The sequence below is a fragment of the Microchirus variegatus genome, assembly GCF_963457635.1.
Source record: "Microchirus variegatus genome assembly, chromosome: 17".
NCBI classification, from domain to species: Eukaryota; Metazoa; Chordata; class Actinopteri; order Pleuronectiformes; family Soleidae; genus Microchirus; species Microchirus variegatus.
The window spans coordinates 11,261,746-11,404,734 of NC_139818.1; the positions used below are offsets into that span (position 1 = coordinate 11,261,746).

The following is a 142,989-nucleotide window of genomic DNA, read 5'->3' on the forward strand; positions in this document are numbered from 1 at the left end:
TCCCTTCTAATGTAACGTTTTCCACTTTACAACAGCACCTACAGCCTTTCGTAGGTTTAATGCAAACAAATGATGGATTTAACAAACAGCCAATTAAAGTCTAAAATGATCTAAATCACTTCCAAGTGTAACCAAGTGTTTCAAGGAGGAATCCGAGTAAAGGTGGGCCGGTGTTAACCGCTTCGCAAATGAGGTTAAATATTTACGTCATTTAATCACCATTTAGCTCGTTTGTGCTCGTTACCGTGTATTAATACGTTAATAAAAGCACGTCGTCACGGTCGGAGCTGGAAGTTCCGATTTTTATGCGCGTTAGACGTGAATGATATCAGTTCGTCAGTGAAGGCACCTTAAGAGGCGGGTCAATGGAGTGAAGTGACAGATCATAGAGCCAGTGCGGAGCCTCAGAGAGTGAGCTCATACATAAAGATTGACATGTGCTTTATCAAACCAGAAATCGGATCTGGTCTTTACAGCCAATATTGAAGTTGCTGGGGAGGGCACATTAGTGTAGGTAAGGTTTAATGAGACTCCATTGGATTGTAATCAGCGTCATGTCGGATTCATGTAAACTACAACATTGTAACAAAATGGCGACTGTTTAGGTGACATCAGTAATGCTGGCAACACTGTCATTTATCTGCTCAACTCAGCGAAACACAACTCTAGGTTTGTTGCGTCGTTATTAGCGGCTCGCTCCGTCGCCGAGTGGCTCGGCGCTGCTTTGCGGATGTGTCTGTGGAGCGTTTTCATAGCGGCAGCTGTCAGGAAAGTGAGCATTGATTATTTACAGCTGTCATTAAAGCTCGCGCCGATCACTTCGTCGCAGCGGAACGTCGAGCTGTCAAAAGTCGCGTGCGGGGGGTGGAAAAAGTAACGGGTTAAACTTAACGTATGCTGTTTATTTATTTTTTTCCTGTTTCTGTGTTATGCATTACAAGTGTTTGTCTGGCATTTTAGAAACAAGCGATACATGTTAACTTGGAGGAATGTTACATCGAAAATATGTGTCCCTCGAGGAGACTGTTTATACTTTTCCAGAACTCTCTCGAAGTTTTTTTTTTCCACGCTACCTGTCACTCTGTGGAAACTTATTACTCAAGCTAAATTGTCTCTTTTGAATTGGACATCTGCTTTGGTGTGTGGATTAGACTGTCAGGCAACGGATTAAGTCTGATTTCTTTAGCAGCCATGACAGCTCCTGCATCTGTTATTATCCATCTGTTTCTCATGTTGTAGTGCATCTTAAAAGTCCTGCATTCCTCTGCTTTAGCTTTTAGATCTAGTATGTTATAACCCTATACTTAACAGAATGTGAATAATCAAAAAATGTGCAACATCTACTGTAAAGTTCACTGCTTAAAATGAATTTGACCAATTTGTATCTCTCTTTTCTCCTTTTTAGATTTTATCTGGGATCAAATAAGTACAGCTCCAATTCAGCTGGTTACAGCCTTTGTGGATTTAACTAGTGCCAACTTTTATCCTCAAGCCCAATGTCAGATACCCAGGATTGAGGAGAAATGTGTGGATGCTGGCGTGGAGCGTAACTTTTTGACCTCATCAAGGATGTGGATGTACCCAGTGGTCAGCAGCAGAAAAGGGGAATCTGTATGGATCACATTTTTGTGCGTCTAATTGTTCAACCATGGTAAAACTTGCAAACCCTCTGTACACGGAGTGGATTCTGGAAGCAATACAGAAAATTAAAAGGCAAAAGCAGAGACCCTCAGAGGAGAGGATTTGTCATGCGGTGGCCACATCGCACGGACTGGACAGGAAGACCGTCCTTGAGCAGTTGGAATTAAGTGTTCATGATGGCTCTATTCTCAAGGTTACAAATAAAGGGAGTGCCTCCTACAAGGACCCAGGAAATCCCGGGAGAGTTGGATCAATCCCGCCTGCAAACGTGTCTGTGCCATCAAAGGAGTCTGTATGGAATTCAAGCGACCTGCGCCATATTGATTGGAATAAAATACTTAACAGGGCCATTGAGGGCCTGGATGATACCCATGGCTCCTCGCTGAAAAACATAGAGAGGTATCTGAGGAACCAGGATGACCTCCTAAACGTTGTTGATAACCCTGCTTTCCGACAGAGGTTACGGCTGGCAGCCAAGCGGTCGGTAAACAACGGCAGGTTGTCAAAAAACGGGCCGCGGTACAAGCTCAGCCATGACAGTGCAGGCGGAAGGGGCTCTCGGTGTCCGAGTACTTTCCCCTTGGTCCTGTCATCAGTGACACTCCTCCCCCACGAGCGAGACCAGGTACACACACCTTGGCCTCTGTATTTCACTCCCTCACTTCATGATCATTCCCAGGATGTTTACTCTGTGTCATGTTGCTGTTATTACAAGCGGAATTACTGCCAAACTAGACAGGCTATTAATATGTTACAGGTTATTAATGTGTTATTGATTTCACATTTTTCACTCAGGCTTTGCAAGCATTACAACTTCTTTTAGAAATACTTTTTTTTGCATTTTTTATTTTACAGTGGTGTTTCCATGATAGCACCATCAAGGAGAAGTGGTGAAAGTTAAGACCACCACTGAGATGGATTTTTAGTGGAAGGACAACTGTGGCATTAATCTTTGGGCCTCAAGCTGGAAGGATCAGAAACAACGTCATCTCAAGTGTGTCTCCTTGAGGCTGTGTTTCTGTTGGTCTCCATAATAAGAGAGCTTGGATAATCAGAAAGTCATGCTGACAGTGTGTGGCAGGCAGTCTGCTGTAGACTTCCCAGAGGTTATGTAACTCTAGCCTAATGACCTTAAGGGATGTGGCTGGCTGTCTTGTGAGTTGTAAAACATTATTGAGGAGAATTGGTATAGTTTATTGGTAATTTGCAAAGGGAATAAGCATAAACTAGTATTCACAAACAGGACTGGGAGGGATGGGAACTGAAATATGTACAGAGGGATAGATATTGGTCTCAGACTACATGCAGCTGTTATGACCTTTGTGCTAACTGAGAAACCCCAGAGAGGAAATAAAACCATATAAACAAACTTCCAGGTTGCATTGCTTCCACTGGCACCTCAGGGTTTGGTTTATAGTTTACAGAGGTTGTTTCTCTATTATTCATGCTTAGCTGTGATGCACACTACAGATAAATATGTGTACAATGGCAGCATTATTGTGCTTAATTTGCTATTTAAAAAAACAATCTCTCTTTCAAAAGCCCTGGGGAGTGTGTCATGGAAAACAGTGCTCATCTTGTGGCCTTCAAGAGCACTGCACAGTCATATTGATAGTTTGTTGTGGAGGCTTTTTTTTTGCATATTGTGTGTTGAGATTGATCAAGGTGAAGTGCGGCGTACTGTATTAGTCGATGCACGAGTTATGCAGCTGAAGTGGTAAGCAGCATCAGGCTGTCGAGATGTCGCCCTTGCTCCCCACCAGTTTCACAGTGAATAATCAGGAAGTGACACCTTGATACTGCCGCCACAACTGTGACAGTGTCTGTGGTCAGGCCAAAAGTGAAACTGAGAAGTGTTTAGAGACGCAGTGTCCTGCAATGGTTCTCATAGCTGAGGAAGGCCTGCTGTTTTCCATTTGGAACATTTCAATCCATGGCTCCCGGGCTGATGACATCACCTAGGCTAGTTCACTTCAAAAGGATGAGACATCTCTGCTTGTTCAGTTGTTAAAGCACAATGTGTGTGGAAGAAAAAGAGATACTTTGAGGTAAAAAAGAGCAGTCTTGGTTTAGAGTTTATTAGATTCTGAAGAGACTCTGGCAGGAACAAAGGCAAGGAATGAGAGGTTTTTTTTCCTGCTGTGTTATGCAACCACTTCAGTGCTCTCTCTCTCTCTCTCTCTTTCTTTTTCTTTCTCCCAGCACTGTTCTAATAGGACTCCACCCCCTCACTCAGGACAGCCTGCTCTTTTGAAGAGCATAATTTCCTGTAATGTACTTAATTTAGAATCCCCAAGTAAATCATCAGCATCTCTTCAGCTGTGTTTATTTCTCTATTTGCACATGTTTTAATGGTGTGCAGATTGCAAATTGCCATTGGTTTTAATCACCAAGCCTAAGAATATTACTGATTGAAATTAATTCTCCAGTTCCTGGATTAGACTTCATAGCACAGTCTGTGGAGACTATGTTATGAAGTGAAGACTTTCAGCTGTGCGTCTTTCATCAGCACTATACACAGTCTGCACATTAGCACTGATGTCTTATTCATTTCAAGCTCTTTACATCAGTGTTCTCACTTGTGCGTATAATTCTATTGTAGAAATGGCATAAATTATTTATTTTAACCCCAAACACTCAGATTATTTTCACTTAGTGGTGTCACTTTGCCTTCCCAGGCTTCATAATACAAAATGACACACACAAACAAGAAGCCATCATAACACAGGCCTTGTTTTCTGATGCCTTTGGCTGTATTTCCTAGCAGTGATAAAGCAGAATGGCTTGTGATCAAGGACAAATGCAGACATTTCTGTCTGGCCCTGCTGCGAGTAAATGTGATTTGAACTTTGATGAGCCTTTAATTGACAGACTTTGTGCAGTTGAGTTAAATATCAGGGTTATCTGCAGGCCTGCAAGAAAGGATTTATTTTCTTTATTGATTGTTGCTCCTTTTTATTAGTCTATAAAATGTCACAAAGTAATGAAAAAGTCTTATTACAAACTAAAAGAACCCATGATCTCATCTTTAAATGGCTTGTTTTTGTCAGACCAGCAGTCCAGAATCTAAAGATAGTCAGTTTAATATTGATGTAAAAGAGACATTTTCACATCAAGTAACTGCAGCCACAGACAGTTTGGCATTTTAACTTCATAAATGAATTCATTTCTTTGTTCATTCTCAACATTGTTCACAATTGAATCTCTGGTGATCACTCGATAGTTTTGATATATGAACATTAATACAAGTGATCATACAATAATCCAACTTTTCTTATGTGACTCGAGACAATATGATCCGATAATGGATTTTCTGGGCTACAGTGTTATGTCATGAGTTGAGGTTTAGCCTCATCACCCAGGAGCATGTTGGGGGTTTGTATGTCCATAATCACAGCTGTGTGAGCAACAGCTTGTGCCCGCTTTCAAATATTGACCTGGCAGGTTGGAAAATAGAGTAATTATTGATGTGGCAGTGAACTCTCCGCCACAACTAATTGATACAACAGCAAGGAACAATGACTAAAGTCACACTGTTTTCTCGCTGCATTTTCCCCTGGGGATTTGTTTGGATGTTGTGACAGGTTGAGCGAAGGACGCTTTTTGTTTTGCGGTTTGTTGAGTGATCAAAACTTTGACTGTTGTTCAGAATCATGTACATTATGGAGGTTTGAAGCACAAGAACTGTGTCATAGAAAGCAGGAACTATTATGGGCATCCCCAGTGCACCTTTCAGCTCTCCAGTCAGATGTTGAGGCCTCAGTGTGTAAACCGATGATGAGGTTGGTTATTTTTGGTCACACCCTGTGAATGTTGTTTTCCTGTTACACTGGAGGAGACAGCAGCTTGTTTGATGCTCCTCCAGAGGCTTGTGTATGGGATCCAATATTTAAAAGGGACACCTTGTGAAAGCCGTGATGCATCAGTCAGAGTGCAGTCTCGTGATTGTGTGTTTTGACTGGCAGCTGTATGAAGACTTGACATTACATCTTTGCCAGTTTCCTCTGTGAAGTCAGCGTCTCTCCATTCTGAGTGATCAATGAGGAAATCCTCTTAACCCTGTGAGCTCATATTTTACTTTCTGAAATGTTCCATAAGCCCTTAAATGAGTGTTTGTTCTGAGACTTGCAACATTTACTGTGGATCACGGCGGTAACAATGAGAGCATGTTTTATTATTGAGGTAATTTGATTACATGCTGGTTAATCCTTTCAGACTGGAGTGCGAGCTTTAAGAATTGGATTAAGCCCTTAAACTATGATTACTAAGATCACTTACCCATTCAGATGTAATGGATAAAGGATGTAGATCTCAAATGCAGCACATCTCTCAGGATGAGATTCATTTATTATTCATTTCATTCTGTGAGAACTCAATGTTTTTTTTATTCATTCTCTGAGCTTATGCTTCCATTTCATATTTTTGAGGCAGTTTCATTAAAACCACACTCTGCTTTGTCTTGCTCTAACCAACACTATGCCAGACAAAATGTCCAAAGAAAAAACAATGCCCAATTCTGTTTTTTAAACAGTTTGTCTGTGTTTGTGTTCCCACCCAGCTCCGTGTTGACCCTATCCCAATATGCAGTTTCTGTCTTGGAACGAAAGAGTCAAACCGGGACAAGCGGCCAGAGGAGCTGCTGTCCTGTGCAGACTGTGGGAGCAGTGGTAAGTCCCCTTCACTTGTTGGATCGTCTGTAACGATGTGAACAAATGTTGCTTATTGATAACTTTTGATTTGCTGGGAATCTGTGATTTAGTTTAACATAAGTGCTGTGAAAGAAGAGCGGTATCTGGAATTATTGACCAGTCCTCATGAAAAACATTTCAATTTTTATTCTTTCAGAATAGTAGCAGGTGGTATGATTTGACCTTGTCAAGATTAGATCACAAATTGGCACAGATGACTTGAGAATTCCTAACATGATGGCTGAAAATTGACTAGAACCTGTATTACACTATGAAACCTCCTCTCATCGACCCTTTTGTCAAAGCTCAGGCTCAAACAACCTTGGAGATAGTTGAATGAAGCAGGTCTTGGAACTGTGGCGTTGCTCTCTTCCTCTTGACAGTTTTTGCCTCTCTGGTTTGATGCGAAGACTCTGGTCACGCGATGTAAGTGTCAGGCCAGAGTGCAGGCAGGTAGGCAGGTCAGTTAGTGACAGACAGGTTAGCGAGCTAATCATTTCATGTGGTCTGAATAAGACGATTGGTTGTGTTTATTACAGTATTGCCAGGGCTACAGTGCTGGCAATACATCAGTGGTCAGAGGTGACTGAGATTTCAACAAATAATATGTTAAAGTGTTTTAGAAACAATCTACTAGCTTTGAAGGTGATAGTGGAATACAAATGCATCACATTGGTCCTTTTCATTAACTGCTTTGTTTGTTTGTTTTTATTATTAAAGCTTCTTCTAAATTAGAAAAACATTCAAAAGAGAAATCAGTTTTATTTACAATTTCTACCATCATGTCAACCCAGCCTGGCAGCATCAGTTGTCAACATCAGTCAAGCGGATGTCACACTCTCACTCCACACTATTTCACTCTCCTAAAATAGATATATTGGAAGAAAATGGTACAGATTGAGTGGCTAAAAGGATGTAATATTGCTTGTAACCCCCAGTGGCCCCAACAAGGGCAGATGCTCCATAAGTGGCCAATAGAATCTGAAAATTTCTCTCAATTCAATCTCTTATAGTGTGCATGTGGCACAGCAGATCAAAGATCAACCCTTTTCCTGCTGCAGAATGGTGGCATTTCCTTGACTGTTCTTTTGTTCCAGACAAAACCGCTCACCCTCCATAAAATTACCTCTGCCAACCAAGGAGTCATTCATGTTTGAACAATTGTTTTAAATGCCCTAAGGAATTGTTCTCCTCGTGACATTTTTATGGCTCAAATCTGACTAAGTAGTGTTGAGGTGGTTTTCATTAACCGCTGGTAGTGTACACAAATTGTGCTCTCACTGTAAAACAGCTGTTTTACAACCATGAGAGGGAGCAGGGTGAGGGAGAAGGCAAGCTTTTACATGACTTTCATGGATCGGCTTCCATCAGAATGAGTGCTGCCACTGTTTCTGCCTCATTAGGATCAAATTATCTGCAATTAGCGGCTCAGATGTTTGATCATACTGTTTTTAGACACAACTAGTGGCAGGGTAAAATGGGAAAAATGTGTTGTGGACATGAAGACCAACCATTGTTTTGTGGATGTTGTAATTTGTTAATATTTAACCTCACCGTGTGAATTACTGGAAAGGCTTGTCTCCAGCTCTGTGACAAAGTCAGTGCTGGTAAAAACATGTGGTCCTAAAATGTGTTTTATTTATTGTATCTAAAGGGCATCCATCATGTCTGAAGTTTTCCCCCGAATTAACCTCAAATGTGAAGAGATTACGGTGGCAGTGTATTGAATGCAAAACCTGCAGTTCCTGTCGGATACAAGGGAAAAACGCTGTAAGTATAACGCTGCGTTTATCTTAACTCACACCATTTTTGTTGTTGTTAGCTTGGAGGTAGATTTCACTTTGTGAATCCCTGAGGTGTTTGCTGGTTTTTCTACTCACATTTATGTCATCTTATATGCACTATTGGGTTTATTTTTCCTAAAGACTGAAAAATGACAGGGAGGGTGTTACATGTAAGCAGCAGGGACAACCCTTACACATGCCTGCTGTTGTCTTTCAGGATGAGATGCTGTTCTGCGATTCATGTGATCGGGGCTTTCACATGGAATGCTGCGACCCACCGCTTTCAAGAATGCCAAAAGGTGAGGTGTTTACACTGTCTGGCTTTTCTCTTTCCTCCTCTGCTGTCAATTCAAAGCATTTTCTTCACACACAGCCGTTTGGTGCTGTCACTCAGCACACAGTGAGGCAGCAGTGGCTTATTAGGAGCTTTGCATGCATATCAAATTATTCAAGCATCCTTGGGGAGATTTGCTATCTCTGGATTACAGTGTGACCCTACAGCAACACTTGTAATGATGGTGCATATACTGTAGTAGGACATTTGGCAGTCACTTCATACAAGTCACATAGCTTTGCACAACTAGCTGACACGAAAGTCTATTTCTCTTGACAGAGAATTGACCCAGTGTTTTTCCTATGGATTTTTGCTTTGTGCTGAGTAATTGATTGTCATTGTGAGCTGGTGGGATTCTCGCCAGTTCTCTGTATATAAGGAGATGTTTCAAATGAATGCACTGTATGTCCTTTGAATTGATGAACTCACCCTAAATAGTGCTCTCTGTGTTTGAAAACCCTCCAGGAACCTGGATCTGCCAAGTCTGCAGGCCGAAAGACAACGGGAGGAAACTGCTGCACCAGAAAGCCGATCAGATCAAACGTCGATATGCAAAGCCAATCGGAAGGCCCAGAAATAAGCTCAATCAAAGATTGTAAGTGTATAATAATCTGTGAAGAAGTTCACTGTGGCTACAAATGCAGTAAATTATTGTTATAATTTTAACAGTTTATTGAAATTAAAGACATCCATCACAGCTTACAGGTTGACATTATGATTCACCCTATTGCTATTGTGTGCAGTGTGATGTGATTTCATATATGAACAATTATGGTCAGAACAATTACAAATAAAACCAACGTTGTTATAAAGTGGAATTATCCTCAAAATAAATAGATAAATGCATCTTCTAATCCTAAGTAGATGCAAATGCAAAACATTTATATATTGGTTATATTAAGCGATTCCACAATATTAAAAATATACTGAGTAGTCCCTTATTTGCAATTTTACCAAAATAAAATAAAAACTCTACTAAAACTGTAAAAAAAATCACAAGTTAAATATGATGTGTGCTTTCATGTGTATACAGTATTTCAGTTGTTTGGTTGGTTACTTTATGACAAATAAGTTGTCAAATAATTGACAGTGGAGTCAAAGTACAAGTCAAATAGAAGTATATAGAAGCAGAAATTGGAAATACACAAAATGTTGGCAACTTTGGCACTGAAGATGTCCTTCTACAACTCACTGTTGTTCTTGTGTTCACAGCTCTCTAACCAGTGGTGACGGCTGCATGGTAGCACTTGGAGGAAGGGGGTCACCTGGTAGGGGTCAAAAGATTACCGTCTGTTCCACACCTTCATCTGGTCATGCTGCATCTGTGAAGGACGCCAGAGACAGATTGGCTGTTGCAGACCCCTGTTGTGTGGTCGACGCCACCCAATTCACCACTTCCACCCCCACCACCACTCTCCCCCTCACGCCCACCTCCACTCCAGCTACACTCACCGTTAACAAGAAAACCAAAGGGCTTATCGATGGGCTTTCCAAATTCTTTACCCCTTCACCCGTGGGCCGTCGCTCGCGAGCGGTAGCCGTTGAGTCCCCTGCCAAACAGTTAAGCTCGAGAGACAAGGGCGCGCCCAAACTGTCCAGGCCCCCAGAGCCGTTTACTTTTGCTGCTGACACCAGTCAAATGATAACCCCCTCGTCATCTGCACTTCCTCCGGCTCCCACGTTGCCGGGCTTTAGCCCCCCTACGCAGGTGTCCAGCAGCTCCACCTCTGCTAACTCACCCCAGAGCTCTTCCAGCCAGTCTAGTGTTCCATCCCTGAGTAGTCTCTGCAATAGCAGCCAACTTAAGGGACTATTTGATGGACTTTCTCACATATATACTACTCAGGGACAGTCGCGGAAAAAGAGACTACCGTGCTACGCGCCGCCAAAGCGCATGCATCATAAGCAGGATGCGTCCAAAACGGGGCCCCAGCCCTTTGGAAAGAATGAATTCTCTAAAAATCGGTTACACTCCACATCTGCTGGGCCGGGCCGACCCAGAGGACACCCGTTTAAGATGGTCAATCGTTTCAAACGTAACCCCTTCCTTAAAAAGCACAGGACACTAGGCAGGCTGAGGTATAAAGTGAGCCCTCAGAAGGGAACCCCCTCAACAGAGAAGGGAGACATGACAGACGGAAGAATTAAGCCTGAGAATAATCATGGTAAGCAAGGCTCAAAACTCCAGCCAAGACCTGCGTCTCCTCACCTTTAAGTTTTTTCTTTTGTTTTTTTTTTAAAGCTTAACACTGGTAGTTTATTTATTTTCCAGACCATAGCTACGCTTTTCTTTGGGGAGGCACCCTCAACATTCTAACACAGACTACTAATCTTCTTCTTTAGTTTCTTAAACCAGTTTCGTTGCGTTTTGACTTGGCTGCGGAGTTTACGTGGCTTTCATCCTCTCGCCCGTTGGCTTTTGTCATAGTGCATGGCCCACTAACTCCCTCATGTTGCTCCTTGCTCTGTTCTTGACCCTGTGCAGTAGTGCCCGCATTGTGATCACTACCTAGTAAGGGCTGTAGTCACATCAGTGCTCTTCCTCATCCCACCCTCACTCTCGAAATCACCGTCTCCACTCAACCTCACTTCCAGTGGTCATTACACACATACAACCCAGTGATTCACCCACCCAAGTTGACTCAGAGCTGACATGATTATAGCCAGAAGTGCAGCAACCCTTACATTTCATTGTCTTCACAAGCGAAGTCACAGTTTAAAAACAAATGGGATTTACTGTACTGGTTCATGCAGTTCTAAACAATATACTGCACCAACTCGACCTACCCAGCAGCAGATTTCCATAAATATGTTAATGATAGATCACTTCCACATGAAATGGGTTTTTGTTTTGGTGGTTAAGTCATGGTGTTGATGTCTTTCATAAAATTACTGCCTGCTTTCCAGCATCAGTTGCTTTTCATGTCGACACTTGCTCCCTTCACTGCATCTGCTTCTTAATTCATGGGAAACTGTCTTGGTGGATGACTAAGCACATGAAAGCGGTTACGCAATTAGAGTGATTTAGTTTCACTTCATTACATTAGGGATTTTCATATAAACATGCAAAGATGATACATTATGAAATTCCTCAGAGACATGGCCTCAAACAGGCTCAGCAGCACTACTCACAGTATAAGCATATTTGCATAAAATGCATTGATGAGATTATTCAGCCTCGGTTGCTTCAAACAAGGCCGGTGCTGATGTGCCATCTGATGTGTTGATCTTGTCTTATTGTGCCTGTGGCAGGCCACAACGGGGACCTGCACGTGAAGCAGGAGGCGCACACAGACCTCGCGGCCATGTCCAGAGACCACGTCACGGAGGAGGACATCGATATGTTCAAGTGTGTCCAGCAACTTGCCGCGCAGGTGAATAAACTTTTTTTTTTATATGTTTTTAAGTGCTGAGCTGGTATTTTTAATATTCATCTCAAATATAATTATCCTCAAAATCCTCAGATTTATTGCTCACTTTACGAAGTCTACTGCTCTTTTTAGTTTAACAGACAAGTCGACAGTGGAGGAGCTGTTGGAGTAATTGAATGTGTGAAAGATTAGTGAATGAGTGAAGGATGTGGGTTTGGTGATAATAATGAAAAGGTATATCAAAATTATCCTCATGTAAGATTTGTTGTTTTATTTAATTGTAAAACGGAGACTCCTAACCCCTTCTAGCCTCAAGTAATGTGAAATATTTAACATTATTAAAATAAACTGACTGAATACTGGAAAGCGATGGATCATGAGTTAGCTGGAATGTTGGGAAGTATTAGATTCTATATGACAGACATGCATCCTCACACTTCTGACCGAATTTGCTGGTGTATTCTTTCATTTTTAACATCTTTTTAAGCCAAGTGTGGTCTGGCTCCCAGCTATATTATGCAGCAACTCTTTCCTCGTGTTAAGATCCTTTAACCAACAGTTGATGTCGGCACTTTTCTAAAATATATTTAGTAAATTTTTCAATACCTGATTGTTAGTTGTTTTTTTTGTTTTTTTTTTATTAACATTAAATTGTGTTGTTGTGTTGTTTTGTTCCTACATACAATCACTGTGTAACCTTGTTTATATAAGTGCTATAGAAATAGTGTATTCTTGTTTTCACATGCGAAATTTGAAGTACATTCGTGATTTGATGATTGATATAACAATAGCACCGACTGGTGAAAAGAGACACTGTCACTGAATTATCTGGGTCATTAATGTCCTGTTAAATGTTTCTGCAGAGAACTGGATCACTGATGAACACAGACTCTGTGCGGTGCCCTGCAGTTATTGATTTTGGGAAGTTTGAGATCCAAACCTGGTATTCATCGCCTTACCCACCTGAATATTCGAGGTAATGTTGACTTTTACACAAGAATTAATGCCTCTTGATAAGTGGAGTCGCAGTTTATTTCAAAATCTTGTCAAAACTATGTGTGTCGTGCTGAAGTACAAACTGCAGCTCTCCCCTTTGTCATCACCAGATTACAAAAGCTTTATCTGTGCGAGTTCTGTCTGAAGTACATGAGAAGCAAAGACATTCTCCAGAGACACACAAAGAAGTGTGGCTGGTTCCACCCGCCAGCCAATGAAATCTACAGAAAGGACGACCTTTCTGTATTTGAGGTCAGCTTCCCTTTACAGCAATAAAGCAATAACTGTATGCTGCATGAGATTCCACTGAATGGGTTCTGGGAGGTGGAGGGAAAATGGGGACTGTTTGAACAGTGTCCTCTTGCTCTTTTTATTCCGTGCTTAGGTTGATGGAAATGTCAGCAAACTCTTCTGCCAAAACCTCTGCCTGTTAGCCAAGCTTTTCCTGGATCACAAGACCTTGTATTATGATGTGGAGCCTTTTCTCTTCTACATACTTACAAAGAATGATGAGAAAGGCTGTCATCTTGTGGGCTATTTCTCCAAGGTAAGAATTACAAAGTGATTATATGGGGAAATGAAGAAATGCCACACATGATATTTTTTTTAATGGTGATGTTGACACAGAGAGACCTCTCCATTTTGTCGAGGTTTAGGTTTATTCACATACTAGTGCTTAAGCAATGAGTCAGTTATTCAGTTATCATTCCAAAATGCTAAAAAGTCAATAGTTCCTCCAATTGGAGTTCCCCCTCCAATTTGAGGATTTGCTATGTTTTTATTATTTGGCTTTGGACCAGGGCTGAATAATTCGTTGTTTTTCAAAAGGAAATTGCAATTTGGATCAATTTAATTAGCACATTGCAGAAGCTGCAATTATATTTTTCATTGTTAGGGCGACAACAGTGTATTTTCTACTCATAGATTAGTAAATTATTTACCAATTATTTTGATATATGATAAATTGGTTTAAGGGTGCACCATTTTTGTGTTTTCAGAATATTTTTCTATTTTTTCTACTTGTACAGCGACCTTGGGTTTCTTCAAAGGTGCTTTTTAAATCCAAGTTATTATTATTATTGTTATACTGAATAGTTTGGTCCATGAAGAAAGAAAAGTATGTATTGGTTCTGCCTTTTTAGAGTTAAGGTTTAAAAAGCATTTATTGGTTGAAACGACTTAACTGATGAGTTGAGTAATTAACGAACTGATTAATCGATGATGAAAATAATTATTAGTTGCAGCCATAACATGTTCTCCTTTATTTATTATAGTATAGAAGTTCTAAGTGTGCTGGTGTCATGTTGTAATGCTCCATCTTGTTTCATATCTATACCACAAGTTATTGAAGCGAATATTCATTTAAAGTTCGCCTGAAATGCAAATGATGTCAAATCAAATTGTTTTCACTCTGTCAGAAAAATTGCAATTTTTTCGTTAATCTTTCAGCCCTACTTTGAATATTTGTTCAGATTTTTATTTAAAAGCAAATTTTAACATGTGACTTTGGGTTCTTGGAACCTGTGATGCACATTTTAACTCTTATAATTTAAATGATTAAATAGTAAAAAAAATTTAAATAAATAACTGACAGGTGAACCTTGTACAAAGATAGTTACAGTGTAGGCGTAATTCAGAACAGTGTGATACCTCTTAGTGAGGTGTCTGTCTGTGTGTGTGTGCGTGTGACTGTGTGTGTGTGCTGTGCGTGTGCACAGCTTTAGACAAGGACAATGGCAGGTGCAGTAAATTGCCAGCTTCAGCAGAGCTCTGACATACTTGATCTGTTTCTCCTTCCCTCAGGAAAAGCTTTGCCAGCAGAAGTACAATGTCTCCTGCATAATGATCATGCCTCAGTACCAAAGGCAAGGATTTGGAAGGTTTCTTATTGATTTCAGTAAGTTCCTTAATGCTTTCTTAGACTGCTGGACTGGGTTTTTATTGGTCTTTACAAACAATTTAAGATTAAAGGGTGATTTTCTCTTTGGTTTTGCTGTGGGCAAGGTGCTGTTATTTGGTTAATGGTGTGTTCTAATCAAGGGCATTCATGTTCAGTGCTTAGACAATCACAGCAGATGAGGAGTGATAAATGTCACATTATTTGATTATTTTGATTATTTGATGAGTATTACTTAACCCTCACTTTTCATGGAAAATGTCCCCCGCTCTCTTCTGCTTTGCATGTGATGAGGTGTACGTCCTTTTATGTTTTAGACCGGTAAATACAACACATACAATATTTAAAGCCTTGTGGTCCACTTATGAAAACACTTGCTGCCTTGAGTGGATTTCTGTGTTGAGTTTCTTTGTCATTATAAGCGTTTTCTTATTATCGTGAGTTGTCTCTTTGCTGAGTTTGTGTGCGATGAAGACAAGGGGAAAGGAGCGCGTGCACGGAGGGCGGCTGGTAATGGAGCATTTGATTTCCTGTTCACTTTGGGAGCCATTGAGACACAGAGATGCGAGAGGATCTCTGATATTGAGAGTGTGCTGATAACAAAGACGGGGATTAAGGGAGACTGAACACAGCTGAGTTCTGAGCTCTTTGAAGGCTTTATTGGAAAATGTAGCTTTGGAACTGGGAGTTGTTTAGATTAAGATTGTCTGTTATATTGGACTGTATTAGTGGAACACTTTGTCCCAGGTAGCTGTGAGAGCAGACACTCAGCGGGTGCCTGTGTTCCAAAATAATAGTCTCTTTCCAATCATAATTGAGAGGATTTAAAGTAGCTCTTTATTTCGGGTTATTAACGACAAAATACTCGTTAAATTACACAGAATATAATATTACTTTTTTCAATTAATTTCTTTGAATATTCATCTCTTGGTGTTTGTTATCACAGGCTTGCCTTTTTAGCTTTTAGAAATGAATATTGTTATGATTGCTGGAATATTATGTGTTTAGTGATTAGATTTGCTTGTTTGGTTCTCAGTAGTGGGTGCACATTAAAAGGCATTAATTAATTTAATGCTGCTCATAATGGATGACCCTTGACAGGGCTGCTATAAAACTAATTACACACAGATACACATTAGTATTAGGATTTTTACCCCTTGTTCTTTATCTCTCCTAAGTGCAGTCTCGTGTGAGCAATGATATCCAGCTGTTTCTGTGTTTTGCTCTATCGCTTTGTTTCCTCTTTGCTCCCCTCTGTCATCCCGCTTTGTTGCCCTTGCCAATAAGTATTATAGCTCACGACAAAAGGTTGAAGAAAAGGGAAAAGTGATTGCCTCGCTGCCAGTTTTACTATTTGAAGGTGAAAGTGTCACATCCGTACATGAATATGCAATCCATAAAGGAGAGGGAAAGCAATTGCAGGCAGAAATAACCCAGCAGCCGCCTCTAGCTTGACTAAAGCATTTTGTTTTCGTTTGAATTGTGTCTTTTTAGGTTACCTTCTCACCAGGCAAGAAGGACAAGCCGGCTCCCCGGAGAAGCCACTGTCAGATCTGGGTCGCTTATCTTACCTGGCATATTGGAAAAGTGTCATACTGGAGTACCTATATAAGCACCCAGATAAACACATCAGTGTTAAAGGAATAAGCAGGGCCACTGGGATGTGTCCACACGACATCGCCGCTACTCTCCAGCAGCTCGGGATGATTGACAGACAGGATGGCAGGTCAGTTTCCGAGCCGCAGTCTCCTTCAGCCCGTGCTATTGCTTCTTGTATGCTGTCTGACTTATCCAGGCCATCGGGTATTTTTAACAGAGTATCCATTAATGCAGCTGAATATTGACAGAAGTAAGTCAGGTTAAGCACCCCCAAGGACATGGAGCACCTGCTGTCCCAAAGAGCTTGTCTTTGTGCTCACACTTAACACATATCTCCTTCTTTCTACTCTGGCCCATTATTTTTGTGCACATGAACTCACGGCCTGTTTTAACTGTGACCTATAGGGTTGTTTTGATCAGAAGAGAGCGACTGATTCAGAGGCACATGGAGCGGCTGAGGGCTAACCTACGTCAGAATGAGGTGGACCCTGATGTCCTGCGCTGGACACCTTCCACGAGTGTCAACGCGGTCCTGTCTGAGGAGGAGAGGGAGGCAGAAATGGATGTATGTATCTTGTACAATTATCAGATGCTCTTTAGTTACACATGCCTGCAGTGCTGTTACTGAATGCTTGTTTGATTAGCTAGGGAGGCCAAATATAAGGCATTAATGGGAAATGCATTCTCTCTGTCAGCAGGCATCTAATGTTGTGCAAAATTGCCCTAAATCAGTTCCCCACATAATTGATAGTGCTGAATATTCCATGAAATTCAATCTTTCCACGGTTGCTTAATGGAAATGTTTCCTCTATGACGGGCCGACGTCCAATCTGTACGCTGCTCTTATTATCAGGAGAAACCTGCAGTGATTCATTTTTCATGATGTTAATTCCGATCTCTTGTTTTCCCATTAGCCTCGTTGCTCAGATGTTGGAGCCGTGCGTGTGCCTTTCCCAGAGATAATGTGTCTTGTCTGTTTAATTACCAGGCTGAGCGGCTGAAGGAGCAGGCCAGTTGCTGGGAAAAGGAGGAGAGAGAGGGCTACATGATGAGTCATGCTAGCAGACCACCTCTCACCAAGGTCCACTGCAAGGTTCCCTACAGGACATATGAGCGCCGCCCGGCCACTTCCTGGACTCGGCGCTTCCAGAAGCCGCAGGAAATTAGTGATGATGAAGCCGATGATGACGACGATGATGACTCGGATGGCTCTGATGGCTCACCACCCATCCTGACAAAAGCCCATGCAATGCTCGCAGCCAAGAGAAAGGTGACTTTTGTTGCTTGCTGATGTGAATCACGCTTATTTTTCAGCACCACAAGTCGTCTTTTATTCCCCGGTGATCTTATCTCCTTGGTTATCTGGAGTTTTATTCATAGACAAAGTGGAATTGAATGTATCATTAGATATTTTCCTTCATTAGGGACCATGTTGTGTACTGTGCTTAGATGGAAAGGTTTGATAAATATTCATGAATTCACTGGAAGGTTCAGTGGCTTCCTCATGTCATCTGCAGCCTCCCTGTGTGCCTGCAGCTGTAGATAATAGATTGTGTTTTCAATGCTAGTATCGAGACTGTGCAGGATAAACCTTGTACTATTGTCAATGGTCATGGTTAATTTACTGCCCTCCTCTGTGCTTCTCACATCTGTTCTGTCTATATGGCACTGCCCCCTTGTGCTGGAGATAATATTACAGCCAGCTGCCTGGTGTCAGGGTGTCCTTATCAGCAAGAACAGTATGGAAACCAGAAAAGAATGACAGTGGCTGTTGGGGTTTATTTAGTGCATTAGTAGCAGTATTGATTTCACATTCTTCTTGTGAAGGATTTTGCACAGTAGAGTGGCTGAATCGTAGGCAGTCAGTGGGAAACAACTGGAGAATGTAAAATATAGACCTGCGGTTTCTGCTTACTTTGCCTCATGCCTCATTTGTGGTTTTTCCACACCAGGCTCCACTGCTAAAACATTTAGTCCAGCAGTGTGGTTTTTACCATTTTACATTTAGCACAAAAGACTGAATACATTTCTGCTTAATCCTCATGGAGGTCATCCACCTAGTGCCCCAGTTTTAAGTCTGCAAAAGTGCTTTGTGGAGGATTTCTTCTGTTTTCACTGGCTGCTCTTGTGTTTGTGTTTCAGAGAACCATTGTGCTCAAGAGAAGAGGGCGTAAAAGAAAGAGAATAAACAGCAGCGTAACAACAGAGACCATCTCTGAGACAACCGAGGTGCTGAACGAGCCCTTCGACAACTCCGATGACGAGCGCCCTATGCCCCTGCTGGAGCAGACCTGCAGAGTGGGCGAGATGGAGGAAGATGAGGATGAGGAAGAGGAACAGGAGGACAAGCAGCCTATTATACCAATGAAAAGGCGGAGAGGTCGCCCGAGGCTGGAGAAGAATGCACACAAAGACAATCTTGAACACTGGAATGAAGGTATTTGCATCCTGACTGTCTCATTATCATATTACACTGTTACAACTGTTGTTGATCTCCATGAAATTGTTTTCAGGAGATTGTTCCATCTCTGTGTCTTTGTAGATTCTCACACATGCTGGTCCATGTTATCTGAAAGTTCCATCTCTATCTCGCGAAACGAAAAACAATGCGTCTATTTTGTTGTTTCTGATCTGCAGGAGCTGGCGTCCTGTGTAAGAGACCTGGCAGACCTCGTCTAGTGAAACGGAAGAAAGGCTGGCCCAAAGGAGTGAAACGTGGCCCTCCTAAATGGAGGCTAAAGAATGAACGAAAGATGGGCTTCAAGCTCAACCTATACACACCTCCTGAAACCCCCATGGAAGCAGAGCAGCACCACATTCAGACTGAAGAAGCGAAAGATGAACCCGACCAAGATATTGTCAGTGCGGACGAGGGCAGCAAAGTGGACAGAGGCATGGCTAGTCCGGACATCATTCAAGAGAGGCTTCCCTCCGAGCCCTCGAGTCCTGCTGACCATGGCTCCCACAAGTCAAGTTCCCCAGAAGGGTCGCAAGTGGCCTCTCTAGTCTGTTCACCTGCAGCTTCACCTGGTTCCTTTTCCCCCAGGCCTGGAGATGACAGAGGTGATTCCCCAGAACCACCTGAAAATGACCAGCGCGAGAGTGAACATGAAGAGGAGGAGGAGTCCCCAACCAAAGATGCAGAACACAGCACAGAGGGTGCCGCACCACTGGAGAATGACAATGAGGAAGATGAGGAAGAGGATGAGCAGAGAACCCGGATTGAGGATCAGGATGCTGATGATGAAGATGACAGCCACAGCAAGACAGCAGAGCCGGAGAACTATAAAGCAGAGTTGGAACAGAGCTTGAAGGAAGTAGCTGAGTGCACCCCATGTTTTTTAGATCCAAAAGAAGACAATGACTCTGAGCTGAGTCAGCAGGTTTCTACAGAACCACGTAGTGACGAGGAACAAGCTACCACTGCAGAAAGCGTCCAGGAGGCAGTGACAGACACAACAGTAGCAACACCACCTTCTGAAGCAGTAGCAGTCGCCGCAGTAGCAGCTGCAGACTCTGATAACCCTGTAGACTCTGAGTCAGAGGAAGAGAGCACACCCAGTCCCTCTCCAGTGCACCCACCTTCTCAGACTGCAGAGAGCCAGCCACTCAGTCCCGTGCTCAGGGAGGACCCTCCAATCTGCACAGAGATTGACTCAGAGACAGTCCAAGCTGTTCAGTCCCTGACACAGGAGAGTGAGCGTGAGACTGTTTTCCAAGACTGTGTGGAGAGCCAGGAGCCCTGCAGGACTCTACAGACCTATGCCCACGTGGCCCAGAGCCCCCAACTCACCTCACTAGATGATTGCCCCCAGTCTGACCATAGCAGCCCCCTTTCGTCGGCGCAGTCCCACCCCAGCCAGTCAGTGCGCTCTGTTAACAGCCCAGCTGTCTCCATCCTGGAGAGCGGGTACACTCAGATCAGCCCCGACCATAGTGCAATCTCAGTGCCCTCGCTCCACAACATGGAGACCAGCCCCATGATGGACGTGCCGTCCGTTTCGGATCACTCTCAGCAGGTTGTGGACAGTGGCTTCAGTGATCTGGGCAGCATCGAGAGCACCACGGAGAACTATGAGAACCCCAGTAGTTACGACTCCACAATGGGGGGCAGCATCTGCGGGGCAGGTCCCACCCAGAACAGTTGCTCCTACAGCAGCATCCCCCCCAGTGGCTTGGCCCAGAGCAGCTGCGCTGTGAGTCAGCAAATGGCTGCCGTCAATCCCGGTAGCTGCGGGATGATTCAGCAGAACAGCTTGAGCTCGCCACCGCATTGCAACGTAAAGTCGCCCCAGGGCTGCGTGGTGGTAGAGCGGCCTCCTAGCAACAGCCAGCACAGTCAACACAGCCAGCGCAGTCAACACAGTCAACACAATTCCCACAGCAGGCACGGCCCACACAATCAGCACAGCCAACACAATCAGCACGGTCCACACAATCAACTAAGCCAGCACAGTCAACACAATCCACACACCCAGCATAGTCATCACCACAATCACCACCTGCAGCACAATCAGCTCAGCCAGCACAATCAGCACCCTCAGCATAGTCTTCACAATCAACACAGTCAGCACAGCCAGCAGCAGCAAATGGCACAGTGCGCCATACCCACCAATTTCACCACCACCATGCAGCTGGCAGACATTCCCGAGTCTGGCAACCCAAATTTCGCCCTCTATGAGAGGATCAACCACCAGGGGGAGTATGGCAGTGGCCACTACTCCCAGTCATCGGGGCTGAGTCTGGCAAAACTGCAGCAGTTCACCAAAACGTTCATCGACCACCCTCACCCGCTGCCTTTCAACCACTCGGCCTCGCACCCCATAACGTCATATGCAAACACGCCTTCACTCTCGTCACAGCACTCCAGCCTGGTCTCCTTATCCCAGACGCCACACAGAGTCCCCAACCCGCAGGTGCAGGCCACCATGACCCCTCCCCCAAATCTCAGCTCCCCGCCGCCCATGATGCTGCAACGCAACATGGGCATCTCGCCCTCGCAGCGGATCCAGCCCCAAATGGCGTCCAAAAGTCACATCTCCGCACGCTCCAAGTCAGCCCCGCTGTCGCACCACCAGCAGCAGATGTACGCGCGGCCGCCACAGACTGTGGCCATGCAGGCGCCGTCCAGGACGCTGGCCACCATGCCACGCATGAACATGAGCGTGAACATCATGCCAGCGCCAGCCTACAATGTCAACTCCATGAATATGCCCTCCCTCAACGCCATGAATGGCTACAGCATGAGCCAGCCCATGATGAACAGCGGCTACCATGGCAACCATGCCTATATGAACCAGTCACCCCAGTACTCTATGCAGATGGGCATGATGGGAACACAGCCATACCCCCAGCAGCCCATGCAGGCTCCACCACATGGCAACATGGTGTACACTCCAGCTGGTCACCATGGTTACATGAACACAGGCATGTCCAAGCAGTCGCTAAAAGGGCCTTTCATCAGGCGGTAACTCTCCGCAGGACTGAGCTGGTTCTTCTCATGTGCATTTTGCTGTTTAAAGATGCACTGATCTGGCCTTGTTTTTTCCTTCTTTTTTTTTTGTGTGTTTTTTTTTTTGTTATTGTTTATTACTTAAAAACCAGCAGCAGCACTTGGAAAGAATGCAAAATTTTTCATCAATGAGTAAACTTTAAAGCTATTGTTAAAAAAAGTATTTTTGTTCCTCCAGATGGGAAGCCTTACATCATTACGATGAAAATCTATTTAATTAGTGTTAGTGTCTCTGAAGTGTCTTTAGAGCAGGTGGGTTCAGAGCTCAGACGTAGAGATTTTTCATCAGCGCTCTCGCAGTCGTGTAGCAGCCTCAAACCAAGCCATTTAATGTGCCTGCTACAAGTGGAGTTAGTGGCTGTTTGAACCTGTTCAGTGTACCTGTCTAACAGTGCTGGCAATTAGTTTGTACTATACTCATGCCTTTGTATATTTAAATTATTGTACTTATTTTGTAAAGTGACAACTAGCATGCTTCAGTCTCTGTTAGTGACAGTGCATTGAGTAGTACTGTACAAGTGTTGTGCTTAATAGCAAGCCATTTTAAAAATATCTGGCCTTTATTAGGTTTCCCTCCAAAGGGAGAAAGATGAAACTATATTTTGTTAATTCTAATAATGTAAAAAAAAATGTAAACTTAGTCCTGTTTTCTGTTCGGTTTGAGAGGTTTTATTGCTATGTATGTATAATTCTGAAGTCTTTTTGTAACAGATCTCCTTGAGGCAGCTTTCTGTTGAATAAAGCAGACTGATTTCTGTCGAAATAACAAAGCATATCTCAGTGTTTGTACCCTGACAATTCTAAAACATTTCAAAAAATCCAGAAGTGTGGCAGAATTTAAAAGAACTAAATGATTATAACGATGAATAACAATAAAGAAAATATAAATTTAGTCCAAAGTTGATATTTTACATAATGCCTTTAAAGCTACGTTTTCATTCCATCTGTAGATTTGTTTTCTATCTTTATAAAATGTTGGATTTATATTTTACCGAAGTGTAGAAGAATAGAGCCTGTGAATAGACCAAACTAAGCTAATGGATTGCATGTAAAACGCAACTTGTACTTGTGTTTTTGTTTATATTGCTCTTTTGTAGCCTTTGTACCTGTACAGAGTTGCTGGTAAGAACGGGGGGAAATACCTGGCTATGTGCACAAAAACAGGACAGAATGACATTCTTGTATTTATGACTTTTTTCTCCTTTTGTCAGTCACTTAAAATGCTGTACATTTTAGCATAAGAATAAATTATGATTGACCATGTACTTGATTGTTCTCCGTTAATTTGAAACATCGAGTGACCTGAGGCATGTCACAGAATGACAATGTGTTTGTGTTGAACCAGGCAGATGTTTACGTGGCAGGAAAAAGTATTTTAAAATAAAAAACAACAAACTTTTGAGCTTGACTGCTCTGAGACTCGATTGAATTGTCACTCTCTAATAATTTGTCTTGAAACCTCAAAGTAAAAGCAGCAACATCAAGCTTTTACCAAGTAAAATCCCAACGAGCTGGAAATGGAAAACAAAATACATGGAACAGCAGTAACTATCAGTCGGTTGACATTCACACAACTGTAAAACACACTTAATATTTAAAAACCACAAAACGTGTTAATATCCAACATTTAGCAAGGACATTTCTAAAATCTCAATATTTAACAGAGGGGTCTGGTGTATTTAGCGACAGTGCTGCCGAAAGCCGACGATCGTGAGCCAGAATCACAACCTGTTGTCAGTTACCTGCAACTTGACTTTGAAATGGACTTTTCTTACATCACGTGAGTTTTGTAAGAAAGAAATTAGGTTTGTTATGAATGACTTGATAGACCTGAGGGCTAACACTAAAGTAATTTAGCGGAGTAGCAGGCTGCACTTTGATGTAGACCAGGGGCCTCAAACTCAAAATGACCCAGGGGCCAGTGAACTTCTAGTCTGGTCAGGAGGGGGCCGTCAAGTGAAAAAAATCCAAAAGTTTTATCTTGATAATCCATCATGATGTTGTATTAAAAAAAAAAGAATAAGTATTGAGCATGATATTGCACACCATTTCAAAGTAAAATATATATTTTATATATAGTTTTAAAAAAACAAACAAGCTTCTATATATAATTAAATTAATGTTATTATAAAAATATTGTTCACCGTTGTTGAGTTTGGGCCAGTTTTTATTATAATTTCAAAAGAGAAAAAACTGGGGGGCCTCATGTGGCCCGCGAGCTGCAAGTTTAAGACCCCCAAAAGCTCAGTTGCTTTTTTGGGGGGTATTTTAGTTGCACTTCCTCAGACTTCTCATGAATGAATTAGTGGTTGAACTCCAACTTCTCTTGAGCTCCTCCTGATTTGAGGCCTCGCCCTGAGGTCATCTCCTCTCTGTGTCCTCCTGGAGTTGCATGTCCAGCTCTCTCAGCTGCTTCAGGAAGCCCCAGTTTGGGATGATCCGCCTTCGGTTTTTCACGTGCTCGATGGCGTCCGCCACCGTCATGTTCTCACAGATCATTAAGTATGCGAGGAAAAGTGTGGCGGAGCGACTCCTTCCCATCACGCAGTGCACCAGCAGTTTATCTGAAGACGGGTCACAACAAGTTTGTCAATTTAAAGGTCCATTCACCCAAATTCCAATGTTTTCTAACCTCATTATACATTTGGCATGTGACCAAGCAGGAAATTCAGTTTTCATTTTCTTGCGGTTTTGAGAGGAAAACTGAGATTTGCTGCCAAATGAAATTTTAGTCTCCAAAGAAACAAAGACTCTGACAATACTCAGACTTCCCAGACTTTCACACTCCCCATGAAAACAATATGTATTAAACTGGATCTATAATAAAAAAAAACTTTCAGAGCAAAGTCTGTACATAATCCCTTGAAGTTGTTCTTGAAAGAGATGAATTGATGTGGAGTTTTTCAAATGTAGTTTTTCATTTCTTTGAGCTTCACAAACCAAAATCCCCCTTTGTTATTGACAAAAGGCAAATATAATGAAAAAACACGAAGTTCTTCCAACCCAAACTTTATACGACTATCTCAGGTGGATCAAAATTAATCTGCGCTTCATATCGCGTTGGAAAAATGGTATTACATTGTTCGTGTTTTCCCCTTCTATATCTGGTGCAAACACAGAAGTTCCCAGTGATTAAAACCCAACTATCCAGACTCCAAATCACAGTCACTTCTCTGATATAGTAGGTTTGTGATCTTACTCTGAGGGTTTTTCAGTGTTTCTTCAATAAAGCGTGCTGCAGAGAAGAAATACTGGCTCAGGTCAAACGTCGCCACGTCCTCTGCCACCACGCCGTAGTAGACGACGTCCATGTCGCTGTAGTAACAGGCGCCGGTGTCCACGTTGTTCCACGTCCCCTCTGCGGCGTTCAGGATGTGCGTGATCCCCAACCTTTTCAGAGTGGACTTGTCCTTTGCTGTCTCCCTGCAAAGAGGATGCAACAGCCCACAAAACACCTTTAATGTAATAATTCTATAAATGTAATACTTTTCTCACAAATATAAAAGCAGTTGGCTCAGCGATTACATTTGCTGGGATTTGTTACATTTGTTTGAAGGTGAAAATCTTCATCTTTTTTAAATGATAATGACTTTGCACACACGTTATACAAATTGTCTTCATTCATTCTGCTCACTTCATCTTGAATAATTAATTCATATATTCATTTCTCTTACTGTATGGAGTGTCTTTTTCTTTTTACAGTATCATATGAAAATAAAAATGATCTTTATGTATTTACACACCTGCCAGTGGATCACAGTTTTGTGCAGAGCTGTGCAAACTCTGTCAGAGTTATAAATAAAGTGAGCTGACTCAAACTTATTTGCAGGTGTGTGAGTGAATAAACAACACTGACCACAAGGATTTTTTTTTAACATTTTATATACATTTATTGGAAATGGGGCTACATGGCAGGGTAATGGCTAGCACTCTTGCTTAAAGGAGTCATATTATACCCTATTTCTCCAAGTTAACCTAGTTCCCTGGTGTCCTAAAGAACATGTCTGTGACATGCTTTGGTCAAAATACCATAAGGATGAAGCACCACAGCAGTTCAATCACCCTGCCAAAACAGCCCTGTTCAGAACGCTCTGTTTAGTAGTATCTCTTTAGGTCCACCTTAAAAAAAGTAAAACGAAACTTAAGGGACAGGAAATGACATCAGTCACAGAGGCTACTGGGAGCTAACAGCAGTTAGCATTTGGAAAAGTGATCATTTGCAGGCTCTAGCAGGCACATTGCCATCATAAAACATGTATCCACTGGACAGATAAATCCTCTGAGGCTGGAAGTTTGTGTAGAACTCGCAGTCTTCCTGTTTTCGGATACTGTTGCCCTCGCCAGCACTCTTGCGTGTTTTATGGACAAAGCGTAGCTCCGCGAGACAACAATTCCAGGAATTTAGCGCATTGTGACGTCCCAATGAGCGCGGAAGTCAACATCGCGTGTTTTATCTCCTGTACTTCGACTGAGGAGGACCACAAAAACATGAGTGAGTCATCTTTTTTCACACTTTGCCGACTGGTAAGACCTCCAGAGTCCCAAATATAAGTATTTAAATGATTTAAAAGTTGATTTTGCATAATATGTCCCCTTTAACAGCAAGAAGGTCACCAGTTTGAATCTCTTTTCAGAAAGCTGAAGGTTTTCACCTTTCCTCAAACAACAAATAAAACAGATAATTTAATATTACGTTTGCAGTTGGCAGCTAATGTCTGTAGGAAATGTATGAAATTGTTATTAAATTACAAGGTGTAGGTTTTTATTACCTTTGTGTGGCCTGTTGAGGTTGGTGTGTGACAAATGATATTTTAATTCTCTGATGTTTTATTCACTTCAGTCACTTTCATACATTTTACTTACTCGTCCCCGATGTAAACATGAGGCCAGACCTCATTGACATGAGTATAAACTACAGTCCCACGGTTGAGGATTTTCTCCAGCTCATAGCCCCCAGGTGTGACATATTCATCCACCGGACTGGATTCTGCCTTTGTAACATTAATCTTGGTGCCAGTCTTTGACTTGTGAGAAGCCATTTTGTCACCGCGGCTCCTTTTCACACATGATTGATGAGCTTAAGGGGAAAAAGAAACACCACACTTGTAGTTGTTGTTGTTTTCCTCCCCCCTCCCCCACTCTCTCCTTCGCTTTTCTACCTCTACAAACGTGAAACACAATACATTTGTGGGTTAATGTTTTTTGCGCATCAATATTCAGCAGCACTCACCAAAGAGATTGAAGCCTGTTTTTTTTCCTCCATCACATTTTTTTGTTTTGTTTTTGTCAGTCTCACAGCTTGTTGCGTAGCAGTCCTGAAAGGCAGAACATGGTTCGCTTTAATTCTGGCAGCCTTGAGTCAGTGCAATGATTGTATAACCACTTGCTCTGTGACGGGCATCAAATGCAGGGGATATTTTTAGGGCTGTGATGTGGCAGGATCCTGACCTTAGCTGCCATGTTCCCTGCCTGTGAGGGGAAACTTCCACCCAGTCAGTGCCTGTCATCCACTCCTTAACACACAACTTTAATCTGTGCTGCTGGCAGGAATCAGTGCTTATCCAAACTTTGCATTTGCCAAAGGATGCCCATATTCACTGGAGTGAACAGGGCTCTTGGAGTTTGTTGCACAGCCGCCTGCACGAGCGACATCCGTAAATCATGTCAGTCTCTCTTAGCCTCCCCTGCATATCAACAGAGGCGGGGAGAAACCATGTAAGTGCTCCTTCACAACACCCGTTAAGGATGTTCTGCATCTCCTGGAGCCTCTCGGGGGCCAAAAGAGAAGCAAAAATGTGTCAGACTGTTAGACAGATGAGCTTTTTCACAGGATGGCACAGGTCTTTGATTCCTCCCATTATTTGATATGCACGGTCCATTCAGTCATCTAAATGCAAGCCCCTAAAGTGAGAGTGTGTTGCAGAATGGCTGGATGAAGCTGCTAACATGTCAGACAGAGTTTTCACACCATCAGCCTCCTTTATTTTTCCCTCATATCTTCATACTCTGCCATCATTCATTCTGACAGTGAAATCATTAAACCTGTGATATCCAATTCCTTTTATTTTGACAGCATCTCTCTCACTCTCTGTCTCCCACTGTGCTCTGGAGAGCATCTCTTATTAAGATGGCTTCAGCGTTTCATCTCTTTTTCAAAGTCTGACCTGAATCTGTACACACGCTCAGAAGCATGCTGGCATATTTTTGTCATCTTGTATCAAGCCTCTTTAGACATCACAGCTGTAACTGTACGGCGCTGGATGGCGGCAGTTAAGATGCAGTGTTTTGAGAATAAATAGGCGTAGCATTGTTTATTTATAGCCAAACACTGTCTTTGTGTTAATCAAGTACAACGGGGCTTTTGGCAGCTGTGCTACATTTGTTTTAACAGCCGCTGCAATATTCATAGTGATGTGTGTTACACATAAGCTTAAAGGGCTGCTCCACTATTTATAACTCCTTGAGTACATTTCATATCCATTTTCCATTATTTTTTTCCAAACATTTACGCAGCTATAGATTGAAAGAAAAAAAATAAGTATGAAGTATTGAAACCTCAGTTTACCTTTGAATCAAGTCTTTGAAGACAAAGGTCAGGTCAGGACACAGGTTTGATAAAAGTACAGGGTTGTTTCAGGTCGTACAAGAAAAGTCTATCTATCTATCTATCTATCTATCTATCTATCTATCTATCTATCTATCTATCTATCTATCTATCTATCTATCTATCTATCTATCTATCTATCTATCTATCTATCTATCTATCTATCTATCTATCTATCTATCTATCTATCTATAAAATAATATAATAGACAATACTATAGTTAATAAAGGTAAAACAATCAAATATAATAATTAATATATAATAATATATAATATTAATCTAGAAAAATCAAAGTTTGACTCAACTTCCTGCAGGAATTACACTCCTTTATTCTTTTGTTTTTTCCTTGTGTGTATTTTGCAGATTGCACTGATCACACACACCTGAAGAGTGTCAAACCCTCAGAGTCTCTGCAGTGTGTGAGAAGAGCAGCAGCACGACTGCCTGCCACGAGTCGAGTCTTCACAGCTGTAAGTTCAAATGTAACTGACTTATTTGAACATGTTTGTCCTTAAAAGCGGCATTTAAAGCAAAGCAACGTCGCTTTTGCCGGACTCGCTCTACACAAGACACAATGGTGGAGGCAGATGTTTCATGTCTTCAGCATTTTTATTTTGTACTTTTTGTTTACTGGGCCCAGTTAGTTCAGCATTACTCGTGAACTTTCTCAACTTGAATCTCTGACTATTTCAACTCCAAAAACTTCCAAGGACAGATTTTCAGGAGCAGAGAGGGTATTTTTTTTAAAATCTATTCTTCCTTTTACAAGTCAGTGAGTCATCGACATGATTTTAAAGCTGTGAAAAAAGTTGTTATCTTGTTACTTTAAGCTGTGTTTCAGCAGATGTACTATACATGTAATTTAAAGGACAACCAGAGTAATTTAATCTAAAAACCTATTAGAAAAAGCTCTTTAATCCATTGGAAATATGTTATAATATGTTATATATATGTCTTTGGTCTGATCTCAACACTGACATGAGAGGAAAATTCTCTCCACATCTTCACATCACGTTGTTCTCCGCTGCAGAGCCAAGGATGAGTCCAGGTGACGGAGCTGGTTGAGAAATCCAACATTTGGCAGAACGTTCCTGTGCTGGATAACGGTCTGCACTGCGTCAACGAGGGTGAGTCTCTCTTTGATCATGAGGAAAGCCAACACCAGAGTCGCAGAGCGGCTGATTCCTCGTGCACAGTGGACGAGCACTTTACCTACACAGACCAGAGAGCGTGTTACCACAAATAACACGTTCCTCTATGAGTCAGTCACTCGTACTGCTAATACAAGCAAAATACACCTTTATCTATCAATATGCTTTCACCTTGTGTGTATATATGTATATAAGCAATACAGAGAGGTAATTTTTTTATATGCTTAGAACTGTGCACAAATTAGGCCTCAGCATGATAGTTTTTCATACTCTGTTGCTGGTATTTGTGCAAAAATGCAAGTTGCACTATTTGTTGGTGTTTTTCCATCAGGCTGTGATGCAAAATCCAAACAGACTATATTTAGAAAACAACATATCTTGGCAGCAGTCTATTAGTTTGGATGCACAGTGTCTGTTTGCTTCCATTTGGCTTTTATATACTTTATGTCCAAACTAGATAAAAATGTGCAAGATAAGTGTTTCCTTAACTTTTTATGTGAGGAGCCATTTTTAATTTTTTTATTTATTTAAAGGCGCCATATGTAAGAATGTGGCCAAAAACAGTTACTGCACTCAAATTCAAAATACCGAGGTCTTTTAGGTTTCGTTTTCTCCGCCACTGTAGCTCAGACGTAACTGGCAACCTGTGGTTGCTCGGCAGCTGAGACTCTACTGACTGCGTGATTGGTAGATGGTGGTAGGTGGCACCAGATCATGCCAAAACATGATTTGAAAACGTAAACATGATTTGCAGTCTGCAAAAGATTTTTTTAATGCGAATATTTTGTCTGTACTGTTGTTGTTGGCGAGTTCAGTTTGTTATATGAACATTATTCCTGAGTCTCTGTGACATTTAAGGATTTTATGGCCAGTTGCTTTAGATTTATTCCATAATGCACCTTTAAATGACAAACCATTGTAAATCAATTCACAATTTACAAGAACAAATTTGTGCATCAATTCTGATTAATTTTTGGGGGAAGAAGGTTGATTGGAAGAGGACAATATAGTGTTTTTGTCGCTAACTTTTCCATATTCATTAAACCTAGTTTTAACACTACTATCAAAATTTCAGCTTAAAGCTACGGTGTGTAAAATATAGCGCCATTTACTGGTGAAGTTTCAGCTGAATATCCATAGGAAAAGCTATGGTAGTTATCATTTATCATTAAGAATGTTTATTAAAAACAACTTCATAGAGAGGTCTCACTCCTGATGTACATATAAAGATCTCATTCTGTGGTACTGAAAACAACAATTCATACATTCAGGTCATACACTCTAAATCTTTTGCTCAATGCGTTTGTCGTCAGTGGCTAGAATGTGACTCCTACCTTTCTGACTCAGAGCACCATGAATGAAATCAGCTGTCTCTGTGAAAAATGGGCCCAAGTCAAAATCTTTACAGTCTGCTGCTTCTACTCCGTGATACAGAATGTCGGTGTCTGAGTAGAAAAGTGCTCCAGTGTCAATGTGTTGGGCTCCATCTGCGGCGTTCACCACGTGTGTGATACTCAGATTCACTAACAGGGATTTATCCTGAGCTGTGGCCCTGGAAACAACACAAGACATGTACTTAGTGGTGTTTTATCTCCTCGGTGAGCAGCCCCATTAGCACATGCTTGCAAATGTATCACTTGTGACTCAAATGTACAGATTTTATATCCGTCCCATCAGTTTGCCAAATAGCGGCTTTGTTTGCAGCCACAGTTTCTCAGTCTGATCACCATATTGCAGCGGGGCCCTGAAGTGAGAATGGCACTTACGCATCTCCGATGTAGAGGTTGGGCCAAACCTCATTGACAGCTCCAGTGGGGCGTCTGTTTCTCAGCAGAAGGCTGAGCAGATCGCAGGTGGGTGGTGTCTGATACTCTGGCTCCTCCTCTGGCCTCATAGCTGCATGTTTCACTGTGGTGTTGTCGTGCAATCATCACAAATGGCATTCAGCAAGTTGACACATAACCTCCCCAAATACTTGCTGTTCTTGGACGGAAAATTTGACAAGTCGCTGTGGCCGTCCTGTTCCTGTTAGTTTTTCTTCCCTGTAGACATTTGGATAAAGACCCACAGTATAAACATGAAGCCCATTGCCGCAGCTCGCCGCTGTTTTCCATCTGAACTAGATATCAGTGTTGTTTAGAGGCCGGGCCTCGCTGGAATGAGACAGCTGAAGATGCCAGAGTCTGGGCAGGAGCAATGTGGGCTATTTATTCCTCGCATGACTGTGACAGAAGCCAGGCAGCTTGTGTTGTGACAACTTTAACTACAGAGCCACAGCAGTGCTTACAGTTGTAATAGCATGAGTTATTCAAAACATACTGGGACAGTATTTTTTCATCACACCTCCATGAGGAGTCGCGTCAAGGTGCATCAGTTTGTGCCACTGGTTATTGAAGTTTATACTTATCTTTGTACTGAACAGACAAAGTCAACAGACTAATCACTGATGGGAGAATTGATTATTTATTAATTTAAATTTGAACAATTTCAAGTCCAACTGTACTCATTTATACAGTGTTATGTATATTTTAAATGTGTTTCCTTATTCATATGAAGCTTGAGGTCTTTGCCTTCATTAGTACATAATTACAACAGTCAGTAAATGGTGTTAAACCATTGGCAAGAATGTTAATCTCACCCAGTCTCACCAGCCTGTGTGTCCTCATCAGTGATGTGGCAGTAACACATTACTTTGTCACATATGACTGTAAAGTTATTATTTGATCAAGTAGTGTAGGGATTACAAAAAGAGTAATGACATTATAATTACTGAGCAAGTTAATGTTGAGAAATTAAATCACAATTTGTTTTGTTGTCCTTTAGAGGCTTCTGTATGATGACTTATAAGAATATGACATTTTTTTTATTTTTTTGCAATTTGAATAATGTTACTTGAATCACTTTTTTTGTATTTATAAAATAAATGTAGTAATATAATGACTGATATACGTTTTTGATCTCAAGTAAGTTAATTAATAATATTACTAATCTGACTCAAGGCACAAACATTGCTGCATAGTGACGTCCCCCCATCACTAATGCTGGTGGTACACACGTCCTGATGCACTGTATACAGTTTATTACAGAAATATGGAGCAACAACAAATATAGATATGATACAGTTCATATCAACGCTTTTATTGCAATGCAAAAGAAATCAACACAATTTGATTCAACGCGATTTATGAAGCAATTGCCCCTCTGTGTTGGGGAAAAAAAACTCTTGCCAAACATTTGATTTGTGGCAGTCTGGAGTGTTTACTTCTTCCTCCTTCATGACTGTGATAATATGTGACTCACACACAGACAAGCCCTCAACTTCTACAAGACTTGGCCAAGAGATTTGATGAGAACTGACACTGACAGCAGTGGAGATCAATCATAAAGCTTGAGTCCATAATTTGTTTCTGAAAACCTTTGTTGTTGTTGAAATCCTCCTCACGTCTGGACAGCCATCAATAAATAAAGACGTCTGGGGGGAAAAAAAACAAGCAGAATCTGGTGTAGTAGGAGCCTGGAAAAGGTTATAATAGCAGGCTACACTGCAGTCGATGGAAGCGTTACACCCCACCCTTCACTCGGAGCTCTGCCATTGAAGCTCCGTCCTCGGAACACAAAAACATACAGCTATGGTGACACTGACTATATCATGTCTGAATCACCTGAAAGGAAACACTTATTAAAGCTGCAGTGTGTAATTTAACATCCTCTGTTTAGCATCTTTAGCATCTCTGTTTGGCGTCTTTCAAGTAAAAACAGGCTCCGTCAAGAAAAACTATCAGATCTGACTTTGTTTGAGTTTGCGTTTGAGTGTATGTATCAGTATCGTAGAGGTGGACAGAGACAATTCACATTTATCCTGTGTTTATTTGTTTGCACAAGAGTTTTTGTCTAGTACCCAGGTCGCATGGTGGGCAGATGATGCGGGTCTTGTCGCCACATGTGAAGCCAATATGGGCAAACATGGGTGGGGTTACCATGGAAACCACGGACAAATCTGCTTGGGACCCATTTTGTCAGCCTGATATCTAACCCTTCTGTGCTCCTTCTGGAAAGTCTTGCGTTTTTTTGTCCAGCTCCAGCTGTCCTGATATAAAACAAACCACTTCCTGCAGCCCTGGAACAGTATAAACACTGTTATATTGAGAGTTGTGTGCGGCTTTGAACGCAACTAACCTTTTGTTTATATTTCATTGTTACACATTACAGTTTTAACATTATTGTAATGACCTGCACAGGTCAGCAGATCAGTAACAGATACATCAGGGAATAATTATTGCAGTATTTTCATGGCTTTTCCCAGACAACTGTGTTTAAAAGACAATTAGAGAACAATGTCTTAAATACAAGATAGTTGGTTCAATAAAATCAGTCCACACTGTTTATATCTGGTGCAAACTTGGAGGTAATTACAAGTGTGAACATTTATGGTGATATTATGCAAACTGGCGAATCTTAACAGCCGTTCTCCACAGCACCACCGGTGGTCAGAATCTCCTCGGGGCGCTTTTAAGAGCTTCTCCTCTATATTGGGTGTAAATTAATTACTGACCTGGGTAAGAGCCATCCGTTTACACCCCTTTGCATTTTACACTGGTCGTGTTCATTGCTGAAGGAAATGAAGAAGACATCCAGTTCAGCGTCTGTGTTTTTTTCTTTTGTCTCTGGAGGATGATAATGTTGTGTCTACACAGTATAGTTGTTGTTAGGATAAATTCATTATCATATTAGTTTGAGACGAGTTTAAACATAAAATAGGTTAAAGGTTTATATTTTAGTATGAGCAATTTGTCTTAAAGGTCCAGTGTGTAACATTTAGGAAAGTTTATTGGCAGACATTATATACTGACAGAAGGTAACGTGGTAGTCCACTGTTATGGCCAGATTGTTATCTCAAGTCCGCCCATTGGCGTACGAGCTCCTCGATGACCCCTGGTAGTGCAGCTGTTTGTCCAGCTCTCTGAGCTGCTCCAGGAAGCCGTTATTTGGCGAGATGTTTCTGTTGGCACCGACGGCTTTGATCGCGTCCACCAGTGTCATGTGCTCATGGATCATGAGATAGGCCAGGACTAGTGTGGACGAGCGGCTGAGACCCATCGCACAGTGGACGAACACTTTACCTATCAGTGGGAAAATAGAAAGTCAGTTTCACATCAGCCCTTAGTTCCCGTCTCCACTCATAAGCCTGTAACGACTGGATTATTGTGCTGCACTTTATTCTAACTGTCTAATTTGTTACTTCTCTGTGGCTTAAAAAACCTGTGCACATCACAGAGAAGAGTACTTCAAACTCCAGACTAAAAGTTTTCAACAATGTTGCAACCAATGTTTCTACACACGGTAATCCCTGCTTCCTTATCGGGCCTGAGGATTAGGGCGCAGAGGAGCGCGTAATTGAACTGTCTCGGCGGCTGTGTATTTCTGCCGGGGATTACTGTAGGCCCCGCCGCACACTGGAGCCCTCCATCAGCCACCATGTGAAGGAGGAGGCCACATCTTATTACTGTCATGTCAGATACCGACTTCACTCTGCATAACAGGCCATGCAGACACAGGCCACAAACATAATTGTGTAATTTCCATGTCCAATAAAAGTGTTGCTTACAAATTACCAGGGCAATCCATTTAAAACCAATTTTCCTGGCCAAGGTCTGCGCTTATGAGAAGATTACCGTGGGGGAAAGATATTAGCTTGATATTATGTTTAGTGTTTGATTTGCATTTTAATGACTAATACAACTGGGGGCTCCTTTAATGGGAATTGACTGACAAATGTTTCAGCACCTTGCCTTGCAGAAAAAAATCAGGTATGCCTCAAGTTAACTCTGTAAAAACGACGATGAGAAATGCACGGAGCACAGTGTGATCTCCTCACCTGTGTGTGAGCTCAAAGCGTTCTTGATGAAATTGGCAGCTTGGTAAAAGAAGGGACTCATGTTAAAGGATGACATGTCGAAAGCCTCCACTCCATAGTAAGTGATGTTGGTGTCTCTGTAGAAGCTTTGGCCCGTGTTCACGTTGAACTTCCCATCAGCGGCGTTGAGCACGTGGGTGATCCGGTGAGCATGGAGTGTCCTCTTGTCTTTGGCTGCGTACCTGTGGAGAAAATACATCGTTTTATATCAGTGGTAAAGGAGGGGTTTGTTATCTTTATGAGCACATTGTAAAAATATAAAGTTGTTTGAAGAAGGAGACATGTTTTTTTTATCAGTTATGCTTTTTATGATTCATAGATAATTAATACTCTGTTATGTGTTGTTGGAGCTGCAAAACAATGAATGCAGAATTAAATCCTCATTCTGTGAAACCGTTCCTTTTGAATTTTAATGTAGTTCACCAATGACTACTACTGATTCTAATTCTTAACCCTCAAAATAATAGTGTTTATTTTTATTTTTAACAAACAGACAGAGCTATAACCAGTTACATTTTGTAATAGATTCTGTTTAAAAAAGTTAGATCCACTATCTTAGTATTTTTGATCCTTAAAGTTTGCAAATTGCAAAATAAGATTTTTTTGGGGTAAATTTCTCAGATAATATTCAAAGTTTAGTGTAGAAAATCACATTATGATGTTGAGATGTTTGAACCAATTCACAATATTGTTTATATCCTCTCAGTATTAGATAATTCTCGTCTGGTTTGCAGCTGTTGCCCTGTCCTTATTTGAGCTTTTTTCCTCATCTCATGTGCCGTTTCATTGACGTGGCCTCTGGTTACCTTCTTTCATGCCAACTCTTCCACACGTCCATGCCATCCTCTCTTGTTGTTTACCACCGACTCCTCTGCATTTGTGAAATCTGTATTTAATATTCTCTCCCTGCTTGTCCATCGGACTGAATATTTACCACTGTGTACTTTCTGCCTCCTCCTGTGATCGTGTATCTGCTCTGGGCTCTCTGTTCCTGCCTCCCTGAGCCAGCTCACGCACCTTCAGTCAGTAAACCTCCTGAACCTGAATCTGTAAACTATTCCTTTTATAGTATGTGCTACTGCAGTGGATTTAGATAACTTTTGACGTGATGTACTAAGAAAAAGAACAGGATGGCTTTATTAATCTTATTATATAATTCTGCTGGAAAAAAAATGCACGTCTCGTGTCTGTGTGTTCATTCTCACATGTCTCCAATATAGATCCTGGGCTGAACCTCATCCAGGTGGTTGTTGGATCCTTTCTTTGTCCACATGAGTCTGTGCAGCTCTGAAGCCGGTGGAGTCTCGTACATGGTGCCTGCCCCTTCGGAGCTTGCAAGGCAGCTGAGGCCTCTGGGCATGTCTGAATATTTCACCTCTTCTTTTAGAACCTGTCACACATTAAGGACAACATATCTACACTCTTTAATTTGGCAACATTAACTACAATCAGTGAAATATGAGAAGTCATCGGAAACATTGTGAACATTGCTTTTTTTCTTCGCTCCTTGTAAAATTTTAAGGAAAGAAATGTAAATACGCTTTAGGCACTTAAAGTGACTGAGTTATGTGCTTTGTTGATTGTGCACAGGCTGCTTAATTTTGAGTGAGGTTAACCCTTTACCAAAGGACTTCCACAGACATCCAAAACGGTTCCGAACCGCAAAAAGTATGGTCATACGGCTCAATCTTCTCCTGCATCTATGGTTATATCTCAGAAACTAATTATAGTAAGGTGATGAAATGAATCAGGGATGTTGGAGCAGTTGAAACATCTAAAACATGCAGGACAGGGCTCCCCGAGGACCAGGATTGGGAAACACTGTTCTAAAATGGGCCTTTCTGCAAGGAGTTTGCATGTTCTCATGTTCTCCCCGTGTGTGCGTGGGTTTTCTCTGGGTTCTCTGGCTTCCTCCCACAGTCCAAAAACAATTAATATGGGGATTAGGTGAATTGGTCACTCTAAATTGGTGTGAGTCTATATGTGGCCCTGCGATGGACTGGCGAACTGTCCAGGGTTTACCCCACCAATCACCCAATGTCAGCTGAGATAGGCACAGCACCCCCCGCGACCCTCTGGTGGAGGACAAAGCGGTAGATAATGGATGGATGGATAAACTACTTTCAGGGGGAAGGAAATAAAGTCTCCAAAACCCATTTAAACCACTGTCGAATGTGTTCACATGACGAACAAAACCATCAAACGTTAGGGCGATGCATCCTCTTTTTACAACAAACTCAAACTGCAAACGATCAAATAAGTCGAGTATGGATATGATCAGCATGGCTGTAGCGTCTGATATAACCTTGGAGTAACCATAGTGCAGCCTATGGAAATGTAAGGCTACAACTAAAGCATAAGCAGACCAAAATAATCAAATTAATAAAATTGTAATAAATAACAATAAAACTTGATTTATATAGCACTTTCCTTCAGGGTTACAAAGTGCTTCGCATTCAAAATCAAGTCCGGTAAACGCAAAGTGCTTAACAAGAAGTAATAAAACAAAGCGGTTAAAAACTAAACAAGCAGTTAAAAAGTACACGGCCACAAATGAGAAACTAAATGACTCCTTCAGGCACTGGTACTTCTTACAGGCTTTACTGGTGTGAGGACATCATCGTAGTTATATATACATTAAATAAAACATGGTTTTTGGAGAAAGGATTGTTAATTGGAATATTGGTCTAATAAATACACTCCACAGCGGAGGACCATAAAAGCACATTATTGTCAGATGGCACTCTTGTTATTTCCTGCTGGTAGATGTATTTATCTCCACAGATTCAGAAAACTGGCATTCACGACTTATAAACATGAGCTTTTCATTTCCTGCAGGCAAGTGTAACCTGTGCATTTACAATTCACACACTGGGCTTTAGAGAGATGTATACTATGCATACTGTATACATTAGCATCCATTTAAGGAGCTGTGTGATTCAGCTCCGAGCTGTGGACATTCAGCGGTTCTGCGCGCAATTGTTAACGCGAAAAGAAACCGACGGCAGCTCCTCTTATTTGCTTTCTGCTGGTGTGAGGAGACATAATGTAGCACTTAGGGTTCGGAGACGTATTGCCGTGTCCACAGGGATGAGTGAGTCGTTGAGACCAAATCTGATTCTGTGACCTTTTCTTAAGCTGTGGTGGCATATGGAGGAGCACTCAAGACATCATGACGGCTTCATCCATCTCTGCATGTGCACGCGTGTGTCATGTGGAGTGTGTGTGAAAAAGCTGCACCTGATGCGGTGTAATATGCTTCATGCATATGAGTGAGTGTGTGAGTCTTTGCAAAAGTACAACATGTGCCCAGAGAACCTGGAGGCGCTTCTTTCTCCTCATTGATCTATAAGTACAAGCCTTCCCTCCCTCCCACAGTCAGGGCAGAGAAATGATTTCCCTGGTGCACATGTTTAAGTGCAGCGCTGCTTTCATAGCCACCCCCTTAGGCTAACCTGTGCTTCCTGCTCTACTTCTGTGTAATTAAAGCTGCTATGTATGGGTAAGTGCCCACGGTTAACATGGAGGGCAAATAAATATGGCTGCCGTTTTTTTAACCCTCCTCCTCTGGGCCTCTTCTGGGGAGTTTTATGAATTACACTTCCATGTTTAGCCTTTTAGATGTGGTTCATGTGAATTTGTGAGCTAATTAATAAAAGAGGAAAGTGTAATTCAACAGCCAAGCTCTTATCATCATAGTACATTTATAAAAGTGCTTCATAAACATGTTTGCCAGGCAAATAAAAGTGCACACTAGAATAAATCCACACCCTGGAGTTCATGGTGTATATACTGATAAATATTTCTCCAACATGGGCCTGTATCTGCAAACAATTCTCAAGAACACACTGGTATTAGACACATACCTTGTCTGGAAAACGTTGCCTTTTCAGGGTCCCTTGGTAGCGCTACATGTAGGTCGAGCACAACTGCCTGTGTTCCACATGGTAATCTACCCTGCAACCTTTTTTTTCTATTTTAACATCTGAATCTCGGCCCAAAATAATTCTGGCATCATCTCCCGCATTCCTTAAAGGTTACTCGAGCTGCCAGCACTGGAGGGAGGAAAGGACACTGCTTTTTTTAAAAGCAGGAGAATAAGAACCACGCTGCTGCTGCTGTGAGTGAACTTAAAACTGACACTGAGATTCTTCTCTCCAGTAAAAAAAAAACAGAAGTGATATAAGTTTATAGCATTTAATGAACATGGGACATGTTTAATAAGTTCAAAAACACACCAACATTAAAAAAGGGTATTGCAGATATGAGGACTGAGTGAATATGAAAAAAAAACTATTATACAAGTGTTGAACATTTCTATTTACCACGTAAACATTTCCTTCATATCCAAATAAAATAACCATAGAAGAACTCCGATATCACAGTTATCTCTGTGACAATAATCTGAGAGATTATGTGCATTGTGTTCATTTAAATGTTGATTCTACTGACAATACAAATGTGTGTTTGTGTGCGTGAAAGTGTGTGTGTGTGTGTGCACTAAGAAATCAAAGGCAGGTAGGCAGGTATACATTTTAAAGGTAGTGCTTGTACTCTGATAGGGTACAACTGGAGCAACAAAGCATTTGTACCTTTTTAGGTACAGTCTCGTACTTTGATTTCTTAGTGTGTGTGTTATAATGAGGCTGTAATCATTTAGAACAGGTAGAAATTGCTGTCACATTCTAATATAAACATGTTTGTTCCTCTCTGTGCCTGTCATCTGTAATTCCTCTATAGAAACTAAAACCAGATGCCTTTGATGCACAGTAGTGAGTGGCTCAGATAGCAGGACAAATACACCAAAGAAACACTATAAAGCAGTTTGATTCCCATTTTGACTTTGAACATTCTTCTTGCAGAGACATTTCAATTTTTTTTCTGCTCGATAAAATATTATCCTTCGTGTTGAGACATTTGGTCCATTCTGCTAGGATAACAAATAAAAGGCAAATCTTACAATTATGAAACATAACTGAAGACGTAGAACATCTTCAGAGCTCTCAGTGTCTCTGTGTTCATTTCACATTATGATGAGCTGTTTGAACAGAATTCAAAGTTTTGTTTTCCTCGTGTACATATGTTTTGCATATTACATAACTGAATTTGTAACCAATCTATCTCAATCTTTCTAGTTAAATGAAGGTTAAACTAAGTAAAATGTGCAAACAAAACTGTCTCTTTAAGACGTTCTTTGTTCTTAGCATTTCAATCTTTGAAAAGATAAAAAGAAAGAAAAAAAGAAAGAAATGTTTAAAGCCATGTTAGTGGCTCCATGAGGATAATGCAGCCCATTGCAAACCAGACAAAAGAACTGGAATATCTGTGGAGAGTCAAATTTAGCTCAGCCTGAGGGGGGCGCTATAGTGCAAAGGCCATGTTGATAAAGTGTTAAAGTGTGAAACTGGTTTTTTTTACTCTCAGCTCTTCAGATTTGGTTAAACTTTCCTCAGGTCAACCGTGTCCGAGAGCTTGAGCTTAAAGAAAAAAAAGTAAAACATTTCTCAACTTCTGACACCCATGATGCACTTTGGTCGACACTGGACGACCTCCACTGCATGTGTCACTTGGCCGTCATGCTTTGCTTCGAATGTTGGCGTGTTCATGCAAACACAAGATGTGCTGACATGTTGCTTCATAGAATAAAAAAAGATGAATATGGTTGTTTTTTTTTTAAACATCAAGCATATTCATGTCAAACTGAGGGTTAGTAGGTCATATATTTAACACGCTAACAGGCAGAGCAAACTGTAATTCAGTCATTAGATGAACAAGGTTTTTTGTCAGTCTTGGATTGATGGCCTGCACTATCCTCATCCCTATAGAGACCACGCCTACATGTGGCTAAAGAACTGTAAACCTCGTCTTACGATTACAAGATCTGACACGTTTTCTTTTTTCTTTTTGTCAGCTGGAGATCCAGATCCAACAGCAAAGCCAGAAAATTCCGGTTGGGGTAGATGGCTCTCTTCTGGATCAGCTTCTGCAGAGCACGTTTGAGCGAGAGCTGACGGTAGATCATGAGGTACGCCAACACCAGTGTCGAGGACCGGCTCATTCCCATGATGCAGTGCACCAGAACTTTCCCTGAGAAATAGACAAGAAGAAGGGAAGAGGAGGCGTGAAAAGGAGGGATTAGAGTGAGGCCTCAGTCTTATTAATATCATACATGGCTGCCCATCTCACTGTGTGGCTTTTCTTTTCTCCAGCTGGGAGCTAAAAATAGAGCCAACAATTCATCGCCTTTGTTCATTTAAGGTTCCTTTTTCAGAAGGGACCTGGTCTTTTTAATCCCAACTCATCCTCTGCTTGATAGGTTGTTTGAAAGGTGCCATGGTCACATTATAGATTTAAACTCTGCAAGGTAAGACACTTATTAATACTGCAGGCTTAAATTACACTTACACATCAATACATGGTGTTAGATGATGGTGACATTGAAAGGGCAGCACGGTGAAAATAAAAGATATAATGGACAAAAATACGACACGTGTACAGAACATTAATACGTTCACGTAAACACTGAATTCTATCATGAAAACAAAGGTAATTTGTGTGAAAAAGAAGCCGGGTGTCATCTTACCATCAGTTGACTTCAGAGCTTTATGAATGAAATCAGCTGCAGGCTGGAAGTAAACATCCAGATCAAAGTGTGTCGAGTCATCTGCTGGAATGCCACAATACACAAAGTCGTTGCCATAAAAGCTTTGGTTCCCTGCGCTGCCTCTCTTGGAGTGGGCAGCGTTTAATACATGAGTTATACCTAATTTCAGCAAGGCAGCCTTGTTTTGGGCTACTGCCCTAGCAAGACAAAGAGACAGAGACAAGTTCAAGACTTATGTCAAGGCTAAGCATCAAAGCAGTTTTAATGTCAGAGTGATACAACATTTGGCAGGCAATACTGCATGGCAGTGGTAATAACCTTGGGAGATTGTTTGAAATTACGTTTCACATTCCCTTCCAAGGCAAACTCATAAAGTCTGGTTTAAATTTGAGATGAAACGTATACTTACACGTTCCCTATGTATATGTTTGGCCAGACCTCGTCAACTTGATTAAGATGGAGTTTGCAGGAGTCCAAAACCTTCTGTAAATCCTTCACAGTCAGATATTCTTTTCTCTTGCCTTTGACAGATGACATTTTGAGTCCAAATCCGCCCTCTTGGAATGAATCCTGGTCCGAAGGTTTGTTGTATTCAAGCAGTTCCCGTCTCCGCCGGCTCAGAATGATGTGTATGAGCAGGTGTTTATCTGCTGTCACTGGACTAATTTAGTGCCTAACCTAGTGTGTATTCTTTTACGTGTACAGGGCAGAACAACAATCTGTGCAGCCCCAGAGTTTGCTCTCTATACACTGCTGTGGGACTCTAATTTAATAAGCCTGAAAACAGAGATGAATCATTCCTTAAAGCAGTGATAATTGGATGTAATTATGGAGAAACATTTTTGAGTACTTTGCTTACACTGAGAAAGTGCACACACACCATGTGCAGTATTAATGAAAAAGAAATACTATATCAGCTTCACGCAACTAGTTCACCGCTCTGACATTAATATCTTGTGAAAGCACATTGAATGAGAAGAAGGGGAGGGAATTAAGCGTTGCCCGTTGGCTGCACATGACATCAAACAGCACTCGCACAGCTGTAAATATCTGTTAACCCTGCTGTTCTGTTCCAGGTTAATTCCACACATTTCAGCTTCTACACTGAAGGAAAACATAATTAACCTCACTTTTAAGCCATTAAACATAATGACTTCTTTAGTTTGGGGGGCATAAATGTGTACGTGCGCAAACGTGGGAGTTATCATGTATTGTAAAATGTCAACACACCGTTGTATAGAAAATGAGTCAATAAAGGTCCGCGGGTCATTTTGACCTGGAGACACTTATTGATTATCTGAAGTTTTGCTTCTGCTTATTGATTAACCTACCATGATGTGTGTGTGTGTGTGTGAAAGAGAGCGAGAGCGCTAAAGCCTCTTGGGTATGTGCATAATAATTGGCAGAAACAGATTCATACCTACAGGTGAAATCCTGTGTGTGTGGAGTTGTGTTACACTCTGTAATTAAGAAGCATTTTTCCAAAGCATTTTAAAGCACATCAATTCTAAGATGTAAATACAGAGATTGTGAATGAATTCAGTAAAGATCCAGGCAAGATGTAATTCATATTTCAGCTCTATGAACATGACACCAGTGTGGATTAATGACCCTCTTTTTTTTCCCCCTGTTATGGAATCAGAGATGAGGCTGATAGGTCACCCTCATTGTACAAGACCAAGAAAAAAGATCAATGACCATGACAGTGACTCTGTGAGGCTGTGCATAGCGCTTTGGGCTAAATGCAAATAAGCTCATGTTGACATGTATCATGTTGCACCATGTTCCCTGTCCCACTTTGAAGTGTGTGAGCACACATGTATGTGGGCAGTATGCTAATTACAAGGAGCGGCGATGATCACATTGGCGCGTGGGTTAAATCCATGTGTCCTTTTATATGAGGCATTTACATGCAGTATGCAGTCACAGTCACAAATACATATGGTAATTGATCCCGGTGGGGTAAATGAGTATAAATGTATACACTGTATATAAACATAATACATTGTGTATAGAAAAGTAAAATGTCTTTGCAAGCTATTAGAGAAAGGAATTTAAAAGAATGTTTTATAATCTTCTTCCACTACGACGTCAATGAAAAGCTTTTACCAGCTGTTTGTTAGTATGAGAAAAATCATTCTCAGAAATGTTGTCAAGAATGTTAATAAATGGAACTAATGGAAACAAGCGTATAATCTGGTTTATATGATGGGTAATGGCTGTTGGAAATTAGTAATATGCATTACTCAATCTCAAAGTTAATCAATCACAAACACTAAATTAGGGGCTGTTGAAATTAAGTAATACTGTGAGTGATCTAACAAAAACATCAAATAAGATGAATACACAGTACATGTAAAATAACAATGTGTGTTGTACAGAGGGATTTAAAATTAAAGATTAATGTTTTAATAAAACACCATCAAGGAAAACTACATAACATGCAATAACATTCTTGAACAGTATCTCGCTATGGCAAACCCTCCACTTTACTTGTCTTGTGTGAAACAGACATTTAAAGAACTGTCAATTAGAATAAGAATTGAATCAGATTTTTCTCTGATTTAAGTGTTCTCAAGATGTCTTGCGTAGTTTCATGTCCAAAGCACGAAGCTGTTTGAGGAATCCTCGGTTTGGAAAAATCCACCTGCGCTCTTTGACCTTATTGATGGCCTCTAATAGTGTATAATGGTGGTGGATCATTAGATATGCCAGGACGAGGGAGGCAGACCTGCTGACTCCAACTGCACAGTGGACAAAAACCTGAGCTGGAGAAGAATAACTTTGCAGTGAGTGGAAAGTGTGGGCTAAATGATATTCAGTGTAGTCTAAACATTAGAAATTAGTGATATTAAAGCAACATGGTGGTATTTACCTCCAGGCGTGTTAAGTGCATCTTTAATGTAATCGGCCGAGAGAAAGAAATAGCGAGAGAGGTCAAAGGTCGGTGAGTCATCTGCAGGCACTCCATAATAATCCACAGTGGATCCATAGAAGTCATGGCTCCCCTGACAGTGCATCCTCCCATGGGCTGCATTCAAAACATGAGTGATTCCGAGCTTCCACAGACTGTAGCGATCATTGGCAACTGACCTATGCTCAGTGCAGGATACAACATTTATTATAAGAAACAGGTTATTTATAAGATGTCAAGAAGAACAATGTGCTGGACTTACATGTCACCAATGAACAGGCTGGGCCAAACTTCATCCACATGGTTATCAAACCTTTTTCCACCATACAAAACCTTCACTAAATCTTTCACAGAAGGAGTGCCAGGAAAACCTGTGTTACTATCCTGTGGATCATTCATTCCTGACCGCATGCACATTTAACTACTACTAACAACATCATTTCTTCTCCCCAAATTTATTTTCCAACCCTCTTGAGCCTTTACTACAATAATATTGGTACTGACAGGGACAGGTGCTCCTGTGCTAAAATTAAACTAGTGACCTATATACTGAATGCCAGTCAACCTCTCACCTTTAAATTATTGTGTATATTTTCAGGTCGTGATTTTGCATTTTTAGCTACATAAAACAAACAAAACATTCTGTATCTTCATCACAACAATCCCAAGAGTGCACGTTTGAAGACCATGCGGTTCCATGTTTTCACCAGTAGGTGTCATTGTTGGACAGCTAGAGCCACATGCACCGGTTGAGCGAAGAAGCTGTGTAGCAAATTTTACGTGCGCAGCTATTCTGGAGGTTACAGCCTGGTATTGTTAATAGACATGCTAACGAGCGCGAAGCCAGGGCAAAATGACTCCCGACGAATCCCTACCATCACCGCTAAAGCTAAAAGGTCCCCAGGCGTATGTGCAATGCCGTGCAGCTAGCTGAATCAGTACGCCTCCGTATTATCTTCAGTCAAATTTCAGCTCAGGTGAGTAAACGTGACGCGCACGCTGCATTATAGCTAACAAATGTCATGCTAGTTAGCCGACGTTAGCTGAGGCTGAATTAGCCTGCTGGTCTTGATGGTTGTGATACAGCAGCGGAGGATGCGCTCGTTCGCTTTCAGGTCAACCTCAGGAAAACCATGAGTGACACACACCGTGTGTGACTGATGGCTGCCACAGCAGAGAGGTGATGTAGAAGCAGGGGAAAGAAGTTAGCAGTAGCTCCGGGGCCCATTTCATTGATATTAAGCGATTTAGATTAGAAGAGGTGGGCGTGAATGACAGCTGACAGACGTCACAGTGGCATTTTATGTGGGTTTTATTTTCATCAGTGTGTGTGTATATATATATATATATATATACACATATATGCGTGTATATCAAATATCAAGTATTATCAAATATTTAGATCGCGCTTGGATCACTCAATGACGTGGAATTCGTCATTTTTATGACACGATTTGTCGTGTCCTATATTTGACATCTGCACGTAAACATTTATGATTAAATTGTTATTTAACGTCAATTTGAAGTGGATGGGTGATATAAAAATGTTCTTGTCTACTGTCAGGTGAAAAATAAAACAGGCCTCCAAAACAAAAACAAAAAAACTGTTATAAACTCGTACACCATATTCATTTAGTTATTTTACTTTTTTTTTTCTTTATGTTTACTAGAACTTTTTCTCTGTTTTGATTGGGTGTCACCTATTCCTCTTCTCAGGTCTCATGTGTAATTAACTTTCTCTGGTTATAAATCAATTTTTCCTTCCTGCTCATCACAGCTGTTTATTTAAGGAGGAACAATGTATTTGCCTTTGATAATACTATGAAGTATGAAGCTCTTTAAGTGTGAAGATGCATCTCTATTGGTCCTGCAATATTTCACAACAGAATAGTTTCACGTAACTGAAATGGCAGAGTGCTTTTACTTTGAAACAGGAGGTGGATGCATTATTTTTGGAGCATATGCAACAGATTACACTGTTTGCAATGTTGAAGCTGTGGTGAAAGGTAATTCTCTCTGTTTATGTTGCTATGAAACACAAGTAAAAAAAATAGACTAGGAATTTGGATCCCAGGAAAGCCAGCACAGTTCATTCTGTGTGACTGCTATAATCATGTGTGCTCACCCAAAATAACATTCAGCAATGCAGACATGCTGCACCGAGTGTGGCTCCAAATCACTTATGACTGGCTGTGTGTTGTCATGTGGTAATGTACTGCATAGCTTAAAAAAATAAATAAATAAAAGGTGTCTGGATCTGGACTTCAGTTTGCGTATTAGTAACCAAGGTAATCCTTGGAACAGAATTAAGAGAAAGAGGTGATTGCCAGTTAAAAAATAACCCAACATTAGGAATGGGGGCATAAGACTGTCTGATAATAATGAGATTGAAAGATGACTAGCACAGAAATCAGAGTTCCTGTTAAGTTTAGCTTGTCTGCTATTTTACCTACATCTATAGGGTGTGGTTAACTTCCACTTTGCAAATTTATTGCGAGTCCTTGCCATTGTTTCTTTCATATATTTGCTCAAGTTGTGAAAGTCTTGCATACCTGTAAAGCTCTAGAGTCAGCTTCTCTTTGTTTATCACTTCTAACTTTTTCTACAAAGGAAAAATTTTCTGTCTATGTTGCAGTTATGGATTTCCTATCCATCCATTTACGGGTTAAATAGAGTATTATGTTTAATATGCAGTTTCTTGAAAGATTCCTTTTTTTGTTGGAGAGGAAGTCAATAAGGAACTGATACTGACAGTGAAGGAGCACTAAGTGGTTTGAGTTCCACTTGTTAATACTGATGTTCTTTTCTACTACAGCTGTCTGAGAGACGACGAAATGACCCATCTGAGTGTCCGTCACTGGACTCCCAAACATGTTGCCTTGTGGCTGAAGGAAGAGGGCTTTTACGAGTATGTGGACTTGCTGTGCAACAAGCACCGATTGGACGGCACCAGCCTGCTCGCCCTCAGCGAATATGACCTCCGCTCGCAACCTCTGGAGCTCAAGGTGCTGGGGGACATCAAGCGTCTGATGGTGTCTATCCGTAAACTTCAGAAGCAGAATGTGGATGTCTTGGAAGAGTTGGGTCTTCCCTTTGAGGGCCACTCTCCCTCAGGCTCTGGAGGCAGTTTGGACTGGCTGTGTAATGGTGACCAGGGCAGAGACTGTGACAGCACTGATACAGCACCAGTGGGAGAGGAGTATCACCAGTATACAAATGGAAAGTACAAGCAGCAGACCAGGCGCCTGGATCCAGAGTACTGGAAAACCGTGCTTAGTGCCATCTATGTGGTGATTGTGTTTGGGTTCACATCCTTTGTCATGGTCATAGTACATGAGAGGGTGCCTGACATGCGCACATACCCTCCACTGCCTGATATTTTCCTAGACAGGTGGGTGTTTTATCAGTGGTTGCACATAGAAAAAGCCCTTTATGACAGACCAGGTGAACTTTGGGCTGAAGCCCTTCTTCAGACAAAGAGAAGTGCAGCAGAGTCTTGTGTCAGCAGTGCCATGTAGCATGGTTATATGACAGTCCTGTATTCCTGGTGGGTCAGGAATACAGGACAGTTTAAAAATGGTTGACATATATATAAATAAATATATATATATATTTATTTTATTTTATTTTTAAACGACAATGTACTTTGCCGCAGACAAAGCATTGAACATTTTAATGTCTTGGCTTCTTGAGAGTGCCAATTTCACAGAAATTTAAAGTATTGATGAGGTCAAATAAAACTTGCTTAGGCAAGTTATGTGGGCAGTTTACAAACCTTAAAAGTTTGGCAGTCTCAGGTGTCTCTATTCTTTATTATTGAAAGTGTAATTTAATATTTTTCCTCAAAGTAGTGGCAATTTTGTATTTATTTGCAAAAATCGTTTATTCATTGTCCCTTTGTCCCTTTCAACAGCGTGCCAAGAATACCCTGGGCCTTTGCCATGGGTGAGGCGTGTGGAGTGATTCTCTGTAACATCTGGCTGCTTGTTCTGCTGCTGCATAAACACAGGTACAAGCCATTGCCATGTCATTCATTCACATGAATACAGTGTTGCCAGTGCAGGGATTGTTCTGTGGGTTGCCCACTGTGTTTCCCATGAATCAACAACAGGAAGACTCAGAATGATGAATGTTATTATTAATCACTACTTGTAGATCCATCCTGTTGCGGAGGATGTGCAGCCTCATGGGGACGGTGTTCATGTTGCGCTGCATTACCATGTTTGTCACCTCCCTGTCAGTGCCAGGGCAGCACCTGCAGTGCTCAGGAAAGGTAATGCACCCACACATTCATTTCAGAAACAGCACAGCATTTTGTTTCTTTAAAAGCCCACAGATTTGATGGCTTCACCTCTTCTCCTGTCCTAGATATACGGTGACATATGGGCCAAACTGCAGCGAGCTGTAGCCATCTGGAGTGGTTTCGGGATGACCCTGACAGGAGTGCATACATGTGGTGATTACATGTTCAGTGGTCACACTGTGGTCCTCACCATGCTCAACTTCTTCGTCACAGAGTGTGAGTAGCTTCTGTTTATTTTGTCAAGCTGTGATCCATATAAGCTCATTTTTGTCACTGTGTTTAACGTTCAGTGGAGGCAGAATTAACATTATACTTCAATAGACCCCTTAAACCTTTTATTCATAGCTGACACATTCTCATGTGACCATTACCCTTATTTGCAAATTAAGGAACAGTTGAGGCATTAACCTAAATCTCCTGTCAGAGATCTACAAAAGCATAATTTAAAAATAAATACTCCCTTTGTTCACAAAGACTTCTAGATTCCTTTTTTTTTGCCACACAATATTTTTTATTTGGTGTTGTACATACATTTAACATATGAGGGCTGCAACAAATCATGACATTCATAATCAATTAATCTGCCAGAAATGTTGTTAATTAATCAAGTACAAGAAAATGTTGATCAGTGTTTCCCAGACCTTGAAATTATTATGTTCTCAAAGTCCACACACCTAAATTAAGAAAAGTTTTAATGATTTTTTTGTCAGATGGAGAAAGGGAACCAAAAAGATTTCACTGGGAATAAGCTGCAAACTGAGAGAGCTTGTTTTAACTATTAAAAAAATAGGCAAACTGATCAAATCTTGACTAAAACTAGTTTACAATTAATTAATTGATTAATCCATTAACCTTTTTTTGGTTTGCAGACTTGAGTAACCTTGCAGATTTCGTTCATGTGTCTTCGTAATCATCATGGGAAATCCTGAATTGTTATTAAACCCTGTGAAACATGGTTGAAATATTTAATCATGAGGAAGCTACTGTGTTTGGTAAAATTGTCCCTTTGCTGCCACACAATGTTTTTATTTGGTATTACAGCTCATATTTAACTACAGCCTGAATTGGTCCGAAATAAAACTAAACCTGCTCTTTCTGTGTCTTTCACCCAGACACGCCTCGAAGCTGGAATTTCATTCACACACTTTCCTGGGTCCTCAATCTTTTCGGCATCTTTTTCATCCTGGCTGCCCATGAACACTACTCCATCGACGTGTTCATCGCCTTCTATATCACGACCAGACTCTTCCTGTACTATCACACTTTAGCGAACACTCGAGCCTACCAGCAGAGTCGACGAGCTCGCATCTGGTTCCCCATGTTCTCCTTCTTTGAGTGCAACGTCAACGGACCCGTACCCAACGAGTACTGCTGGCCCCTGGCTTGGCCTGTTGTGATGAGGAGGCTTATTGGTTAGAGACCAAGCCCTACAGCTGGACTGTCTGAAACCTTAACCAGTGTGTTTGGTCTGCTTTGTGAAGTTGCCAACAGTGGCCAATCCTGTCAGCACTGTTGCCTGATGGGATACACCGCCATTACCTTCTTCTAATCTGGGACTAATCTTCTAACTTGTTTTGCTTCTCACCATTTTCAGGAAGATTAAACATAATTCACAAAACTGATTTAAAAACTGAGCCGTGGAGATACAGATCATCTCAATAATTGGTTAAGCATTTTTTTCTTAAAAGTTTGCCGTATACGGCACGATTTCTTTCTTTTTTGGGGGGTACATCCCAATTCAATTCAATTCATTATTTTTATTTTGATGTTATTATTATTATTAGGAAGGTACAAATAAATGTTCTCAGGCAGCAGTGTACCGAATCCTTTCCAGCAATTATTTCCTCTGCAATTCAAGTATCTTCAAGGGTTCAAAGTTTGGATCTTCATGATTATCACTTTGTAATTGATCTAACTATTGTTATGTGGACCACTCTCAAAGCAATATGTCTAAGAGCTACAGTATCTTACACTGATGTTTGTATGCATAGTATTTTTTTCATCCTGGTGAGCAGCAGATGTTTTGAATTCCATTTGCATTCTTGATGCCATACTTATATTTTGATGACAGAAATCCACAGCTCGTCACCAAGTAAACTTGCATCAACTCTGGTTTTACTGTTTATGGAGTATTTCTATTTAATTGACCCACACAAAATGCATTCAAGAAATGTGTTTATTGGCCAAAAACTATGGAATATTTTTTCCAGCTGTCTTAAATATAATTTATTTGCCAACGACTGTGACTATCATAGTTTTCTGTGTATGTCTACTGTTTTGTAGTTGTATTGTGCTTTTTTTTCTCTCTTAATGGAGAAGTACAAGTATCTAATTTGAAATTTTTCAAATATTGGTACTTTGACATGAATCTAAAGTAATGGTTCCAATAAAGGAACTTTATTTGTAGGTATTTGTTAACTTTAATTTATTTCATTTTGTAAATGTTGATAGGTATTTTTATATTTCATGAACAGTTATAGCAACATGCTCATGGAGAAATGTTTACAGTTGCTCTTAATGATGTATTTGTTTTAAACACAATGTGCTATTGAAGACTATTGTTGATTTCAGGTGGACCTCGACATTTCATTGATTGAACTTTTGACGGGTCAGTTAGCTGTTGTCATTTTGTCATTAGAGCATGTTAAGATCACAAGTATTCTGAATAAAGCTGACAATTGTTTGAGCTGTGATACTCTTATGTTTGTCTGCTCCTGCAAAGCCTCATATCACATTTCATGTCTCTTCCAGTCATGGACATCATTAAAGTGCTGAAATCATAGACTTGAGTTCTAACATTTCTGCCTTGTGCACCCCCATTGCAAAACCATATGTTTCTTGTACATGAATACTGAGTGTAATCATGAACGATAAGAAATTAAAAATTTGCAAAACATTTTTTAGCCGTTTCTGATAATTCTCTCATGGGGTATGAAATTTTAAATTGATTAATTGTGTTAGCATCCAAGGAACTGATCACAACATTTATTATATGTATTGTTTATTTAATTAACACCAGTGAATATCTTTGAAATACAAAACTAATATTACTATTAAAGTTTCGCAGGGTTTTTTTGTAATTAATTTGATTATTCAGCGAGAACGGTGAGAGTTCAGTTGAACATTACCATGTATGTATTATGAACATTACATTAGCAGGTTGGTGCTATCATGGGTGCTATAGGGATTTAGCTGTTTATCCTCTTGCCGGCACGCGTTAGAAACAAAAATACCCATACAATACGATAAAATAATTCGCAAATGAATAGCAAAGCATTTTTTATCGGTAACAAAGTTAAAGAAAATCAAAACACATTACTCAAAATTACAAAAAAGTATAATCTCGCTCCGATTCCAGATCGGCACAAAATGAACAGCTATAATTCGGGGTCCTACCGGTACCGAGGTCAGGTCATGAAAGTATTGACAGCAGTGGCTTCTCCATATCGTCCTACACCTGCCTTAACTACCTTCTCTGTCGTCCCGCGTATTCTCAAAAGTTGAGAGCAACATAATCAACAACGACAGTAATACGAGTAAGTAACACTCCGTATAATTACTGAGGTTATTCATGTTGTATTGTGTTGCAATGTCCTCAAGATAGCTAACAAACGCCCATGATATTAGCATGTATGCTAGTTCGAAAACGCCCCCCACTGCCACTGTTGGTTATGCTGCTCTCATAAACTCCTTCACATAGTTTTTAAAAGTTAATTTAATTCATTCTTAACAGTAATAAAGTAAATAGTAAATATGGTCAAGCAGTTTTACACTGCGCACATTTGTGTGAATCGCATTAAATGGCCAGTAATTTCAGTTAATATTAATTAATAATGCTAGAAATAATTATGGAACTTTCACATCTAAAACTGTTTTGACTACATCTGTTTTTATTTGTACACGTTCTTAATCACTGAGCAGACAGTGGATTGATTCAGGCAAACCTCTGGTCTAACCTTGACAATGAGGAGGAGTCGTGACTGCAGATGATATTAGCACATTTCAATTCATCAATATGGACTGTAGTGCATAAAACGATGTTTAAAGATTACATTCGATTAGGACTGAAACAATTACTGGATTAATCAACATGACATTCTCCCCTAAGGAGTGAAACTTGAATGCACCTTGTTGCAGCTGTGGTGCACATATCACAGAAACTGAACATACTTTGTGTTTGATTCTTTTGATGTCCATAAAGCAGTCCAAATGTTATTTAAATACTTTGTGCTTAAAACAGAATCAACCTGACTGTGAAAAATCAAATATCCTAACTGTCACATTTTAACAGCAGTCATTTATGGTAAGCAATCAACATATAACTTGTAATTGTATAATAAATAGCAAACTAATCCTCACAACTTTCTCTCATGAAACCACCTTATGGAAATTTGCAGTTGTTTGCAGTTGAGTTACACTTAGTCTCTCTGTATCTAAGAGGGACTCTAACCACTCCACTCCTGTATGCCCAACCAGGAAGTGCAAGAGAGTTTTTTTGACATGTGCGTGTGAGTTACTTCACCCTGTCATCTCACAGCAAGGTTTTTTTTTTTTTTTTTGCACACACACCAATTAGTGGTCATGAATTTGGCCTCTGCATTTAACCCACCCTTGCTTTTTTTTTTTTTTTTTTAACCTGTCCTGTCCAGTACCTTGGGCATGCACTATGGTTGACTGTCTGTTGGTGTTGAACAGATTTTGCTGTTTGCAGGGCGAGTAATTACAGGACTGTAATGCCCGTCCTGCTATTTATGTATTTTTTATTGATTTATATATTTATTAGGTGGTGTGGGAGGACCGGGCCAGACAGGGGGGTGGGTGTGAGGGTGGAACCCACCCTTTCTTACACACCAGCTGTAAACACACGAGGAACAGTGGGCAGCATTTATGAGCACTTATCAGCCCCTTTGAATGCACAGCTATGTCTTCTGAGAATAGCATATCTTTATTTGTCATTGTAACAGGTACAACACAATTAAGTGCATTCCTTGTTCAGTGCAAAATGATCATCAAATAAGTAAAAAGTCACTATTGAGATAAGAAAAGAGAGGGAAGAGGGCAGCTGATGATTTTCTGTGTGGCCTTAATGACCCCCTGGAGCATTTCCCTCTGTGCCAGTGCAGCTCGTGAACCAAACACAGAGGCAGTATGTCAAAATACTGTCAATTGAGCAGTGATAAAATAACATAATAAAGTTTCTGCTGGGTCTTCTTCACTAGCCCAGTGGTGTTGATGCGCCAGGTCAGGTCCTCCATGATATTGACTCTCAAGAAGTGGAAGTCTGTGACCATTTCCTCATGTCTTCCATCTTCTTCTGCTTCTTCTAATCATAATTTCTGGCAGCTTTTTCACTATGAACTGCATCATCGCCACTGGTTTGGGAGCAGAGAATGACTTCTTGTGCTTTGATGTCTTTGCAGATCCTTAATGGCTTTCAAAAATATTTGATGACTTTGAAAAATGTTCATGTACACCGTCTGACCTTTTCTGGATAAAACCTGGTTTTTGGACATAATAAGATAGTTATAATACATATAATACTCAATACCAATTATTTGGATGGAACAGAAATAAGTTGTACCATAGTTGTCTGACCCAGACAAATACATTCCTGAGGTTTCCAACCGCAGAGACATTAATTGACGATAGGTGTGTGTGGATGGTTGTTACTGTGTGATAGCCCTGTGGTGGACAGGTGACCTGTCAAGGGCGTTTCCTCCATCGCAAACAATGTTAGTTGGGATTTGCTGTTTGAGGATGAGTTAAATAATGGATGGATGGATGTCACAATTTCTACATACATTTTGATTATTTAAAAAAAAATCTTCCAGGCACCATGGCTATTCCTCCACCGTTTGCAGACCTAGGAAAATCAGCAAAGGATGTCTTCAATAAAGGATATGGTAACAAGAAACTAATTAAAATGCACGTTCATGTTCATAAGGTTCATTATGGGCCTTGAGGGGAGAGGCTGGCTGTTTAACATGTTTCATCATTCCTGCACTGTGTGTGTATATTTGCAGGTTTTGGACTGGTTAAACTTGATGTGAAAACACAGACTTTAAGTGGAGTGGTGAGTATCATCATTACCTTACATAAACGGCAGTGTTGTAGATATTTGTGAATATGAAACAATAAGGACGAGATCATGATACATTTTGGTTGCCTCTCAGGCGCCATATCGATGGACACATTTCAGGTTTTAGCGACTCATGAACTTGTTAGAGCTGTACTGTTTTCTAATACAAAAGAATTCTCTTGTTGTCACTTTTAGGAATTTAAAACCTCTGGCTCGTCCATCATTGACAACAGCAAGGTCACAGGATCCCTGGAAACCAAGTACAAGTGGCCTGAATTTGGGCTGACATTCACAGAGAAATGGACCACCGAAAACACACTTGGAACAGGAGTGTGTGTCGAGGATAAGGTAGACACTGTGATGCTGCTGATCATCCACATAATGACACACTGCTCTAAATGAAATGTGACTGATGGAAAGGCTGTCCTTTAGATCACCCACGGGCTGAAACTGAGTTTTGACACAACATTTTCACCAAATACTGGGTATGACATTGTTTATGCTGCATATTAATTGTGAAATTATCAAATTTTTATTGATTTTTAAAAAAATACTATTTTTGTTTCTCGGCAGCAAAAAGAGTGGCAAGATCAAGACGGCTTATAAAAAGGAATATGTCAATGTTGGTCTTGATGCAGATTTAGATTTGGCTGGTCCTACCATTCATGTTGCAGCAGTGGGCGGCTATGAGGGCTGGTTGGCTGGCTACCAGATGACCTTTGACTCAGCCAAATCTAAGATGGCCCAAAACAACTTGGCACTTGGCTACAAGACTGGGGACTTCCAGCTCCACACCAATATGTACGATTTACAAATATATATTCAAACCGTGCAGGATGAGTATCTTAAAATAGTAGTATGTAACTTTTAAGGATAAAAAAATATCTATTACATTCAATTCAATTCATTATCAATTGTCAACTGCAGCTTTAACTACAAAACATGCATTGATGTCTTAATCTTGTATGTTTCTGTCGGTTTTAATACATGCAAGTGAAATGGTCCCTTTCTTTCAGAAAAAATGGTTCAGAGTTTAGTGGGTCCATTTACCAGAAGGTAAACGAGAAACTGGAGCATGCCGTGAATGTTGCCTGGACAGCAGGCAGCAGCAGCAGCAGCAGTCTCTTTGGACTTGCTGCCAAATACCAGCTGGACTCCAGTGCCTCAGTATCAGTGAGTGCTGCTTAAAACCTCCCAGTTGTTCTAAAATATCCCACTGATTTGTTCCACTTTCATTTAAACGTTGGTTATTTGCTAAGGAACATGTAATTGGTATTTGCATTTTTTTGTTTGCCTGGATTTTTTTTTTTATTTGTAGATCTGGATCCACTTGTTTGTTTTCAGTGCTGTCTTGTTGAATATTACAATGCTTCTTTTCTCCAGGCTAAGGTGGATAATGCCGGTTTGGTAGGAATAGGATACTCCCAGATTCTGCGGCCTGGTAAAAAAAAAAAAAATATTACAAAAATTTGAAACGCATCAAAAGAATTAAACATTGTCGACTGTGGTTTTACTAAGAATGCATTTCAACTTTGTACATCAGGTATCAAACTCCTCCTCTCTTCACTTGTGGATGTGAAGAATTTCAACGCGGGTGGTCACAAACTCGGTCTGGGCCTGGAGTTGGAGGCTTGATGATCTGCTCTGCCGATTCATCAGGAGAATATTTTTCTTCTGACCCTCAGCGTTCCTTTGTGGGTGGCAACATGAATTTTAAGAGATGAAAGAGCCAAGTAAAACAGTAAATGAGTTCCCAAACACTGTCAAGATGGAAACTTAACAAGTCTGATTTCATTGTCATTAAAGTAACTAATCATTTGTTAAGTCCTCCTGCCGCTTTGTTCTCTGTAATCAAAGAAAAACTCTCCTCTTGGTGTTGGAACGATAACAATCCGGGAATGGTTATAAGAAAACAGATGTGACAATATAAAATGGAATATCGAGCTGTTAGTTTGCACTGTACACTTGCATTTACTTTAGCTCTCCTTTGTGTGATTTGCACATTTTATTCATCATTTAGTGGATGGATTATATCCACAGACTATGCTTATTCAAGATTGGCTCACTTTTATTTTTCTGCCAAGAGAACCTCAACTGTGCCATGTGATGAGGTTTAACCTCCACCTTAAAAATGCCTGCTTTTACGATGCAAGTGAAAAACTATGAATTTTTTTTTCCTCAGTGTCACAGGAGTGTAAGAATATTGGTGTGTATCAATCAGTTTTCAACACTTGATCTGGTAGTGGTTTGTATGCTGATGTGTCAACCTTTGCAATAAAGCCCTAAAATCAACCATAAGCCCTTAGCAAATGTTGGCAATGATTTGAATATGTTGGGTTCAGTAATGCTGTGGTCAAAAATCTGTTTTTATTCAGTTTTATTAACGCACTGTAAAAACTGACTTTAAAAAATGACTTAAAAATTCAGTGATGTCAGGCCACATAAACTTCCAGTACCATGTTCACGTACAACACCTATGTATGTCAGCTACGATCACACATATCCCAGATTATTCATCCACTGGACATATTAGAGGGCTTGCTCTATAATTTGATAGCAATTGTGAGCCCGTCTCCAACTGTGAGCATGCTGAGCATGATGCGTTTATCGCCGAGCAACTTCTTGTTCAGCTTGTCGATGGCCACAGTGTCTGCATCATCAGGAGTCGGACTGATAACCTTTCCTCCCCACAGCACCTGCACAAAATGAATAGTTGTTATATAGGATTAGCTACATGGTACTATATTGCAAGATCCAGAAAATAAACACATTAAGACCTCTTACATTGTCAATCCCAATGATGCCTCCTTTCCTCAACAACTGCAGTGACTTTTCATAGTAGCCCTCATAGTTCACTTTATCTGCATCGATGAAGGCAAAGTCATATGTCCCTGCCTGGTCAGCAGCAAGGAGGTCATCTGAAAGAAAATGAGAGGAAAGAGAGATTATTCACATGATGGTTGTGATATTTGTTTGTTACCAAACATTTGCATTCGGTCAGTCAAAACAATGCCCATAGCTCATTACAGGCATGTTAATAAATGCAAAAGTTTTCCTTTTTTATTTAAATTTTTTTTTAGTACCACTTTAGTATAACATAGCACCTCATACAAAACATAAGATAAGTAAATCTAAGAAGACACTATCATGCACACAGGTGTTACTTATCACGTATAACTATGGTGCTGTCCAGTTCATCTCAGTCAGGACAGTGTGCCAGTGAACCAGTATGCATCCTGACGCTGATGAAGCTAAATGGAACCCATCCCTCATTAGTACTTAGATTACTTGCACCTGAGACTTCACTCCCGTAACCTGTCAAACAACAAAAAAGTGCGACGTGCTCCCTAACTTTTTCAAAACATACGCGAGTTTTACCGCTCTCACGTGACGTCATTCAGTGTCGTCACGCCGTTTAGCACCGCCACACAGCTACGTTTAGCATTAGACTTTTTAAAAATGCATACACGTGACGTCTGAGTGCATCTTGGTGGAGGGTCGAGAAGAATGCAGGTAATTAAACTAAACCTCGCGCATCTTGTGTTACATTGTTTGGGTTAAAACCTGTTGACCGTGTGTGTGTGTGTGTGTGTCTCTCGGTTGTTGTGCTAATTAGCACTTCGGTAGCTTAGCTTAAACTAAAATTGCGTAAGTGACGTGATAGGCCTGACAGGTGTGTCCAAATAAGAAAAGTCGGCTTCTACAATTTACCAAACACTACGGCAAGCCGTTTTAACATTTAATCGAACACACTCCTATCTGTAATTACATTTTAGATAGCCATAATAGCATTTCTCCTAGTCAAAATTTTATTCTTACTAGTAATGGTAATTAAAGTTATCCGCAATGACATTCTTACAAGTATAAATGTTATTTCAAGATATCTACAACTTTGATTGTACTAGTCAAAACTACATTTAAAATATCTAAAAATCCTTAAAAAGTGTATGTGGCCGTTTTAACATGCTGGACTGTATATTGTGTACAAGTAAAAGTACTACAGTCAGATGTCTACTTAAGAAAAAGCACTGAAGTACTTGTTTTGAAAAGTACTTGAGTATCAACATTTCTAAATATTGCATTACTACTGCCACATTGCTTACATTTACATATAGAAATGCCCTACATGGAGTTGTGAAAAATGTTAATGTTAATACCTTGAAGAATGTACAAGGAATTGAAAGTAAAATCAAGTAATTTTCATCTTTTTACCATGTTGCTTTATTTAACATTTCTCACTTGCCCACAAGGCAATAGCACAATGGCAACACTGACAAACCTCTGCTAGAGTTTTAATAGATTTTTTGCATCCACATTTGAATCTGACTGTGTTAAACACACAGCATACTCCAGAACATAAAAACAAATACTCGGCTTACATAAATGTGAGATATCAGAAAAGAAAATTCAGCTAACAATTGTGTGCGACAACTGTGTGTATGTGTGACATCTCGTTTCATCCATGGTTTCGTCTCTCAACTAAATCTGACCATGGAGTTGTTTTTTTTTTTTTAAAGTAACAGGTTCTCACGATTATGGATAGAACTGTAGTGGAGTAAAGAGTACAATATTTGCCTCTCAAATGTACTTGAGTAAAGTCATGAGTACTCCCCATAAATGATACTCGAGTAAAGTACAGATCCCTCAAAATTGAACTTTACTGTAACTTAAGTAAAGTAAATATACTCCGTTACTGTCCGGCTCTGATAATATTTCAGGAAATCAAAACATAAGGAAGAAAAACAGAGTTAAGAGAAGTGAAATATTACTGTACCTAGTGTTTTCAATGCTGGCTGTAAGCGTAGATCAATTTTGTTCTCAACCCCAGCCTGTAAATAAGAAGAAATTAATATTTTAAAAGTTGTCTGTCTTGACAGGTGAAACTGGATTATAAAAGGATTATTTTAATAAAGGTATTTGCAGACATTATATCATGTTTTTAAATGCAGTTTTAGATGATCATGGGTGTGCTGAACTGCAATGACACTAGCAGAAAGTTTACTTTGGCAACTGAATAACATTAAGGATACTGTGGAGACTTGATTGGGACTTTGCACCTTTGTTATGCAACTGTCAAACGTTGTTTCAATCAGTCATTGATCACAATAATTGTTGATAAATTTGGGTTCTTTTCGGTTTTGTGATTGGTTGTGTTTTTGTAAGACAGAGAAGTCCTTTTCAGCATCAAAGATGACTGAAGGAAGGTTTGTGCATGCAGATGCCGTCCAAACATGCCTTCAAACAGCTACAGTGTGTCTGTTGTCTGTGTTGCATAGAAACCCTCTCTGCACGATCGGCTTTTGATTGAACCAAACAATACACAGTGTTCTAACAAGTAATGACACATACCGTATTTTCCGCACTATAAGGCGCACCGGATTATAAGGCGCACCTTCAATGAATGTCCTATTTTAGAACTGTTTTCATATATAGGGCGCACCGGATTATAAGGCGCATAGAATAGAAGATATTGCAGTCAAACGTTTGACTGGGGTTTCATTATGCATCCACTAGATGGAGCTGTGCTAAAGGGAATGTCAACAAAACAGATAAAGTCAAATTTTACCAATTGATCCATATATAAGGCACTCTGCCGTTTTTTGAGAAAATTAAAGGCTTTTAAGTGCGCCTTATAGTGCGTAAAATACGGTATATAGTTGCTTAACTGGTTGTACCTCTTTCCAAAAGGGCTTTCCAATGCTGGTGTATTCTTCACTGATATCGCATGCCACCAAAACTCCATCGTCTGGCAAAGCCAGTGCCATGCTCAGTGTGTTGTAACCTGTGTATACTCCTGCAAAGTACAAACAGTGGAGGTACAATACTAATCCAGAATGATAATATGTTTTTGTACAAGCAGCGTTTTTATACATGACCTCAGGTAACCAGGTTCTCTGGTGTCCTTTCTAAAGTAAGAATCTTAAATAGCAGATATACAAGAAACCAGAATTCACCACCCTGGTTTCTTCATTCACGTCTGAAATATCAGCCTTCTGTGCACTTTGGTAGTGTTGTCGTCAAGACCACAGACTGCACATAAAAAGTGGACAGTCTTCTGGTTCCAAAATAAACTGAGTTTTGAAGCCTTGAGATTTTTGCGATTTGCAAATACCACTTATTGGATAATAATAGCTGTCAGTTGCATTGTCCACTCATGTCTTGTGTCTAATTGTCTATTTTCCTGTCAATGGGAAAATAATTTGCAAAATTGACATAAAATTGGTGATTGAAGTTAAATTGCAAGTCATGATTTAAACATTTTCAAAAGCATACAGTACTAAATAAGAGGAAGCCTGAGATATACACAGTTGATAAATCCAGGCAAGCAGCGATTACAATATGAAAAACTAATTAGGACATTCCAATACAATGTGAAACTTAATGCTCTTACCGATTTCTAATGCTTTCTTGGCTTGTATTAGTTTTGCCAGATTAGCCATGAACTGGGACTGCTCACAGGCGACCATCATGACGTTCATGGAGTCTTCCATTGTCCTCTGAAAGCAACAATCAGAAACCACTTAAAATAGTGTCTTCAAATAATGACACTATTAAACATGATTACATGGTATGACAATGGGTGCCTTATTGTGCCAGAGCACAACATTAATCCAGATACCATGATATCCTTACCAGTCTGAGTTTCTTCAGGACTGGATGCTCCCTCAAGGAGTGATTGAGGACGTACTGCAGCAAAGGGTCATCTTTTCCCCCGCAATGACTTTTGGAGATCATTCTGTAAGATTTCCTTTTCCCTGTGGACAAATATGAACCATGAAACAATTATAAAGATCTTTAGAGCACATCAATCAATGAAAACTACCATCCAGTTCTATTTAAGGAAACCAAAGTCAGTTTTTTTGCCTGGTCAATGTATTTTGTGATTTGCATCAGATTAACCTTAATGATCTCATTGAGGACATGCAGTTGTTGCAACAGCAAATACAGATAAACAAATGAATACTGGAAATGTTCAAACAATAGAGTTTGACATCTTTAACAATGATTAACTGTAGACCGATACACTTATGGGAAATGTGCCTACATTTGAGGTTATACTATAGTTTGATGTATTATTCACCAGATGGTTGCAGCTGGAAGGTAAAAGTAGACATGGACTTTGTACAGGGGTGGACCATAATCCGAACCCTCTGTACTTGTTATCTATGATGACTGATGACAAATTCTGACTGAGCTGCATGACACTGCATAGTTGCCTGAGTCAGTTCAGGCTGCAGAAATTAATCAAATAATAGGTCCATGGTTTTCTTTAATAAAATAAAACAAATGCTGTATGTTCTGGTTTCTCTACTCAAGTCTGGAGATTTGGGAAACAGACCCTGGCATTTTACAGTATTTTATGCAGTTAACAGATGAACTACTGATCGATTGATTCAGAAAGCAATCAAACAGATAAATCAGTAATGAAAATAATAATTAGTTGCCTTCCTTCTTTAAACTTAAAAACATTTTCCTGCAACATAACTTTCCCATAAACCGCAGTGGAATTCATTCGGAATCCGAATCTTAATCCTGCACCACTTGCGTATCTTTCTTAATCGACATAATCCCTGAACAGCAACAAGAGTGGCACATTAATCTGTCACAGTCTGAGAGACGATACTCACGACCCACTTTTATCAGTTAAACATTACAATTGCTGTATATCATACGAAACTGTTTTCAACAGAATGGACTGACCTGTTTATTCGTGGTTTAGATTATATACGCGATAAACCCTGATCTGCACTCGACTGGATTTCCACTTGCAGCGTTATTAAATCTCTGTGGTCGTTTCTATTCCCAAGTATGCGAGTACAGAAAGTACTTGGACAGTACGCCAATTATGCAACAGCCTGTGTCTTCTGTGAAACTACAGTTTTGCCTCTGAATATGTGATCATGTAAATTGACAAAATATCTACACACACACACACATACTCGTGCTCACAGGTTACATCGGTGTAGCAATGATTTCCTAACATTTACAGGTCAAAACGCGTTCGCTCTTACCTAAGACATAACCGGTGACAAAAACAACCCCCAGTGTAATGGATCCCACCAAAGCCTCTTTAGTAATGCTCTGAACAAACGTCATTTTGACTCTGATTATTGTGACAAACGCGTTTTTTAAGCGGCCACCAAGCTGGACGCTTCCTTGTTGCAAAACCGTAATACTAAGAGTAGAGACTCTGCTCCGCTGCAATTCAAAGTGACCATCGTGCTAGCTTCATATCAGAGACACCAACACCCACTGCAGAACGAAAGCTCAACAGAACGAAAGCTCAACAGAAAACTTCTAACTGTAAATGAACTCACCACAAAGCAGTGTCTGAGAATAGAATCCTAGGTTGTGGGTTTGTTTTTGCGTGTCAGCGAGAGAGAGAGAGGGCGACTGGATAAATTCCTGGTTAACTGGAGCATAAAAACATAGCGAATCAAGTGAACCTCATGACAGTCACATGGCCTGCTGCATTTCTTATGATAGGACTAGGATGTGATCCCCACTGTTGACCCAAATCACGTGTCCAACTAATATTTTTCAGGGGATTTATAGGAAGTGCATCTGAACAGAGTGAAGTAGTAACATGTAGGACTAAGGATAAAAAAAAACTAACACGTGCAGTTCTTCCAGTCTTGAAGGTCCAGTTTGTGATATTTATTTGCAGAAATACCAATGTGTTCTTTTTTTATTGTGAATGTGTGTACTACACATACAAATAAATAATATATGTATAAATAAATACATATATATATATATATATATATATATTTACATTTTTGTCGCCTTAAAATTAGCCTTTAGGTTCTTGTTTTATGGAGGCAGCAATCATTTACTTGTGTTTCTATAGCAGGCTGAGTGGGTAAAATGCAGTCACATCATGTATTTTGTGTTTTGAAGTGGAAGATTACCATGCAAACAATGCAAACTTTAAAAACACAATTCTTTTCTTGTGTTCGTTTTATGGTAGAATCATGTGACAAATTGAGAGGCGATGTGAAGCATGTAATACACATGTTCACACAGAGAGGGGCAGTGTTGTCATGTACATGAAGCACACATGCCTTCTTGGAAATAGCTGTAAAGTAATTTGGAGGTTATTGTTGTTTTTAATTTAATGCAATTTTTGAAGTGGTTGCAAACATTTGGTGTATTCATATGCATTACAAGCTTTACTTTGATAAGTTATATCACGGGTGTATCAGCATTTAAAGGACAATAGTGGGATTATCTGTGGAATTAAAGACCATGTGACTGAGTTGCACACTTTTTATGAGTATTCACCAAAGGCAATGCTGCCTTATCGCTCTCTGTGTGTGCGTCACTGTAACTAAGACTCATTCACTTTATAACATATGTCTGACACTTGAACGTGGGGAAGTGATATGTCACATTATTATAGTACACTGCTTTACTTAAAGAGAAAACACTGTTAACAGTGTTCGAGCAGAGTGTACCTCAAATCAAGCTTAAGCCTTTTAAAAATGTAGTCAATGGTTTGAACGTGGTCAAAAATCTGTTTTTATTCAGTTTTATTAATGCACTGTAAAAACTGACTTTAAAAAAAATTACTTAAAAATTCAGTGTTTCAGTGAACATATTATAGAGGGCTTGCTCTATAATTTGATAGCAATTGTGAGCCCGTCTCCAACTGTGAGCATGCTGAGCAGGATGCGTTCATCCCTGAGCAACTTCTTGTTCAGCTTGTCGATGGCCACAGTGTCTGCATCATCAGGGGTCGGACTGAGGACCTTTCCACTCCACAGCACCTGCACAAAATTAATAATTCATATAGGATTAGCTGCATGGTATTATATTGCAAGATGCAGCAAATAAACACATTAAGACCTCTTACATTGTCAATTGCAATGATGCCTCCTTTTCTCAACAACTGCAGTGACTTTTCATAATAGCCCTCATAGTTCACTTTATCTGCATCGATGAAGGCAAAGTCATATGTCCCTGCCTGGTCAGCAGCAAGGAGGTCATCTGAAAGAAAATGAGAGGAGAGAGAGATTATTCAAATGATTGTTGCAATGCATTCTTAGTGGAGAGACAAGAAAACCTGTCCCTCCACCTGTTGGCTGTGTTATTGTGCTAATTAAAACTTCAGTAGCTCATCCTTAAGCTAAAGTTACGTAGGTGACGAGATAGACAGGTGTGTCCAGTTAAGGAAACTGCTTTCAGCTGCTACAATTTACTAAACACCTCAGAAAGAGCAAGGAGAGAATGTTTCAACACAATGCCTGTGTGTGCCGCAGCCTCCTGCTCTGTGCCAGCAGATACGTGGCCAGGTCAGCATAATATGTTGTATTATTATTGTTATTACTATCTCATAGTATTAGTAGTGAAGTCGAAATAAACACAAGGTTACAATGCAAACGCTGTGGAATCGGACACATTGAACACTTTGATTACAACTGGAAAATGACACCAGTACACCTGCGCAGACACACATTATGGTTGCTGTGAATCTATCTATTATTAATACAATCAATAACACTTATTCTGACAGCAAAATTAACTATATTGAGATCTTACTCAGAAATCTTCTAAAATGAATCCACTGAGCTGAGCTAACCTGTCAAACTTTGAAACTGACTTTAGTGGCCTTGTCACCATTCTGTGGTAATTGTAGAAATTTAAGAAGCAGGGTAACATACATTTGATTTCTACATAATGGACTTATATTATTTCAGGAACAATCAAAGCAAACACCCTAAAGAAGGTACATTAAGAGAAGTTAAAAGAAGTGACATATTACTGTACCAAGTGTTTTCAATGCTGGCTGTATGCGTAGATCAATTTTGTTGTCAATCCCAGCCTGAAAATGAGAAGAATTTAATATTTTAAAAGTTATGTAATCCTGTTTTCAAATGTTGTAGATAAGCACAGAAGAGCCCCTTTACAACTGGCATTAGAATGTGTTTTCTGGGATTGGATAGCAATCAAATCTCCTCTGCTTTTCGAGGCAGTGAAAGAAGTTGTCTTTGACAAGCAGAAAACTGTTTGTGTGAAGCCACCAACGACAATGTGACTGTTGTCTGTGTTGCAGTGGCAAACTGGGGGGGGGGGGATTTTTCTGAAAATGATTAAGGTGACCCATTCAATAGGTGCATAAAGCAAGACCATATAAATTTGTTGTTAGATGATGAACAGAGTCCTTCTTGTGTCTAGATGGCAATTTCATAAACAGCTAAAACATATAAAAGCGTGAACTCAGTGGCACTGGTAAATCTATGTGTACTTATCAGTTAGTGCTGGGACCAGTTAAACAAGCACAATCCTTGGTGTATTTGTAAAACAGTGAGCTTCGCTTAGAGCGCTGCCACCAGAGGGGCGAACAACTTATCGGGAGACGTGATGTGCTCCAGACAGTGTGTCTGTTGTTTTTGTTGTGTAGAAACCCTCTGCACAATACAAACCCAACAATACACAGTGTTCTAACAGGTAATGACACATATAGTTGCTTAACTGATTGTACCTCTTTCCAGAAGGGTTTTCCAATGCTGGTGTATTCATCACTGATATCGCATGCCACCAAAACTCCATCCTCTGGCAAAGCCAGTGCCATGCTCAGTGTGTTGTAACCTGTGAATACTCCTGCAAAATACAAACAATAGAGGGACAATACAGTAATCCAGAATGATAATATGTTTTTGCAAAACAAACATGTTTGCATGACCTAACCAGGTGTCCTTTCTAAAGTAAGAATGTATCTCAAATAGCAGATATACAATAAACCAGAATGCACCACCCTGGTTTCTTCTTTCATGTCTGAAATATCAGCCTTTTGTGCACTTTAATAGTGTTGTAGTCAAGACCATAGACTGCACATAAAAAAGTAGGCATAGTCTTCTGGTGTTCAAGCCTTGAGATTTGCCATTTGCAAATGCCACTTATGACCAGGCACCTATTGGATAATAATAGCCCACTGATTGGAGAAAAGACTAGTGAAACTAGTTAAACCAAGTGAGAAATAGAGGAACATTATACTTCCATTTAAATTGAGTTCTTTTTGCAACAAAGAGAATTGTCCCTTCTTCCTTGACCTCATTTTGCATAACAGAAGGCTAAACCCAGTTTATATTTAACACGTCCAATGTAAGGCATCAAGAATTGTATGGTTTTGTATGGGAACATCAAACCACAGCACAAGTCATGTAGATTTTCAAAAGCATACACCCCAAAAAATGATGACGCCCGAGGTATACACAGTTGATAAATCCAGTTAAGCAGACAACTAATTGAGACATTACTTCAATACATTAATAAATGTTTTGCATGTGATGTAAAAATGTAATGCTCTTACCAATCTCTAATGCTTTTTTGGCTTGTATTAGTTTAGCCAGATTAGCCATGAACTGGGACTGCTCACAGGGGACCATCATGATACTCATGGAGTTTTCCATTGTCCTCTGAAAGCAACAATCAGAAACTTCTAAAAACAGTGACTTACACTATTAAACATGATTACATGGTATGACATTGGGTGCCTTATTGAGCCAGAGCACAACATTAATCCAGATACCATGACATCCTTACCAGTCTGAGTTTCTTCAGGACTGGATGCTCCCTCAAGGAGTGATTGAGAACATACTGCAGTAAAGGGTTGTCTTTTTCCTCGTAGTGACTTTGGGAGATCATTGTGAAATTGCCTTTTCCCTGTGGACAAATATGAACCATGAAACAATTATACAGATCTTTAGAGCACATCAATGACATGAAAACTACCATGCAATGCACTTTATTGTTTTGTGTGTGGTTCATTTATTTTATGATTTACATCAGATTAATCAAAAAGATCCCAACGAGGAAATGCATATGAGAGGCTTGAATAAATGAATACAGTCTGACATCTTTAACAATGATTCAGATTCATTCAGAAAAAACAATCAAACATATGAACCAGTATATTTGGCCCTGTACTCTATTGCATTACTTAAAATAGTTTCCTGCAACATACATTTGTTTCCATAAACATCTGTGAAATGAATTCAAAATCTTAAGTTAAAGTCAGTTAAACCGTATAGGTATCGGAAACTGTTATCATTTAAGATTGAATCGACTTGTTTCTTTGTGGTTCAGATTTTAGTAAAAGTCTGAATAAACGTCATTTTGACTCTGATTATTGTGACAAACAAGTTTTAAATGGCCAACATACCGACCGCTGCCTCGTTGCCAAATCGTAAAACTAAGAGCAGAGGCTACGCTGCTGTGAGCTTCTACTCTTCGCTTAAAAAAAAAAAATCTTCCTGCAAATGAACTCACCAAAGCGTAGTGTCTGAGATGAGAATCCTCTGTTGTGAGTTTGAGTGGAAGGGGCGGATGGTGTATAGGGTCGATTTGGGCGACGCCCTGCCAACTAGGAGGAGAAAGAGTTTTTTTTTTGTTTTTTTTTCCTAACCAATTCCAAATATCCTTAGTACTAATATTCCTTTCAGCCATTTCTGCCAGCAAAAGTAGTTATTATCAGTGTTCTAGACAGTGGCGGCTCATGAAGTAAATTTCAGGGGGGGGGGGGGGGTTTCTGATAATGATTAATGTGACCCATTATCAATTTGTTGTTAGATAATTAACATAGTCCTCCTTGTGGCCACGAGATGGCACCTTGATAAACAAACATTATTTACTTATTTTGAATCTAATGCTGAATGAACAGAATACAAGATGTGTCCAGCAACCACATAACACAACCACAATGGCAGCATATTAAGTCAAGTATTTATTAACTGACCAAGGATCAAGAGGATCAAGAGCGTTCACAACCTTTACCAGATACACACAACAAACATATGATGATGATAAGATAGTGTGGTCAAATTATTCATTAAGTGTAAAGGAAAGAATTGGATCTTTAAATGTGTTGCTTAATGCATTGTAGAACAATACTTTCTTACACAGTTTATTTAGTCTGATTTGTGTGATGTTTAAACCCTGAGCGATACAAACATCAACAATGTTAGCAAACAAGCTAACGAACATCACCTCAAGTGACTGCCGTCTGCTGCTACGAGCCATAACATGTAGAAACGTGAAAGCGTGAACTCTGTGGCACTGGTAAAACTATGTGTACCTAACCCAGTTAGTGCTGGGACCGGTTAAACGAACACAATCCTCTGTGTATTTATTATGACAGATAATGTCTAGAACACTGATAATAACTACTTTTTCTGGCAGAGACGGCTGAAAGGAATATTAGTACTAAGCATCTTTGGAATTGGTAAAAAATTCTCTTTCTCCTCCTAGTTGGTAGGGCATCGCCCAAATCGTCCCTATACAGAGAGAGAGCAGGATCCTCCCAGTGGCATTGGCAGGTCGTGGCACCTCACTGGCAGTCCGTGACAGCCTGTGACAACTTCTGGCCTTTCCGTGGCATTTCCTGACACCCGCTAGTGTTCAGAAACACACACCGTCCGCCCATGGTTCTAGACCTATTATCTGTCATTGTCCAATCAGAATCGTTAGATTCAAGTCATTTTTTTATGGTCCGCCTATTTTGTTGCGATTTGATTGACGTGGAGAATCGCCCCAGCATTCTCCCATTGACTCTCATGTTATTTTTTTTGGGGAAAAAACAAACTCTCCAATGCATTTTCAATGAGGATCTTGGTGCTAGCCCAAATGTACTTGCATCATACGTAAACTGAGCAAAGAGAGGAGGGGATATCTTCACGTTATGCAAGAAAGTATTGTAAGATGCATTTAGCAACACATAGAGAAAAAAGATCCAATTCTGCACTTTCCTTTACACTTAATGACTAATTTGACTGCACTATCTTGTCCTATGTTTGTTGTATGTATCTGGTAAAGGTTGTGAAAGCTCTTGATCCTTGGTCAGTTAATAGATACTTGACTTAATATGCTGCCCCTGTCTTTATGTGGTTGCTGGACACATCTTGTGTCCCGTTTAGCTATTTTACATCATAGAACATTAGATTTATGTAAATCATTTTTGTTTATCAAGTTGCCATCGAGTGGACACAAAAAAGGACTCTGTTAATCATCTAGCAACACTGGATGATCTAGCAACACTTGAATGGGTCCCTTTAATCATTGTCAGGAAATAAATGCCCGCCCCCCCCCCCTGAGATTTTCTTCAGGAGCCGCCACTGCCGACACACACACATACTCCTGCTCACAAGTTGCATCGGTGGAGCAACGATTTCCTAACGTTTATAGCTCGAAACGCGTTCGCTCTCTTAAAACATAACCGGTTACAAAAACAACCCCCAGTGTAATCCTTCCATCCAACCAAAGCCCATTGAGTAATAGTATGAACAAACGTCATTTTGCCTCTGATTATTGCGACCAACGCGTTTTAAACGACCACCATAATGGGCGCTCCCTCGTTGCCAAACCGTAAAACTAAGAGTAGAGGCTCCGCTGCTGCGAGCTTCGTATCAAAGATAACATTCGCTGCAGAGCGAAGGCTCAACAGAAAAAAAACGTTTCCTTGCAAATGAACTCACCACAGCGTAGTGTCTGATAGGGGAATCCTCGGTTTGAGTTTGAGTGTGTATGTGTGAGAGAGGGCGACTGGTTGAGCATAAAAACCAGCGAACCATGTGAACCTCAGGTCAGTCACGTGACCTGCTGCGGTTCTTTGGAGAGGACAGCAAAACAACCCCCCACTGTTCTCTCAATCAAGTGTCCATCCCTTTTATTGTCGGGGGATTTTTAAAAACTGCAGCTGAACAGATGTGAAGTTCTAACATGTAAAAATAAGGATTGAAATAAAACAGTGTTTCATTGTTTTACTTAATGTCACTAAAGATAGAACAATAATCAATCACAATTATGTCTTAAAGGTCTAGTTTGTAACACTTGTAAGGCGGGTTTATTTGCAAAAATACCAATATGTTTGTTTGTACATGTGTATAATAACTTAAAAAATATAATAATACAAAACAAATAACAATTGTTAGATTTGTATAGCCCTAAAATGATAGCCTTTTATATGCACTTTAAGTAAGGCTTTTGTTTTATGTATTTTTCTATGTAATGGTAGCATGCAATTATATGTAACAGGCATCTAGTGAAAGTACACTTTCAGCTTTGATATAGACAAATCGAGAGGTGACGCGAAGCCTTTAATACACATGTTCACACAGAGAGGGGCAGTGTTGTCATCTAAATGAAGCCAACGCGTCTAGTCGTTATAATAAGTAATTAAACATTCAGTGTATTCGTATGCATGACAAGCTCTACTTTGATAAGTTATGTGTATCAGCATAGAAATGACAAGAGCAGGATTCTCTGTATGAGTCTTCACTTAAAGGCTATACTGCCTCATCTCTGTGTGCCTCACTGTAACTGAGACTGGGGGCTGTCATTCATTTATATCATCTGTGTGAGACTGGAATGGAGCAAAGTGACAGGTCAAATTATTAAGTACAGTACACTGCTTTACCTAAAAAGAAAATACTGTCAACAAAGTCTATGCTTTTCCAATTAAAAGTGTTAAGATTTATTTCACACATTACTCATTCCTTGTAGAAGTGTCAAAATATGATTCATTTCTTTGTGAGACTCTGTACTTCTCTCATTTTAAATATAATTCATAATCAGATAGTGTAGTGTAGAAGAGCAAAACATTACTTTTAGATAATGTCATGTATCCTTTGGTGAAGTATAATCTTCCTGTGCTAACTCAAGGGCATGGCAGCAGGCCCAGCTGATAACACATACACTTACAGGTATATTTTTGCTGGACAAACAGTGTGGCCATGTATTAGTGATGAGGATTGTTGTGTTGTGTAGGTGGTAAATAAATGAGGTGACAAAAAGTCATAAACGGCTTTTTAACAGCAAAATTCAAGGTCAGTCTTCATAAACCAACTTTAAACTCAGAATCCTTAATGTAGTCAGAACTGTACTTTGATATACTTGGCACATTTTTGTTCTAATCTTAATTTAAGAAACTAACATAATATTTTAATAACATGATGTAACTTTAGCTGGATGTGATGTTTCTGTAGTAAACACAGCTCTCGGTTCAGGAACCTCCTTAACTTGCTGGGCCTGATTCTTTCTACCTTGACTGAGAATAATATTTACTCTCTCTCTGGGAAACACAGGGTTTCTAAAGGACAGGTATTCAGGTGCAGAGTGGCTCAATTCTTCTCTTTACAAGCCAGTGACTCATCATAATCATTTTGAAGCTAAATAATAATGTAATATATGTTAATATAAGTTTTTTTTTTTTTTTAAAAAGCATAACTATTAATTCATTATATCTTCAGGTGAGAATGCAGATTGTACACACTGAGGCCTTGCTCCTTTTCTCAAGCAAGAATTACAGTGGCCTTCACATTCCAGAAAGGACAATGTTCTTCTTCGTTGGTAAGTTTCTGTTTCAAAATGCAAAACATACACTCTGGTCAGTTTGTTTGTTTGGGCTGCTGTAGGAGCATAGTGACACAAGATGTTTGGGTTGAAAAAAACAAAAGTACAGTAGGTAACAGGCTTATTCTAAGACTACAAAAACAACATTTTTTATTTTATTTTAAAGTGATTACATCAACATACTTCTGGGTAATATATAACATTTTTACTAATAGAGCCTTCTAAATGTTACACATTCGACCTATATACAACCAGTTTGTGGGGTTTGCATGTTCTGTCCGTGTTCTCCGACTCCCTCCTCCAAAAACATGCAGATTGGTAATTAGGTTACAAGGACATATTGACTGTAGGTGTAACTGTGAGAGTGAGTACTGTTTTGTTGGCTCTGCGATGAACTGGAAATCTGTTCAGCCTGCTTTTCGCCTCATGTCAGCTGGGGTTGGCTCCAGCCCCCCCGGCAACCCTCATGTGGAGGATAAAGCGGTTGGAAACAGTTGATGGATCACTTTCTCAATCAATCATTGAGTTGTGATGTCCATAAAATGGTGAAAAATGTGTCTTTTGTGTCCCAGACCTCCAAATGTCGATCTTGTTTTCTCCACAAACCAAACATATTCAGTTTACTATCATAGGAGCGCAGGAAATATTCACATTTAACAGTCATTCAATAATTGCAGCCCTAGTTTACAGTATGTCGCCTCAAGCAGAGGAGTAGTGTAATATGCAACTTTCTCCACTAGAGGGTGTTACACTAACAGGTTCTTGAGGAGTCTTTGAAGGTTCCTTACAAAAGAACAGTATTGCACACAAATATGTCTAAACAATAACAGAAAAACGGTATTGACAGTACACGTGCATGAAACTGTGATTACTACCACTCAGAGAGCAAAAACAGAATGATGGAAGTGCATCTCCCCTTCACCTGTTCCACTTGCTCTCTGTTATGAGCGCTCATTGATTTCCAGGTTCCCATGCTGTCCTGGCTATACTTTTACTATTACTATGTCGTTGCTTGTTACTGACAGATTCTGGACAGCAGGTGGGGGTAGAGTGTCCCTCCGTAGAGCTGGGATGTTTCCAGCTGCCATGCTGAGGTGTGGGGTTTGCCTCGGGGTAAACCTCTTGTGTGAGTAAACACCATAACAGTCCAGCAGGGACACATGCTTCCCGGGTCGGGGAATTTTCTGGTTTGCCAGAACAATGTCTGACACTGTTGTGGTGATTGAATTTTATAGCGCGGCCTGACTCGAGTCTACTGTCTGTGAGTGTTTTACGATGTCCCATGCTGAGATGATTAATGTGTTCTGAAATGTGTAGGCCCTCTTTGTGTGTGTGATGATGAGGCAATATTCTGTTTTTATCACAAATTACAGAAGACTTTATGAGCCTCTCAGGCCAGTAGTTAAGATTCAGATGACCCACTGTACTCGTAGCTTTATTGCTCAGCAAACATCCCCTTTAAATTGTAAAGCAGCGCTGACGTCTGCTCATCAGACTCCTCTGCTGTCCAAGACAATGACATGTCATGAAAGTCTGCTCCTCTCAACTCTTGAATTTGACTTTGGCAGCAGTCTTTCTCTTTGACTGACAGATGAGCGAGCGATATGGATCCATCAAAAAGTCCAGCCTGACAGTTTGATTTGACAACCCTTTTCAAACCAAATATACTCCTTGTTCCTGGCAATATATCATCTTGACATGAAGAAAAAGGGAAAAAAAAGAGACGACATATCGATACAAAAATAATCAAAGCAAAAGTCCATATATGCATATTTTCCTATTGTGCCGTTATTATCCCCCTACAGCAATGATGATATTTACAATGTTGATTTAAAAAAAACAAAAAAACATCATCATCGCACTAACAATATACATGGTTGTATATGATAATTTAAAAAAAGTTATTTGTTGAAGAATTGAGTTTTAAAATCAGAAAAATTAAAGGAGGACTGTTGTGAGGACTCTTTTTGTGAAATGTTCAAATAATTACAAACTATCCTCACAATTGAGAGGAAGTAGTTGGATAATTGCTTGCATTTTATTTAATAAACATAATTTAGTCCAACAATAAACCAGTCTTAAAATATTTGAATCTTTGCTGCTGCATGTTAAATGTATTGAAAATATATGTTAAGGAGCATTTGCTATAGTGCTACATCTTAATGTACACACCGAATAATTTAGAACCCAAGGCCTGTGGGTAAATATGAGCCTTTATTTGCCATTAAACAACATCTATGATCAATTATTCATGAATGTGAAATGTTTTGTACCATTAGCAGAGAACCCACACAGAGTTGTGATCAAGTCACTAAATATTCTTGTACTTGTGCTGTCCTCACTCGAGTGTGTAGATCCTCATCATGGTAATATGCCTGCTTTCTGCACTCTCATTTAGCTAATAAAATGCACAGACGTAAATGATTCATGGCAACCATTTACATAATTCATAATTAAATCATAACGCGATGGCTTGGAATTTATTAATAGTGAAAAAGCATGTGCTGCCATCGTGATATACTAATTAATATCTTCAGTTATCATTGGCACATTGCTCACTGGGCTGGGATCTGGTTATGGGGCAGGAATAATGCAATGCAACAGCAAATTATCTGTGCATTTATGTGGGAATGTCTGGGAGTGATGGTCACAATATGCATTTGCCTTAAGAACTTAATGGAGGAATCTGTTTTATCAGAGATGTCACATGCTCTTGCTAATCATTATGAACGCTGTAAAGATGAGGGCTAATGCATTTGCTCCTTTAGCTCCAGCTTATACGGCTGCAGGGCGTCTCTGATCACACTGTACACTTTTTCCCACAGTCCACAAAAACATATGCCTCTCACACTCACAATTACACACTGTATTTGGAGACAAAGTTAATTACACTGTCAACAACAATGCTAATAAATCAGATTTGTTTTGATTAACCACTTAACCACAATTTCATCATCAATAATTAAGTTATTTGCAAATTGTTATATTAAATATTTCTTTGTATATTTACATCAGTTAGGATTTAAAGTGGGCACTTTTGTGCCAGTGTGCCCCTTTTTTCCCCCAATGTTTTTCTAATGTTTAATTTAAAAATCATATAATTTGAGGGGACATTCTTGTAAATGTCCATTAAATGTCTTGCAAGGTTGGGAGGTTAATATGAATATTACTCACAGGGAAGACCGGTCAATAGTGAATACAGTATCTTAATACAAATGATTATTGTTTGCAAAATAGATATAAACCCCAAATAAAAATAAACCTACAAAAAACTGTCCCTCAAAATGCTAGAGGGTGTGAATTAAATTTTGCTAATCTCTCTTATTGACAATTAATTGTAAAAGTTCAACAGTAACATCTCCTGGCAAATATTCTTTATAATCTGCATAATTTAAAGTGAACAGATTTCCCTATAACCAAATAAATTGTCCTCATAAAACAATATAATGCTACACAGAATAAAATTTATGAGATGAATAACTTTAAATTTGAGCAAATAAAACCACCACTCTCCATATGATTCCATGTTTGAAAATAAATGACAGATTTATAGTGAAAGAAATGGCACAAGTTGTTTACATTGCAGCTTTATATCATTATATCATCATAACAATAGAATGGCTCTGTTCTTTGAAAAAAAGAGGTTGATTTGACATCATGATGCTATCCCTCTTCTTTCAAAAACACACACGGGTCAGGCTAATGAACTCGTGTCACCAAGCACCTTTCCCCTTCTCTTATTAGCTCAATGTGGTCTTAGTTTCAACAGTTAATTCAGAGCTGAACATCCACTAACTCTCCCCACCAGTGGACAAACAAAAGGGGCCTCTTCACTAATGGTCCCCGAGGCTTCACCACTATCTATTGATCTGCTGTCACCCAATTTCTCCGTGACTTATGCCCTGCTTAATTCCTATTACTGTGCACACTGAAGCCTTATCAGGGAGAACAATAGGCTTGTTGTCACTGAGGGTAAAAATATGAGCAGACCTGTGACAGTGTGAGCACAAACTCATGACTTCAGCTGCCACAGACCTCTCTGTGACCTCCACGCTCATGTAGGCCCGTTTGAAGCCGAGCGTCAGAATACTAAACTTAGTCCGGACCGTTTGCAGATGAATCAGAAAATTGGATCTCCTCGGTTTCATAAAAACGAGCCCCAAAAAACAGAGGGCCAGCTTCGTGGCCATAAAACTGTCTCCATGATATGTCTCCAGCGCTGATGATTCTCCGTTTCTGCATGCCCCCTCTCCAGCTCCTCCACCCACTAGCTGCTATCTCTTCCTTTCAATTACGTGTTTCTCTGCTCTTTTAGACAAAGAGTAATAAAGCTATAAATTGTGTATGCAGCAGAAGGTATGGACATTCTGTCTCTGAACTGCTGTTCAGACGACCATAAACCACCCACAAAGTCAAAGATAAGGATTTACAGTTATTTAACATCATCCTTGTCCCCTAAATCACACTGATAAGAGAATTAAGTGATAGCTATAGGTTCTTTGTCCTCTAGCTATTGATTTTTTTAACAGAGAGGACCAGTGCAATGTTTTTATTGAGCATCCTATTTGCTTGAAGCTTAAGAGTGAAAATGGAGCTATTTGGATTCATTTTATTGAACTGCAGGACCTGCATTCTGAATTAATTTATCTGATACTGGGCCTTTTCCTTGTTTAATTTCCATCCTCAGTGGAAATGTTTTTGAACGTACTGCCAAAAAACACCGCTGAGACGTTGCTAATGGAAATCCTCAGTATTGGAGTCCAAATGTTTGCCAAACAGAACTACAGCTAAATACACTCACACAGTATATATGTATGTATATGTGTATATACAGTGTGTGTGTGTAGGACAATTCAGCCTTTGTACCATTTAGGCACAAGTACAATTGTACAATGACTATGTTGAAAATAACCAGTCTAAAAGGGAATGATTCTTCTGTTTTTTGCCTCTCTATAGACGAAACACATGACTTGATTTTCAGCAAGACATTCCTCTGTAATAGTAATTGGTATTAATATCAATAAAAAAGCAGCAAATACTCTTGCTTGTTAAAGCCGCCATTGTCTCACCAACCCTGGAGTATATGTCCCTCTTAGCACGTAATGTCCCAGTTTGAACAAAGTCGTGTTAAGCGCAGTGGAAGTTAGTCACTCGTTTCAGCATGAAAACACTTATGTCAGTGCCTTCCAGTCAGTGAAGCTGTGGCTACTCACATTTAATGATTCAGTTGCTTGTTTAGCTCCGAGTTCACGACCCCGGAGCTATGATAAATGTCAAGCGCAACAATATCCCGCTAACTAGACACGCCACTGCCAACCAATCATCTTGTTATTGACTGGGGAAGCATAAGGTGCTGTAATGTGACTCTAATGCTGCGTTACAGTATCTGTGTAACCATGTGGACTAGTGATTCACTCTGGATCTGCAGGCTAGGAGTGTCTCTGTCAGTTTGTACTGTGAATGGCATAGCAGGAATTAGAGCAGAGTTCTGATTAAGTGTCAGCGCTGTCATAATTGGGGAAATATCAGAGTGGATGAACAGTTATTCAATTAGTAATAGGCTACAGGTTCTGAAAGAGGTTTCTCCACTTCCCCCATATACCCCCACAGAGCATTTTAGTGGCTTTTTGCTTTCTTTGATATTTAGTTTTAAAAACTATTCAATCCTAGTGTTTTAAGAAACAGCAATTAGGTCAATGAGGCTTAGCTGGCTCAATTGCAGTTTTTTCTTTTTATCTCTTCAAAATCATCCAGAGATTATCCAAGATACACAGGATTATGTGGTCCTACAGAACCATTTGTTTGGGTTGCCTGGTGGCCTTTTGTGGTTGTAAAACTTTAAAGTGATGCAGCAGAGCAAGGCAGAGATAAGTGAGCCACCAAAAGCTGTTTTCTGGCACTTCCCCTGTTGATTCTGCCAGAAAGTCCTCCATGAATGAAAACTATATTGAGCTGCTGCTTTTGAAAAACAAACAAAATGTGTATTTAACTTTGAAACAGTTCTCCCATGTTGTTTAGTTTTTTCTGAAGCAATTTCATGGTTGAATCCAACATTTTTAATTATTTTAAATTGCAGTTTTTACTCCATCCTGGTGTCAGGCCCAGTCATGTGCTATTTTCCTCTCCGTTATTATGACCTCAGTGTGTGTCAGTTTAGACAATTAATTGTGTTAAGTATAGAAACATCCGTGAGCAGGAAGAGATTGAGTTACACCAATATCTTCATTCTGGCACAGCTACGGACAACTCTGTTTGTGCTGTCTGTCATTAACCTATGTTCTTCTCAAAGATCTCATTGCCACCGCTGTTAACTTGTTTCAGAGAGGACCTTGTTGTTATTGTCAATATTTGTTGACGGCTATTCATTTTGCCCAACTCTCCTTTTGCTTGGCCTTGGATTATGTGATGACCTCAATTAATGTCTTTAATCCTCATTTTAAAAAAAGTCCTTATTTTCCTAAGGTGCCTTATCAACATGCCTTTCAAATCACATGTGAGTAAAGTGGTGACACGAAGGTCTGAGTTGTTGGTGATCTAGTCATGGATAACTTAAGTGTAATGTGTGAGAAATTACAAGGGTAGATTTCCTGTGAAACTAAAGATCAGGGCTGATCCACCCAGCTCTGTGATGGGAGGTATTTATGATGGTTTGAAGCTGCAGGCTGGGTGGGATGGCTTCACTCTGTCACGCTGCTACCATATATCAATCCCACAGAGAGCTAAAGGGCTACCTCTCTATGTATAACCCAGCTGGGTTCTATTTTGGCACATCTTTCCATTTTGTGCACAGACCTCCCAGTTTGCTGGTCTCGGTATAAATGCTGCCGAAGAGGCGTTAAGCAGGTGGCAATATTGCAACGACACTGACAGTAATCCTCGCTCTGTCATTAATATGTGAATCTTTAAAACAGCTTTTATACAGAGGAGAAAATCATTAAAAACCTGTATGTAGTAGTAGTATGAAGATTATGATGCAATATCTTTACAAAAGGGTCCCTGTTCAGTTTGTATCACATTTACTCGCAGGACACACTTGTCTGGTTGAGCTGTTTACTACTGATTGACTGATTTGTTGGCAATGCAAAGAGGAGCAGCAGTAAACCCACATGGCAGGCTGCAGGCTGTAAACATGCATGTTAACAGTCATGAAAAAAAGGCTTTTATACACAGTGTATTTACATACTGTATACATAAACTGTTATTTGACAAGAAAATATTGCAGGTCATATTTAATCTTAATGCTTCAGGTTGTAGTAGGTCGTAAGCTGTGTCTCAATTCAGGTGCTGCCTTTTTGTCCATTTGTCCAGTAAAGAAATGCGTCCTACACTGGCCAAGTTGATAGTGGAGACTGAACTGGTCTACAGGGGATTTCCCAATTATATTACTGTTGTGTTGCAACAGAGCTGCAGCTGGACACGGAACAGATCAATATCATATGCAGCAGTTTTAAGACCATCTATTATTTTAATAGTTACTGTTGTTACTACACATGAAGCCGGGTATTTATTTGTAAATGCACAGCCGAGTCGCCTTGCTGGGACACAGTCAGCCTTCAGGTGGTCTCTGAGAAGAAGAGGGGCCTCTTCATTTAGACATTTTTATTAGTTTTCTTAATAATTTTATTGAATAGAAACAAACTGAGCATTTTCTGGGTAGCCTATCAAATGCCTGTCATTATTTATTTTCATGATGGGCTTCATGACAATATATTAAAAAATAAAAACTGATGATCAAAAACAATGACCAAGGGTTATTTATTTACTCTTTATAGATATGTGTATTAACAGGGGTACATCTCACTGTCAGTCCACAAAGCTCTCTTTGGATCTGACTGTGGCCACTGGAGGTGCTGTCCTCCCTCTCATTAGTAAACTGTGGGAACAAAAGGCACAGAGAGGAGTCTGAAAGCCACATAAATGCAGCTGAGCGGGAATTACACTCAAATGTAAAACTCCCAAATAAATGAGATTGGAAAACTCTCTAGGGCGTCTTCTAAACTTTGCTGTTGTCATCAATCAAGAATATTGCCACACAAGTCCATACAGGACTCGGACAAACTGCTTCTTTAAGCATTTCTCCGGGAGGCATAAAAGTGTATTTATGGCCACCACAGGCAGGTGTAAAGGAAGATTGGCAAACATGAAAATAAAGTCCTCTCCCGGGTGCCATCGAGCCGAGCTTGGCTGTGTTAAATCATAGATGGAAAGAACAACAGTCTGGTGGGACAAAGCACTGCTGTGGGCCCGCATTTTACATCCTCTCCAAAGCCCATTATTGGAGTCAATGTTTTGTCTTCATACCTGTTTTCAGCTCTGTAATGAACTTCATACGTCTTATTCAGCCCAGTTTAACGTAAACTACATTTTTTATTGTATATTACCCAGTGCCAAGATTTAAGGCTGCAGAAGATCCTGTTTCTGCACTTAGCTGATGTGGGATTGATTTCCTTTACAAATATATGAATCACCGAGGTCATTACTGAGCCAGACTCTTTCATTAAATTGAGCTATATCTCCTGCTTCAACACAAGACCTTCTGAGAGCCCTTCACTGAGAATACACTGTGCCTCCATGGGCTAATGCAGAACATTGACCCCTCTGTGATAACTTAGTGATGCCTTTTAATAATTCAGATAGATGTGGGGCGGGAATGTAAATATACTTACAAATGGATCATGTAGATAAATTAAAAACATTTAAATGAGTCATATTATGATTGGCATGATTAGACAACTCTAAATATAACGACACACCAGTGTACTCGTATACATGCCAGCTTCTACCTTTAATGCTTTCCAAAACCTTTTTAATTGGAAGATTTCACATGGCTCACTTGCACACACACACGCACACACACAGGGAGAGAAAGAGAGAGGCAGTATTGACTTTTCAAATAAAAAGACATTAATGTAGATAACGGCCATTTTGAATCCTCATTAGTCACCAGTAATCTAGAAACATGGGCGATATATTAGGAGCAGTGTTCGCGGCTAGTCATTAAAGGAGAAATAAAAGACAAAATAAATCCAATCCTGGAATGCCTGCGATTAATCATGTGGGCCACCGCTGGCTGGCTGGCTGCTTAACAGTTTTATTGACTCATTTATGCTGCTTTCCCTGATAATCCATTTATTCTGAATAATGTCTCCCTTCATGCTCAAAGTGCTGTGTTCAGGTGATACTGCTATAAAACTGTATTTTTTTTCCCCTTTGGTCCCTACCCCCTAGACAAATATATATTACAGTGATTATGTGTAATAGCTGACAGGAGAAAGGCCACAATTGCACATTATTCAGGGAAGCTTTTAATGAAAGTGTTAATTAAGTATATTTTCAATTATTCCTTAAGGGGATCACAAGCTCCGATCGTATCATGAATAATTTACTACGGAGTATCTAATTAGAGCAATTTTAATGTCATTTTTGCAGCAGAGAATTGCTAAACAAGAGCAGCAGCATATGCACGAATGCTCACCTGTGTCCCAGAAAAGGCACAGTGGAATGCACACATAATGTCATGTGGGACAATAGAGCAATAACTAATGATTTTGCTGTGATTAATATAGGCATCACGACATGAAACGTGAGTCCTCTGTACAAACTCTTTAGATACAGCAGTTTGGGGCAGCTGTGCATCTGCAACTTTGGCAGTCAAATCCCAGTCATTGTCCTGGTGCATGCTGTTGTCAGACAGCTGTCGGTTGATTATCAGTTGAAATGAACTTCCATAAGCCTTAAATACCTGAGCTATGTCTTTAGTCAATATTAGACTCCAACTCTAAGACCTTGAATGGAAGTGTTTGTGAAAATGTGCTGATTTGTCTCCTGATTTACAAAATCAGTAAACATCTCAATCACTTGTTTTGGGTCTTCTTCAGGAGAACATAATGCCAATTTAGTAAATGATGTTCCCATTTGCTGGTTGGGAACAGCTGGTTTTATCCAATAGGAGCCTGGTTGCAGATTTCTGGTTGCAAAACCACAACATGGCACCTGCCAAATTGTCTTCTCCTTCTTCCAATCATTTCTAGCAGGTTGTAAGACTTGAAGAAGTGCAATGCTAGCCTCCACAGGTTCAGAGTTCCCAATCAAGTTCTTTAATACAGATCAAAGATGTCCTCCTTCCCCATCCTCATTCTTTTCTTAAACACGGTTCTTTGCCACATTTCAAGTCACAGGCCAAGTCTCCAATCTTGAGGCTTCAGATTGTTTTGAATGATATCATAACCAGTTGGTTCTTCATAATGACTGAGAGGGTGGTCTTTTGGAGACCGACGTGATGCGTGTCATCATTACCAAAGCAACTCATACAGATGTCTGGACACAGATAATGGATGTGATCATTGCAATTAACATTGGGGACAGTCTGATTTCTGATTTGAGAAAAAAAATAAAAATCCAAATTGCCTACAGTTTAACCTGAGTAAGCATGTTTTCATGCATTTAAGCTGGAAAAACAAGTAACTGCACAACAAGTTTTCAACATAGACAGCATGACTAAATGTTTGGAGCTTTGCCCCAAACCGCATTACATTCAGTTTTCCTATAATCACAGTATACAGTTAATCCTCATATTTATTTGCTGTAATATTTTGCAGGTAAAACTTGTAAAGAGACACATCTGCAGGGAAAATTACTCCATCTGTGCAATTAATGTAAACAAAAAAAAAGGTTATATAGTTTATAGTTTGTACTAGTTCATACTGATTTATTCTCGACTGATCTTAAAACAGCAACTGCACATTACCAGAGGTGGCACCAGTAAGGTAGAAGTTTTTCGTGCTTATATTCACAGTATTCACAGCTGCTACTCTTCAAGCCACTCGTGAGTGGTCCATTTCCGTTTGCCATTAGCAGATATGTGGTTGTATTTATATATGTAATGTATGTGTAGTAATGAGGATTCTAAGTGTTCTGAGCAGTGTCTCTGGAGACTCTCTCACAAGGTCCTGACTAAAAGCCAGAAGCCTATCAAGTATCCCACACAGCACAAGCCCTAGCACCTGACGACATGGTTCTGCAGGGAGTTTCTGCTGTCACAATAAATCACCCGCAGACAGGATACAGTGTAATCACGCCGGTGTCCCGTTTCACTCCGCCTCTGTCAAATACTTCTGCAAGATGGAAGCCGCACATATAGTGGCACACACCACCACAAGTGCACATGTATCCCCACCATGCTTGATGGTTGACTTGAGAGGAATAATCCATTGGAGATAACATACATAAGAACTGTTGATGGTGTGTGTGTGTTGCACACAATGATGTACTGTGCTGCGAGGAGCTTTCTCTTACTCTGATAGCAGATGTTAGACATGAGATGCGTGTGAGGGGAACTAATCCGAGAGGGTCTGTTTTATATCTTCACATGTAGCTCATACCTTTGTGCTGAGGCGTTAAAGATGTGTGATGATGTTTGAAAACAAAGTGTTCTACTCTGTAGCCGTATGAATCCTATCCTTCAAAACCAAAGTAAACTGAGATGCTTGAACTTTCAGAGCGGGGGCTCGTGCTGTGCTCATATCAGAGCCCTCTTCCCTCTATAAAGAAGAATCATATTGTCTAATTCTCACAAATTACCCAAACATTATGTAGCTCTCTCATTTCCAACACTGTTTAATCTGTGTCTGGAGTATTCACTGTCACTTCATGTTGCAAACACTCCTCTCACTCTGGCACTTCATTGTCTTTTGATGGGCCATAAAAGGCTCAGTTTGATGGATGATAACTCGGGGCATCTCTCTTTGTTGTGGGATGTGACGACTGAGTGCATGTGAGATGTGAGGAGAAGACGCGGTGTGAATGGGAGATGTCATCAGTGTCTCGCGCTGACACCGAGGCCCAAAGCACGCGCTTTGATCTCTGTAAATTATTCCAAAGCAAACACAAATAAAGGATTCCAGTGTTTTATAGTTTTCAGGGAGAAAGTTGAACTGCTTTGTGAGCATGTTCCAAGAGGTCTCTCGATGAGAGAGAATGTGTTTCTCGAAGTAGCAAGTACCTGCTGAATGATCAGGGATTTATAAAAATAATGAAAAATAGTTTACAGGTTACCTAATTGGTAAAGGTGTTTTTTGAGCATGCTCCAGCTGCTGCTTTAATGCAAACCATGATTTATTAAAACAGAAGACAGCTCATGTCATTGCCTTCTGATCCTTTCAAATAAATACTGAGCGCTGCATAGGTCCTGGACTTCCTGCTGACCCTACAACATCTGCTCAGGCACTTACTACTTAATATATTAGCTGTGAGGACAGGGCAGGTGTTTACAGCTGGAGCCAGAGAACATGAGAAACAGATTGCCTCTGGTTCATGCAGCTGAATGAGAATGAGTCACCCCCTGCTTCTCTGCTAAAGGGAAAACACAAATAATGTTGTCAAATGAAGGGCAGGTGGGATCGTTTCAAAGGTCTGTTTGATGGAAAAGTAGAAATGTAATTGACTGCAGCTTGCATAAGGAATCTATCATTAGATGAAGTTTCCTGATATATGTATGTACAGTATATGTACATAAATCACTTTTATTAAAAGCAAACGTTGCAGTATTAACTGCTTTGCAGCCACTGTGCGACTCCACGTGTCCAAATGAAGTCCTTTGTGTAGATTCTTTGATGTTTACAGCTGAGCATAATGTGTGTCATGACCTCTTTATTGCAGATTTAAAAAAGGAAAGTTTTAAAGGCCATAATTGTGATGGTACTTGGGGACATGTGCAAGCATTTACCAGATCTAACTGTAATTTTAAGTATTTGAATGTGCTATATGGAAGAAAGGTATTATATTAAGAGATGAAATGTATCACCAGAGATCGTCAAAACGTGACATTTTCGGTGTTTTGGTATGTTGCGTCACCCATCGGCATCCACCCAATAATGCAGCACGCAGCACTTGGAATTACTGTCAGATACATGAACTAAAAAGCCCCAGTACACCTTTCAAAAATGTCTCAACCAGAGGAAAAGAAAAACAAGTGTCTGCAGTGGTGATGGATTAAAGCATTGATGACTGAAAGTGGAGAGGAAGTTGACGACAGTCATACACAGACATGCAGGTTTGTGACAGGGAAGCAACCCAGGGAGCTTCAGCCAATGTTGGCTAACTCTCCATCTCTCCTTCCCTCGTCAGATCCCTTTGTCGGTGAATATTTAATGCATACAACATTTGCACGGCTGCTGCTGCTCTAAAGCATTTGACTCTCGTTCTCCACCTGTTTCTAACATGTGACAATCAACCAAATAGGTCTAGTGTTTATAGAAATAGAAATAAAACAGATAGTGGAACAGTTGTGAATGTGGATGCGTTTCTGCATGAACACGATACATTAAAAGTGAAGCATCTTTGCAATCTTGCAACCATGCGCCGGCAGTGTTTTCAGTTGGGATTGCAGTAACCATTTTAAATGCTAACGGTCACTGTTGAATATGTTTTACATATATCGACTGATAAAGAAATGTAATATATATAAGTGGATTCATTGGGCTTCAGAACACATGCTTTTATGTGAGATCGGCTGTGATTACATTTTACTTAACAGCTGCTTTGTTTTGTCCCTGATGTTTTCATTTGTGATGTTTTATAGAGTCAGTATAAATGTTTTATTATATTGTAAAAAAGTTTGTGAAACATCGGTCATGTTGTTTCAGTTTTTTTCTTCAGGGCCGCTCTGCTCTTTCGGGTACAGCATATTTTTTCCACAGACAGTGAATTGGCTCAAATTGAAATAATTCTGTGATAGATGGTTTATAATTTGGAGGAACTAACTATGTTAAACATTTGTGTTGCGACAGCCTGGCTGAACTATTTTGTTCCATAAGCAATGACTTTACTTAAACGTAAATATATTAATAAGCTACTCTGTTGCACTATTATGTCCCTTCATTAAGATGAACATTTTAGTTTGTCTTAGTCTCACATATGGTACAATGTCCTGCTGCTGAAAACACCCACTAGTGCACTATATCTGCTGTTAGCACTTCCCAACAAATGCACCATTTACTGTAGCATTTTGTAAAAACTACACTTCCCTGCTGTTTTGGAAAATTAAATTAGCTTTTAAAAAATGAAAGTATATGCTCTTGGCCAATTTGTTTCCTGATTTATATCTTCAGCTAAGGCATCGAGGGACCTGGACCAATTAGACTGAGAAATTGACTGTTTGTTTGTTTTTTTTACTGCCTTTTGTAGATGATTAGAAAAATAACTTCATCCTTTGAGTTCAATGGAAAAATAGCCATTTAAATAAAAGTTGTTGCAGAGTTTGGGCCACAAACAATTTTTCTCTTAAAAAATATTTCTTAACTTTGTCAGATCAGATCCCATTTGCTTCCTCTTGACTACTCACTTAAATGTAAGAAAACCACGAATGTGTGGATACTGCAAATTTCACAAATTAATATATAAAATGTCTAGTTTAAGAAACCAGGTACATAGCTGAGAGAGTGACTCTCCTGCATTGGTGAACTGAAACCACAGTTAATTTTTCCTGTCAGTTGAAAATTTGTTCTTGTTTTTTTTTAACGATATCAAATAGTTGACAACTGTCATTTATATTCTTGAAAAATGTATGCCAACCCCCCCCCCCCCCACACACACATATTTTTGTCCCTTGTACCTTTTTCTTTGATAAAATCCCAGCTTTATGTTATGCACAGCAATCTTCCACCATCTGGTTTTCATTTCCTGTGAGCTTCAAGATGGTATAGTAGAGTTTTACAAAAAAGGAGACTCGTTTGAACCGGGGGCTAATGTAGTCAGGATGGAATCTGTCACTCAGTCTATTGCATGCTGATGACTAAGGGCAGTTTCAGCTGTAAGCAGTCCATGATTTATGGACACTGAGTGAACTCTTGTAAGCAAACGCCAACTAAGAGTTCACAGCAGCAACTGGGCCCTTTTCTTGGCCGCAGCTTGCCTGCATTTTCTTTTCATTCATGCCAAAGTATTTCGCACGGCAATTAGCTCCATCCTCATTTAGGTCTGCAGTCCCACAGGGTTAGCGAAGCCATTTATCATCCTCAGGGCTTGGAGCTCTGCAGCTCGGTCTCAGGTAGTTTCTGTAAACAGTCGCCGGGCTCGGCTCCTTCCATTTCACCAAATGAGAAGGAGATACAGTAGTTTTGAGGTCCCGCCATTCATCCATCCATCTGTTGGATGCTTTGCTTTTTCTCTACAGGTGTGAATGCGAAAGGGAAATGTCGTTTCACATGGCTCATTTGTCATGCGGTAACTACATAGTTGGAGTGAAAAGAGTGATGACAACATGGCCCCTTGCTTATATGCAGAGGGTCAACTGCTTTAGATTTGCAGTGTATACTGCGGGCAAGACGACAGAATATTGTGAACAATGCTAATGAGGAGTGCACTCAAGAGAATGAACATGAGAGTTATTATTTTTCAACATTATTGATATTATATTTTTAATAGTGGAAAAGTTATAGAGCTTTTTAATAGCAGACTTGACATTTACTACATGTTTACATGGATACAGCTGTGAGATACTGTTTGTAACCTTGTTAGTTATACTTTAAAGAACAATCGATGTTTCATGTGTTGACTTTTATTAAAGTTAAAGTTTTGGCTCCGCGACAAATGTTTCTATAGCTTCCAAATGCCTGTGGGGCATCATTAAAACACATACTTGAGCAGCCAGGGTCATAAACATATGTTGGATACATTTTTGTGGTCTTTGCCGAAATGTCTTCAGATGTAGCCAGGAAAATAATTGAACTTCAGTATGCGCATTTTTCTATTTTCCCATCAATCCTTGGAGAGTCATTACTTTACAAAGTGCCTGCCAACTGATTCCGAATCCATCATTTGTTGAAGCGATATTTTCTGGTCTCTGTTGTTACTTTGTCTTTATCAATCTGAATTAAGGGATTAGATGAAGCTCTTTGGGTTTTTTTCCCCTTCTTCACTGGAGTGGCACTGCGGTGCAGGCCCAGGGGTTACAGCGAGTACGAGAAGGGACTAATTGTCAAGGTTATGTCTCAGCGGATGATTGATGCGAGGCCAGGCTGTTTTTGTCAGCCTGTCAGGTGGCTGGAATGTTTAATGTTCTCATTATTGGTTGCTCTGTTGTGTATATTTCTCTGTCAGCACCGCTGAGCCATCTGAACTGCCAGAGCACTTCAAAGGCCTGCAGGTCATCCGTCTTCCCCCTGACGCCCTGAATGTTCAGGCTCAGCTGAGTGCTGGTGATTTGTTATGACTTGAGAGCCAGCTGACAGACAGGTCTCTTATAAAAAAACATGCACCCATTTCCCTTTTGTCGTGCGGTGAAAGCATCGCTGCTCCTGTAATGTGGTGGGGGGGCAGTGACACAACTGTCACAGCAGGCTGGCACCTGACAGTTGTGTCGTCTCACTAATTTGCAGACAGGATGACTTGGGCTATTTTGTCTTCTTTTTGCCTGTGGATTTTGGTTCTGGTGTCACCGACTCTCACGGGTCACCATCTGTTAGGAAGCGCCAAAGGGCACAAAGCTGAAAAGGGATCACTATATTAAGGCACATTTTCATATTCATCATTGGTGTGTGCCATGTGATGGCACTGAGCAAAGAGCATCATGGGAAGAATGCTGAAGGCGAGAACAAAAAAGAGAGAGAGGTGAGATTCTGAAGACAAGAGCAGGGAAAACAGAATCCAAATCTCAATTCTTTTCCCAGGCCTTTTACAAGATTGATTGTTTTCTGCTGATCTAATTTTGGAATGTACCAAAACAGTCCATTTGTCTTAAAGAAAAATGATGTGCCACATGGTGCAGATGGAAATTTTTTTTAGAACAGAAAAAAAGATTAAAGAGAAACTGTGCACTTCAGCCCTAATCACGAGCTGTAGATTACTGTGCCGGTTTAAGCAGATGGCAGACTCGATTCTGCAGGCCCTCCTGTATATTAATGAACAGCAGTCTGTTATATTTGACTTAGGTAAGTGAAATGTCCATCACCTGTAATGGTGTGCCAGCTGGCATAACGCATTTCATACCACTTTGGGTCTACGTGGCATTTCTCATTTGCAGCTTTCTTGCAGGAATATGTTTGTTCCGTGCTCGTCTCTGTCACTGTTCTGGGTGTGAACTGGTAAATATGAGTCTTTTTTTTTTCCACTAGGAAGAAAATGTCTTCAAGTTGTGTCCTCAGCTAATTTCCTCTCATAGGTCAAGGCAATAATTCTGGCAGTAAAACTGTCGCGCTGGGCGAAGCCCACAAGTTCGATAGTAACTTGATTAAGTTCGCCTGTCGACATGACTGCAAACACGGCAATACAGTATGTTAACAAACCTAATAATAGGAAAGGGGAGATAAATTGGAGGGGATGGGTGCACATTTTCTGGCCAGTAGTGTGTCTGCTGCAACGAAGCACTGACCTTAAGGACCATGTGTGGCTGTGGTCCATCAATTGTTAGCATTAATGTTTTGCTTGTCTTCCTACACTGCTGGTGTAAAATGTTTTTGTTTATGACCATGTCGGATTTCACATCTGATCTGGCTTACAGCACAGTGAGAATGTTTCCATGCACATTTTGCCATTTAATTGGATGACTACCCTTGTCCAAGTATACAAGCCCTTGCAGGGGGACTTTATTTATTGAATAAAGTGTGTCCACCTCTGAACTTCCACATTTGCTGGCGGCTAGTTGTTAGCATGTCAAGGGTCATTCTGACTCTTCATCCACAGACTTTAAAATATTGTATTCTATAAGCTGACAGCATCAAGTCAGTCTCCTCATCAGTCCAGACAGAATTCCCCTGTGCTTTTATTGCTGTTGTCTTCTGTGTACCAACTTCTTTTGTTGTTTTCAGGTCTGGCATGGGAACTGTGTGCAGATGAGCTTGGGTTAGAGCGCCCAGCATCTGGCTGTGTTAGTCCAATTTTGATTAATTAAATTCCATACCATTACATTCTAACACGTCAACATGCACACTACATCTTTCAAAAGTTTGGGGTTGCATATAAATGTCCCTTTTTCTTAAGGAAAATCACTTTTTTTTACAATGAATATAACATTAAATGAATCAGAAGAACACTCTATACATTGTTAATGTGGTAAACGACTATTCTTGCTGCAAACGTCTGTTTTTTAATGGAATATGTACATAGGTGTATTGAGGCCCATTTCCAGCAACCATCTCTCCAGTGTTCTAATGGTACATTGTGTTCGCTAATCGTGTTAAGGCCACATTATACTTCTCCGACTGCGTGATGCGCTATCCGACTGCGTAACCACGGAGACCCCTCGAGCCTTCATACTTCTGCGCCGTGGACGGATACGTGCTGCAATTTCACGCCCGATCAGTAGGGGTCTCTGTGCAAGGTTGTTGTGCTTTTGGCTACAGTGAGCAATGGCGTCCAAGAGAGAAAGAGAGAGAAAGACTGTTGTTGTTGAAACAGTGGCCGTTTCTCACTTTTCTGTGTCACGGAACGCAGTTTCAAGATAATTCTGGGGTCTGGGGTTCAAGAGTCTTAACATGTGGTTTGTGTATTAAGATATGACGTATTTATAGTTTGGCAGCGGCGTTGTCGGCGGTGATCAGCTCTGCCTCTGTGGACTCTCTGTGCACACTGTGAGCCGGCACAGAGCAGTTTCGCTCGGTCTGTCCTGAGGACCAATCGCAGATCTTACTGTCTCCGTTGTCCTTTGACGGAGTGATGGACACTTAAAATATTTTGTGCAGTATAAATTGGGCTTTAGAAGGCTATTGGGTGATTTAAAAAAAAACAAAACTTGAAAACCCTTGTGCAATGATGTTAGCACAGCTGAAAACAGTTTTGCTGGTTCTTTGAAGAAAGCACAGTTTGAAGGGCTAAATTATTATTTTGAATAAAAATCATTATTTCTGATGTTGTCAATGACATGACTATTTTCTATTCATTTTGACTTCATACATGACTATATTTTCTGACTACATTCAACTCTTTTGATGAATAAAAGTGTGTGTTTTACTGGAAAACACACACAAATTGTATAGGTGACCCCAAACTTTTAAATGGTTGTGAATTTTAAAAGTTCGGATTTAGTTGGACAAACACAAAAATATAGTTTTTAATGTCGTGTAAATGTGCTGAGTGCGTTTCAGGCTATAGTTTCTTTCAGAAACTGATTGTCTTTGTCTCAAACTGTCAGTCTGATGGTGCTGCAGAAAACGTTAAGAGGCAATGAACACATGTTTGCCAGCCCAAGCCCCCAGAAACCCCATCCATGAATACGCCAAGCCTAATTTTAAACCAACAGTGGGGGAAACTTTGGCTGCGTTTCCTTACCAGAGAGCACGAACGGTGGGGAAGCACAATGCCAGTGTGTCATACTTTTAAACACTGTTAAATTAAAGGCTGTTTACTGTTCTCGGAGGCCATTCATCTTACTCAACGATAGTCTGGTTCTTGCAAATTTGTCAGTAAGAGCTTCCACATGCCAAGACCAGGAGGGGAAAATGTTGGGGTTATCAGAGGAGGGTTTTCATAGCTTGTCTCTTCAGTCAGCCTGTAGTTAATTAGCCACCTCCACACAATAAGGCCATAAGTCATTAATCACTTGGACCCAAGCAGAAGTCGACTCGCCGTGAGCAAGACGTTTGGAGACAAAAAGTTTGCTGGCTATGACAGAACTCAGAATGGCCCCTGTCAGTGGTGTGTAAATTACAGGGCATGTTGAGTGCTGAAAGACAAGGGCCCACTGTTTAGCTCACTGTTGCTCTTTCCTTTTGCTTTGTGTGTTGACAGATTCTCTTAGAGGGAAAAATTCCCCTTTTTCTTTGTTTGTCATTGGCTGGCCCATAACTCCAAAATACTTTGTGTGTGTGTGTTGTATATTCACAACAGACTCACAAACAAGTTATTCATATAAAGATAATCTCTCTGTACTAAGTTAATTTCTTTCATTTTATGATGCCTCACTCGCATTAATAAAAGAAGACAAACACCAAAGGTCAGCATCTCAGGAGAACCCAGCTTAAAGTCTGTATTCCTACCGTTTACTTTGCTTGTCAAAGGGAGGAAATGATGGAGTGATGATAAATACTGGGCTTGTTTGGAGAAGCAAAAGCCTTTCTCCTGCAAAAATAAACCAATGTGTTTCTCAGCCTGATGGAAGACACACTTCTCAGTTGATTGAACATGCAAAAGGTCTTCTTTTTTTTTTTTCTCGTGCTTCTGTAAACAGAGATCCGCTTGCTCCAAAAGCACTGAAGAGGGTTTATTCAAAGCGGCAAAAGTTTATGTAAGGACAGGGGAAATTCCGTGATTAGGCCATTAATACAGCTGACAAAATGGTGTTAAATTCATTATGTGGATCAAGTGTTGTAAACCTTCTTGACATATGTCTTTTAATGCGTTTGTTTGGTTTTGGTGGAGCGACGCTGTACAGTGACCTTCAACCATAACATACCACAGACAGTGAAACACGTGACACACAGCTGTGCAGAAGTGACCATTTTCAACATCGTTTGTCGGTGATGGGTCACGCTGTGCCGACGCGTTGCCCCCTCAGGTGAAAAGCGGTGTCTTGCTCTTGCCGCACTTCAAAGCGGCGCAGGTGATTCAATATGGAGTCACAAAGCCCGTCCCGTGTTCTCATCTTCCGACAGTGTTTTATATTTAAACATGTGGGAAAGATATCTTCTGTCAAAGCAAGAGAGATTGATGGACTTCAGTTTGGTGGGATAGATGCATGTATGTGAAGCCCACTCAAGCAGTTAATGTCATAAACACAGATGTAAAGTAATTACCCCGTGATGCAGCATCTGCCTCTGAGGACCTTTAGACATTAATTATCTTTTAATGATAAAGATTTTAAGTGTTGATGTTCCCCTTCTCACCTATTGCCAAATATGTTGTAATTCATGCAGTAGAATGCGGCATTAAAAAATTCTTTTAACACGGAAACTGAAATAGTTTTTATGCCCTACAGTGTTGTTTACATTAGATACTGATTAGCATATACAGTATATATAGTCCTGTAAAATTAGGTTTATGTCAAGCTATAATGACAAAACTGGTTTTAATAACAACACAACTTAACTCAAGACACTGTATAACGCATCCTGTAATTACAGATTACAGGATGCGTTTTTGTTTGCTAAATAAAATATTATTGTGCATTAACTCAATTATAACTTATTTAATGAAGTACTATGTGCGTCCATGATGCCTCCACTTACAATTTGTTCACATATAAACATTATATAATAACGCTACTAGATAATTAGATATTATACTAGATATTGTTCTGTATTTTTGTAATAGCTGATTTGTTTTGTCTGGTTTAGTCCCAGGTCTCCTTTGGAAACGCTTCATTTTATGAACAAATTTTAATATCCTCAGTACTTTACAAAAGAAAAAATTCAATTGCAGCACTGTAGTCCTCATGACTCCATCCCTGAATTCAAAATGATGCGTCACGAGAGAATATTAATTTAAATTTGCTCTTACCCTGACTGCATCCATTCGTCTGTACAGTAAACAATGTGAGACTCACATGTCCGTTAAAGTGTGGGAAATAATGGTCGCATATCTGAATCCAGTTTGTCCACATCACATTATTATTGTGCTGTTTGAAAGTAGAATAAAAAAGTGTCACACATGGTCCACGCTGGCTTCATGGCTGGGTAGTTGCAGTGCTGAATTGTTGGTTAAGGGCTTTATTACCATCTATCACTGAGCTATGTTTAGGACTCATTTACATGAGGGATGAGTGGATTTGATGAGTATGACATCTGACCATTAATGATGGTGATTTTATTGCAGGAGAACAGCCTGATTTGCAGACGATGGATAATGACACTGTTGGCATGATTTAGTCGATTTGTTTTTAAGTGCTGATTAAACAGTGAGGCCTCGCTTTATTTCACGCTCCCTGCTCCACACGGCTTCATCACAGCATTCACAAAAGCCGTGGAAACGTCCCACATCTGGTGTCATCGTAAATCTTTGTTTCGCCAGATCCCTCCGATATTAGGAGCTCGTTTATCTTCGTTAATGAAACAATAATCCACGACCTCGTCATTGAGAAGATTCAGTGTGTTCTGAGCCAGTGAGAGAAAACACACACACTCACACACTGTAGCTACAGCACCGGGACTTATATGTGGTTGTAGCTTTTTGTCATCTAAGGTTAATAAAACTATAATATACAAGTTTTCAGTTGTGTGACTAGACCTTTGCTAAATCCAGGATCAGCCATATGAGCTGAGGTTATAAATAAAATAAATGGTTTAGATTTTACCATGACTGCCCACAATAAAACTAAATTAATCAGTTATGTGTTCATGTTTCCCAGAACCTCAAACCAAATATGAATTATTTTAAACCGGTAATATACACTGGATTTAATTTCAAAATACACACATCTTTTAATTCTACAGTCTTATTGCAAGTCGATTTAACATTCCAAAGCAAAAGAAAAAAAAGGAAAAAATATTAATAAAAGCCTTTTGACCAGATCTGAACTGATTACTTTAATCAGGGAAAATTGTATTGTTGTAATTGTTTTTTTTTTTTATGAAAAAGTGTAAATGCAGGAGCTGTATAAGGTCGAAGCTCACCACTTCACCAACAAATGAATGACATGTCTGAAGAAGCTGCTCTGATTGATTTTCCACGTCCATCACTTTGTCAGATCACTCAGCAGAAGCAGCACCTCTACGACCCTTTAGTCTGAGTGAAGCAGAATTAAAAAAACATTTAACACTAACAGTTGCTTCAGCATCGAGATCATCAACCAAAGGTACATAAAAAATGTCAACAAATATATTTTGTAAATACACAGCAGCAACCATAACCGAACACTTTCTCTTTTGTGTAAAAAAAATAATAATGCACACTGAGGCTTTTCAAAGTTATATTATAATAATTATTTTTTATTTTAGTCACGCTTGAAGCTATCGCAAATAAATACAGTGATCCTCATGTGGATCCAGTCCCTGCATGAAGTACAATATAAAACTCAACGGACCTAAATTTCCTTTTTATAAATGTGGGCTATAATTCTTTGTTTCTACTGGTATCCTAAGGCCGAGGCTGTGGTCAGTCTCTGTCCATACAAGGCGTAGGGGGAGTAATAGGCCCCGGTGGCTGCAGGCACCGGCACCGGGGCGCCTGGAGCGGGCAGAGGGCTCTTTGAATACGGGTGATAGCGGCTGCTCAGTCCGAGATGATGGTGTGGGCCCCTGAGGGCCAGCGCGCCGGGGCTGCCCGGGCTGCCACCGGGAGGCATATGCATGTGACAGGCCATGGCAGCGGCGGCAGCGGCGTTGGCCAGAGAGGATGAGCCCGGGTACCCAGATATCAACTTCTCCGTGCCCGCAAAAGCTGTGTGAGTCCGCAAGTGGCTGAGGAGTTCCTCTGAGGAGGAGAAGCGCTTATCGCATGGTCCGTTAGCAGACACCCAGTTACACACGTGCGGGAGGGGGTCGTTGGGGAGCATAAAGCCGTATGGATACAGGGGGTGTCCGCTGAAGGAAGGGGCCGAGTGTACGGTGTGCAGCGGATGTGCGGGGTACATGAGCGGGTATCCAGCTTTGAGCGCGGAGGCAGCCGCAGCGGCGGCCGCAGAGTCATGTGCGGCGTTGGCGCTGGACGCACCAGACAAATGGCTTGTGCAGTGGTAGCTCAGGCAGTAGGGGTCTCTACACAGACTGGCAGACATGAGAGTCGGTGGGGACGCGCCAGCTAAAGGACTATTCCCCGCTTTACTGCAGCCCAGCGAGCTGGCAGCAGCGAATTGTGCGCTCAACAGCTGGCTGCTGGATTTGCTGGGGTCAAGTGTCATTCCATGAGGGAGGAAGGGCTGCGGGTAACCCGCATATGCACCCGCTAAACTTCCAGGATAAGAAATACCAGCAGGTGGCATGGGGAAAACTGTGTGACCGGGCTTATAGGGGGACACAGGGGCCACCAGTCCAGAGGTGAGGACGGAGGAGGAGGATGAGGTTACAGATATTGAGTCTGATGTAACAGTTTTGGATCCAGATGTGCTCTCCTGGTGTTGTCCGCCATTAGAGGTAATCCCACTTATCCTATGGCTGCCATTACTCTCAGTCGTGTTGCTTTTATTGCTATCAGACTCCTTCTTATCCTCCTTGTCTCCCGCTTTGCCTTCAGACGGCAGAGGAGACACTGAGGTGACGGAGCAGGGGCTGCCTGTCCTGGGGGTGAACGGCTGGCAGGTGGCGCTAGGTACTCGGAAACTGTTTTTATCTCCACTGTGGCTGCTGCTCGAGTCCTTCTTCTCGGATTTGGAGTACGGTTTGAAGCTCGATTTGTCGTCGGCTCCGATGTCGCTGATTTTCAGCGGCCCGGATTTGGTCTCCTTGTCACTAGATCCATTTGAGGCCACGGAGGAGAGTTTGGAGGAGGACGGAGGGTCCGGTTTGCCAATCTGAGAGCACGTTTGTGCCAAAAGAGCCAGCGGACTTTTCTTGGCATCCAGCTGTGAAAAAGAATAAAATAAAATTTAATAAAAACATTAAAGACACTTGAAATTATAATAGGATATTCTGTATATTGCTGCCCCATTATTGTGTGTGAACTTCCGCACTAAAAACCCATAATAACATTAAAAAAAAGAAAACTCAGCAAAGGAGGATCAGCGCGCACGCAGCGTATTTGAATGCGATACGACACAAAACGGCTTAAACATCGTGGGCAGACTTACTGCAAAACATGTAATTGATATTTAAAGACAGTCCACATTTTACTCTTTTTGCCGTTCTGAATTTTAATGCTGAGGTGAAAACAACAAAATTTGAGAAGACGAACGCGAAATCTACTCAAAAACATTTACAATAAGAATGTGTCTTGCCATTTCGAATTATCTCAACAAAACATTTAGTAAATAACCTACATTTATCCACAAAATGAATCAAAAGACAAGCTGTGGTGTCCGGTGGGGAAATCTTATCTTAACACAGCGAAACGATGCTCGCGCTGTGCGTAAAAGCTTTTCACAGAAGTCGCCGCGGCTCTTACCTCGATGGGACTGACGGGAGTGGACGGCAAAGGCTGGAGATATTCCGGGTGTAAAATGTGTCCTGACCGAGCCGTCAACATTTTCAAAACCTTGATGGGAAGACGACTAGCTTGTCGAGAAGGGTCTGCGGGAGAGACAGAGTTGTGGACGGAGAGCTGGCTGATCTTCACTGCGCCCCTTTCTCCAGAGGAGCCGCGCTGCCAAGCTGGATTCGTGCTATTTCTCAGGAAAGAGACCGTGGGCGATGTGATCATGACCCAATTCTCCTTGAAATGGCTGAGAAACGCATGTGTAGAGTTTCAAAAGAGGCCAAAAACACTATGAACGTCTAAGCCTTTAGCAGCAGATAAAAGAAACGGCGTTAAATCCCCACAAAAAGAGACGCGTGTGTGTGCGAGCAGAATCCGTGGAGTTTGAGTCACAGCCGCAGTGCTGCTGCTTCTTCTTCTTCCCCGGCGTCTCTCTCACTGTGGGGTTGCGGGTCCGAGAGCGCACTCTGTTTACGTGGGTCGTGGACAGGAGGGATCACTCCGCCTCCTCACGAGCAGCGTCTGAATTAGTCCGCGGATGACAGCACTTTTGCCGCCTCCCAATCGAAAAGAGATCCCGATGTGATCGGGAGGGGCTGAGTGAATGTGACGTTTCCTCCTTTCATTGTACGGGCGTCTACTTGACGTCTCACCCGCTCTTTTAATCACGAGTTTGCAATATGCGTCCTTGTGCGTAATTGGTGCGCCTCCCGTGCGTCCTGTGTGATTTGGGGGTGCAGGTGGACGAGCGAAACCAGTGGATGAGGATGGACAAACCATCTGTATGTAAAATGAGCACAGATACAATTAATTCACACACTTTTAATGGGTGACATCACATTCGAAATGATTTGAGCTTATTCTAATTTTATTGAGCCCCAAATGTCTTGGCCTTACAACAAACCTGCAGTGGTCACAGTGTTTTCACCACTTGTGATGATACCCTTTGGCTCAAAAACAAGAAGACATAAGCAAGTGCTGGCTTTTCTGGTCACATGTTTCACAGATATCCATCGCCTTGTTCACATTTGCTGCCACTCTCTCCTCTCAATCACGCAGCCTGTCTCCTGTCACTTCCCTGTCCTGATCTGTCAGTTGTCTGCACATTTTTTTTGCCTCTTCTCAGTCAGATTCAGGTCAACTGCTGCAAAGTGAATCAATGAGAAGTGGAGAGAGGAGAAGTGATGTGTCTCTCCCTCTCACTCCATCATGATTTAGGCCATTTATTGTCTGCCTCTTCTGGTACAAACTATTAATTGTTTAATTGTGGATAAGCAGGGATTTTGTTCTAACGTGCCTTTATTCTGTCACAGACAAATCTTCTATGCACTAGTTGTTTGTTGTTTTGCAGACTTAAAATATCCTTCCACATTTCCGCCACATTGAAGCAAAAAAAAAAAAAATGCTTATTTTTATTCCAAGAGCGCTTAAAACCTCTCTCGTGGCTGCCATTAATCATTAAAGCTTCCACATTTCTTCCCATCCAAATAGACCCACTTATCTTATTACTCAATAGCCTATAAATGACTTGCTGATCAGGCGAAAGTTAAACATATGCAAGTGTTTTTTGATTGATAACAGGGGTGCTGTTTTCGGCAACGGCTGTCAGGCTCTGACACTGCGCGCTGAGTTATTAGGGCAGAGAAGGGCGACCATAAATTTCGAGCGTCAGGCAAAAACTCCTTTATTGTGGACGTGATGGATGGCTCGCCGCGGCAGACACCAAATTCTCGGCTTTATCCGTAAATGGCTGCACATTTCGTCTTCTTTTTTTTTCCTTCTTTTTTTTTTTTCCCCGTCGCCGTAATTCATTACTTTTAAAACAGAATGCTTGAAATGTCCCGCAAGTAATATGAATCACCCAGAGTCAGTGCAAATCCAGCAGTTTACAAGCAGCACTGTGTTTCTCTTCAAGTCTGTGATTATACAGAAATCAAGCGTCAGCCTCAATAATCTATTCAGAATATTCTCATCAGGTGATCATCTCATGTTTCCGCTTTAAATAAAACAGCATAGCACACACACACACACACACACACACACACACACACACACACACACACACACACACACACACACACACACACACACACACACACACACACTCAAACTTTTAAATGTCAAAGAATAATAAAATATAAGCAAAATTTTCTCTCCAAAATGAAAGAAATTATACATTTGTATTCATAAAATGTAATAATTTGTTCATTATACAGACTTTCAGCATTGACCTTTAAAAGCTATATTTTACTCTCTGTAATTTTGCTGCTGTTGTTAACCGTCCTTATCTCCACCATTGTCCTTGGACAAAGAAAGTACAAAAAGAAATGATCCAAAGGCTTTTATTTTTATACCTCCTTAAAAGGACAAAGTTGTATTTTTATGGCTTAAAAAAAGTATTTAAAAAAAAAACAAATACAAAATTACAAATTTTAAATGAACTTAGTGTTGATGAGCTTGTCCTCCATCAGCCTCCAGCACGTTTGACCTATTTTAACTCCTTTTTTATTTTATTTTTTTATTGTGGTGTTCAACTGGGAATAAACAAAATCACATAACAACATGTAAGAAACAAGTGTTCCGTTTGTCTTTGTTTAAGTCAACATCACAAGTTGTCATTGTAGTTGGTTCAACTGTGAAAACACTGGCAATTAACGTCACAATGGCAAGAGTTGCTTTTATTGCTGCATATATATATACTGCAATAGTGTGTGTAGCTGTAGAGCCATGGTTAATCTGCGCTACATGGTTGATTAGACAATCATAAGTGACCTTATGATGGAGCGTAAAAGTGATATTTTTGTGGAATCTTCTTTTCTTTACCAGTCACACTGGAGGTTGCAGGCAGCCCTAGGACATTTCTCCAAGCAGCATGAAGGTAAGTCACTGCTACAGTCTTATTATTCTCTTCTCTTATGGGCTTGTACATGTACATGAACTGCAACAATAACACAAAGGACTTGTATATGAAACTAATCCAAAAACACAAACTCGGGTGCTAGAGTCCTTGACGTATAGCTTTCAAAAAAAAGGATATGGTCGATAAATGGGACATTATAATGTCGAGCAAATGGAATAAGAAATTCCCCCGACATGACATGAAAATTCACCTTGTGGCAGCCGGTGCGGGGCGCGCCACATCAGCAGCCAGACAGGCCGACTGGAGCTGACAGGTAAAAAGGGGAGATGATGGTTAGAAGGTGCTATTGTTTCATGCCTCTTTCTTGACCTGTCAGGTCTGGGCACTGAGGCCTGGATCGAGGACCTCCTTGACACATGAAAACAGCCTTAAAAGGCCGTTATCCAGACTATGGTGATTGCTCCTGTTTAATTGATTTGCTTTGCACTGAGGCCTGTCACATTAATAATGGTTAAGTACAGTCCCAGTGTGTCACACAGAGTGGTGCGTCTATCGGGAAATTAACAGCCTTAACTAACTGCTGTCTGTGAAGCAAGAAGAAATGTTGGATCATTTTGATATGCAGCAGTTTTAGGCTAAAACTGTGATATCTATAATATTACAGCTCTCAGTTGATGTGCGGCAACTGCTTATTTTCTTTTTGTCACTGATACAGTTTTGCACCCTGCTTTATATACTAAAACCTGCCACAGATCAACCTCTTTAATTTATTTTCTATATATGGCTATGCTGTAGTATGTTCTCTTCTCATTATGAGTAAAACAGAGAGCTACACTGACAAGTAAATGGCGTTGAGTGAATGAGACTCAGATTACACTCTCCACCACTTCACAGGAGCCTTTGACAGGTTGCAGTAGACATTAAGTCTCTGATATTTCCATGACTGACTGACAGTTTGAAATTGCTCCCATCACCTTGATAGCATGGTAATGCACCTTGCATGTGGACTGTCTTTAAAGTGCAGGAAATTAGACTCCGAGTTGGGAGACGCCTTTCAGGCATATATGACAAGAAAATAGACTGCTTTTCTTCTGCACCCGGAGAGGTAAAAAAAAATGGCCCACAGCAGCTGGCATAGAATAAGAGGTTAGAGGAGAATGTGTCAGGAAATATTACAGATATTGTATGTTTTAGACAGGACATTTCAGATACTTAGAAGTCCTACTCATTCCCCTTGACTACACCCAGGATATTTTTCTCCCCCAGATCTGTGTCAAATACTGTAGCACTGACTTCATTTGCAAGAGCTCAACTCGAGGCTGACGTGAAGAACTTACACTATCTCGCCAGAAGTCAGAGGACAGGCGCACAGCATGACAGAGAGAGTTAGAAGAGTTGAGGTGCAGCCAAGACCACGGCAGTGAGGGGTCTTTTTCACTGTGTCTCCTCAATTAGTGAAAGCTGGCCAGGAGTAGGAAGTAAAGCCTATGGAGATTATATGCTGTCGTCCACTTGCTATCAGGTAAGTGAAGATCCTGGCGGGCTGTAGTCATGCTGTAGAAAAGACTTAACTTCACCTACTCTCCCGGTTAACACTGGAACATGTGGCACAATTCATCCTGACAGCTGTCACATTACTGGTGGAGAACTTGGTGAAAATCTCAAGAAGCCTCTATAAGACCGACTGTACTGTACTTGTATGGCAGTAATAATGACATTTAAGTGACAGTATGGTACAGTGTGTAAAATTTAGGAACATTTATTGGTGAAGTTGCATTTTGCAGCTGAATATCTCTCTCCCGTCACTTCCACATGTGTAGGAGAACATTATGTAGCCTTCAGTTAGCATCAAAACTTAAACATTAATGTTTAGTTTGTCCATTTTGACCTTTTGTATAAAACATGGTGGTCTGAAATGGCAACCAGAGCTGACACATTACTACTGGTACAAATCCTGGGAAGGGTTAGGGCCTTGGGTAACCCTGAGCAAGATACTCAGCCTCCATTGCTCCTCGGGCACAGATAAGTGCTGCCCACTGTTCCTGTGCCCAGTTTTTAGTGCTTGTTTACAACTAGTGTGTAATGAGGACTTGTAATGTGACTTGAGTTTGCTCATGTTAAATTATTACCTTTTATAAACTGATAACAACTTAAAGTTGTTTTCCATATAATTGTGAACAATATTTCCAAGAGCTCAGAGTGATATATGAACATTTTTACAGTTTCAATTTTATGATAATATGAAGCAGCAGATCCTCACATTTGGGAAGCTGGCAACAGACACTCTGGCTTTTTTGTGCTTCATAAATCACATTAGCAAAATTGCTGATGATTATTTTTTTTCTGGCGAGCCACCATTCAATTAATCAACTAATTATTCCAAACCTCTCTCTTGCTTGCTTTCTCAAAATGTTCACACGTTAAAAACACACCACACACATTTGATTTGTTTGTCATTGTACAAGCAACACTCACCACATCTGTACACAAGCAGCAGTGCACTCGCGCTGCTGATACCTCATGCTTACTATTCGAGATTTAATTTATGGAGCCTAAGCCACGGGTGAAAACGTACAGGTAGCGTGTTATGACACTGGAAGCACTGTGCAGGTTGGGATAAATGTCTGTGATGGGCAGATTATTCAGACTAAAGTAGGCCTAAAGAATGATCTTGTCACATTTCACAGGCAGGATTAGGGATACACAGGAGGAGCGCTTCAGTCGGGAATTAGCGTCATGTGGTCGGCTGGAGATGAGCATGCAAGGTATTCAGCGAGACAGGCCTGGACACTTGCTGCTCCATTTGTCGACTTAGTGATCAAATACTGCGATGATGGTTATTTCCCTGTCGTTTGTGGTTTACATGATGTGCATTCATCTCCAAGTTGTGAAACTGTGTGAATTTCAGCGATCAGAACAGCCCATGGACATCAAGAACCAGGTTAATTTAGCTTCTTTTATCCATATATTTCATGCCATTATACAACACATCAGATACAACACACCATGTCTAGCCCATAGCAGCACCTTCTATATTTGTGGCTTTGCATTTTAAATGGGAGGGAGCGTGAGTGTCTTCAGGCTATCAGAACGAGCTATTACTGTGGTGATTGAAGAGTGAGGGAACAAGTGAGCGAAAAGACAAAGTAGAAGAGGCCTGACAAATGAAATCAAACTTCATAAGACCTGCCAGTGGTGTCAGTTGTTATCCATATCTCAAGTGCATAATGGTACTGCAACGCAGCAGACTGCCTTCTCATCTGTCGGCTCAAATTCATCAGGTTCTCGACTGTTTCTTTTAAGTCACAAGTGTCAGAGTGAAGAGGAGTCTTAATTGACATGTGAGTGGCACAGACACGGGCCGCTGCCTTTATTTTGGTGCCAAGGAGGGTTGTGTTGTTTTGATGAGCTATTATTGGCAGAAGCCAGTAGCAGATAGCAGTCGGCCTGGAAATGGGAAGTGACATCAGACAGAAAGGAGCTTGTCATTGTCTTCAGGCGAGTTCAATCCTGCTGCAAGTTAGAGTGAGGAGCAGCCTGTTGAAATGTCACTCAGAAGATTTTCTTATCTTTTAAGAGGTGACATTTGGGTCGATTTGGTGAAATTTTATCTGAAATTATTTAGACATTTGGCAACCGGTTTCTTTTGACTAGCTGACACAGGTTGGCATGGTTTCAAAAGGAAGATTCCTTCTGCTAAATTGAATGTATTACATGGAACACAGGATGCGTTTAAATGCCTCGAGTGTTCATATGCTGCTCATTTTAATGCACAGTATGTAATTTCTGCTGCTTTGGGGTCTCAATCAAAACGATAACAAAAAACTTGGATCATTACATTGTGAAGCAGAGTGGGATTATGGGACTTGTTGACATCTAATTTTGGTTCCCCTGTGCATTTGCACTTTATATGGAGCGCTTCAATGACAGAACATGCACCGAGTTGTAATAAATAAACATAACAAAACGAAAGAGACGATATCCCAACTAACTAGTTCCAAATATCTCTCTCCTCACTTTAACGTTTCATAAGGGTTTTAGACGGTAAAGTGAATGACTTCATTAAAATGTGACCAAAATGAAATAGTGAGTCCATCACGTTGAAAGGAAATGCTTACTTTTTTGTATAGTATAAATACTCTACTGAACAAAATATATAACATTAGTCTTTTTTCTTTTTAGATATTTTATTGCAGAAATATTACATATTATATCTTGAAGATATGCACACTAAATTAGTTTGCCAAATTTCACTGGAAGATTTGGTTCTTTACCATATCATTTTTGTTCAAGTAAAATGAACCAAAGTCACCGTTTTGAAAAAAAGCATCTTCGACAAAAGGATTGAACCATTGAAATATCTTGTTTTCATAGAGGGGATTATCCAGGGTAACTAGGTAATATCGTTTCTGGAAAGTTATTTTGCTGCAGAATTTTTAAATGAATTCTTTATAAGTGCAAGCAACGTGGCTCTGGGGATGGTGATGTTGGTTTGTGGATGAGTTCGTTCTTTACACTGTTTTGTCCCAGACTGAAAATATCTCAACTATTGTGTTGAATCCCACTGACCTTTCAAAATTCAATATTTTTTGTGTGTTTGTTTGCTGTTTGAACATGCACAGTTACTGTATGAGTGCCAAGTTATTATTGTGCAGGCTTTTAAGAGTCAGCAAAAAACCCAGTAGGTAAAAAGCAGAATAAACAATAAAGGAAACAAAGAAAAATACACTACGAATATAATGAAAGTATTCATCTTGCACCATTTTCAGGTCCTCGTGTGTGTTTCAAGTGAAACAATTTAGCCGTGTTTCCACAGAGTTGTATATGGTACGCTACATTTTTCTTTTTAGCATTTCCATGAGGAATAGTACCAAAATAACTGGCCCCAACTGTTCCATTTTTGGCACCCTTCCCTTGGGGTACCAAGGTAAAATGGCACAGTATGGTCCAATTGGAGCTAGAGCATGACAGTTGGCTGATTGGCCGACTGAAAGACATAAACGTGTTTCTTCAATGCCCGCAGTCTGTTCTCATATAAAGCTTGATGTCTTGTTGAGACAAAGAGCCACAAACCGATCAGGAAAAAAACAAGCTGCTGGATGTCATCCATTGTTGTCTGTTGTGTTGATGTCTGCTGTGTTACATTCAATGTCGTTGCACTGGTACGACACCATGCTACGTATCTCACTGACGAGGCCTTCACCCTGCCTACCAAATGAAGGTACTGAAATGCAATCCTGACCGGGGGCTTTACCGCTCCAAACTGAACCATACCATGAACTATTAAGCAAATTTCACCTTTAGTTTCAGTTTTAGCATCAACATGTGACCATTGTCATTGTGAGCATGTCAGCATGCTGGTGCTGAGAATTTATTTACTGCAGCTCAAAGTACCTAACTGCTACAGATGTTGCTGCAGCAATTGAAATTCTGTTTTCATCCATTGCATAGTGGTAGAGGCAGAAATAGATGTCTCAAAATGTGAAAAATAACACTATCTGTGTGGCTAGATACCACTAGAGCTGTGAGTGATTGAGAAAATATATTTGTCTGAATTGGGCAAACTGTCCCTTAAAGCTGATTTGCAGCCCAGATCTCACTCACTTTATTACTGTAAACTGGTGATACTATAACAAACACTCTGAGCACAGTAGACATTTACAACTGGCACAAAGTAAATCAATGAGGCATCCATATCATGGAGCTCAATAGAAACACTTCATAATCACAGTGTTCTCTTCTAATATTCACTCAGCTGGAGTACAGTGTAAATAAATAGCTCTGAGGGAAGTGCATCTAACTCCACATTGATCACAACCACGAGACCCCAGGCAACAATGCACAAAAGAAAAATGACTTCCTTGCTTTCACTCATCTGAGGCTCCGTGCAGCCGTTAATAGGCAGAATCAGAATGTCTGCTGCAGTGTTGCGAGCTTTACGAGACCATTACCACTTTTTATTGTGTATCCCTCGACTAATGGCTTTCTATAGTTCCTCTGATTTACGACCTGTCAGCTTTGTGGCTGTCTATTAGAACAGGAGGTTGACATCAAGCCAGTGGCTGAAGTGCCCACTGTTAAAAAACAAGGAAGCCGTGTCTCACATGTAGATGCCAGGTCTCTAAAACCTCTGTTCCAATGGCTGTTTGTTTTCCTTTCATACACTTCATTCTACTTCATAGGTGCTTTACTGTAGACAAGTACTGCGCTGTTGCTGAGTGACATAAATGGGGCATGTCTACAGTTGGTAAAAGGGAAAAATAACATGGCGATATAGTGGCTAGCGCTCTTGCCTCATTGTGATTGCTTCACATCAAGAAGGTTACCAGTTCAAATCCCAGTTTGACCAAGGGCCTTTTTGTGTGAAGTTTTGCCCGGTTGCGACCCAGCCTTTTCGCCTTATTTCGACACTTATGTGCATGATAAAGCCGTAAACGATGAATGAAAATGCATGAACTCTGCTGTTTGGAACTGGCTGCATTTGCTGTGTTTTCATGGGTGTTTTATTATATGGCGTAAACTGTGGCCCGAGCACTTAAAACACCTCATTAAACTTTACTTTGCCATTAAGATTTTATTTTGAGCCCTGATTTATTTATTTTTTGGTAATGTGTTAATGAAATAGGTGGTGTTGCAACACATGTAAATGGGGATTGCTGGTGCTGACACCTGGCAGACGTCATTATTTCGACTATTATTAGAGTACTTTCTCACACACACACATGCTTTAGTGCAGATCATTGAAGGTGAACGTAATTGTTCATCAGTGTTTGTACAGAATATTAAACCTCGCACTCTCCCTCTTTATCCATCACCTGCAGCCTCACAGCAGGAGTCTGCTCCTGGTTCTGTTCTCCTTCTCTAGTTCATTTCCTCATCTTTAGTGCATATTCTTTGTGTTTTTTTTGTGAAAATTTAATCTCAAACGCCTTTCCAGTTATCGCGTTAACGGCTAAAATCTGCGGACGCGCGAGACCGATTCCATAATATCCGCGCGCGTTTCTCGCGGATATAATGACTATCACACTGATATCGGTACTGATAGAAACCCTTGTGAATGCAGTCTAGTAGTTGACACTAAAAGTGTCCTTACTTTGTCCAAAGCAAAGTTGAAGCCAGTATTTGAAAACATCAGGCCATTACAAAATTTACATTTGTATCCTGTGGGAATTTTTATTTCACTTTATTAGGCAGAGGATTGTCTACACATGAGGATTAGGGTCACTGTCTTAAACCCCAAGGCTGCCAGGATGGGCCATGATGAGATTTTAAACAAAGTCCCTCACTCACTCATCTTCTACCGCTTCCACATGAGGGTCGTTGGGGGCACTGGTGCCAATCACAGCTGACATAGGGCGAAAAGCGGGGTACACCCTGGACAGGTTGCGAGTCCATCACAGGGTCACATAGAGACAAACAACCATTCACTCTCGCATTCATAATTTTTAGTGTCCAATTTGCCCAATCCTAAACAAAGTCAATTTGAAAGAGAAAACAAAGCAGAACAGTGAGTTATGACCTAAAATGACAGCTATAAAAATCCCACGCAGTTTACAGTCTATCAACTTTGACCCAAAATGTTGTTTTTTGTGCACATTTTCCCCACCATGAAATATTACTACCAACATTTTCTCTGTGCGGAATACTGGTAATAAAAGCCAGAATAAAGTAGATTTGATTGTCTCGCTATTCATCTGGCTGTTTATGTTCCTTAGAAATGTACTTTTGCTTTCCAAGCAGTGGCAATTACTCTGGTGAGTTATCGCAAAGTTGGCAGACATGATGGCCCAAACAAAGAAAATGAGATTTGGAAAAGATGCCCTAATAAACCAGTATTGTCCTTTTAGTAGAAATGTTTATGTTGTCATTTATTTGCACTAAGTAGAGAATAGGTCTTTTTAACAGTGCACATTTTGACATGTCATAACCAGATCAGCCCTGATATAAACTGTTACATTAATGTTAGCTCTGTTCCATTTCAGTGTCCTGCTGTGAGACTCTAATATAGGACTTTTAAAGGAATAGAGACATGAATCATTTTTATTAATGAGACCACGTTGTTGGTTTCACTTGCTGTTCAAAATATTTGAATTGTAATCAGATCACTGTTTAAAGTCTTACCAGACAAGACTTGGGTGATGATAGATTTCAGACAAATCATTTCTATCTAGCGGTACTCCTGCCACTGTGAACACATGTAGACAAACAAGAAGGAATGTTTAATTTAAAGGGGATTGTAAATGGATCACGATACAAGAAAGCCACCTCAGACTTTTATCTCCATTGGCTCTTGTATGACCTTTCATACTGCCTTTGTTCATGTACAGCTGGACTAACTTTAGAGCTCGCATAGTCGCAGGATAGCTCTCTTACCATGTATAATCTGCCCCGAATCTTCCATAAACCTCACTTTATTAGCTCATACACAAGAATCATCCATGTGGAATTAGGGCGGAAAAAAAACGTAACCAGGACAAATTAACTTCCCTCAGATGTTGTGAACGAAGTACTGTCTGCTGTTGTAGGACATGACTTCATGTGATACATAATTAGCGAAATCTACTCCGAAAACCGCGGATCCAACATCTCACTGTCTTTCACTAATTGCTGGTGCTGTTTCAGAGCCACAGGCGGGGGTTAGGCAGGTGATCCCTAACGGGGGTGGAGCTGGTCCTGCTTCACACAAAATCAATCCTGGCCTTTGGTGTTGGCAAGCCAGCGGGATAGGGGGCAAGGAGGGGGAACACATTTCTGACACCCCCTGACTTTTTCATGAGGTACTGTTTGAAGTTTTAAGCCCCCACAGAGGATTCTTGGGGCGATGAATATAAAAGGGGGCACAGCTCCAGCATATTATCATCAATGAAAACCTGATGAAGTCAAATTATGAGATTTTTATTTGCCCTTACCTTTCAGTTTTAAACAAATGCACACCCCAAACGAACCTAATTTATTGGATTGGTTTTGTTATTATTAATGATAGTTGTCCTTTGTATGATGGATGTGCTTTCATTGTATACTCCCTGTCCTTGTCTCGAGTGGGTCTGTTCTTTCTCTGTTCACGCGCTGTGGTGGGCACAAAGAAGAGGAGCATGACCTCAAAGCATCTTTTGTTGCAGAGCCAGTAGAGGGTGGTGGCTGTGATTCATGTGACGGGGTGAGGAGGTGTGGTAGGTACAGAGGAGGGTGGGCCGGTAATGACAAGCTCGAGTTGTGCAGTCCTGGTGGTCCTGTCTTTCAGCTGTCTTCATAATAACTCTGCTCTACTCTACACTTTGTTTTAAAATGTTTGATGGCAAAGCTCTCATGTCTGTGACGTATATTTCAGGGATTGAAATCGCGGTGGATGTCACCACCTCTTAGACACACTGAAGCATTTTCAGTCTCTGGTGTGGATGTGGGTCAGGGGAAGTCACTGCAGTTATTCATAATGACCTTTAAATTTAGGTTCACAACTTTCCAGCTTCAAGCACAGAACAAAAGTTTTTCGATTTTTTTTTTTGATGCTGCCACTTTCTAATCACTTTTACATACATTTCAAGAATTGTTTTGTTCATGGATAATATATTATACTTTATGTAGTGAGAAAGATGTGAGATGTTTATCCAGCTGGACAGTTGCTTTGTTTTCAGTAGATCCTTGGTCCTCCATAGAAAAGCTCCAGAGCATTTGAACTAAAATGTATGAACTTTACTCTAGATCTTGAAAAAAAGGAACCATAAGTTCAATATTAAGGCGATATATGCTGACAGCCTCTTGACCTGTTACTCCATCATGAAGTTTTTTTTCACCAAGTTTCCACATAGATTTACAAACACTATTATAAGGAATATCCTCATCAGTATAGAACACACTGATTTAATCTAGAGTGAATCTTCTGAATCATTTTTACCCTTTTCTGAGGCCTTCTCACAGTTTGTTTAATCAATCAATCAGTCAATATGAAATCTTAGCTATGAATAATGAATTCAGTATCGTTATATTCATCTCAGCATTTTTCTATTGTCTTGTAAATGTGGCCTATTTAACATAAATAACACATTCCTGACATGTCCAGATAATAGATACATCTATTTAGATTTAGTAATTACATGGTGTAAAAGTGAGTGGGTATTTATTTACCTATAAACCATCATAAAAAAACAATAGTTAAAAAACGGAACTTTATATTCTCTGACTACTTCCCAGTTTTGTGTCTTGTTGAAAATACATGCAATGTTTTTTTTCCTCTAAGCTCACAGTAACTGACACACATTACATTCAACAGTGCACCAAATCCAAAGAAGTGTCATTTGCTGACTTCCTCTAACAGATGCTGGTGCTCGTCTCATGGAAGGGCAATGTCCTGGATCTGGTGGCACTGCTTTATAACTGCTGTATAAATAGATTCCTGCGAGAGAGCCATTCATCCCCAGCCATGAACACATCAACATTAAAAGACAGCTCGCCGAGACCTCTGTGCTTGTTAGGGCAAGATCAGCAGTCCAGATGCCTAAGATGTAAACTTGTGAAGGGAAGATTAATTTGTCTGTCATCCCTGCCTTTGACAGTAGTTATAAATCTGATTTAGCTGTTGAGCAGGGGCCATGAAGAAGGGCAGTTGGACATTAAGATTTCAAAGGATTGATATCAAAAGGACTAACTCGTGACTCACAGCCTGCCACAAATGGGTCAAAAGTTCTTGTGGGATCTTCCGTGTTTCTGCTGTGATGTTTTGCAGTTTCGGTACAAAAATATTTTTTCTCTCTCTTGTGTTCTTTTCAAAATGGCGGCCATCATGTGAGGCGCCTGGGACTAGCAGCGGGCACAGGGTGTCAAAAGATCTATTTACTGGTAGATGGATGGGAACAGGCGATGCAAAGTGGTCACATCCTGTGACCATCTGCACAGGGAGTCATGCTAGTTATTCGGATCGGACACAGATGCTCTGGTATAACATGAGCCTCTATGCAGATATTTGGATGTGTGACAAAATGTTTAGAGCCACAGTTCATGGCATGTCAACTGGATTAAGACGTGCCAGCATTTTCTACAAGTTGATTTGTGTTCATTGGCTTGTTGTAAAGTTGTTTTATTTCTGAATCTGAACTCCCAGTATTTGTATTTTCATGAAATAAAAGCCTCTAATTTGAAGCCATCCACAGCTATAGGCTCTGGAAATATCAAGATTTTTTATTTTATTTTTTGCCTTGTTGGGCGTTTCCTTTCTTTCTTTTTTTTTTTTTTTTATCTTTGAGACTAAACCTATCAGAGGGTTAAAGAAACTCTGAGGCATTTGCTGACAGTGGAATTACTTGTGCATAACACACAGCTTCAGGATGCTTAAGGTGGGGATAAAATGTCATTGCACATTAAACCGCTAAATGACCTGATCACAGTGTTGTGTAGGTGTAGTGTGGGTGATGGGAGGGGGTGACACGAGATGATAAATCTCTTCCTTTGAAGCCCTTTTTTTTCTCAGCATGTCTGTGTAGCTTTCACTTAGAGGAGACCACAGTCTTTGTGTAGTAAACAACACACATTTGTGACGCGAACAAAGAGTGAATAGAGGTTTCGAAGGGAGTCTATTGTTACTACATACAGATGTCAACTGCAGGGACACTGAGCAGTCCTTTGTACTCCCATCATTGTGTAATGTAGTCTGCTGCAGAGGGTGAAAGGGTGTACTTGTGTATAACTTGTAAATATAAACAAATGTACATTAGAATCAAACCATTGTCAAATGTATTCACACAATGCATATTAATCTGACTCTCCTTGTGTTTATAGCAATTTTCAGATATTGTCACCTGATGACATTTCTACACTGCACACAGGAAGTGATTTGATTAATTTTAAGGCAGACGAAGGCAAGAGCACTATTGCTCTAGTAAAGCAAGGTGACATTAAAAAGTGAATTCTAATTGGATAAACTCGTAGTGCCCCTGCCTGTATTTTCTTGGTTGCAGAAAAACAATGAATGCGTTTCTATTCATTAAGACCAAACTGAGGCAGAATAATAACATCGACAACAAAAAGTACTATACTAAAGTACAATTTTACTTTATACACTACATTTCATTTTCAAGTAGTCTTCTATTGCAATGAAGAAGTCATGTTTATTAAAATTCTGCTTTCATGGATGTATAAACTACTGCTGTAGATCTGTAAACTTTTGTTGACTTCATACCAGACCCCGAGAGACTCGAGCTGCAAAACCACTGAGTGTAATGATTATGAGAAAGTTGAAGTTCATTGCTTTCCATTGCTGATGAAGCTGTAAATGGATGAAAGACTGTATTATTTTGTCTTTCAGAACATCCACAGTCTCGCTTCAGAGCACATTCTGAACGCATTCGGAACACTTCCATGCACACCTCATGTAATGGAGCATTTGTTCATTGTCGTGCTGCTACTTTAACTCAAGGAAAGGATTTGAACACTTAATAAAACCACCGCTCATCATGACTCATCTTTCATCCTCAGCTCCAGTAACTTAAAGTTAATAAAGTAAATTTCAGTGTCTCCTCTTTCCAGCTAATCCCCGTACAGTATGGTACAAAGTAAGTCATGATATACTGCTGACTTAAGTGAACTTAATTACATTAATGATGGCATCAATTACTCCACTGGTGTGGTTTGGCTGTTGTGGTACATTTTTCTCAGAGCCGTGGCACAGAGGACAGTGGGAATTTTTGACATGTCAAAGCAACCAGGGCCAGAAGCAGGATTAATGGCTGCCTGCCTGCATCCAAGGTCCTTCAGCGGTAATTGCAAGCAGAATCTGACTCTATGATCTCAGCAGCAGTATGCAACATGCCAAAACAGCCTCTCTTTGACAGATCACCTTCCTGCAGTAATAACTTAAGCATGTTCTTTCCCTCAAATTAGGCATTGCGTGCGTCCCACACCACAAAACAGGAGCAATGACTTCTTTCCACCTCTTCTGAATATACATCTTAGTACTGTATATATTTCCCTGTTTTGACAGATCTGAGATAAAATCACTGTGTAGTCTATGGAGTCTGCTTTTGTTGGCCGAATCACTTCCAAAGCAGTTGACAAGTGTTGGAATTAAATTTTTTTTGAATAAAAGATGTAATATTCATCTCTCGCAGCTCTGCAGAGCAGAGCTAATGAAATGCTTTATGAGAGTCACGCCACAAACCTCTTCAGGGCAGTTTCACTATTTTAGCCTCTCTGCTATGTTAGCCTCCAGGCCTGTGCAGGAATAAATCCCACTGTGCTTCTCTCTCTTATTCTCTCAGTTGATAGTTTGTGTCCAGCCTCAGGACAGAGGGACTCCTGTGTGGTGCTCAGTGGTGGGTTGTGTTCTCTGGAGCAGCTAAAAGCCTGGCAGCTCCACCCCATGACTGTCCAAACACAGTTGACTCTAGGCATCCACATCAAACAGAGCTCTCTGCAAAGCCCTTTGGAAAGTTAACCACGGGGTGCAAAGCTTATTTATTTATTTTCCACATATAAAAATGTCTCTGGCTTTGAATCCTTTCTGTTTTTTTTAGTCATTACTTTTTGTAATTGACGGGACAAAGCATTTTTTTGAAGAGCGGTTTTAACACAGCACCCGGTTCTGCTCAACTGTTCTGGATCGAGTCGAAAAGCGTGATTCAGAGCGAGTAACAAGGAAAGACAAGTTAATGAAAGAATCTTTCAGTCTGCTTCTCAGCGGCACTCGCAGCAGACATGTCAGGGTGAAATGAACTTTCCCTGCTATGTGTGTTTTACAGCGCACGCACTGCAATCACTAATTCATCCTGCCTTGTGATCCTCTGACATTGACGTTTGAGGGGAGCTGCTATGTGAAAATGTAAATAAACTTTAGAGGAGCTTTGGGTCAGTGTGGGATGAAATTTATAGTTTTGGCATTTACTCTGCAGTCATCATTCATCCTCCTGTCGAGAGCAGAGGCCTTGATCAGCAGAGCCTCTGTTGGCCCTGCGATGACCCCGCAGCCTATCTGACCAGCTGTGGTTCAGATGCCTCAGTCTGACATGTTCACATTACAGCAATATCTGAGACTGTTAACCCCCTCTGCACTGCTACAGCCCCAATGAGAAAATCATCTCTTATCATCTGTCTTATTGGCAGGAAATGATCATTTGAAGCTTCACAATAAACCTTTAACGGTCAGTTCACTCAAATCACAGTTTCACAAATACAGCACAGTGAAGATCATCCAGAGACCTCTCATGTCTGTCTTTATTTACTGTTAAATTCATCAGTACACTATTTATCTGGAGACAGGAATTTTCCACCTAGCATTTGATATGATCTGGCCTCAGAAGCTGCCTTTATATCACGTAAAAACCAAACTGTTTGCGATCATCTCGTGAATTTAGTCAACCTTCCCTGTAAAGGAGAAAAAAGATGTTCTCACTGTAACCTAAACTATGAATGGATTTGGCAGCCACTCAAAACTCCTCTGGGTTTGTGCACTATATAACAGAATGTACAGTCCTATAAAAGCCAAATCCAACTCTAATAATGGAAAGGAAGCTGTTAAGTAAAGTGCCAATTATTTTAAATTGCTCCATTAAAGGCAACAACTGCAGTTGTCATGTTTGCATTTGGACGTAGCAGCTCATGTGTAGTTGGTTTAGGTTTATGTGAGTGTTAATGCAGGGTAATTAACACGTTGTCATAAATCACCTTTGCAAAACGAATAATTTTGTTTGCTGACTGATTGTCGTGACTGACAGCAATAGAATACTTATTCTCACTTCAGCTGCAAGAACAAAGCCTCTTAGTTTTCCATGTCCTTTAACAGGTGAGCGCTCCGGCTATTAATTTGTGTAGGGCCACCTCCTTTAATTGGTCTTAATCTGTCGTGAGTGGCTTTGATCTCTCTGACAGTTTGACTGCATTAGCACGAGTGTGCAGGCTAATCCTTTGCATGGCTTGTTTTTTTGGCGCAGCCAGAGGCCTGTCCAATGATAATATGTCAGCTGAGGGATAAGCCTTCATCAAACAACCAGGTCTAAGCTTCTGGAAAATGGGGGTTGAAGGGCCACCATCATGCTGTGCTTCAAACAAAGATAGAGACGTAAACCAGCTCTGGCCTGCAGTGTGCAAGTCTGAGTTTAAGCCTCATGAGGGACAATTGAACGTTTTTTATGGTTATGTCCTCTTGGCAAACTGTTGTTGTGTTTTGGCATCTTCTGTCCTGTGACCAAACACTTCTTGCTCTATGATAAACCTCATTACGTGAGTCCTCTTCTCTACAATGAATTCAGTATTTCCATCGTCCCATCGCCGTTCTTCAGCGTACTGCACGCATGATCCTCATGTCCAAACAGTGGCTTTGTCTGTGCTGTGTCATCTTATTAGGAGGTAACAAGCGTGTGAAGTGTTTGTCCTGAACTCGAGCTGAACTCTCATGAATGATGATAACCATCTCAAAGTCAACAATATCTGCTTTCAGTGAGGGAATAGAGAGATAGTGTTTAAAATGTAGAAATTATCAGCACAGTGCTTCATGAGTGATTATATCGCACATCATGATGATTTATACTTATCACGACTGGCATATCTTGTCTTCACTGGATCTTTTGTTTTTCCTGATCCGTCATGGAGGAATCTTAGCTGAGCTTTCACATGAAAAGGCCAAGAACACAGTACTAATTCAAAGAGCACGGTTAGAAAGCACATGGGTTGATAATGATTATCATGCTCATAAATCAAAGTTAAAATCACTTTTCCCACATTTGCTGCCTTTTAGTTTGGACAATTTGCTAAGCATTGACATGGATAGGATCTGTTTTAAGTAGGCTGAACATGCTGTTTGGAATTAGGTGAACAGAACAAAAGGCTGAATTTTAATCTGAAATGTTTGTAATACATAATTTTAGGACCTTGAGCTGAGTCAAATGTGTATTTTTGAAAGCAGATTCCTTGGTACATACTTTGAGCCCCAGATAGCCACAGGATATGAATTAATTTTCCTCAGACATGAAGCATTGAATTTTTGGATGATTTTTGTGAGCAATTCCACACAAGTATTGGATTTTAACAGTATTTTTTTCCCGAGCTGAAGAAGTATAACATCGTGTAATGTTTTGTAGCAAAGTTTCTTCATCATCCCGTGACACCTCAGATTCACCATGTGACCCGTGAGAGGATCCTGAAACACTGCTGTAGGAGAGATTTCAAATCCAAAACAGCAGCTAAACTCAAGTATGAAAGGTTTACCATAAATTATTCACAATTCTGTGCAAAAACAATAAATATACAGTACGTCAATTCAACAAAATCAATTACATTTATTATGTGAAACATGTAGTTTCTTGACACAGCAGTAAAGTGGTCATCTGGTTTCATTTGTGTTTGGGGCCATTTGGCCGATCTGTCATCCATCAGGAAACCGTAAAAATATTCAGTACACCAGAGATACTACTGGAAGGTGACTCGCCAGTCATGGGCACAAGGTAAAGATTAATCAGATGTTATGTGCGCTATCACCAGCTGGCAGCACCAGCCTCTAAGCTTTTGAGTGAGTAAGTCCACAGAGAGGCCTGTGGCACAGCTGAGTTTGTCTTGTAAAAGTGCAGCTGTCCAAGACATGACAGCTACAGCATTAGCAGGGCCATTAAGAGGTGTAGAACATTTCCAGGGAAACCATTTGAAAAATGACAACCTCGGGCCCTGCTGAGATATTAATTATATGCAGCGGCCGTGGAAAATAAGCGAAAACAGTTGGTAAGACAAAAGACACCTTGTGTTCTCACAAGATGCCATGCTTGTGCATCGAGCATTTAATAAGCAATAAAGAGGAAGGAGAGAGAAGGGGGGAAAAAACAACATTTCAACTTTTGCCAGTATAGCAAACTGCTGAAACACTGATGGCTGGAGGAATTACCTGACAGTTCTGTGTCCAACTACAGAATTTTAAATGATTCCCGAGGATGCAAAATACATTTTCAGTCAAAAAACCTACTCCTACTCCCATTTGTTCACAAAAAGTCTTAAGACAATAAATGACCATGTGTAAAGCAACTTATTTTAATGCTTTGTCTAAGAGGATAATGGCCACTGCTGTGTGAGAAAATTGCTGCAGGTTATGACTTAATCAAAAGATTATTTTTTAGCACAGTTCATGTTAAAAACAACACCCATTCACAGCTGTAACAAATTCCAACATCGGTGCTCAAAAATTGTGTGCTGATAGTTGCTTTTAGTCACGGCTGGTCTCCGTCTACCACTAAATCCTCTCACGTTATTTGCCACTTTGACTATGTTGGAAACATGTAGAGCAGAGCACGTCATGTTTGTCAGGTGAAACTAATACAACAACTGTTTGGAAGCACAGGTTGTAAAGTTGACATACAGGGTTTTAGGGAAGAGATTCAGTCATTTTGTCATAAATCTGCCTCGTAAAGATGTTTTGCGATGTTATAAAGGGTGAGAAGTGGAGGTCAGGAGGGAGCTGAACTGGTTTTGGCCCTGCAGGGGCTGCACAGAACACAGACAAGCCACTTCTATTACAGTGTAAAGATTAAACTTTTTGTAATATGGGATATTTTCCATCCCTTTATGCATAAAGCAGTTTCATTATGAGCGAATCTGCTTGTGGAGTTAATTGGGGATTAATATGCCATGCTTTCAGTAAGTTGAAGGCATTAACAAGGATCCAACAAGGTGTCTCCTAATTAAAACGACAAGTCCCTGAGAGTGTTATAATTCCCATAAGAATGTAGTCTATTAATTGGTCATAACTAAACCCTGTGCAGAGCTGATTACCATGGTGGTCGTGAGCTTGGTGAGGGTAGCTTGAATGGTAAAACTGCTGCACGTATAGGAGCTATTTTCCTGTCCTCTCCTCAAGGGAACGCGAGGAACTGATGATGGCCACATAATGTCTACTCACAGTGCCATAAATAAAGAGCTGCCCCTGAGTGCAAACTATGTTTATTATAGCCCCTGAACCTCCGCGCCAGCCCTTGGAGTTACTTATGCAGATAAATGCAGCACCATTCATCATCACTTCTATTCATAAATAGCCAATAACTCATCTCTCTCCATATGGGAGATTAGACCTTGGAAATGTGACTTAAGCACAGGAAGTATTCTGTTCATGAAAAACATGAGTGATCTTTCTCAGAAACACACACACGCACATACACACCCTGCTCTCCTTTAGTCATTATATCTTATTCTACATGTCATTTTCCTGCTCAGCTATCATCATACGAGAGGCTTTTTCGGTGGTATGCTGACTGAGAGCAGATGAGGTGTTTTCTTTTTTTCCCCCTTTCCTTACTGTAGTGTGCTGGTTTGCAGAGAAGAGGCCACAGAGGTGCATAGACTGATGAGAAGGGATGATATATGTAGCGCCGGTGTCCCAGCTCTCCTCTGGCCCATTGTCATTAATCACGGCCATTAGGCTCGCCCTCCACCGCTGCTCGCCTTGTCTGCGCCCAGCCATCACAGCCTCCCTTTTGTCTCATATCCATAAAGGGAAAGGCCGTATACTTTCACCTCGCCTCCCACTGCAGAGATACAGGGATGCTAAAAAGGGTGCTAGCATGTGTTCCAGGGGACTAAAAGTTATAATTTATCATAATGGTGTCGGAGACATCTTGTTACTTCTGAAGCAGAGGTGTTTGATTCAGAGCTTTATCATTTTTCCCACAATGATCCACAGTCTTGGTGTGGTTATACTATTTTATCTTCGAAAAAAAGTCAAATTGTTCTAATCTGTAAAGTCGCATTATAATCGTGTTGTCTCTGCGAGCTAATCAGCAGTCGGAGTCGCTCTGTTCTCCGCAGCACGTCGTTAAGTCTCCCCCCATCCTTTGTGTCATCAAACCCAAGAGGTCTGATATGATAATATGTGTGAGCTGAAATGTGAAGGCAATTCATATCACTTTCCAAGGGCTTTGAATTTTTGATTTGCATAACTAGAGAAAATGATATTAGATGGGCATATTGATTTAATTTCATCCTAGAACGCTGTTAATTATGGTATCATAAAAGTGTCATCTCTTTATTATCGGGTTCAGAAAGGAGGTTGATAGCTGATGTGGGCCAAGTCCCTGTATTACTATGGGAAGGCTATCATCATAATGTTCTTTAGCATAATTTTTCATTATGAGGCTAGGTCAAGATATGGCAGATACAGCTTTTTGAAATAATTATCCCCTGATCCAAATTTTTGAATTTAAAGGATTAGTCTTATCACTTATTTCTCTGTTCTTTGATATTGGATGAATGCATCTGCCGAATGATCGGTTCTGAATGTTTTACATCTGCTCCTCTTCGCCTGCACCCCCCCCCCCAACCCCCAATGTGTATGTGTGTGTGTGTGTGTGTGTGTGTGTGTGTGTGTGTGTGTGTGTGTGTGTGTGTGTGTGTGTGTGTGCTGGTGTCTTGATTTATATACAGTTTTAAACAACATTACAAGTTTAACATCATATAAGCAGGAAGAGGAGCACGCTCTTGCTTTCAAGTGGATGAGTAACATGTGTCTTGCACATGGCCTTTGTGTGTGTTTTAATATCACAAAGGCTGCAGTCTGTATGGCATTATGGGATACCTTCCCTGTGTAGCTGTGTATTCACGTCCTCTTCACCCACCAATGGTTACTGAGAGGATGCCGGACAAATGAAGTATCCCCTCCTCTGCTTCCAACTGAATTCAGATCTTTACAAATGGATTCCCTGAGAGCAATTTATCTAAATGAACAGTGATCATTATTGTAGATGGCCCCCATCCTTAATGCTAGAGCACTATTGAGCAGATATCTCTTTAAACACAGCAAATAGGTGGTCTGGGCTGAAGGAAGGCCGTGTGCATTCATTACTTCTCGTCTTTCGTTTTTTTTTCTCCCTAGGAACACAAAGCAGTGCATAATGTGCAATCTGATAAGTGTTCTCTTGCGTGCGCCAGGTCCTCCCACCCCCACTTCCTTCATGGTCCTATACATCACTGGCCAGCTCAGCTGTGGTTTGCGAGAGGAGAACTCTGGGATTGGTGTGGCTGAAGTTGATGAATAGGCCTGTGAGGGTGAGAAACTCCAGGGCCAAGCTGTAGGTCCATCCCCATGGCATGTGATGCTGATTGGCTTTGTCCTGTGCGGCCGCTCTGGAGAAGCGGACATTAAGATTAAGTGATGCTGTCGTGTCGGGGAGCAGTGCACTGCATCATCCTGGGGAAGAGACAGCTGCGGTGGTTAATCCTTCATCGCCAGGGGAGCGCTGCCAGAGCAGAGATATACAGCCAAAGATAACCCTCCATAACTTCTGCTAAAGATCAGAAACTTTGAGTTCGCATCCATCTGTCCTCAATCCTCACTTAAAAATGAGGAATGAGTAGAGGCAGTCCTGTAGACAGTGGAAAACAAATGGAGCAAATAACATCAAGATGAGGTGAATGTTTTAGTGAGAGGTATTACCTCTCTAACTAACGGCAAAGAGAAGCCAGTCATTGTGCAGCACATACTGTAGCTTCTGTGAGAGGAGGGAAAAGCAACAAGGGCAAGCAAACAGAAACCCATTTGCACAGCTTCTGCAATCGCTCTTGTGTCAGTGGCTAACGGACAGAGGTGTACTTTATCACACATCCTGGGTTGGGGGAATTTCCAGGAGATGGAAAATCAGGTTTAAACATAGCAAAAAGCCACTCAGAGCAGAGCTAAAGTGGTCTGTATTTATGTGTCTGTGTGTGGCATCAGCACATTTTAGATTGCTGGGTTTGCATGTTTGTTGTTGCTTTGATGTAGCTGTCATGATGTGATGGATGAACATCATCATGTAAAGAGTAAAAGGAGAGGTCTGAGCTGTAAAAGGAAGCCGACATGTTATATTTCCCAGGATGGCCTGAAAAGACATTACAACAGGATCAGTCTCCCTCTATCCACTTCACCCTCTCCTCTGCCAAAAGCCAGTCTGGTTGAACTTTACCGTTTACATTTTCATACAACGTGTGCTCTCACTTTTCTGAATATGGTAATTTCCTTGAAAAAGCCTCCGAGTTCCTGTGGGATGATATATTCTGGATGGCGGAGGCATACCTGCAGAGAGCACTCGTGACAGTGACATATTAGTTACAGTGTCTCTTGGAATCTGATAACTTCAAATTTGCCACCTTGTTAAGTTTTGATTTATGTGATACCATTTCACTAAAGTAATTGGCCTGGCCTGTTGTAGAAAATAATCAGCCTCTCTGCAGAACAAATGCTGGGCCATGCTAATGAGGCGGCCCGAGTGCTGAACTGATGCTGCCGACTGACAGTTATTAATGATTGTTATGATATACAGACGAGTTGAGATTGGAGTGAGTGTGGTGGAAAAAAAAGTGACATTTAAAAAATATGGCATATTGGGAAGTACTAATGAAGTAATACACAGCTAGGAAAACAATCATGTGTGTTGTCAAGGCAATGTGTAATTACCCAACAGCCACCCTGGCTGGCTGTTTGGCAAGCAAGCTGGAGAGAGAGCTAAACAACCTGGTGGGTAATGGATAGAGCTCTGTTGGCAAGGGGCTAAAATGCACTAGGCAATGACAGAGGTGTACAGATTGATGAATTAATGGGGTCTTTCTTGGGACATAAGGGGAACTGCTGCGGCATATGCTCGGCTTGTTACTTTGGAAAGTCTACTGACCCTGAAAGTGAAGCCATCCCACGCGGGGAGTTGTGGCTTTTTTATTGCTCTTTTTTCCTGGGGGGTTGGATAGCACACATTGAAGTGTCGTCGAGAGCAATTTGTTACAGTTTTACAATGTTATCCTGTAAGTAGCGCTGGCTAGGCCTGAATGATAATCTACTATCGACTTCCTTTGGAAATATATTGTTGAATAATTGTCAATTTTTTTTTTTTTTTAATCTAAAAGGTGATGCTTCTAAGGATTCTTTAACACATTTCCAAAGCGTTTTTGTTTTTGCAGTTATGTGTCGTTGGATGCTGAGCACAGTTCATGCTATAGCTGTGAAATCCATCTCACTTTGATTATTTGCTCAAGATATAACTTGTAGAGGATGTGAGGATCAAACTGTAGTAAATAAAGTTAGAACAAGTTGGCTTCACATGCCATTTAATGTCAGTTTACCATCATAATGTACATTATGTGCATATACACACAACATTGTAAATGATATTTTCCATCAGCTTATCAATATAAATAACAGAAAGACAACAATAATGTTCAATTAATCGGATAAAATTTCCATTTGCTGTTACAGCTTGTTAAATGTGTCTTCAATGTATTTAATTGTAAAGTAATATCTGTAGTTTTGGGGTATTCCAAGGTGGGCTCTCTGATGATTTGATGAATTTCTATGTAATCAAACTAATAATACAAAAATATATCACTAACTAGTCATGGTAAAACATAACAGGAATATACTGCAGCATACCAGAATACTTTTCTCTGTTAACTCTCTCCAAAAAGGTGGATAGCAGAAATGGCCATTGCTGGACACAAACCAAACCCTCAAAGACTGGATCAAAGACTGTCATAAATGACATCACCCTCCTCCTGACCTCCATCGTCCAGCCACAGCCACTTGCAGAGCTCTGCACATAGTTGTCATTTAATCACGCTGCTGCGACACCACTCTGTCAAAGACCTCAAACATTTTTACTAAGCGCTGACTCCCACTGAGTGAGAACGAAAGTTCTCACAGCTGCTAACTGTCACTGTGGTCTTACTTCAGCAAGCGTCCATTGGCGGCGATCGCTCCCCCTCGTTCATCTCCCTTTAAGCCTGTGCATTAGGGCCGACTGCTGACCGCATCAGTGGGCCTCCTCGGCCCGCAGAGAGTCCCAGGCCCATCACCGCGAATTAAACCAGAGGCTTGGTAATGGTGATGCTTTTGGTGCCACTGAGCATTACACTGACACAAATGCTGAGGATCTTTGTCAGCTATTATTTCAATACATGAGTGTGTGGTGCCTTGTCCATCCCAGTTTCTTTGAAGCTCACATATCCTCCTCCTCATCCTCTCACTTGGAATGATTTCCCTTTGAAATGATTTCTGGGACATTATTCATTTAATTTTCTCACTTTTGTTGTTTACCAAAGTGTTTCTTTGTGTCATCTCAGGGAGTGCACTGTTCATCAAGGCTACAGTCTTGGAGATGATTAATAACAGGGCAGATTAACCAGCATCTGGATCAAAACCTTTATCAAAACACACCACACAGTGACAGACAATCAGCATTCATATCAAACCTTCATTCATGGTCCATGGCCAATATTGCAGGAAAACTATTAAGTGACTTCTTTGTCTTTGATGTTTATTTTGGTGATAGTATTGACAGGTTTTCTCCGGTGTCCACCTTGGTCAAACCCTCTGTATCACTCAGCTGTGAGTCATATTAACAGCTCTCCATCCATCCATTATCTACTGCTTTATCCTCCACCAGAGGGTCGCGGGGGGTGCTGTGCCTATCTCAGCAGACATTGGGCGATAGGCGGGGTACACCCTGGACAGTTCGCCAGTCCATCACAGGGCCACATATAGAGACAAACAACCATTCACTCACACACTCACATCTATGGTCAATTTAGAGTGACCAATTCACCTAATCCCCATATCGCATGTTTTTGGACTGTGGGAGGAAGCCGGAGAACCCGGAGGAAACCCACGCACACACGGGGAGAACATGTAAACTCCTTGCAGAAAGGCCCTTGTTCCGAAGATGTTCCAAACGGGGCTCGAACCCGGGTTCAAAGGCAAGAGTGCTAACCACTACACCAACCGTGGGGCCATTAAACGCTCTCTTTATTATTATTATTTCAGGCAAGTGTCCGAGTTATAACTTGACATAATACATAATACTCTTCATAATCACAGGACACACAATTGACTTTGGTTTGAAGTGCTCTCCATCAGAACAGAGACATGCAAATCTGTCCTTTTGGAATATAGTCCTTGCTCCTGAAACAACCATGAAGTAGTTGCGGCTAGCTGAAGTTGCATTAATTCATAAAAAACAATATGTATGCCTACATTTTAGCTATGTTTTTGTCTGTATTATTGTGTCTGTGTATAGTTATGTTGGCTTTGATTTAGAAAACGAGATCAGATATTTTCTTTTGAAAGAATATTGTTCTGATCCACCTGGATTTATTCAGTATGTGTCCCTGTACGGCTATGGTTTACTATGCCATTTATTGGACAAGTATGCAAGCATGAGAGGGGGATTGATTTATTGAATGAAGAGTGTCCACCTTCACTAAACTAGGTGGCAATATGCCCTCTTTTATCTTGTTAGTATGGCATTTCCCGGCTGACATATTCCATCACAGATGACAACAACTCTAGCTCGCAGGGAGTCGTGAGCATGTTCGCACCATTTGGTGTATTTCTACCATCCATTAACTTCAAAATGTTAAATTCTTTAAGCTGACAGAGAATTCATTTGGTCTTTTTGTCCATCCAAAACTTCTCTGGATTTCATCATGGTTTTTCTTGCTGCTGAGCTTGTGCATTCTTGGTGTACCAACTAATTTAAGAATTCCCGGGTCAAATCCGGTGCAGGAAGCCAGTTTGGGTCCAATTGAACATACATGCAGTAATCATTTCTATTGAACTAACATGTTTACATGTATTTTACTCCTTAGGTTTTGGTTGTACTTAGTTGTAACATAATACCTTTTTTCTAATGGCATGTAAACCTACTGATTATTTGGTATAATGATGTATGTTAAAGTTACGTCTTCCAGTTCTTTACATACACATCTGTGCTGTGCAGTAATGCGCTAATCACAAGAAACAATACTGTATACTCACAGCCCCCCCTCCCCCCCTTCTCGCTAACTGCCCTCTCTCTGTTTCTCTACCTCTTTCCCTCTGCTCAATCTTTACACTCATCGGAAGAGACAGGTGAGTTAGTGCGCGCTCAACTTCAAACTGGCGTAATTGTTTTTCATACGTAATGAGAGCCACGGACTAGACATGGATTGTAGAGATACAACAGGACTGATTAGCGAGGGTTAGATTTGCTTGCTGGACCATTCTGACACCTGTCTCCCCACTTTCCCTGGAAGCTGGACGTGATCCCTCTATAGCGTGTGGGCAGAGAGAGAGAGACAGGTGATGGACTGAGAGTGAGACACTTTCCCCCTTTTCAGTTAGGATGGTAATCACTGCTTGTCTTGAAAGTTCATGTGATGGAGCTAATGTACTGTACCCGTGTTATCTACAGCTCATATTCTGGAGACAATAAGGCTTGGAGGCAATTAAGGCCAGTGACTTTTCTATTTCATGACTGTAGTAATTGATGGAATGCTGTTTTTAAATGGATGGTGCACTGTCAGTGAGATATAAAGTTTGTCACATTAACACACTCACATCATACATCACTGGCTGTTACAGTGTTTTAAACAACATTAATATTAGGCTTATTTAAAAGAGCATTGAGTAGCTGTGTGCCCTTATGGCCTCGAAAAACTAATGTGCAGTATTCAAAATATGCATCCCATCTGGCTGCATCTTGTTTACAGAGCACAGTGGCAGCTTGGGGTTATTAATCACGTTTGTCTTAATTACCCTGCATAGCTGCTCCATCCCCAACTCCGCATTTGACCTTTTTGCTAGATCCTTTCAAACCATTAATCATGCAAAGATCAACGCCAGCCAAATAAGAGTAGATTGCATTGCATTGCCTCAGCTCTGTATGGAGGAACATGGAGCACTTGGAAAGTAACTTATGTATAATTATCTGAAACTATAAACTATCAGCACAGCTGGTTTCTTTTCACCAACTGCATTTTTTTAAAGTAAACTTTCACAGTTGGGAGAAAAAAAAGACAGAAAAGTCTTGATGCTAATGTGTCTTGATTTTTGTAGATTTAACAAGCAAATGTTTCTTCAGTTGTTTTGGCATATGGCCTGCAGCAGAGGTGCTCCTCATGTTATTCTGACAGGTAAATGAGAGACTGTGTGTTGTCTTATCTGTTGATGAGGGACAGTTTAGTCCTGTGGGCTGCAGTATCCTTGCCAGAAAGTCAATATAGTTTGCTGAGAAGTCTTAAACCTGGCTGATTTTTATTTGTCACCAGCAGCCTGAAGAATGAGATATTGCCATCTTTCTACGAATCACAGAGAGACCACTCGATATAATGAGGAGACATCCATGACGAATGGCAATTAGAAGGTCACTTTTTTCTTCTTCTTCAATAGATTGATTTTAATTGGAAAAGAAAACATCTGATGACCTGGAAAGGTGGTGTGCTGATTTTCTTTTTTAACCTCTGTTGTCGATTGTTTTCAGTGAAAGTTGTGTAATTTATCATTCATGTCAGTTGTGCAATGGCTCAAATTTGCATTACACTGTGGCGAGTGATATGAGAGAACTCCCCTTTCCCCACCTCCAGTCAGTTAAACAGATGAACTATTGCAGGACAGAGATTAAACTGTAACTGGGGGTGCCACAGCACAATGTGAATGGGGCTTGACAGACAGTTTATCAGTAAACTAATTAACATGATTTATGGTAGGGGGGTAACCGTGAGGCTTGCCCATAAATACAAAGGGCTGGCAGTGCAGCTCCTTCTAAGGCGAGATGTTATCAGACCTCTTCCGCTTTGCTGGCATGGAGTCAGCATGCATTTGTAAATGCAGCTACTGTGCATGGAGGGCCCTCCCCCCTTCCAGTGGGTCAGGAGTTCAAAGCCTAGCCTGAAGAGTTGAGGAGTGGGGCATGAACTCCCGACCCTCTTAATGTAACAGGGCGAACTGTGGAAAACCAGTTCTTATCAAGCTTCTCCCCACCCACGTGCTTCTCTGCTCTGTTCATCCCAGGAGATCAAACACGAAAATAACTTCTTGAGTTCTCGGTATTGGGGCTGAATTAATTTCAGGAAGATGATATAGATCAAAATACTTATTTGAACAACTTTCCCAAGAGAAACTCTGCAGTGGACTCATATTTGTCAAGTGCCCCGACACGTGGTTTGCTTAAACCAAGTGTTCACATTCTTGTTGTGTGGAATTTGAGTCTTTCCCGTGAGTTCAGGAGCACTGTTTGCTCAGGAAAGATTTACGGCTTCTTAAAAACATGTTAATTGGGCTCTGTCTTTTTCAGGGTGATGCACTGTTTTAACTGACGCAGCCAGAGGTCGTTAGGTCTTTAACACAGGCTTGCCTCAGGTTTATTTTGACGATAAACAAAACCTGACAGGCAGACCTTGTCACCACATTATCTAAGATGTGGACCAGATTAGAAAAGGTTTACATGAACTGAAAAGCTTTGTACAAAAATCAGTGTCTGAGCCTAGATCTAAGAGTATTTTATCTAAAATACTATGTGTTTGCAAGGTCAAAAATTCACTTTTAATGCTCAAGATATTCAGTTTATGTTGATGTTTAAAACAAAGGAAAAGCAGCACATGTCTGCAGAGGACAGCCAGTTAATGCAATGGCACTTTTCAGTCAGTGTCCCCATGTCCTACTGTATCGGGCCGGGTTTAATCTAATAAATGATCTGGTAAAGTCACTTTGAGATTGAAATTAGCTGTGGGTGGGTGTGTCTGCGTGTGTGTGTGTGTATTCACTCCATTTCAATGGTGACGGTCTGTATTATGAGACAGCAATGAGGAGCAGTTTTCTCCCTCTCATAGATCAGTGTGATCAAGTACATATGATTAATCATGGCCTAGTGATTCTGTGATTAATGTTGATACAATCCCCACAGGATCTGCAGGACACACACTCTCACATCCTTCAGCATGTTTACAATTTTACACCTATTATGATGGAAGACGGAGAGCACCATTCACAGTTCACTAACCTTTGTGACTACAGGCTCCCATCTGCATTTAATTTCCTTTTTAACACTTCAGGAGATCTACAAACGTCATAATAAAACAGGCCCACGGAGTGCTCAGCCTCGGCTTTAGAAAGAACAACACCCTTTGATTTAGTTGAGGGCGTTCCACTCTCATTCCTGTTTTTATGAGAGCTCTTAATTTTTATTGAAGGACGGTGCAAAGTAAATGGTTCCTCATCTAAGGAAGATTAAATGGCCTTATAGAATTCGCAGAAACACGAGGACGCGCGGGACAAAGCCCTGAAATGAGCTTTACATGTCCTCTAAATAATGTGAGGGGAGGCGCAGAGGGAGACGAGCAGCGAGGAGGATGTGTTTCTCTGCAGACACATGTAAATCAATTTATATTGATCCAGGCAATACAGCCAGTAGCTCTGCACACTCATTGATTAAACAATTAGATAACTGCTGGATCTATCCAAATAGAAAATTATATTTGATTTAGCTAAAACTTGACAGACATATCTGCCCTTACAGCTGTTTATAAGATATGCATTACTGTCTGTGTAGTTTAGTGGTTAATCATTAAGGAACTATATAGCGGTGGAAATGAGCAATTTACGTTTTATTTATCCATCTTTCCCTCACTTGTGTTTTCTGATGAGAGAAACCTGTCCAAATTTAACAATTGCACATTAATTATATAATGTTGTACTTTGACTAAATGTGTTGTGAAAAATATAATTCTTAAACAAGAGTATGATGTACGTGTTACATTTGCTGAATTCAGACTGACTAAATGCTGCTTCCATGTTCCATGCATCATTTATAATAATCATGTAATGCAATATTATAACGTCATGTGTAAATATATAGGTTATTCCATTGTACTTTATGATGGAGCTTAAGGCTCAATGATATAGGGAAAATAATAATTAATTTGCCGTTTCATTTTCATTCTAATTTTTGGAAATCTCGCTTCAGTTTTGTGTCACATTCAGAATTGGAATCTGTTTTGTTGCCAAGTCAGTATTAACACACAAGGGATTCGAGTGAAACGTTTAAAACATGACAGAGCATTACCATTTAATTGAGATGCAATCAAAAAAAACAATAACTGCTATAAAAACGAATAACTTGTATCCAACATGTATGTAATACATATACATAATCAAATACAAATTTTAAATAATTCTAATACGACAATTATTATTGCAGATTATGCAGTTTGTAAATTGCACAAGGAAGCCATTTTAAACCATCTGATATTAATATCCTCTCTGTTCATGGTAATTCCTGTAGACTTTAACATTCTGTATTTCTGTTATACACTCCCTGTACCTAACCTGCTAATATTTTTTCACATCATTGGCTGCTGTGTGCCAGTCTTTGAGGATTTCAAAGGGCAAGTAAACCATGGCTTTCAATTCCCCTGCTCTGGTGTTTTCACTCAGGGACAGGAGTGATGAGCAAACGCTTTCAGACTCAATCCTTGAGCAAAGGGCTGTGCTGACAGGGATTATTATTTATTTGTCATGGTGGATGTAATAAGCTGTAGATACAGGATGGAGGGCCTGTGATTTATTGCTCTGTCGACCGCCACTAGCAGGACGTGCGCTCTAGCGTGCAGGATGAATACCGCACTGTCAGTTCTGTCCATCCGTCACCATCACCTCTCCTCGCCGCTGCCTCCTTCACACTCCCTCCCATTTCATGCCACAATACATAAACAATCTTTCATTATTTTGATGCCTTCTTCTCTATTTGTTTTCTGCACGTAACCGAGGGTCTTTGTTTTATGTGTCCCATTATTTTGATGCACTAGCTTGAGTTGTGCACCTTGGAATTATTGTTTAAAAGGATGATGTTTCCATCACCTTTGATATTATGGGAATCAAACGAGTTTCTGTTCATGTTTGAGTGTTTGCCAGTTTGTTATTTACACATTTGTAGCTATTGAATCAACAGACACGTGCGGCATGCCTTTTGACCACTGGAAAGATTGTTCTATAACGGCTGTATTTCCTTGCTGCTTTTAATATTATTGAGTTGCATCTCACACAGCGAGTAACTCTCAAGCGTCTCGGTAGGTCATGTAATCTTGTTAAAAGCCTTCATGGTTTTAGGATTATGTTATTGAAATGTCTCTAATTGGATAAACATTTTTTCATGCTGTAAACAAGCAGTGCGAGATTTCTGTTTAGCCACCGTGAATAGTGTTTACATGGCAGGGGGATTTGCGTAAGTGGAACTGATTCTGTAAACAGCAGCTCCCACTAGAGGCTTTATGTGAAAAGCAGGCTGAGAGTGAGGCATCAGGGAAAACACTTAGCCCACATATCAGCGCTGCGGACATGTGCTTGGCGAGAGGGAGCGAGCATGTCGGTGACAGCGCTTAATTAATATGAGGAATTGCCTTTGTGTCTGGGTAAACGACTTGAGCAGGGGCTGCTTTGTTGTTTAAGCCCACTCAGCTGAGTGTTTGCTGGGGGATTTTTTGTGAGTAAGCTGTAATCTGCAAATAACATTACACCCCAGCGTAGGAAACACCGGGCATGTGAGAGCAACCAAAGTGTCATTCCCTTGGTCAGACTTTGTATCAGTCGTTCCTCTGTTTCTTTCTTCTATTCAAACGGCTGCCACTTCCTTTTCTCTGCAGGCCCTCGGATGTCATTTACCATAACTCAGCTTGGTATCTGTCTTATTTAAAGGCTCATTTTTCCTCAGCAAATTGTTATTTATGGACTTTTGTTTGTTCTTGGCCATCATTACTAACAATACAGTTAATAGCAATCATTTGTTATTTGGCGTTGGTGCTGATGCTTGCAGTAAGGGCAGTGAAGTGAGAATACTCATTTGGAGGTTGAGGAAAGTCTTGACAGGGCCCATTTATAACAAGATCATTCTGGAAAGTCCAGCCTATTAATAACCCTCCATTGCAGGCTAATTAGCACTCCCTGGTGTAAACCAGTCTGAATCATGCAATTTCTCAAGTAAAGATCTATTTTATGTGTCATTCATGTTTGTTTTCAACAGCTATTCTGTGTAAATCCAGATGATGCCTTAGTTTTAATCATTCTGTTGTCGTAAATGTGTTTTGCTTTTTTTTTAAGTTCATTTTAGCTGTGTATTTCAAGCATTAATCATATGTTCTCTTAAAAAACACTTTCAGTGTACAAAATGGCGGTTAGGGGCCTGTATGTAAGAGAGTATACACGTGATCGTGAGGCATCTATGTAATTTATTGTCTATGGACAAAACATCTACAAATAAAACTTACTGTGTCATGGAACACAGTTTTAAGATAATTTGAGGCAATAATTTGTAATTTAGAATTTAAAAACGTGGTTTATGAATCAACATTTTTTTGACATTTACATTGTCAGAGGTGAAAAGGCTCAGTTTATGCAGGCGTATGGGGGGGAGGGCAATGCTTTCCAAAATTTTAATTGAGTACCTGTTTTAAACTGTAGTGGCATATCTTACATACATCCAAAATAATATGATATTGTATTATATATGAAGTAATTAAAACTGTAGTGTGTCACCTTTAAATATAAACAAATGTTAAGCCCAATTTATACTCCTGCGTAAATGCTCTGCGTAGGCTACGCAGAGTTCTCTGCGTCGACGCAGAACCTGTCGAAGAGCCTCTGCGTCGTCTCCAGGTGCACGGAATATTTTTTAAGTGTCCGTCACTCCGTCAAGGGACAACGGAGACGGCAAGAGCTGCGATTGGTTCTCAGGACAGGCCGAGCGAAGCTGCTCTGTGCCGGCTCACAGTGAGCAGCGAGCGTTCACAGAAGGCGGAGCTAAACACCGCCGACTTCGTCGCTGCCGAACTATAAATACGTCATATCTTAACACACACAGCACATGTTTAGACTCTAAATGGCCAATTTCTCGCCTCAAATTATCTTAAAACTGCGTTCCGGGACACAGAAAAGTGACAAACGGCCGCTGTTTCAACAACAACAGTCTTTCTCCCTCGGACGCCATTGCTCACTGTAGCCAAAAGCACAACAACCTTGCGAAGCGACCCCTACTGATCGGGCGGGAAATTGCAGCGCCTATCCGTCACAACGACGCAGAAGTATAAAGGCTCGAGTGGTCTACGTGGTGACGCAGACGGATAACGCATACGCAGTCGGAGAAGTATAATGTGGCCTTTAGTTTCAAACCTTTGTCAAAAGAGTGCACACAATGATGATTCAGCCAATCAGCTCCACATTAATCTCTTTGTAAGGCAGTGTATAGATCTTGTGTCAACAGACGACACCTCTGCATCGCACTGATTGTTCAGCAGTTTGACGGGATAAACGCTTCTTATCCCCTCCCGCTCCTGCTCTGCTGTCGTATACAAACAAATGCTCCCTCAGTCAGATCTGATAGTATTGCTTGACAGAGCTTGTTTTCAGATGAACGATACAGCACACAAATGTTTTCTGTTATTTCTCTTTACACGAATGTAGCTTAAAATGCTATCAAAACCCCAAACCAACCTTTAGCTTTAAAATCGAGATAGAGACCAGTGAGAGGTCCTTGTGGAATAATAGACTCCCTCTCTTCCTCTCTTTCTAAAGTACAGTTGACTTGCTGCTTATCAAGCTTTAATTAGTGATACATTTTCTACCCCTGATGTCTATTGATGTATTTGAGAAGAAAAGGCAAATTGAGTTGTGGCTTGACCCGAGACCCAATCTATCTTGAAAATGTTCCCCCTCTTTACCTCCGCTGCCTCTCTCAATCTCACCTCATTCTCCCTCCTTCTGCCACTCTTTTTTTTTTTTCCTTGCAAGGCCAGGAGTGGTCTGGAGAAATGAGGTGCAGCATTAGTGTTTTTTTGCTTGCCTGTGCAACAGAAAAGACTGCACGTCAGGGGCCCCGTCAGCAGATCGGGGAGATGCAGATGGGAGGTGAAAAAGCTCCCTGGTGGCAGTCGGGCCCTGCTCGGATGTGATTGCAGCCGCCAGGATGAAGTCAGCACTGACAAAGTGCGCCCATTGATGGATGGACAAAGCCGGGAACTGGATGTGAGAATGGATGGGGCCAGAGTGGGAACTTAACACAGACAAACAAAATGAAAGACAGAGAGGAATTACCTGCTAAAGCATTCCGGCAATACAAATCCCAGAGCAATTTACTTACTGCTAACTGAGCACAGGAGGACTGTTTGCATCGGTACAAGTGCAGCCGGCAGTGGGAATGGCTTTCATTCAGTTGATGGAGGATGCCTGATTTTACACAACTGTTTTATGATTGCCTGTTTTTCACAGTGACTCAAATTCATACATATTAAATACAGGCAACCATGTAAACCTGCTTGAATATGTACACAAAGAAAATACACAGAGACAGAGATATGACTGCAGCTGCAAGTAATACAACTATTTAACTTTTAATTCATTAGTTTTTGTCTATTCAGTCGTAAAAACAACTCAATTGAGCTGTTTATTATGTTTAACTAGAACTACAGTTCAATTTATTTTTCTTTGCATTAAAATAAATGGCAAAAATATATTTATTTTCACAATTTTCTCAATTTACTTGCTGTCGGTTCAGTATTATTTCAGTGCTATATTCCAAACCACTTCTAGGCTCTTTAGAGGAGCTTTATATTGTCTGTGTGCTCAAGCACAGTTTAATTTGTCCTCCATCAAAGTGGACTGTAAAACACAGGAAATCTTAGGTACCTCATGGCCTGGAGAGAACTAATAACCCCTGAAACTCAGGGCCAATAACCTCCCCAAATCCAGGACTTGTGTGGGGGGTAGAGGAGTTTGCTCCCTTGTTGGGAAATGAATTCTCATTACTATTGCACTAGCACTACATTAAATGTCACAGTTGCTGCTGGATGGGGCCTGGAAGATTAAGACTAATGCTGTTGGCCCCAGGAACTCCGATTAGAACTATTCTCATTAATCAGAGTCTCAGAGATGGAAGCAATTTAAAGCCCCGGTCCTCTCTGAGCATGGGGCAGGGCAGCACCCTGTCACCGATGAGGGGCGTCACACTTGCACCCATTAACAATCCCTTCATTACAGCCGCCAAGGACATGAGAAGGCCAGTCACCCCTCGATACTAACTTCCAATTAATCCGACCACAAATGATCTCCTTTTAGTAACAAACGAATTGTCAGATTGTCAGGAGTAAATAAAACGTAGTTTTTTACTTTGAACTTGAAGAGGGGCAAAAAGATTTGTCACTTTTTTTTTTTTAGAGCGAAATACTATAGATTTAAAGTAAGCCCCATCATAATAAACATTTTGGAATGTGTTTTTAAAGGAGATGTATTATACTTACAGTATATTGCAGTGTTGGGTTCATAGCCACTACTATCCATTGCTGCAGCACTTCAATTCAACCTACGTCTGAAGCACTTAGTTTTACCTCTTGTTTTTTTTAGGCCCCCTTCAAACTAAAGTCCACTGTGCTCTGGTTGATCAGCTGACTCACTCTGTTGTGACTGGTCAAATACTTTCAACACTTGTCGGAAATGTTGTGCCTGCCCCCAGGCCTTCACTCCAGCTTTGCCTCGATAGGTGCATTGTGGCATCACAATAGCTCTGTTTATTGCCTAATTTTTAGGCTTTTTAACTTTGCCAGACAGCAAAAAGCACAGTACGTCTCACTTACAGAAGTAAAATGACTGCTGCATGCGCAGCCACTTCAGGTGTTATCTTTACCAAAGAACTTGATATAAACTGTCTGACAATATGCTTCCCCTGCTCATGTTATCTTGAGTCGTATTATCAGTCTGCCAGAAACACTGTGCAATGAAAAGCAAATACAATCTTGACAAAAACTCATTTCAGATGCAAGACAGTGGTCGGTAAAACTCTAGATGGAAGACATTCATTTACTTCCACTGACAAGAAAACACAGAATGGCACATTTGGGAGTTTCAGGTTTTCAGATTAAGTTCATTCATTTAGTATTGTTATGGTTTATGTCTTTGTGTCAGTCAGTAAATGTACATGGTATTACATAACATTTTTGCCTGAAATTAACTTAATTGAATTTCTCAAAGTGGGACTAAAACACTTTTATAATGTGTCTGGGAGTCAGATTACTGGAAACATTCAGAATAAGACTGAGGTTGGCCTCAAAGGAAATATTAGAAGGCAAAAACATCACAACAAAAATGGAATATGTTTTAAATTCATGGAATTGTGGGAAGACCCAGAATAGCACTCAACGTGGTAGCAACTAGCTGCAAGCTAAATCAGAAAACACGTAATACTAATTAGCTGAAACTGGGCATTAAATCAATTCCCCACTGGTGCTCGTATACTGAGACAAGGACACCAGTCCATTTGAACGCTGCCATCAAGCTACAACTGTAGCTCAACTTAACTGTGCATGGAAATGTACTGAATGTCTCAGTCTACTTTGGCCAGAGTTGTAACTTTCAGGCAAAGAGAAGCTTTGAGGGTTTAACTGGATGCAGCCTGTGTTTGGTTCTCAATTAGCACCTGTCACTGCAGACTAGCTGCTGGGCTTATGCTCCCTGTGACACACACTAGATGTGCTGATGCTTTGTAAACCACCGGGGAAGGATACAGCTCCTTGGTGGGAGTCAATGTATGCTGTAAACATGGAGGCAAACGGGACTGAATCTCTCATAAATCTTGTGGTGTGGCGATATCATTTCCTTCAGCTGACCTTGGTGCGGTTGCAAGATGGGAAAGCTCGGTTGGCGAGAAAAAAAAAGCATCATATGATATACGGGCAAGCGTAGCAAAGTGTACCATGAATCAAAGCAGCCTGTGATTAGCTGTGAAATCTAACACATGCAAACTCTCTTTGGTGTTGCTCATCACCTGGATTGTGTAACACACATGTCTTTTGATCTCACTGAAAGCTGAAAATAACTTCAAACATGACACCATTGTGCTGCGTGAGGAGGTCAGAGATGCTCAGAAATATTACTGGCTGTTTGGCTCCTCCATACTGGCTGCAAATCAGGACCATCGAGCACTTTTTCGCTCCCCCCATTTGGGTTTCAAGCAAATACTTATCAACAGGCCATGAAGTAATCAATGAGGATAATCCATCTGGGAGCCTGTCGATATGGTAATCACTCTGTCTCATCGTTATTGCTACACAGCCATAAATCATTTGCTTTAGCAGAATGCTTAGCAGCTGTTGCAACAATCCTGTGTTTGTGAGGAATAAAGTGCTGCCTCTTGTGATTAATGCCTCGGCATTGTGCTGCGCTGCACACTGATTGTTTTCAGATTTTGTAAGAAAGCTGAGTAGATTGTATATCAATAAACAGAGGGCTGTCTAACTTAAAGGTAGGCTGCAGGTATCATTCTCCCTGAATCAATGATTCTGATGTGCTTTGTTAGTGATGCATTAATGCATATAGTCACATACAGTATGTATTAAAGGAACAATTCATGATCCAAATGTTCTCAAAAGAGTCGCAGCAATCAGCCGTCTCTTTCAAAGTAACTTACAAGGAAGTATGAGGTTTGATTAGTGAAAAGTTTGATTACAGCAGTAATACATGATACCATAATGGCACAAACTGTTATATAATTAACATGTGCAACTCATTTTTAAGACGAGTCTTGCTTTAGGATGAAATTCTCTACATACATTGAAAAGTAAAACATTAGTTCGTTTTTCCATAACTTACAATCTTTCAGCAGTTTAATGATAACACTTTAATTGTTTAAACAAATTAATAGTGCATTTGTCTACAGGCCCCCAACCCTGAGAGGAAAGCAGCACAGATAATAAATGGATGAATGCATAACAATGTATGTTTTTCATTCACACAATGATAATAAAAATGCCTGCAGAGTTTGACATTGTGGAAAATGCACTCATTCACTTTTTGGTGCCAAGTGTTGAAGGGAAAGATTGATTTCATCCTCATGTTGGAAGAATAATTATAATATGGCTCAGCTTAAATCTGTACGAATGCTGCAAACAGGGAATTCTGTCTCTGTCCAAAAATAATAATCTGCCACACATGTTGTGTTTTTGTTTAATTTTACCTCAAACTGAGGTTTAAAAGTGACACATTTGGGTAAGAAGGCTATATGCTCAAAACCCCAGTAGTTCAGCATTTAACTATTTACACTAACATTGGACATTTATCAAACTAATACTTAAAGCTGGAGTAGACATCATATCGTATGTTTTCTAGTAGTGATCAATAAATCCATATGAACCCTTAAGCATAATGTAAATCAAGCCATCTGAGAGGGAATTAGAACTCTGCCCCATCCTCAAAGATGTTTACATCCTTGGGGAAATCTGTCCTTTGATGGGAGACTTTGAACAATCACAGGATAGTTCAGAGAGACAGGGTGCTCCTATTGGCTGCCCCACTAAGCTGCTTGGTGTAAACAACTGCCTATGCTGCAAAGCAACCGCAAAAATAAAAATAAAAAACGATTTTACGATAAACGTAATCAAGGTGTGGAGCGGTGTTTAGAGGCAGAGGTATTGCCTCAGGTTGTCTGTCGTGTTTGAAGTGCATCTGTCTGGATGGGCCTTAGTCCCAAGAGCACATTAGTATTAATGATCTGGAGACGAGACTCAACAATAAACTATTTTTCTTGCAATTGCCTACTTCTGCTTTAAAGCAAATTGTGAAAGGGTTGTTGATTGAACCGAAGGGCCACGTGCAAATACTTATAATGCTTCGATTACAATCGTCTATTAGGTCAGCTAAATTAAATCATTGATGATTTAACGTCTGACATTTTGCGAGTCGTCTGCAGAGCCGTGCTCTCGCAGCAGATGTGAAAAATGAACAAAACATTAGGGCCCTTGTCCGCGCTCGTGTTGTGCAGCTTGTTTGGCCAAATCTGCGTCTGAACTTAATTTATTTTGGCCTTGTTTTCCAGAGAGGCAGGAAGGAGCTGCAGGCGCGGGCTGAGCGAGGGAAGAAAGACAATTAAAACTGATAGCACTCGTCCACATGAATGTCAACAGCAGTCAGGATGGAAGCAATTTATTCAACCAGTCATCCAAGTACATGAAGTGTGCCGGTGTTCTGCTGCTGCAGTGGGACGCTGGAAAATGTGATAGTTGTTTCCTCTCTATGAATCACTAGAGGCAGGATGCTCGTCGGACGCAAAGTGGATTGTTCAGTGTCCTGATAACAATTTAAATCCTGTTATGGATAATGCTGGGTGATGGTGTCCTGAAAATTGAACATGACACTCAGGCGATTTATTATCTTTGTATTCTTAACCTTGGATATCGGATTGTTTGTCCAACCATATCCTTTTGATCCTGCGGAAAAGTGTACCCTTGATACAGCCGACTATTTTTCACCGCACGTAGATTGTAGTTGTGAACAAACAGATAAAAGAGAGTCGGATGGAGAGGAGATGATGTATGCATCTAAAAGCAGAGAGCGGTGAGAGCTGGGCTTAAATGGTGCTTAAATGCTTTCAGATGTCACACAAAGCAGGAGATATGCTGTATTTGTCTGTGGTAAAATACCACTGCATTATGCCGCAAATGCTGTCTAATGTCGGAACAGTTAAATCTTTCATGATGCAATTTATCACATCGTAATTTTAGCCACAGGACACTCTCGGAGTCAGACAGTTTGCAGATGTGAGCCAGTAGTGGGGGTAAGAAAACAACAGCGATGGAATAAATCACTCAAACAGCTTTTTCAAGCTTTCTTGAATGAACAAAGGCTGTAATCATTTTCAACGCGTTGCCTCGTTAAACTCATGCCATTCGTATGAGTTAGTGAATTACTGAATTACCCAGAGGCATGTGCTCGGGGCTTTCATACTGTAGCCTCTTTCTGTCCAGCTGCTTTGTCAGCCCCAGCGGGTTTTTACCAAAGAAAATCACAACAAACAGGCCTCCCTTCAGCCCCTCCTCATTGTTGTGAGGAGTATCCTCCCCCTATGGTCCGGAGCTGACACCGGGGCCGGCCTTTGGTCTGATTTAAGACCCTGGCCTGCTGATGACCCTGTTTGCTGCTCTCTCTCCCTCCCCTGCTCTATCTCTAGCTCTGGTTTAGTTTGACGTAGGGAAATGCTTGCTCATTCTCTCCACCACTCATTAATCTCGCGAACAATGAAGGAGAGCCGAGCTCAAACATGGTTGCGTGTAAATCTTTAATGTGGCGCTTTTACTTTTCTGTCCTCTGTTTTTTACGAGGCCAGGGCTTTTGTCATAAACAGATTTTGAAATATGTTCCGAGTCTGAAGCAGAGGGAACAGATTATTACTTCCAGTGTTTCAGAGTTTCTTTAGCACATTATCTGTTTTCCTATCACAGGCTGGGAATCTCGCTGACACTGATTTTACTGCTCTTGACTTTTTGGCATCAGGATATGTGTCCGATGATTCATGCGCTCCAATTGAACGTCATTACTTAAAGACAAATGACCAGCCCTTGACCTTGACACACGGAGTCTTGGACTAGTTTTTTTGGACAGAGATAGGTTGCCTGTAAACACATAAATATATTATTTATGTGTACTTAAGTTGTCGTTATTGTTGTCTCAGCACATACAAAGGCCAGAGCTGTGGCCTTGGGCGAGGCGACAGCACACTTTGTCATGGGCTTTCAGTCTCATGCATAATTAAAAAACTTAAATTACTTGCCATGTACAAAATTATAATGCTGCAGGAAGCAGACTACATGAAAATTTATTTTCTTTTCCATGAGACTGACAGGGAATCAATTAATCCTGATGTATTATTTTATGCCGGACAGGCAGTAGGCTCCAGGAGAGAGAGGATGGAGATTGGGTACAGCTGTTCTCATTGGTGCAGCCATATATTACAGCTGGCGTGTGTGACAGCTTCTGGGGGAAAATGGCTGAAGGGTATCAGGCAGGTGACTCGACTGTAAAAAGAATAACACTGTGGGATACGAACTGTTTTCAGAGACTGATATAAGATTTGTGGCGGTGAAGAGGCACTTTATTGCTGCGCTGCATGTACTGTAGGTTTCTCTATATTTTTCCCAACAATGGCTTTCTGTCACTTTTTATGTCCAAGCTTTCTGTAGCTCATGTCATTGTCTGTGCGTGCACAAAGAGCTGTTGTCAAACAATATAATTTAAGTGAAAGTTGACCTGTGTGAAACTCTTTCTGAACCTGTGCTCTTCCTGTGTGTGTGGTAAAAACGAATTAATAAATATAATAAAGTAATACTAAACTAAAGTGAACTAAATGAAAACATCTGTTAGTGTTAGCTAAAAATATAGGTACACTTTCAGAATAATTCATATAATCAAGAAAATTTAAGAAAAATATGCCAGTGTTTGTTTCTTTTTTTTTGGGCATTTTATACATAAACGTTTAAATTGTGCTAAGGATAACTGCTAGCACCCAATTCATTCTCTGACCTCACAGATAAAGCTGTTAATCCCTATTATGACAACAAATAAGAACAAAGGACTTTCGTTTGCCAACATCACACTAAAAGCTGACAAGATAAAACATTATGTTAGAGAGCCTTGATACTCTGCTAAGCTCACATTTTTTTTTACTAGACAAGCTATTTGAAACCGCTGATCAGGTGTTGAAAATAGTTATTTTGAAATACAATTTGTGCATTAATCTATAATCTGAGTGATCTTTCGCTGGGGTATCTGTGTCACATCAGATGGTTGTTGTTGCTCGTGTTTGCATGACACGAACAGCAGACAGTCATATGTGAAAGGAAAGACTCTGCCGGCAGCTTGAACAGCAGATAATAAATAGAGCAATTGACTGGTTCACCAGTTGCACGCCAGCATGTGATTGGTTTATCACTCTCACTTCTTCTAAATGGAGCCCTTGTATGAATGACGGGAGATGCAGCCACTTAGTTCTTGTTTGCAAACAGATGAAGCATGCATTTATAACTCCCTATATCATGTCTGTCATCATATTCAGGTGTGAATCTCATTTCTCCTTCAGACGCTAACAATTATAGCAAATAAAAAAATTAAAAAAACTGACACAATTTTATCACTGGTTGCAAAACCTGTTAATAGATAACATGAACTAATGGACTGTAACCATGATGGGAATGCAGTGAAAACTATTAAGTTGATTTATTTGTTGACTGCTGCTCAATTGATTTAGTTTCTTCCAAAACAATAAGCAAATTACAGTGTCATTTTCAATCAGTTGAAGATAAATGAAAGACAAAATATTCATAAACAACACTTTTTAGAGGTCTAAATCGAGGTAACTGCTTTGACCTAGCATTTCAACGACTGAAATACGGATTGGATCCGAGTCAAATTCAAAACTGCTATGACACGTGAGGTAATGCACATAATATACACACCAGATAACACAAAGCACAATCCTGCAGAGGTCAGATAACACTTCACCAGTGCACCAGGCGAGCCAGAGCACTCACAGCCGCAATATCACTGAGGACGAACACAAAAATAGGTGATTTGGGGAACTGACAGCAGCTGTGGCTCCTTTTTTCTCTCGCTGGGTTAATTCATTAAATGAAATGTCGTGGCACATGATGTGTCATATATAAAAGACAGGGGCATCTGTAATCTTTGCTCAAGGGCATGGATAACAGGCAGATAGACATGTGAATGAGATGAAGAAGGGGTGTGTGGGTGTGTGTGTGTGGGGGGGGGGGACTCATCCCTTTCCTGACATCACCACAGTGAAGATAGAGCAAGATTTATAGGACATCACCCACCACATACAGTAGGAGCTGGGTGACCATCTTATATAAACCTTTCGCCTATACAAACTTCCTCCATATTGTTTCTTTAAATGCAGTACATCAGATATCTTGGTTTAATTTGGTTTCTGTTTTATGTTTTTTTTTTTTTCGCCGTAGTTATTAGGACCTCCATTACCCTTGATGCTTCATGCTTGCAGCCGACATTACACCCGCCCACAGATGATAGATTGGCACTCGGTTGGTTCCATACTGACTGACACTGATAAAACCTCACGACTAACACTTTGTATGGGCTTCCTGACACATATATCTGCCTCGCGCTGTGTGTTTGAAATAATCTTATAACAACCATCAAATTTCCACTGGGACTTCCAAACAAAGAGCTATAACACAGGCATATCTTAACTCAGGATATCTCTATTTGTTTTTACACATTAGCAACCCATTGACGTTCAATAAACACAGATGGTTTGGAATCCTTCCAGTTTCCAAAAGTGCACCACAAAGCACAATAGTCTTACGCATTTTTTAATTACAGTCATCTGTAACGCTGTCACTTGGACTCCACCTTTGTTGCGTGGCATGGCACTGAAACGCTGAAAACAACATCTGACGTACGAAAGCGGTGTGACAGAATTTAAGGACAGTAATAAGTTTAAATGATGTGTTTAAATCATGCGTAATCAGTGAAGTAGCCCTGGTTTGGCCTGTTCAGCGGTGATTAAAACAGCCAAGAAAGATCATTACCAAGGTACACATTGTCATTTGGTGATTTTTCAGCTTTCCGAGACGAGCAGTCATCACATCTGCCTCACAGGTCGTAGATGATTTCTGAGGATCACAGCTGGCGCCGTCCCTCGGGACACATTTATGTGTTATCATCATTCATTACAAACAGTCTTTATAAATTACATCTTTTAAAGTCCCTTTGGGTGTATCAACTGCACCAGGCACAGCAGAAATGCCTCGGAGTGCTTTTATGGTTTTGAAATTAGAAATTAAGATGTGCTGTTTTTGGTGGAAGTACAT

At 40.5% G+C, this 142,989-nt stretch overlaps 10 protein-coding genes across 14 annotated transcripts; 2 read left to right on the forward strand and 8 right to left on the reverse strand.

Annotated features, from left to right (window-relative positions):
- The first annotated feature begins 601 nt into the window (after nt 1-601).
- On the forward strand, nt 602-23,088 carry kat6b (K(lysine) acetyltransferase 6B). Its single transcript, XM_083903793.1, has 17 exons — nt 602-669; nt 1,406-2,266; nt 6,200-6,308; nt 7,984-8,099; nt 8,331-8,412; nt 8,913-9,042; nt 9,660-10,612; nt 11,700-11,821; nt 12,682-12,794; nt 12,925-13,066; nt 13,200-13,361; nt 14,618-14,711; nt 16,206-16,437; nt 16,716-16,875; nt 17,299-17,580; nt 18,453-18,747; nt 18,948-23,088. The coding sequence occupies exons 2-17, from the start codon at nt 1,649-1,651 to the stop codon at nt 21,779-21,781; spliced, it is 6,444 nt and encodes a 2,147-aa protein (XP_083759919.1). The 5' UTR covers nt 602-669; nt 1,406-1,648; the 3' UTR covers nt 21,782-23,088.
- Nucleotides 23,089-23,226: 138 nt separating this feature from the next.
- Nucleotides 23,227-27,181, reverse strand: dusp29 (dual specificity phosphatase 29). The gene is made up of 4 exons (XM_083903794.1): nt 27,053-27,181; nt 26,686-26,899; nt 25,022-25,245; nt 23,227-24,386 (listed from the first exon to the last, which is right to left on the reverse strand). The coding sequence occupies exons 2-4, from the start codon at nt 26,859-26,861 to the stop codon at nt 24,184-24,186; spliced, it is 603 nt and encodes a 200-aa protein (XP_083759920.1). The 5' UTR covers nt 26,862-26,899; nt 27,053-27,181; the 3' UTR covers nt 23,227-24,183.
- Nucleotides 27,182-29,032: 1,851 nt separating this feature from the next.
- On the reverse strand, nt 29,033-31,718 carry LOC310939247 (dual specificity phosphatase 29-like). Its single transcript, XM_083903947.1, has 3 exons — nt 31,344-31,718; nt 30,912-31,129; nt 29,033-29,638 (listed from the first exon to the last, which is right to left on the reverse strand). The coding sequence occupies exons 1-3, from the start codon at nt 31,469-31,471 to the stop codon at nt 29,436-29,438; spliced, it is 549 nt and encodes a 182-aa protein (XP_083760073.1). The 5' UTR covers nt 31,472-31,718; the 3' UTR covers nt 29,033-29,435.
- Nucleotides 31,719-32,850: 1,132 nt separating this feature from the next.
- On the reverse strand, nt 32,851-39,444 carry LOC310939501 (dual specificity phosphatase 29-like). Of its 2 annotated transcripts, none has more exons than XM_083904271.1 (4): nt 39,358-39,444; nt 36,697-36,906; nt 35,453-35,673; nt 32,851-34,697 (listed from the first exon to the last, which is right to left on the reverse strand). In XM_083904271.1, the coding sequence occupies exons 2-4, from the start codon at nt 36,849-36,851 to the stop codon at nt 34,471-34,473; spliced, it is 603 nt and encodes a 200-aa protein (XP_083760397.1). In that variant the 5' UTR covers nt 36,852-36,906; nt 39,358-39,444; the 3' UTR covers nt 32,851-34,470. The 2 variants fall into 2 exon arrangements, with proteins under 2 accessions (XP_083760397.1, XP_083760396.1); XM_083904270.1 differs by having other exon boundaries at nt 36,697-36,881; nt 39,358-39,436.
- A 230-nt stretch (nt 39,445-39,674) lies between these two features.
- Nucleotides 39,675-42,700, reverse strand: LOC310939432 (dual specificity protein phosphatase 13A-like). 3 transcript variants are annotated; one of them, XM_083904188.1, is made up of 4 exons: nt 42,505-42,700; nt 42,255-42,292; nt 42,075-42,158; nt 39,675-41,578 (listed from the first exon to the last, which is right to left on the reverse strand). In XM_083904188.1, exons 1-4 carry the CDS (start codon nt 42,630-42,632, stop codon nt 41,364-41,366), a joined length of 465 nt encoding a protein of 154 aa, XP_083760314.1. In that variant the 5' UTR covers nt 42,633-42,700; the 3' UTR covers nt 39,675-41,363. The 3 variants fall into 3 exon arrangements, 2 of the variants coding, with proteins under 2 accessions (XP_083760314.1, XP_083760313.1); XM_083904187.1 differs by having other exon boundaries at nt 42,075-42,292; XR_014593048.1 differs by having other exon boundaries at nt 41,435-41,848; nt 42,075-42,648.
- A 1,969-nt stretch (nt 42,701-44,669) lies between these two features.
- On the reverse strand, nt 44,670-45,408 carry LOC310938989 (dual specificity protein phosphatase 13A-like; the record flags this gene model as incomplete). The annotated part of the gene is made up of 3 exons (XM_083903656.1): nt 44,670-44,863; nt 44,971-45,188; nt 45,272-45,408. 3 exons carry the CDS (start codon nt 45,406-45,408, stop codon nt 44,670-44,672), a joined length of 549 nt encoding a protein of 182 aa, XP_083759782.1.
- Nucleotides 45,409-45,860: 452 nt separating this feature from the next.
- On the forward strand, nt 45,861-57,651 carry LOC310938990 (sphingomyelin synthase-related protein 1-like). Its single transcript, XM_083903657.1, has 15 exons — nt 45,861-45,986; nt 47,825-48,400; nt 48,923-49,018; nt 49,165-49,282; nt 49,378-49,528; nt 50,425-50,724; nt 52,783-52,848; nt 55,144-55,215; nt 55,336-55,385; nt 55,587-55,739; nt 55,824-55,876; nt 55,965-56,192; nt 56,408-56,564; nt 56,775-56,832; nt 56,935-57,651. The coding sequence occupies exons 2-15, from the start codon at nt 47,844-47,846 to the stop codon at nt 57,024-57,026; spliced, it is 2,151 nt and encodes a 716-aa protein (XP_083759783.1). The 5' UTR covers nt 45,861-45,986; nt 47,825-47,843; the 3' UTR covers nt 57,027-57,651.
- A 110-nt stretch (nt 57,652-57,761) lies between these two features.
- LOC310939225 (catechol O-methyltransferase domain-containing protein 1-like) lies at nt 57,762-63,856 on the reverse strand. 2 transcript variants are annotated; one of them, XM_083903915.1, is made up of 7 exons: nt 63,710-63,856; nt 62,025-62,146; nt 61,783-61,888; nt 61,067-61,185; nt 60,166-60,220; nt 58,176-58,309; nt 57,762-58,087 (listed from the first exon to the last, which is right to left on the reverse strand). In XM_083903915.1, exons 2-7 carry the CDS (start codon nt 62,124-62,126, stop codon nt 57,935-57,937), a joined length of 669 nt encoding a protein of 222 aa, XP_083760041.1. In that variant the 5' UTR covers nt 62,127-62,146; nt 63,710-63,856; the 3' UTR covers nt 57,762-57,934. The 2 variants fall into 2 exon arrangements, with proteins under 2 accessions (XP_083760041.1, XP_083760040.1); XM_083903914.1 differs by lacking the exon at nt 63,710-63,856 and adding an exon at nt 63,404-63,524.
- A 1,152-nt stretch (nt 63,857-65,008) lies between these two features.
- LOC310939191 (catechol O-methyltransferase domain-containing protein 1-like) lies at nt 65,009-70,961 on the reverse strand (the record flags this gene model as incomplete). Its single annotated transcript, XM_083903871.1, has 8 exons — nt 70,865-70,961; nt 68,664-68,757; nt 67,938-68,057; nt 67,705-67,810; nt 66,877-66,995; nt 66,162-66,216; nt 65,248-65,381; nt 65,009-65,161 (listed from the first exon to the last, which is right to left on the reverse strand). The coding sequence occupies exons 3-8, from the start codon at nt 68,037-68,039 to the stop codon at nt 65,009-65,011; spliced, it is 669 nt and encodes a 222-aa protein (XP_083759997.1). The 5' UTR covers nt 68,040-68,057; nt 68,664-68,757; nt 70,865-70,961.
- Nucleotides 70,962-95,375: 24,414 nt separating this feature from the next.
- LOC310939349 (zinc finger protein 503-like) lies at nt 95,376-98,162 on the reverse strand. The gene is made up of 2 exons (XM_083904079.1): nt 97,707-98,162; nt 95,376-97,167 (listed from the first exon to the last, which is right to left on the reverse strand). The coding sequence occupies exons 1-2, from the start codon at nt 97,959-97,961 to the stop codon at nt 95,734-95,736; spliced, it is 1,689 nt and encodes a 562-aa protein (XP_083760205.1). The 5' UTR covers nt 97,962-98,162; the 3' UTR covers nt 95,376-95,733.
- Between the last annotated feature and the right edge of the window lie 44,827 nt (nt 98,163-142,989).

Bases quoted from the DNA above. Each gene is read 5' to 3' on its own strand.
- dusp29 (XM_083903794.1), bottom strand. From the start codon at position 26,861: ATGGCTTCTCACAAGTCAAAGACTGGCACCAAGATTAATGTTACAAAG. The intron at 25,246-26,685 runs GTAAGTAAAATG...TCCTCTTTGCAG, and splicing joins CATGTTTACATCGGGGACGA to GGAGACAGCAAAGGACAAGT. The intron at 24,387-25,021 runs GTAAGATCACAA...ACCCGTCTTCAG, and splicing joins AACACTGAAAAACCCTCAGA to ATAAACTGCTGGTGCACTGC.
- LOC310939349 (XM_083904079.1), bottom strand. From the start codon at position 97,961: ATGATCACATCGCCCACGGTCTCTTTCCTGAGAAATAGCACGAATCCA. The intron at 97,168-97,706 runs GTAAGAGCCGCG...TCTTTTTCACAG, and splicing joins CTCCCGTCAGTCCCATCGAG to CTGGATGCCAAGAAAAGTCC.
- LOC310939432 (XM_083904187.1), bottom strand. From the start codon at position 42,632: ATGTCATCTGTCAAAGGCAAGAGAAAAGAATATCTGACTGTGAAGGAT. The intron at 42,293-42,504 runs GTAAGTATACGT...TTGTCTTGCTAG, and splicing joins AACATATACATAGGGAACGT to GGCAGTAGCCCAAAACAAGG. The intron at 41,579-42,074 runs GTAAGATGACAC...TCTATTTCTCAG, and splicing joins AGCTCTGAAGTCAACTGATG to GGAAAGTTCTGGTGCACTGC.
- kat6b (XM_083903793.1), top strand. From the start codon at position 1,649: ATGGTAAAACTTGCAAACCCTCTGTACACGGAGTGGATTCTGGAAGCA. The intron at 9,043-9,659 runs GTAAGTGTATAA...TTGTGTTCACAG, and splicing joins AATAAGCTCAATCAAAGATT to CTCTCTAACCAGTGGTGACG. The intron at 13,362-14,617 runs GTAAGAATTACA...TCCTTCCCTCAG, and splicing joins TTGTGGGCTATTTCTCCAAG to GAAAAGCTTTGCCAGCAGAA.
- LOC310939501 (XM_083904271.1), bottom strand. From the start codon at position 36,851: ATGCCCAGAGGCCTCAGCTGCCTTGCAAGCTCCGAAGGGGCAGGCACC. The intron at 35,674-36,696 runs GTGAGAATGAAC...TTTTCTCCACAG, and splicing joins AGGATCTATATTGGAGACAT to GTACGCAGCCAAAGACAAGA. The intron at 34,698-35,452 runs GTGAGGAGATCA...TCCCACTGATAG, and splicing joins CGCTTTGAGCTCACACACAG to GTAAAGTGTTCGTCCACTGT.
- LOC310939225 (XM_083903914.1), bottom strand. From the start codon at position 63,488: ATGACGTTTGTTCAGAGCATTACTAAAGAGGCTTTGGTGGGATCCATT. The intron at 61,186-61,782 runs GTAAGAGCATTA...TGTACTTTGCAG, and splicing joins CAAGAAAGCATTAGAAATCG to GAGTATACACAGGTTACAAC. The intron at 58,310-60,165 runs GTACAGTAATAT...ATTTTCTTTCAG, and splicing joins GCCAGCATTGAAAACACTAG to ATGACCTCCTTGCTGCTGAC.
- LOC310939247 (XM_083903947.1), bottom strand. From the start codon at position 31,471: ATGAGGCCAGAGGAGGAGCCAGAGTATCAGACACCACCCACCTGCGAT. The intron at 31,130-31,343 runs GTAAGTGCCATT...TGTTGTTTCCAG, and splicing joins AACCTCTACATCGGAGATGC to GGCCACAGCTCAGGATAAAT. The intron at 29,639-30,911 runs GTAGGAGTCACA...TGGTCTGTGTAG, and splicing joins TGGTGCTCTGAGTCAGAAAG to GTAAAGTGCTCGTCCACTGT.
- LOC310938990 (XM_083903657.1), top strand. From the start codon at position 47,844: ATGACCCATCTGAGTGTCCGTCACTGGACTCCCAAACATGTTGCCTTG. The intron at 49,019-49,164 runs GTACAAGCCATT...CACTACTTGTAG, and splicing joins CTGCTGCTGCATAAACACAG to ATCCATCCTGTTGCGGAGGA. The intron at 56,565-56,774 runs GTGAGTGCTGCT...TCTTTTCTCCAG, and splicing joins ACTCCAGTGCCTCAGTATCA to GCTAAGGTGGATAATGCCGG.